General features: G+C 37.6%; 18 protein-coding genes across 33 annotated transcripts; 13 read left to right on the top strand and 5 right to left on the bottom strand.

Annotated features, from left to right (window-relative positions):
* The first annotated feature begins 7,712 nt into the window (after positions 1-7,712).
* LOC119084398 (arrestin domain-containing protein 2-like) lies at positions 7,713-13,585 on the top strand. 3 transcript variants are annotated; one of them, XM_037194364.1, is made up of 8 exons: positions 7,713-7,991; positions 10,763-10,882; positions 11,519-11,736; positions 11,802-11,996; positions 12,639-12,824; positions 12,879-13,101; positions 13,156-13,271; positions 13,319-13,585. In XM_037194364.1, exons 1-7 carry the CDS (start codon positions 7,874-7,876, stop codon positions 13,266-13,268), a joined length of 1,173 nt encoding a protein of 390 aa, XP_037050259.1. In that variant the 5' UTR covers positions 7,713-7,873; the 3' UTR covers positions 13,269-13,271; positions 13,319-13,585. The 3 variants fall into 3 exon arrangements, with proteins under 3 accessions (XP_037050259.1, XP_037050258.1, XP_037050260.1); XM_037194363.1 differs by having other exon boundaries at positions 13,156-13,585; XM_037194365.1 differs by lacking the exon at positions 10,763-10,882 and having other exon boundaries at positions 13,156-13,585.
* A 389-nt stretch (positions 13,586-13,974) lies between these two features.
* On the bottom strand, positions 13,975-14,785 carry LOC119084397. Its single transcript, XM_037194362.1, has 3 exons — positions 14,559-14,785; positions 14,264-14,491; positions 13,975-14,203 (listed from the first exon to the last, which is right to left on the bottom strand). Exons 1-3 carry the CDS (start codon positions 14,779-14,781, stop codon positions 13,998-14,000), a joined length of 657 nt encoding a protein of 218 aa, XP_037050257.1. The 5' UTR covers positions 14,782-14,785; the 3' UTR covers positions 13,975-13,997.
* A 6,463-nt stretch (positions 14,786-21,248) lies between these two features.
* On the bottom strand, positions 21,249-22,142 carry LOC119084396. Its single transcript, XM_037194361.1, has 3 exons — positions 22,004-22,142; positions 21,483-21,940; positions 21,249-21,415 (listed from the first exon to the last, which is right to left on the bottom strand). Exons 1-3 carry the CDS (start codon positions 22,087-22,089, stop codon positions 21,321-21,323), a joined length of 639 nt encoding a protein of 212 aa, XP_037050256.1. The 5' UTR covers positions 22,090-22,142; the 3' UTR covers positions 21,249-21,320.
* A 4,967-nt stretch (positions 22,143-27,109) lies between these two features.
* Positions 27,110-30,114, top strand: LOC119084395 (spermine oxidase). The gene is made up of 6 exons (XM_037194360.1): positions 27,110-27,297; positions 27,362-27,474; positions 28,283-28,330; positions 28,393-28,516; positions 28,589-29,519; positions 29,588-30,114. The coding sequence occupies exons 1-6, from the start codon at positions 27,228-27,230 to the stop codon at positions 29,889-29,891; spliced, it is 1,590 nt and encodes a 529-aa protein (XP_037050255.1). The 5' UTR covers positions 27,110-27,227; the 3' UTR covers positions 29,892-30,114.
* A 3,089-nt stretch (positions 30,115-33,203) lies between these two features.
* On the top strand, positions 33,204-42,678 carry LOC119084370 (prolyl endopeptidase-like). 2 transcript variants are annotated; one of them, XM_037194319.1, is made up of 11 exons: positions 33,204-33,373; positions 33,449-33,672; positions 33,732-34,002; positions 40,241-40,392; positions 40,450-40,618; positions 40,811-40,974; positions 41,037-41,522; positions 41,579-41,791; positions 41,856-42,123; positions 42,212-42,265; positions 42,330-42,678. In XM_037194319.1, exons 1-11 carry the CDS (start codon positions 33,221-33,223, stop codon positions 42,393-42,395), a joined length of 2,220 nt encoding a protein of 739 aa, XP_037050214.1. In that variant the 5' UTR covers positions 33,204-33,220; the 3' UTR covers positions 42,396-42,678. The 2 variants fall into 2 exon arrangements, with proteins under 2 accessions (XP_037050214.1, XP_037050213.1); XM_037194318.1 differs by lacking the exons at positions 33,204-33,373; positions 33,449-33,672; positions 33,732-34,002 and adding exons at positions 38,721-38,955; positions 39,629-39,852; positions 39,912-40,182.
* On the top strand, positions 34,941-36,609 carry LOC119084393 (prolyl endopeptidase-like). Its single transcript, XM_037194358.1, has 6 exons — positions 34,941-35,081; positions 35,144-35,630; positions 35,687-35,882; positions 35,947-36,214; positions 36,300-36,353; positions 36,422-36,609. Exons 3-6 carry the CDS (start codon positions 35,827-35,829, stop codon positions 36,485-36,487), a joined length of 444 nt encoding a protein of 147 aa, XP_037050253.1. The 5' UTR covers positions 34,941-35,081; positions 35,144-35,630; positions 35,687-35,826; the 3' UTR covers positions 36,488-36,609.
* Positions 42,679-49,405: 6,727 nt separating the features above from the next.
* On the top strand, positions 49,406-50,827 carry LOC119084385 (borealin-like). Of its 2 annotated transcripts, none has more exons than XM_037194348.1 (3): positions 49,406-49,932; positions 50,206-50,527; positions 50,604-50,827. In XM_037194348.1, the coding sequence occupies exons 1-3, from the start codon at positions 49,638-49,640 to the stop codon at positions 50,800-50,802; spliced, it is 816 nt and encodes a 271-aa protein (XP_037050243.1). In that variant the 5' UTR covers positions 49,406-49,637; the 3' UTR covers positions 50,803-50,827. The 2 variants fall into 2 exon arrangements, with proteins under 2 accessions (XP_037050243.1, XP_037050242.1); XM_037194347.1 differs by having other exon boundaries at positions 49,414-49,932; positions 50,194-50,527.
* Positions 50,828-53,746: 2,919 nt separating this feature from the next.
* LOC119084383 lies at positions 53,747-55,513 on the bottom strand. Its single transcript, XM_037194345.1, has 6 exons — positions 55,162-55,513; positions 54,734-54,923; positions 54,516-54,640; positions 54,225-54,444; positions 53,930-54,167; positions 53,747-53,865 (listed from the first exon to the last, which is right to left on the bottom strand). The coding sequence occupies exons 1-6, from the start codon at positions 55,408-55,410 to the stop codon at positions 53,832-53,834; spliced, it is 1,056 nt and encodes a 351-aa protein (XP_037050240.1). The 5' UTR covers positions 55,411-55,513; the 3' UTR covers positions 53,747-53,831.
* Positions 55,514-57,724: 2,211 nt separating this feature from the next.
* On the bottom strand, positions 57,725-91,586 carry LOC119084372. 2 transcript variants are annotated; one of them, XM_037194323.1, is made up of 7 exons: positions 91,004-91,586; positions 60,339-60,695; positions 60,070-60,264; positions 59,898-60,004; positions 59,464-59,786; positions 58,887-59,398; positions 57,725-58,821 (listed from the first exon to the last, which is right to left on the bottom strand). In XM_037194323.1, exons 1-7 carry the CDS (start codon positions 91,047-91,049, stop codon positions 58,559-58,561), a joined length of 1,803 nt encoding a protein of 600 aa, XP_037050218.1. In that variant the 5' UTR covers positions 91,050-91,586; the 3' UTR covers positions 57,725-58,558. The 2 variants fall into 2 exon arrangements, with proteins under 2 accessions (XP_037050218.1, XP_037050219.1); XM_037194324.1 differs by lacking the exon at positions 91,004-91,586 and adding an exon at positions 62,141-62,318 and having other exon boundaries at positions 57,730-58,821.
* On the top strand, positions 75,960-79,540 carry LOC119084375 (kinesin heavy chain-like). The gene is made up of 9 exons (XM_037194327.1): positions 75,960-76,107; positions 77,401-77,577; positions 77,649-77,982; positions 78,055-78,122; positions 78,185-78,692; positions 78,768-78,914; positions 78,979-79,023; positions 79,079-79,150; positions 79,315-79,540. The coding sequence occupies exons 2-9, from the start codon at positions 77,441-77,443 to the stop codon at positions 79,387-79,389; spliced, it is 1,386 nt and encodes a 461-aa protein (XP_037050222.1). The 5' UTR covers positions 75,960-76,107; positions 77,401-77,440; the 3' UTR covers positions 79,390-79,540.
* Positions 91,587-93,618: 2,032 nt separating the features above from the next.
* On the top strand, positions 93,619-94,672 carry LOC119084389 (dnaJ homolog subfamily C member 30, mitochondrial). 2 transcript variants are annotated; one of them, XM_037194352.1, is made up of 3 exons: positions 93,619-93,737; positions 93,795-94,124; positions 94,185-94,583. In XM_037194352.1, coding segments are annotated over exons 1-3 (699 nt in total). In that variant the 5' UTR covers positions 93,619-93,736; the 3' UTR covers positions 94,553-94,583. The 2 variants fall into 2 exon arrangements, with proteins under 2 accessions (XP_037050247.1, XP_037050248.1); XM_037194353.1 differs by having other exon boundaries at positions 93,643-94,124; positions 94,185-94,672.
* Positions 94,495-95,730, bottom strand: LOC119084394 (probable 18S rRNA (guanine-N(7))-methyltransferase). The gene is made up of 3 exons (XM_037194359.1): positions 95,610-95,730; positions 95,515-95,552; positions 94,495-95,445 (listed from the first exon to the last, which is right to left on the bottom strand). Exons 1-3 carry the CDS (start codon positions 95,643-95,645, stop codon positions 94,692-94,694), a joined length of 828 nt encoding a protein of 275 aa, XP_037050254.1. The 5' UTR covers positions 95,646-95,730; the 3' UTR covers positions 94,495-94,691.
* A 1,259-nt stretch (positions 95,731-96,989) lies between these two features.
* Positions 96,990-99,756, top strand: LOC119084373 (M-phase phosphoprotein 8-like). Its single transcript, XM_037194325.1, has 4 exons — positions 96,990-97,232; positions 97,300-97,959; positions 98,027-98,444; positions 99,066-99,756. The coding sequence occupies exons 1-4, from the start codon at positions 97,113-97,115 to the stop codon at positions 99,542-99,544; spliced, it is 1,677 nt and encodes a 558-aa protein (XP_037050220.1). The 5' UTR covers positions 96,990-97,112; the 3' UTR covers positions 99,545-99,756.
* A 2,579-nt stretch (positions 99,757-102,335) lies between these two features.
* Positions 102,336-117,919, top strand: LOC119084377 (facilitated trehalose transporter Tret1-like). 10 transcript variants are annotated; one of them, XR_005089056.1, is made up of 9 exons: positions 102,336-102,424; positions 102,493-102,725; positions 102,836-102,966; positions 103,335-103,527; positions 103,588-103,732; positions 103,786-104,201; positions 109,746-109,938; positions 109,994-110,138; positions 117,178-117,310. XR_005089056.1 is itself a non-coding variant. In XM_037194336.1 (8 exons), the coding sequence occupies exons 1-7, from the start codon at positions 102,361-102,363 to the stop codon at positions 110,877-110,879; spliced, it is 1,386 nt and encodes a 461-aa protein (XP_037050231.1). In that variant the 5' UTR covers positions 102,336-102,360; the 3' UTR covers positions 110,880-110,907; positions 117,888-117,916. The 10 variants fall into 10 exon arrangements, 9 of the variants coding, with proteins under 9 accessions (XP_037050231.1, XP_037050232.1, XP_037050233.1 ...); XM_037194336.1 differs by lacking the exons at positions 103,335-103,527; positions 103,588-103,732; positions 103,786-104,201; positions 117,178-117,310 and adding exons at positions 110,192-110,607; positions 110,676-110,907; positions 117,888-117,916; XM_037194337.1 differs by lacking the exons at positions 109,746-109,938; positions 109,994-110,138; positions 117,178-117,310 and adding exons at positions 116,727-116,919; positions 116,980-117,120.
* On the top strand, positions 114,725-115,804 carry LOC119084392. Its single transcript, XM_037194357.1, has 4 exons — positions 114,725-114,824; positions 114,878-115,110; positions 115,189-115,319; positions 115,389-115,804. The coding sequence occupies exons 1-4, from the start codon at positions 114,770-114,772 to the stop codon at positions 115,444-115,446; spliced, it is 477 nt and encodes a 158-aa protein (XP_037050252.1). The 5' UTR covers positions 114,725-114,769; the 3' UTR covers positions 115,447-115,804.
* A 734-nt stretch (positions 117,920-118,653) lies between the features above and the next one.
* Positions 118,654-120,814, top strand: LOC119084376 (facilitated trehalose transporter Tret1-like). Its single transcript, XM_037194328.1, has 7 exons — positions 118,654-118,839; positions 118,905-119,137; positions 119,283-119,413; positions 119,613-119,805; positions 119,868-120,012; positions 120,076-120,491; positions 120,547-120,814. Exons 1-7 carry the CDS (start codon positions 118,776-118,778, stop codon positions 120,748-120,750), a joined length of 1,386 nt encoding a protein of 461 aa, XP_037050223.1. The 5' UTR covers positions 118,654-118,775; the 3' UTR covers positions 120,751-120,814.
* A 6,684-nt stretch (positions 120,815-127,498) lies between these two features.
* Positions 127,499-129,729, top strand: LOC119084381 (facilitated trehalose transporter Tret1-like). Its single transcript, XM_037194342.1, has 7 exons — positions 127,499-127,570; positions 127,630-127,862; positions 128,205-128,335; positions 128,548-128,740; positions 128,806-128,950; positions 129,014-129,423; positions 129,481-129,729. The coding sequence occupies exons 1-7, from the start codon at positions 127,507-127,509 to the stop codon at positions 129,682-129,684; spliced, it is 1,380 nt and encodes a 459-aa protein (XP_037050237.1). The 5' UTR covers positions 127,499-127,506; the 3' UTR covers positions 129,685-129,729.
* Positions 129,730-130,348: 619 nt separating this feature from the next.
* On the top strand, positions 130,349-132,827 carry LOC119084380 (facilitated trehalose transporter Tret1-like). Its single transcript, XM_037194341.1, has 7 exons — positions 130,349-130,844; positions 130,901-131,133; positions 131,206-131,336; positions 131,608-131,800; positions 131,861-132,005; positions 132,076-132,491; positions 132,551-132,827. The coding sequence occupies exons 1-7, from the start codon at positions 130,781-130,783 to the stop codon at positions 132,752-132,754; spliced, it is 1,386 nt and encodes a 461-aa protein (XP_037050236.1). The 5' UTR covers positions 130,349-130,780; the 3' UTR covers positions 132,755-132,827.
* Positions 132,828-138,806: the final 5,979 nt, after the last annotated feature.

The following is a 138,806-nucleotide window of genomic DNA, read 5'->3' as shown; positions in this document are numbered from 1 at the left end:
GATGACCCTCTCCAGGAAAAATTTTTTTTTTGAAAAAGACTCATTCCTTCAGGAGATATTTGACTTTAAATTTTTTCATATAAATGGGTTTTCCGACCGGAAAATCGATTTTCCATTTTCCGGAAAAAAATTTAGCTCTATACTTTTTCACCACAAACAACATGCTATATCAAAACGAGCCGTCAGAACAGTCGGAGCGTTTGTTGCGACTGAGCCCCGTACAAACCCGTACATCTATTGCGTACGTGACCCTAGTTCGTCCGTCGCCCTACTCTTACCGTAAGCCTACTGCGCCCGTGAACGTCGGTAAAGTAAAATTCTTATGAAATGTGTACGTCTTAAAAATTGAGCATAGCGCAATTACGAAGCCCCGTACGACGTTCCTTTCAAATGTAACACAAATTTCGAATTGACCTAAAATTAAGTAAGTATCATTTTCACCGATTTATATTGATTTTACAAAAATCCAAAATGGCGGCCGACGGCCATTTTGTTAGGAGGTGGAAAGTAGTACGGCTGCTTTACATTCGTTAGTACCTTTCAAACAAAAAAAAATTTGAAATTCGGTCAAAGTTTACTCGAGATATTAACAAAAAACACCACCTTCACTGTACGGCCGAGTAGCCACATATAAGCTCACTCCAAGAGATTCGGTGAATCGAATTTCATAAACTTTTTTTTCCCTGATTGGTACGGTCAATACCTATCTAATAAAGCAAAATCCATCTAAATACGTTCAAATTTGGCCAACCTACAAGCAAAAACGGCTTGCCGCCCTGTACCTAGTTCACACCAAGGGGTCTAACTCACGAGTCGGTCATCCGATTTCCATAAACTTTTTTTTTGTCGATCGGTATTGTAAATACCTTTCATTTGACGTATCACTTACAAGTGTAGTGCTTAAATGTCTGGAGATATCGTCGAAAAACAGTTAGGCACTTATGGGGCCCCAGCTCCGGAAGGGTCGACCCAAAATCGCCCATCTTCGAACTTAGCCTCACTATTTTGACTATCTTTCAGGGAAAAAAAAATTTGAAATCGGATTTGATTTACTCAAGATATCGACGTGACAGACGGACGGACGGACGGACAAAATTTTTATTGCGGATTCGTTATCTATGAACATAGGCAAACACTTTGCCCTTACCGTCTGCTTCGAATTCCATCAATTACACACGGCATCGTAATCCTATAAGCCCCTTCGTACTTCGTACGGGGCTAAAAATTCAAAAGTTGCAAGGCGAGCGGAATGACACATGTAACCGTACTATTATTAAGTCCGCATTTATGTTTGCATATGCTGTAACAATGAAATTGTTTTTCGACACTAGTTGAAACCTGCTCACCTTGGAGAGGCAACCACATCGACCCGCGGTTGAACTCCATCAAGTAACTTTGTAGTTATTAAAGTATTCAAGTGAAGAACTTGCGTCACACTTATTTTTGAAGTTTTGCTTTGTTTTAATTTTGTATTCGACCGCTTCGACTATTGTTGGCTAACGTCTGATGATCCAAATGACTCTGTACAGCACCACCAAGGCAATAAATCATTGAATTGAATATCTTACCAGAATGAAAATTTTAGCTCGTGGCGTGTCATTAATATTACTCTTTGCATTGACTTTCTCGTATTTTGGGCCAACAACTGAAAGGACAGCGTTCCGGGAAGGTGTAAATGAATCAAGAGACCGCCTAAAACTTCTCCTTCGCTTTAATGATCTTTTTTTTTAATTAGAAAAATTTTGGTTTTTTCGAACGGCTCAGTTGTCGAACATATTCGCCCAGTGTTTCCAATGTCACTTGCCGAGTCAAGTATATCGATCGAAATAATTTGCGATTACATTTAGCGATTGATTTCCGCAAACCAATCAGTGCAGCTTGGATCCATGGAGTCATTTACTACAAATACACCACCTACCAAAAAATCGCAACGGAATATTGGGATGATTTGTGTGAATGGGTAGCTGGAAAAAGAAAATCATTTTTTCTGGGTTATCTAAAACCTATAATTGATAATTATTCCAATTTTAACCATTCGTGTCCGTACACGGGCTTTGTATTAGAAGCGAATAACATTTCTGCGCAACAGTTCACAATTCCTCAAATCATACCAGCTGGACGATATAGGGTAGACCTAAATGTAACCTATGGTGATCGTAAAACTCCTTTGGTCGGTTTTATATTGTATGGAAGTATTTCTGATCATCGAATCGAGGTGGTTTAAAAATATGTATAGTGTGGAGTGGATTGGGTCATTTCAATATATATAAGATGATAGTGTAATTATAAAAAGATGATATTGTTGGTCACAAATAAAAATATTTGCATTATGGGTACATTTGCAGCGTGAATCAAACTCGGAATCAATTGTGTCTTTTAAATTTTTTTTACTAACTACACCCTGGGAAGACTTCCTATTACTCATCGAACGTTAGCGTTTTTTTAACGAATGCTACCCATAGAGTTGGAGTCAATGACATAAAATTGCTTCACCGCTTGGACAACATATTTACATAGAAGGCCTATCCCAATAGACAAGGCCAGAAGTTATTTTCTAACGATGATGGCATATGAAAGTACATACAAAAATAAAATTATTACATCATTTTGTTTGACTGGAAACGCAAACAAATTTTAATAATTACACTTCCGCCAAAAACGATATTTTCGACATTTCATTCGTTCTATAGAGATGGTTCAGATGTTACCTCTATCTGTCGAAGCGACGATAATTAAGCCTTATTTCTCCAAATAAAATGAAAGGATCATCTTATTTTCTCATATTTAAGAGAATAATACAAAAAACAGGAAAAAATTGAAATCGGCTTTCCTTAATAAGGAAAATAAGGGAAATTCAATGAAAAATCACTTCATTCTCGAATTACCTTTTATTAGTTGCGTACCGTCGCCTTTGCCACATCCGAAAAGTGTATGGTTTTATAAAGAGTACATACAGTAATAGTCGTTTATGTTACAAGGACTGAAGTCCGAAATTACTTTTCCGTGTGACGTTACGTCACTGACGTATCGAGTTTTATCGGCCTGCTAAGAGAACCGAAATTAAGTCACACAAAAAAGTACTTTCAGACTTCAGTCTTTGTGATGCAAATGACTCTTACATGCTTTTGTTTTCCCTAGAGTCGAAAGTGGCTTATTTTACACCTAGGGAAAACAATAGAATTGGTTTAGGCTTCAAAAGCATTTAAAATTCATTACAAAATTCGGGATAAAAAATGAAAATTCTCGTTTTCGTGTGGTTGTTGAACTCGGCTTCGCCCCGAAACTTCACGCAAAAACTCCACTTTTCAACTTTTTATCCCTCTTCATGTAATTAACTATTTTCTTCGCTTTTCTTGTATAAACTGGTTAATAACTCAAAATAAAGAGGCTGCTATTACTTGATTTTTCGAAAAAGGTAAAAATTGAAAAGATTTTGCATTTTATAAATTCCCGAGAAATGTCATTTGCACTCTATTTAAAGATAATTCCATATGGTGTATGAAGTTAGCAAAGAGATGAGACATTATCGCAAAAATTTGCAATTTAATCACAAATTTTCTGATAAATCTCTCAAGTTTAATACTTTCCACTTACCAAAAGAAGTACTCCGTGTTAGAGACAAAATTGATTTTTTTTTCAATTTTTTTTTCAATTTTTTTTGTTTACTTCGCTCTCTCACGGCTCTCACGGAGTACTTTTTGTTTCTTGATTATTATTATTACTATTAATGCTTGATTTCCACTCACTCCCGTTTACGCTCCGCGTTTGCTCTCCGTTTACTTTTTTAACAATTAAAAATAGGTGTGGCTAGACAGAGGTAAAACGGTGAAGTGAAAATCAAGCATAAGCCTCAATTTCAACTTACTCCGTTTACATTCCGTTTGCTCTTCGTTTATGCTTGATTTTCTCTTACACCGTTTACGCTCCGTTTAGCTTCATTCCGCCTCTTTCTTATTGTTTCAAGAGTAAACGCAGTGTAAACGGAACGTAAACGGCTTAAGAGAAAATCAACCATTACTCTTCAAACAATTAAAAATAGGATAAGCTTAGCTAAACGGAGGCAAAACGACCTAAGTGGAAATAAGTCTGAATTCACAATCATCCGTTTTCATTCCATTTACATTCCGTTTTGCCTCCGTGTACATGACAGTTGGCATTTCATTCAAATGATCATATTACAACTGTCACGTCGGCGGAGACAAAATGGAATGAAAACGGAACGGATGAGGTCACCTTAAAGCTACGGGTCGAAGCATTGGATTCAAGGCCAGGTAAAAAAGACCAGCTGCATAATTTATCATAATCACGATCCACGATCCAATATAAAAATGGTAATTCGCTCAAAATTACTGGAATAATAATTATATTTTAATCAGTATCAGTGGCATCTTGTGGTAATTGTAGTTATGCGAAAATGATTATTTTTAATCGAAATAACAGAAATCAAATGATAAAATCTCGATTGAGTCATTTTTTCATTATTATCTAGAGGTTTTGTGTCGCCAGTCCGATGCGTAAAAAGAATTGTTAGATTCACGTTTTTTGACCATAATCCACCGAACCATTTTCTTTTCTCCACTGTAGAAGATATTTGGCCGTAGATTAGTATGAATTTAAATTTCAATGAATCCTCAGGTTGGATCAACTTTAATAGACACTAGAGTTGGATTTACGACTACTCAAGAGCTTCCATTTATTAAACCCGAATTTATAACTGTAAATGGTGCTGCATTGAATAATGTAGTGGCTAACACCCTCGGATACTTTTACTCATCTGGATACGAGATATCAAATTCATTCACGTGTACAGTATGGCGTTTTACTTTACGAGCGAGGGAAAGACTTTTCACTAGTGACGGAAAAGCATGCTTTTGTTTTCGAAAGTGGCCTATTACACACCTAGGTAAAACAAGAAATTTGGTTTATGTTTCAAAAGCATGTAATAGTTATTTACATGCTACATGCGTCGAAAACCGTACTTTTCATGTTTCAAGCACTTCTTTCGACGCTCTCAGCATGTAAAATCCATTACTCGGCTTCGCCTCGGATCAACAAAAATCACACGAAAATTCTACTTTTCATCTTTTTATCCCTAGTCATGTAATATATATTACACACTTGTCATGAAGAAGTCGAGGCTTGGCGAGACTGATAGTGACAAGAGTGTACTCTATTTTATCACACAAGCGAAAATGAGACAACAACATAGAACTGAAGTGTAATTTTTGAATTAAACTTCTAATTAAGTAATTTTGACAGCCGAACACCGCGCGTATGTGATAAAATACTATTACATAACAATGGATAAAAAGATGAAAAGAGTTTACGTGTGAATTTTGTTGATCCGAGGCGAAGCCGAGTGCCGAGGTGAATAAACACACTAAAACGAGAATTTTCATTTTTATCCCGAAATACGTAATGATTTTACATGCTGAGAGCATCCAAAGAAGTGCTTTAAGCATGAAATGTACAGTTTTCGACGCATGTAGCATGTAAAATTCATTACATAGCTCGGGATAAAAGTTGAAAAGTCTCGTTTTCGTGTGTTTATTGACATCGGCTTCGCCTTCGATCAACTAAATTCACACGAAAACTCTACTTTTCAACTTTTTATCCCTTGTTATGTAAATTCGAAACTTCGAAACTTTTTTTTTCGAAACTAGTGTGTTTAAAGCTCGATCTCATTTCGAGTTCTGATCTTACATTTATTGAGAATCCAAGGCTGTTCATATTTTGGATAGATAATATTTTGAATCGTGGTTGATATTACATTTATGAAAGGCTACTCATCAGGTAAGCACTTGTACTTTGGTAGTAACTATTAAAGCATTCGAATGCAAGAACCTGCGTCACACTTCTTTTTCTAGATTCGTTCTTTTGTTGATTGTATATTCGACCCCTGAACCAAATGATTCTACTTGTAGCTCTGCATTTGGTGGAGGATCAAGACCACCATTGCAATAAATCAACGAATCTCTTACAAAAATGACAATTTTCGTTTGTCGCTCGTCATTGTTGTTACTGTTTGCGTTGATGTTTTCGTGGTTTGCACCTACAAGTGAAAGGACACCGTTCCAGGAAATGGTAAATACAACAAGAGGTCGTCTAAAATGTCTCATATGTTTCAATGTTCGAAATTTTAAATTATAGAAAAATTTTGGCCTATTCGAAAGGATGACTTGTCGAACATATTCACCTAATAAAGCTTCTAATGTCTCGTGCCGAGTCAATTATATCGATGGAAATAATTTGGGAGTTTATTTAGCGATTGATTTCCGCAAACCAGTTAATAGATTTTGGATGCATGGAGTCCTTTACTACAAATACCACACCTACCAAAAACTCGGAACCGAATATTGGGAAAATCTGTGTGTATGGTTGGCTAGAAGAAGAAAATCATTTTTTCTGGATTACGTGAAACCGATATTCCAAAAATATTTCAATTTTAACCATTCGTGTCCGTATATAGGGCTTGTATTTTTAGAAGCGAATAACATTTCTGCCCAAGAGTTTGCTCTTCCTCAAATCGTACCAGCTGGAAGATATAAGATAGACGTCAACATAACCGAAGGTGATCGCAAAACTCCTTTGGTCGGTTTTACATTGTATGGGAACATTTCGGAACACCCAATCGAGATGGGTTAAAAATATGTAGAGCGTGGAGCGGAAGGATCATTTCAACGCATCCGTGTGATGCCAGCGTAATTATAAAGAAAAATTTTTGTCATCCACACTTAAATAAAAGTAATTCCCGTTACTCGTTGTACACCTTCACTTATTACAGAGGATTGAGGTGGTGGAAAAGTACATGTAACTACGATTTTTCAGTTAAAGAGAAGAGTCTCGAGAAGATGCAATAAAGACCATTTTCTATATATTAGTTTTCCGTATTTGGAAAACAAAAATTTTGTTCCCAAGAGGTCAGCGCTCATGATATGTTAATGGGTTGTCTGCTAGAACAATAGTTATTTGTTCACCAAGGTCAAAAAAAAAGTTGAAAATTTAATTTCGAGTATGTTGAGGAGGTGAGGTCACAAGAAAGTATGACAACAGCAACATTGCAAAAATTAATTCACCTGAAAGTAGTGTTTACATTGGCTTCAGCTGCAATAGATCATTTTCATGACCTTGTAAACGTCAGCCACGATCACAGCTGTCAGACATGTCGAAAAATATCGAATGAATAGAACGAACGATTTTCATGTAAAAACTAGTAAATTGAACGCAGTCAACTTCAATTAATTGAGGTTAAGGGCTACTGGACGAAACATTTAGTGGGGTTACGTTGACAAGTACCGTATAATGAAAATGATCTATTGTGTGATCTCAAATCTAATTGACGCCACAAAGAAATTTTGATTCCATCGCCTTCGCAACCAACTCGAAAGTGTCTGAATCTGTTAATCTACTCTAAATGGAGCAAATACTGACATATAATAGCACTTTATATTTGACAGCTGTCACTGCGATCACTCATGCTTGCAGCGCGTTGGTTTTACAAATAAATTCTAAAAGTCCAACATTTTATTTTTTTATTATTATGTTGGAGTTTCATACAATCGTGCCTCTTTGAATTTTCAAGGCTGTAAACCCTGTAAACTTGCGTAAAAATGATCGTATACGTCCAATACTATTGCTGATTTGATTGTTTCTTAAGCACAGTGTCAGCTGTCAAATAAATTGTGATCTCTCCACTCTCTTTCTATGCTGTCATCATACAATGATATCTTTTCAATGTCACTTTGGAATAATGGGCGAGTCAACAAGTGTGTTGTGTTTGTAAACAAATGCATAAATACCGGCCACTCTGTCAAAAAAGCCACTTCATATGCGATTTTCGACAGTTTTTGGTTTTAAGACTCAATAAACAACCATGACAGAAATAGTTTGTGAAATTGAATTCGATGAAAACTCAACGAGAGTTTGTTACAGCGGTCAATTGTTAAAGGGACAAGCTACCATTTACTTCCCGGTTGACACCCATGTTAAAGGTATATTGTAACGTTGATATGTCTACAATTCATTTTGCATGCCAAGGTATGAAAGTAGTAACTTTCGCCCACGAAGTTGGGAAAATGAACGTGCGCATCTGTTACCATGCAATAATGTTATATAGTTAATATGTCATTCGGTTATAGTACATTGAATGACAAGGGGCGAAAGTCGTTCATACTATTTTTTTTGATACCAACATCGAAAGTTGATACGTATCGCAAACAGCAGAACAAAATGTTGAAATATGAAGTCATTTAGCCAGAAAATGCGGGGGTCTGGTATATCAAAAATTTAATTATTTAGCCATCAAAACAACAACACACACAAAAATTAACATATAACTAACAAATCATTCAGCAACACAAAGTATCAACTTCGTATGTTAATTTCAATAAGAGCACTGGCGCACGCTTTATTTCAATTTTGATCGCAGTACACTTATTGACAAGAGTCGACTATTACATTATGTAGTCGACTTTCGCATTATGTATATTGACTTTCGCTTTATGTATTCTTTTCATGCTTCGGGGCCGAAAATGAGGGCAATTTTTCGAATTTTCTCGGGTTTCCGGCCCTCTGCATGAAAACTCACATGTGCACCTGTTTGGGACGGTTGATTAAAGGCACTTTCGCTTGTAAGCCACGGCGGATCGGTTGGTGCAAAATGGCTTGTGGACTTCTAACTTCCGGGCAGGGCATGGGAAAATATGTGGCGTGGTAGAAAGCCCAGTTTTCGGTATGCCCAGAGACCGGATGACACCGGTGATTGACTTCACGAAGCGATTCGACGCTACCTTCTTAGGCAGAGCAGACTGGCTTAACGGCTGACCTACTGGCCTATCAAGGGGAAGTAAAGTCAGATTCACTGACGGTTCGAAAACTCCAAATGGAACAGGAGCTGGAGTGTATGCCCCCGAAACGGGGCTAGGCAATTCCTTCCACCTGGGAGAGATCGCCAGCGTACCTCAGGCGGAGCTTTATGCGGCACTCATGGGAGCACATGAAACTCTGCCTATAGGGACGCAAGGCGAAGAGGTCCTTATATGTCTTGACAATATAGGAATGATCAAGGCACTCGTATCGCCCGTAGTCACCTCCAAGCTGGTGAAGGAATGTAAGGAATACCTGAACCTTCTTGGTCTGAGCAATCGGATCAATTTGGTCTGGGTACCAGGACATTCCGGCGTGGAGGGAAATGAGGAAGCAGATAAGCTGGCCAAAGAAGGTTCGGCGACTCAGGCAAACGGGCCAGAACCGTACCTTCCGATTCCCCAGTCAGAGTGTAAAAGAGCACTGGAAGACTGTTTTAAGCGTAAACACGCAGAACGCTGGGAAGCGTATAACGGAGGCGTTCACACGAAATGCTTCTTCCCTAAGCCTAACAAAAAATGGGCCAAACATTTGCTCAAAATGGACCGAAATCGCATTAGAAGAGTAGTAGGAGCGATTACGGGACATTGCGGGCTGAATCGGCACATGAATAAGTTGAGGCTTTCGGACACTCCGAGATGTTCCTGCGACCTAGAAGAAGAAACGGGTGCACACTTGATATGTGACTGCCCCAAATTTCTTCAACTAAGACGCAGTATGCTCGGAGACTACGAGGTGGTTCCTTCGGAAATTGCTGCAATAGGACCTGACATCTTAGACAGGTTCCTATCGGCAACAGGAAGGCTACCATGATTTACATGATGACCGGGAATGGAAACAAAGGATCAACAGATCTGTGTTTCGAGATCTTAAATGATCGTCCCAAACTGATAAATCTAAAAAAAGCCTCACTTCGTTCGGCCTACAATCCGCGAAATTGCCTAAAATCAATCGTCCAAAACAGGTACACAATGGTTATTTGTGTACCTGTTTTGGACGATTGATTTTAGGCGATTTCGCGGATTGTAGGCCGAACGAAGTGAGGCTTACAAGCGAAAGTGCCTTAAATCAACCGTCCAAAACAGGTGCACATGTAAGTTTTCATGCAGAGGGCCGGAAACCCGAGAAAATTCGAAAAATTGCCCTCATTTTCGGCCACGAAGCATGAAAATGACTATTCTTTCTCCCCGCTCAAACACATAACTTGCATTTTTTTACTTTCGCCCCGGATTTCGAGGGCGAAAGTATCAACTTTCGATGTTGGTATCAAAAAAAAGTGTTTTGCATGCTTCGGGGCCGAAAATGAGGGCAATTTTTCGAATTTTCTCGGGTTTCCGGCCCTCTGCATGAAAACTCACATGTGCACCTGTTTTGGACGATTGATTTAAGGCACTTTCGCTAGTAGACCTCACTTCGTTCGGCCTACAATCCGCGAAATTGCCTAAAATCAATCGTCCAAAACAGGTACACAAATGACTAATGTCGACGTGTGTCATTGCAACCGTAACATCGCCTCGGGTAACAACAACATGAAATAGTCATTTGTGTACCTGTTTTGGACGATTGATTTTAGGCAATTTCGCGGATTGTAGGCCGAACGAAGTGAGGTCTACAAGCGAAAGTGCCTTAAATCAACCGTCCCAAACAGGTGCACATGTGAGTTTTCATGCAGAGGGCCGGAAACCCGAGAAAATTCGAAAAATTGCCCTCATTTTCGGCCCCGAAGCATGAAAATTGATATCTTCGGATGCTTCTGGGACGAAATTGAAGGAATTTTTCTCGCGATTTCGTTTGCATTTAACATTGTATCCAATTTGTGACGATTGATTTTAGGCACTTAAGGCCTAAAGTCGATCATCCACAAGAGATACGCAAATATTTATTACGTTTCCCGCAGCAATTTATGTGACATTTTCCGGTAGAGGGTTCTGCCAATGGGACGACGGAGAACCCATCAGTATCGGCTCGATAGTATATCTAGATGAGCGATTGGACTTTTTGCCGCAAAGACCAGACGGTTTGTAAAATTTGTATTGATTCAACGCACTTCAAGCAAAAGTGCTTTTAATGACAGCTGTCAAATATAGTACTATTTTGTATGACAAATGATTCCAGATTTTTTTACAGTGCAAAAATTTGGTCGATACACTGCCCAGTTTCAGTACAACTCATGCTTGAAGTGCGTTGAATGATTATAGCTAGATAATGCACTATAGGTGTTCTATGCTTTATGGCCAAAATACAGTTTTCGGTCATCCTTTCAGAGGACGTATACACCTTTGGTATCTGAAGCTTGTAGAATTGACATAGCCTCCTATGCTTTTTTCAGGCTGAATAACCTCTATCTCTACAGAAACAAAGGTACAATGTGTAGTGAAACGTTGTGGATGAGTGCGATGAGCCCATGTCTTTGTTCATGCCGATTGGATGGGATAGGTGGATCCCCTTGTATGTCTCTGCCATCGCTTCAGTGAGTGGAGGTTATTTCGTTTACTCATCAGAGTTGCTTATATATATTCTCATCGCAACGCTTCAGATTTAATGTCTTTCAACTTTCAACTATATCACTTCGGGGCAACGTTTGCCCGTTTCGTTATATTTAATCGTAAAGACCACACACAACGAGTTATTATTATTAACGACTCTTATACAGGTGACACTATCGTCCGTGCTGGTCACAACAAATATCCGTTCCAAATTCAATTGAGTCGAACACTACCGACATCGTACGAGGGAACGTACGGCTACATTCGATACATTACTTCATTACACATCGAGTGCTCGCGATCAGCCCAAACTTTACATCCGTTAGAGGAACTGTTCACCATCATAAAACCATTGAACTTAAACAGCAGTTCATCGTCGTATCAAGTGAAACATGCAGTAGATCGATGAGTAACAATTTGTGATGAGTTTTTTTTTTCAATTTTTTATAGACGCCAATGATGGTACGAAAGTATGTCAAATTCAGTCAGTTCTGGTTGGTATTTTGCTGCAAAACAGATGATATAAAAATGTCCGGGCGATTACCGGTTCGAGGTTATTGCCCTGGTCAGGCCATCAATTTGAAATTGACCGTCATCAACAGTAGTTTCCTGCCTATTTTACATTTTCAAGTTCTATTCATTCAAGTAAGCAATGAGGGATTCGGCTCTGTGAAAACGGACATCTCGAAGTAAAGTGTCTGATACGATGAAGTCCGATATCTATCCGAAAATTTACTGATTTTATGTCAAGTCCCCCATTTTCATAAAACAATCATAGCACTGCTGCTAGCATAGACACGCCTTTTTTCAATCAAACAGATTTTATTAGATACGCCACCCCATAGAGTTACACTCGAGAGTGTAACTATATGCGCCACCCACCACTTCTGATGATTTCACAAATACATAAATTCACTACGCCATCACGGCGCGGCGTATCGAGAAGCATCAAGCCATATTATCATCAGCTGTGGTATGGTGTGTCAACCACGTTTTTGTATCTGCGTGAAGACTGCAAATATTTTTTATGCGAACGCTATGTGTGGTTCCCATATGCGAAGCCATTGCCTTTTCCTTGCCAAAATCCAAAGCGAGGATTGTGAAACCACTATTTTTCGACGGTCATAAGCTTCAAACATCGAGGAAGGCACTGTCTTCAGGTGAAGTGTGCGCAAAATTCCCCGGTCTTTTTTTACAATTCAGTGCCACCTGCAACTAATTCAGCAACAACTAACTTTTCATTTCGGCCGGTTCAAATGACCTGGGTAATAAGATCTTTTTAAACAGGAAGTCACATACACGGCAAATAATGGTCGGCAAAAAGTTGAGCGTATAGTATTAAGCGACAGGAAAACTGCAGGTTGTAGAGCAGATCACCCTGGTCGGCAAATAATCAACGTGAGTACGCTCGTTCCGTCCTTGCCTCCGACTAATTTTTCCGCAAACGTATGCGGAAGTCGCTACAAAATTGAGGTAAGAAAAGGAGGCAATGATGGTGAAAACGTTCAAAACTACGATTTAATCAAGGTCACAGCACAAACACCTATGTTTCACGAGAATCCTAAGTTCGAGATACCGGTCGTTATCGGAACTTATCCCATTTCCAACGAACTGTATTCATCATCAAACGCTGCTGAAAATCAGGCCAGCCTGAACTCTACCCTATCATCGGCCCCACCACCAGACAATTTGTTGAGTGCATCGAGCGAAAGCATTAACACGTCCGATGTTCCGCCTTATCCAGACGAAGGTATTGAGCATATGAGATGAAAAGATTGCAGAAATTGAAATGAATTGCTCGTAGATCCCCCAACATACGAAGAGGCATCACGAAATGGTTTGACCGGTAATAGTTTCGTTCCGAAATATCCAACCTATCGGATGCAGACATCCTACGCCAACGAGCAGGAACCATGAAAAATTCGTCAATCTCAATGCTGATCGAGAATTTAAGTTCTAGTTTACACATCTCTAGCACTGGTATCTCTTAGCACTAAAAGTGTTTCACTAATCCGTCCATACTAAATAGAACCACATCCCATTTTTTATCTCTGAAGAACAGAAAATACTTATGCGACGAGCGAGCAGTGCATTCCCTTGTTTATAAAGCTTGATTTGAAGGCGATTGATAGGGAGATGCGGGAAAACAGGAAAAGTACGAAAATATGTCAAATGAAAGGTATTGACGAGACGAATCTGAATATCTAATTTTCCCTGTTTTCCCGCATCTCCTAGCAAAGTCATTACTTTTGAAATTGTAAAATCTCTTGAAAAATATTAAAAATTTTACTTCTTTGTATCAATTAATATCAATATTTTTTGGAATGTTTCAAAGCACTGCTCCTAGCATGAAGACTGAATAAACAAGCGTCAAATTTGGAGACTCCAGTGATAAGAGCTACCGCTCAAGATTGAACGAGCGTATGAGTGGAGGAACAGATATAATTGGACTGAAGTGAATAATGATTCGCATTCAAATGATTTCAAGGTCTGCATTGTTCATGTACTGATTCACCCAAAATTCAATTTCTGAAGCACATTTGAGGCGTGAATTTGTAGATTCTGGGTCTACAAAATTGGCCATGACATCAGTACATTAAAACTAAATCGCTTTTATGTTCAAATTATCTTTTAATTGCAAAATTACTAATCAGGTGGATTGAGATAAATATCGCATTCCTCAACCGAAACGCAAGGCGACTCATTGTTGAAGATTCTGACCTTGTTACCGGAACAATAACAATCGGACACAGACTGCTGTGAATTACACGTCAATGGTTGAGCATGATTTGCACAAGTTGGTTGACAAGTTAAGCCCCAGCGAAAGTTTTCACCGCGTAGCAAACATTGGCCTTTAATATTGAAAAACTGAATCAAACAAATTGAGAAAAGAAATTAATTTTTGCTCCTACCATACGACGGTTTCCACAACCTATAGCATTCTGGATCGTCAATAGCAACGCATACTCCATTGGGTAGTCGTTTGTATCCACTTTTGCATTCACAATGCGGAGCCCAAAAATTTCCGCCTGGAGCTTCTCCCTGAAAGACGACCTTATGATTTTTACAAGTCTTGTCCATCTGATGAGGCCATGGCTCGTTAATCACTAATTCCTCATTTAGTAGTAGTGCACAGTCAGCTGAAAAATTATATCCGTAAATGAATATTTTTGCGTGTTCGGTAAATTGCTGACCAAGAATGGTAACCTTCATTTACTGGAAACTGTGATTGACATTCGATACTCGAAATCGGTATACATTCACCATACTCCCGATCCGTTCTTCTAGCAAAACCAGGTTTACAGTAGCAATCTGGCTCGTTCGTATATGACATGCATGGATCTGTACTTAGGTAATCAGCACAAGTTCTTTGGCATCGGCTTAAATTGATGTCGTTCCATTGGTCTCTGTACTCTTCGTTTGGGAACATTGAACAAAACGCTACCAAATTGAATGTGATTAGGTTCGTTGCGTTTTATTAAATTTTTATAGCCAGGGGTCGCCCATAAATGATTTTTAGATCTAAACCTAGTCCACGATTTTCCTATACCTTTAAGTGAACGTCATTTATGGACGAGCCCACAAATATTGTACCTGGCACCAACTGTATGCTGGGAAAAGGCCATCTCACCATTAATATTATTTGTATTAGGTTGAAAATAACGACAACTTGCAGTAAGCACTTCATCTCTGATTGACGGAAACCGTGAAACAATATTGAATCTATATTTTGCAGCGAAGTTTTATAGGAAGAAGTAGAAACATATTTTGTATCTCTGACGACAAGTTCAAATTTAGATAAAAATATTCAAATTTATTTGAACAAAAGTCTATGCAAATAATTTGTCGTTGCTTGATGGTGGATTGTTGAATAAAAATTACAAAAAGTGACAAAATTTATTGTTCAAGTTAAGTACAACACGGCACACATGTGTTTTACAATTGAAGCTTTTTTCTTGGCGTAACAGCAATGACGTCAAAGTTCCACAATTAGCTTTTTTTTGTTTAAAATGTACAGGGTGTACGAGCGCGTCCAATTGCGTTCGTGACCCCAGCGTCCGTAGTTCAAGTGCGAAACTTTGCAGAAAGTATGCATTTCAAAAATTGTTCATAGTGCGGGTGCTAACGTCCACAAAATGTATGGGAAAAGTATCCTAAAAAGTAAATTTGTGACCAAAAATTCGAGCTGAAAATAGTTCAAGTGGAAGTTATTCAAGAAAAATCGAATAAAGAAAGTTGCACTTGACGACTGGTCGAATGGCATTTCTCATGTTGGTGAACTTCTTCTCCCATATATCATCTTGAAAGCCGTTTGAAATGCCACGTTAAAAAAACTCATATAAAAAATGAATGAACGAAACATTTAACGAAACTTAAGTGAGGTTACGTCTGAAAGTACAGTTTCTTGAAGAGTATCTATGGGGAGAAAACACAATTTTTCTCATTCAAAATGTCACTTTGTTTATGTTTTCGATAATGGTAATGCGGCAAAACACAACATGCACGCATGAAAAGCGTTCTGCTCTGAGAGAATTATGGTATTTCAACTCGAGCGAAATTACGGCCCTCGCTTCGCTCTGGCCGCAAACATCGTTCTTGTTGGAATTTCATATTTTCTCCCGGTGAACAAATAATTATTCTTGATACTTCAAAGTATCCAAAACAAGTTAAAAACAGAAACTTTCTTTACCCGCGAGAAAGTCATAAAAAATTGGACCCTCGAAAAAATAAATTTTGACTTTATATCAAGTAAACATGAATTTTGACTAGCCGAACGAACACGATTTCATCCAAAGAGATCGGTTTTCATGCAAATTCATAAATAGGTTTGTTCCAAATAACTGTAAACCCGAACTTTAACAACACGAACGACGAAGATTTCATCCACAGGGATGAACATAACCTAAACGTCAAAAAATTTCTTTGTAAATTTTTCGTTAAAATTTTCGTCAACCTAAAAGTTGAGGTTAAGTTGCCTTCTGTGGATGAAATTTGACGTTATGAAATGACCTTGGAACAAACCTATGGTTATGGATGAAATTTGACAGTAATTTGACAATTCGTATAGCCTTGGAACAGACCTATACCGTAGGTGCGTTATTGCCGAGGTTAAGCAAACTTTATTGGAAACTGGCTCAAAAACATCTGTGGACTGTCCTGAGAAACATGCCATCAGTCAAAAAACCCTAAAGGTGAACGTGACGCTACTTTGCGACTCAATTTTTTTTCGTATTTTTCTTTCTAAAATTTTTTGTTGATAAGACTTTTGCGTGTGGGCGCCGAATGCGTTACCCTCAGCGATATCAGTTATTTTGTAAGTAGAAATAAGGACTTACGTCCCTTTAACCCTTTTGGACTCTAACACACTTACTCCACTGGAAAATGGGTCCGATTTCGGTAGGCTCTTTTACACTCTAATTTATTCCTCTAGAAAAACGTTGGTGGCACATGATTTTGTTCCAAATAAGTTCGCAAAGGAAAACAATTCCACTCACAATCCAACCACACCAAACAACAGTCGGTACAGAAAATTCTTCCACGCCCAATGAAGCTTCAATGACTCGCACTTGATGATCGACATTCAATTTAAATATTCTTTGTATCGCCACTTCATTTTGTTCTTTAGACCACATACCGATTAATCCGGCACTATTCAATCGGTGAATTATGGTGTTTACAGATTCAATGTATGGAAAATCAGGCCTGACTCGATGTGATAACAAATATCTGCTCAAAAATGTTCCGCCCAATATATGGTACGCTTTCAAGGACAACCGCTTTTGTACTTCTAAAAGTGTTTGTCCCTGTTCGCCGTTCGTGAAAAACGCTATCGATTTGTTAAATGTCTCGCCTTCGTTGGCTAGGTGCTCAAAGCTTGCCCCATAGATCTTGTCAATCCATCTGCCAAACGGCGACATATCTTCCAACAATCTGACAAACGCATCTTTCCATTCAATTTCATTAGCCATGATCGGCACGGATGAGTTGTATAGACCTTCAATAGAATTGATTTGCGGTTGGAAAATTGGTGAAGTGAGGTAACTTTGGAAGACGGACAGAATGCCGTTCACGACAATTAGACCTGTGAAGGTTAAAGGTACAATGACGAAGACCTCGGCGAGATGAAGATTTCGGTATCTGATGGTTACATTATCGTTCATTAAGAGATTGAAGACGTCGGCAACGGACTGAAAAAGGAAAATTTTCTTTTTATGCAAATAGCCGGAAACTATAAGTAGAAGTGATGACGCCGCAACCACAATGAATGCATACACGAAGAGAAGCGTCCACGTTCCAGTTCCGTTTTGCAAATATGCGATGAAGTAGGAATAAGGCTGACTATGAGGAACAATCAATAATAAACTCGACTGCCGATACGGATACAAAGAGCCTTGTACATGGGAGGTAGATTCATGATATATTATATCCCCATTGAATAATAGTCCTTCTGTAAGATATTCTGCGAAGCTTGTTGATACCTCCGTCATTGAGGCATTAAAGCAATTCCGAACAGTGGCAATGAACTGGTTTTCCATGTAAGTCTTGTCGATCTCATGAATTTTTATTGATTTAAGTGGCCGTTGGCGGTAGTTGGGTATTTTGTCGGGAAAGTAGTCACGAACAGATTTGCTTCCTGTTACATTGGTCAAGTGAAATGTTCCGAAAGGATCGTACATGAACACGTTGAATGAACGTTCATCATTCTCACCAATGAAGTGGAATGCGCCAAAAATATTCATAATACGAGCAGTCCAACTCAAATCAAGTAATCTCTCTACCATCTCTAACGAGGTGACGCTACGAGTGAAAAAGACTCCAATTTTCACGTAATAATCAAGCTTTCGGATGGATGTAAGTTGAGCTACCAAAGTCGATTTATTTCGAGCGGTCAAGCTGTCGACAACGACAACTAGAAATGAATTCTTGCTGCTTATCGCCTTCAGCGTTTCTGTGGTAACATCACTCTTGGATAGATCGTCAAAAGTGAGAACAGTTTGAGGTGTAATGTTGTCCAGCTTAGCACCATGAGAACTTGATGACGACTGTAGAAAACAACGGTCGAGATCGCATGATGATTGTATAAGAAATATGTGATGATCGAAACGGTAGAAGTCATTCAGGCGATTGATTAGATGTAGTGCATCATGATGATACTGTTGGCACCAGACCATTGCCGACAGATAGTTTAGTAAGATTATTGGTATGATGTGGGTGTCCATGATACTGTCTAGCAGAAATAACTCTGTTGATGGGTATAACATTTCAAACTGCAACGCAATTGGTAGATTTTTTTCATTAATAAATTAAATAACGAACAACCACTGAACAAACATTAAATTGTGGTGATGGTGTTTAAATACCTTCAGATATAGTTCTAATGACAGAGAGATTATCTCATAATTGGTTATTTCAGAACATTATCCATTGCTTGTGGGTGTAATTATTACTTGGCAATCCTGCCTGATGTGTGCGCAGTGTACACTGACTTGTATTTTTGCCGTTTAATGGATCACACAAAACACCGTCAAAAGAGGTGTTAGATTCAGTGGTATTCGAGTGAATACTAATCTAGTTCACGGGTTATAATTTGATGTATTTAATTGGAGTGTACAAATCTTTCTAAGTCTCGTACAATAATAGGTATTTTCAATAATTAGAATTCCTTCAATTTTGCGACCTTAGAATTTGGAAAACCAGAAGATTATGGAACCGGGACATGTACATGAAGGATATGATGAAACTCAATGAACTACAATCTCGCTGAGGTGGACAAACTTAAATTTCGGAATTACTTATGAGTGTCATGACAAATTTGGTTACAAGGGGGTGTGTTGGATTTAGTAGTTTCGATATTTGTCATATTTTTTGTCATAACTCCAGTGGGTGTACTTGCTCCATCAGACATCTATACTCCACCTGTAGGTCTTTCCGACGACATTAGTACCAAATTCCAATGTTTAAAATAGCTGTTTTGCTAACTAGTGCGAAAATGGGAAGTTTTGCGCAAGAGATGCGAAAATTGTCAATCAGAGCTGCAGGCGACAAGATTTTATCCAAGGCTGTAAACTTTGTATGTAATTGGCTTTCCAATAAATTCAAGAAAGGAGTTATCCTAATACCCTTGTGCTGTGGATGAGCTCTAGTGTTGCATTTGGTCCGTTGCCAAATCGCAACGTATAATAAACTAGGCACGGCCTTCTATCTAATTACCCCAAAGTTTAAAGCCTTGATTTTATCTAAAAATCAGGAAGTCAAAGTTTATTTCGCGAATGAGAAGTTTCCAGCTCAACTTTTACTCACTGCAGTAGATAAATACTCATTTCTTGAGCAGTTGCCAAAAAAACTGTTTGAACCCTCTGTTGACCCTCTGAAAATTTACGACGAATATCTCGTATAATGACATTCGGTTGCAGGGAAGCATCTCTGTTTGACTCTTAAATCGATTTAAAATGTCGAAATGTTCATTGTAATGAAGCTTTTATCTGAAAATTTAACGTGGCTTGTTTGTAAATTATTGTTTCGAATTGAAATTGTAAGTCATCGTTGTTGGTTGTTGGCCGGAGAATTTGTTTTGTTTGAATAACGTTATCATAATTTTGGTTAATTCCTTAAGTACGTCCATTTTACTTATCTTCTGTTAGATATAAAATTCATCTTCTGACGAGGTACTCAGTGATCTTACTGCTGATTTCTGGAACTGTCCTCCAATCTTCAAACAACACACTGTTGGATTCAAGAAATTATCAATCAATCGCCTTTAGATAAGTATACAAACAAAGCACTGTCTCAGCTTCGGTGCTAGACAGTGCGTTGATACAAACGAATATGTCGTCTGTGTTGGTAGACACTCCTCTAAATATTACCAATCTAAAGTTTTGATTTGTAATGATCTGAGATTAGGTGGAAAATTACCAATCTTGTAAGTGGCATGGGTCTTATAGTTAAAATTTAATTCTGCACCGCAGAGAATAGGTTTGTTCCAAGGTCATTTCGAAATGTCAAATGTCATCCACAGAAGGCAACTTAACCTCAACTTTCAGGTTGACTAAAATTTTACCGAAAAAATTTCAAAGAAATTGGTTGACGTTTAGGTTATGTTCATCTCTGTGGATGAGATCGTCGGCGTTCGTATTGTCAAAGTTCGGGTTTACAGTTATTGGGAACAAACCAAAACCATTCAAATTTATAGTACACATAACGAGCGAACGAAGTGAGCTCTGATGTGTAATATCGAAGCACTGCTTCTAGCATTTAAATACAAAATGTGTGTAGGGTAGGCTGATTCTATCAGAATAGGCTTTGCATTTATACATGTATCAGAATTTTGGGCCCTTAACGCTAGGAGCAGTTCTATATCGAATGCTAGTGGTGATATGTCGAACCAACGCACTCATCCATTAACAGCATTAACAGGAACAAGAACAAATTTTTTTGACGGTCATTTGGCCTCTTATTTTGTATGGGACGGATGAAACGTCTGTAACGCAGTGGCTTATACCAACATAAAAAAACTGAATTATAGAGTGTTATGATGAAAGAGAAGAAGATATTTTGACAAGGACCCCAAGGCAAATTAAAATAAAATGGTCTTCTGTCCTCTTGCTCTGATCATAATAGTTTCTGTGTTTTTCTAAAGTTTTTGATTTCTCCATATAAAAGTGTATGCAAAATTCAGAAAAAGTCAGTAAGGCCCAAATCAGAAAATGTGTCGGTTTTCAAAATTCCGTTCGTGTATTGGTACAAATTCTGGCTATTCATCCAACTAAGTCACAGTCTCCCCGAACATTACACCTAACCTTATAATGTCTAAATCAGCTTTTTGCGGACACGATACTGCGAATAACAGTGTAATTCAGGCCTCGTTAGAGATATCGATGTACAGAAAAAATTTCAAAATTTTAGTTTTGCTTTTCCGTTAAATTTATTATGCGAATTCACAGCACAGAAGATATTATTGCTTGTTACTATTTAATTGATTGTAACATCAGCACAGCCTCTGAAAGTTTCTTGTGGTCCGCATCCAAGAGCTCCACTGCCATCGGGACACTGACCCCAGTTGTTACCTAAGATTACACATAAAACCGATTAGTTGGCACAGTTGAATTTTGTACAGAAACATTTAGCTCCTACCTGCTCGGTAATTCCATTGAATGACGCAGCGGGCACATCGTACATTAGCTGGTAAACGGTATCGCATGGCATACCATCCAGTGCGGGTAACTTCAGTTCTGCTGCCGCCACCGTCAGCTCTTTGCAAAAGATGTTGGTTGAAGCAAGCTTGAGTTTCACCGGCTCCATTTCCAGGTGCCGTACACAATCGGAATTCCATGAAACCTCTGTGATATTGGGTCATATCGACATCGATGTCAATGATTTGTCCGGCAGTATAGCGTCCAGTAATGATGCCTCTGTACCATTGTCCACGCATTTCGTTTGCTCTTGGCGAGGCATTATTTATTGAATCACCACAGACTCCGCAATCAGTGCCGGGATTATTGGCTTGATGTCTGCCACCACAAAATAGTTCATTGTCATTCCAGTTGGTGGGTGGATTTAAGGATTGGAATTCGGGCACTCTCCATACCGACCTAAGTGGCATTTTTAGTCAATTAATTTTATTGGGAAAAGAGGAAGAAAAATATTAAAATTACGATCGGCTCGTCGGCCTCATTAAACGTCCATGGGAATGAACGCCAGCAACCAATGCTACCAAGCAAAGCAAAGTAATTTTCAACATTTTTTGAGCTTCAACCAAGTACAACTACTGAAATGAACCCAATATCTAAGCATTTTTATACGTTTTCATTTTGCTGATTATTTTATTATCTCGCCATTTCGACAAGGATTAGTTTATTACCAGTAAACAAAGATTGGAACAATCAGGTGCAATGCATGATTGTCAGAATTTCCATCATTGCATCTACACTATAAAGAAAAGATAATCATTTCGAGGAGAACTGTGGCACTGATTTGCTGTGAATTACGATGTCTCATGAATCTAGAATACAAAATGTTAAAGCGAAATACTGGCAATATAGGGAAGATCAACGCACTTCAAGCATGAGTGGTACTAGGTAATAGGGAAACCTGACAGTGTGTCACACTGTAAAAAATCATTTCACACAAAATAGTACTCTATTTGGCAGCTGTCACTATGGTACCTTTTGCTTGTAGTGCGTTGGGAAGATGCAAGGACACGTTATGCGTTTTTATTAAGCGTAGTTGCGTAGTCCTTCTTCTTCGATTTATAACAATTTTTTTAAACAGACCCCTTCATTCAAGCCAATCAGATTCCGGTCAATCTGATTTGACCAAAATTACCCATTGATCACCACTTCACTGTTATTCAGATTTCAAAACGGTTCAGATCTTCAGAAACTCCTACCCTACATCATCCAGTGGTCTGAATTTGTTTATGCAGAGTACATCGATTCTGTAATCCAATTGTTAATAATTTGTATCCTTTGGGTAAAATAGGATAATCTGAGCGGGACGCAACCTGCACATTTGCCTTAAGTACCTATTTTGTGTGAGTACCCGTTAATAATTCTAATGAGATATGAAGCATGCACAATAGATGCCGTTGCTTGTCATGATGACGTAATGCTTTATGTCAGCTAGTGAAAGCAACTGGTAATCAAACACCGGTAAAAAACCGGTAATGCCTATTACCGTTTACCGGTAAATAATATTTTGATAACCGGTTTCACCGAGGGAGGCGAAGCCGAGTAGGACAAGCTTACGACGTGTACCGAAAAATTCCACTTTCATCACGAGTCACAAACGATGATTTTTGCGCTTGTAAACTGAAATGAGACGAAACCAAAACAATATTAACAAAGAAATCACTCTACGGAGCCGTTTCAACAACAAACCATGCACACTTAAGAGGCACCAGTACTTAGCTAAAATTGTAGCCTACATTTGTGTGCCTCACATTTCATTTTTGATGATATCTTTTCATCAGAATCCTGTTTTAAAATTGTACGACCGCAATTCCGACCACGAATGTGGTAGCTTTCAACAGAAAATACATTTGGTTGTATTCGTTTGACCAGCTGTGAGAAAAGTGAGCAGTTTAGTGAAATTTTCATAAACTGCTCATTGTTCTCAGAGCTGGTCAAATTGCTACACCCAAAACTATTTTCTGTTGAAAGCTAACATATTCGTGGTCGGAATTGCGGTCGTACATTTTTGAAAAAGGATTCTGGTGGAAAGATATCATCAAAAGTAAACTAAAATCCAGTATTTAAAAATCGCCCTAATGTATGCTTTTCGTCAAAGTACCAGTGCCTCTTAATCGCGTCCAATAAAATATATATGAAAATCCATTTTCGGCCGGAGAGAGCGGCCGATAAAGTACTTTACTCGCCACATCCCCCGAAAACTCGTTTTACTTCACGGGCGCTAGCGTTAAGACCCATTTCCGGGGGTCTTCGCTAGTAAAACAAACTACGTGATGGTTTGGAGATTGTTATTTTGACTAGTGTGGTTGCATCCGCCACACTCGTCAAAATAAAAATCTCCAAACCAGCACGTAATCTACTATTCTTGGCCGCAAATATCTTTCTTTGAGAAGTACAGAAAAATTCGATTGTGAAACTCGCATTGCTATGTGTATCTACAGCAGGGCCTATTTTCGATAATTTAAATTCTCGAAATTATCGAAAAATTCTCTAAATTCTACAAAAATTATCGAAATTCTTAAATTTATTTTTGGAGAATTTTGATAATTTTTCGATAATTTCAAGAATTTTTTGATAATTTGGAGAATTTAAATTATCGAAAATAGGCCCTGATCTACAGTAAGAAATGAGTATCAAGCCCGTCCAAGTTCCCCGATGAAATGCAGCTCGAGCTAATTTTTTGGGTTTTTCATTATAAAATTGAACTTAATTGACCGATTTGTATGCAATGTAGATTACCGGTACCTTACCGGTAAATTTTCTCAAAAACTTCGGTAATACCGTTTAACGGTTTTAAAAAAAGAGACGGTAATTGGATTCACTAATATCAGCGTCTTATAGGTCGCGACTAAAACGAAGCAGTGATTAGAAAAAGCCAAGGTAAATGTATGGGTGTATGTAATGTCATCCACACTATATCTACCTTGGAAAATGTCAGGTAGAATTGCTCAGAGACCAACGTTCCATTGATTAAGCTACCTGACTCTATTTTCGTAAACATCCATACCCTATACGACCGACACTAACAGCGGACACATTAATGACTTTTTCAAGCCTCAACATGAGACTTGTAATTTGTCGTTAGGTTTTCCACAATCTAAGAGGTATGTAGAAGGTCGCAAAAACTCGTTTCTTTTTTATCAGTGTAAAAATCATGGTTGGTACATTGGTGCTGGAAGTGATGAAAAATAGAATTTGGCCTGATTGAATTTGTAAAGTAAGCCAACATCAGATAACACAATTCGCGAATTTCTGCTCAGAATTACAGCTTTTAAGTGGCACAATTTTATGCTACTTCACAACAAAGATCACTTAACAACGTAAAATTTCGACCAATCAAGTAATGAGTGTTATCATCCTCTAGGTATTGTGTGCGGACCGTTTATCACCTTATCATGTTATTAAGATTCACACAGAAGCTCGGATTCCCGTCATAAACTTGCTCCCGTCATCAAATCAGATAAATAATAAATAACTGGCCGATGAACAGATATGTATCGCACCAAATACACTCAAAGTTGGATTCCCGTCACAAGCTCATTTTCCGTATCATCGAAGCTGATGAATTGAATAAAATTTTGTTTGATAAAGCGATACATATCGGCTACACTCATTGTTAGAGCGATTGAGTCAACAGATTTTCAATCGATTTTTCTGTGTTTTTTGAAATCATTTTCTGAATCAACGCACTTTAAGCAAAGGTGATTTTAATGGCAGCTGCCAAATTGAGTACGACTTTGTATGAAAAAACTGTCTAAATTTTTTGCAGTGACAAAGTTTGTTCGATACACAGTTTCAGTACTCTATGTAGAGTACCACTCATCCTTGAAGTGCGTTGTCTGAACGCTTTCTAAATTTTCAAGAAATTAAATTTGAATTGGCTCTCTTTTCAGAGGGCTCAGATTACAACTGATTTTTCCGATTTTTCTTCAGAATTTCAATTATCTTTCCGATCTACTACAATTTCCACACCTTACTTAATCATGGCATAGCATATGTACTTCTCACACCATATGAGTCAAATATTAAGTCAAATGATTCGGCGCACTAAACACACAAAGCGCATAATGTACACAAAACACACCCAACTTTCAACCAGTGCAGTTTGATTATTCATTTGTCTACAGTGAAATATTTCACAATTGGCGAAATTTAGGTAAGAAAAAAAATCTTAGCTAAAAGCATAGCACTAGCTCCTAGCATTAACACTGAATCAACGAGCTTCAAATTTAGTCTCTAGTGATAGGAGCTACCGCTTCAAAACAAGTTATCTATCTTTACAAAACGATACGTAAAGGCTGCTGTGATCTCATCAGCCTCCAAATATTTTCTATGTCAATGCTAGGAGCAGTTCTATGTTCAATGTACTTTCAATTCGCTGTTTAGCTTTCAACTTCAATCAATCGTATAATTTCAGAAATTTCATTTTCACTCATTGTAACTCTGGGAAAAATGAACTTCGGCCAAGTTTCTCGCCTCGATGGGCCGACTGTTTTCGCGTTAACGCTTTACTTGGAATGTCGAGGTGAACCAACTGAGGGTCAGCAGTGGGTTGGTTGGGTGATTAAGAATCGGGCGGCCCAAGGCTACGCTGATGGCACCATTAAAGGAGTGTGTTTGCAACCCTGGCAATTCGAGTGCTGGAATGGACGAGACACTATTGAAATCAAGGACGTTTCCGTTTATCAGGGCATTCGTAATTGGTCGGACCAACTATACAACGAGAGTATTCGGAATGATCCGACTGGAGGCTGCGACCACTATAACAATCCGAAGAAAGAGACTGCAAGTTGGGTTAGAAATGTAAGGCTAGTGAGAGTTATTGGTGATCATCATTTCTACAAAGCATAGGAACGTTTCTTATGCAACTTTAATTGAGAAATCATTTAGTCAACTGAAAATAAAAGTCTAGGTGCCAGCCAAAGCTTGAGTTTTCATTCCAACGTTCCGTATTGGTATTGGCGCCCAATACGAAACTATGAGTCATCTACATTCATTGTATGTCTGCACTTTTGTCAAAAATATTTCTCGACGTTACAATATATGCATACATGTACGTGACACATTGAACACATTAGCTTATCGACGAGTTGAATTTATCAGCGCTGATTAACGCTGACGTGAATACAGCTAATACAGGGATTAGCTGTTTCACCGAAAAACATTTGAATTCTGACTGAGAATTTCTGAGTTAATTATTGCCTGACAGAACTTGTCATTAAATTGGTCCGAATTATATTGCCTTCTCTCTCATTATATAAGTCTGAATTCACAGTCATCCGTGTTCATGACAGTTGGCATTTCATACAATAGAGCATATTGTTTGGAATGCCAACTGTCACGTACACGGAGGAAAGACGGAATGAAAACACATGACACCATAATGCTTGATTTCCCCTTACCAAAAAAATGAGTAACAAAATTGTTTTTATTTTCAATTTTTGCTCTATTTTTACTTGACGGAGTACTTTTTGTTAAGTGGAAACTGTACTTAACAGTATTTTCGAATTATCTCCGATCTGCTACAATTTCAAACACACAAACACACTGCGCACACATATGACTGTCAAAAATGACAGTTCTGACAGATGGCATTTTGTGTGGTGTTTATTTTTGTGTAATATTTTCCAAAGGAAAAGATTGAAAAATTCAATTTTCAATCAAAATTGTGATTTTTCGTGATAGTGAAATGAGCGAAACGGCAACAAAAACGAAAACAGAAAAATGTAAGGTGCTCATTATTGGTGCCGGAATGGCAGGTACATTTTTTGTTTCCATTTCTTTATTACTCGTTTTATGCGAATGCCATTCGTTTCCAACAAGGACTATCTGCTGCCTCACATCTGGCTAAAAATGGTTTGACTGACTTTAAAATCCTTGAAGCCAGAAATCGAATAGGAGGACGAATAATATCAATAGAAATGGGACAGCAGAGGGTGAGTTTGGTTGTTTGTTTTTTTGTGTTAAAATATTGTCGTCGGTTTGTTTTGTATGGTTGTGTGGTTGTTAATTATGTAAGTGACGGCTGGATTTGTTGTGAAACAATATTCATGGTTCACGACGTTCAAGTATACTGTATATAGATTGGGCAACCCGCAATCCGACCCATCAGGTTTTGGCCGTGCGGATTGTGAGTCATTTGAGTTGACTCTCGGTCGGTTTTCAAAAAACAATTTTCTGGGTGGACCGGTTTTGGACTGGTTTCGAATGTCGGGCTTCAGATAGTTGGGTTTCAGAAAAACCTAACAAGTCAGGTCGGGTTCGCACGGGTTTTCAAAAAACCTCAACTTGCTCATCAATACTGTAGCAGAAACTCACAGTGGCTTGTAGCTGTGACAGAGCTTCGAAAACGTTTGCTCGCACTAACCTACACTAACAACTCAATAGCGCAGTGTGTAAGCGAGACTTCACATTGAATTATTGAATTACCAGTTGTGGGTTCGAAACTCAACCGCAACGCAAATAATTCGTTTCATCAGGTTGTTGTCCACAATAATGACATCTGATTGAACCGTTTATTTGGTTACGGCCTTCGATTTAGTACCGATAACGTCTCTTTGTGTTTCATGTAATTGGTAATTGGTTCGTTGGTAATGTCTTTCAGTCAGTTAGGCGAAAAGTCCGTTGACGGTGTGAAATGCATTTGAAACAAAACGACTATAATGACCGTCGTCCTCGTCGTTTATTATTTTAGTTACTAACTGATGGTAGCTTGTAACCACTGAACTGAAATTATTGTTGCAGGTGGAACTGGGTGCTAATTGGATACATGGAGTTCTAGGAAATCCAATGGTAAGTGATTGTTTAAACATCGACACATGCAGAGCGTTACATGAAAACTCATTTGTCGACAGTTTGAGATAGCAACAGCACATGGACTGATCAACATCATAAATATACCAAAGCCGCATAAGATCTGTTGCTTAACAGAAGAAGGCAAACAAATTCCCTTTCCCATACTACAAGACATTTACGAAGGTTTGTCGGTCGTTCTGTTGTTCCACTTCAACATTTTTCGTTTTTCTAACACCAAACTGTTGCTCCCAACAGCCTACGTTTGTTTCCTGCGACGATGCGAAGAATATTTCCTCTGTCAGTTCATTCCGCCGCCCGGAATCGACAGTGTGGGCGAACACATAAACCTGGAATCGGAAATGTATTTGGATAACGAGACCGATCCCAAGGAGAAACACATCAAAAAATTGATATTCAACTGTCTGTTGAAGCGTGAGACTTGCATTTCGGGATGCCATAATATGAACGAAATCGATCTACTGGAATTGGGTAGTTACACAGAGCTGCAAGGCGGAAATATCGTTCTGCCGAGCGGTTACAGTTCGATATTAGGTCCGATATGTCAACAAATACCGAAGGAATCGATTATAAAAGCGCAGCCAGTCAAAACGATACATTGGAAGCGGAAAAAGACATGCAGTGGACTGGAAACGGTTGACGAAGACAACGAAGGTGATTCGGATGATTCCGATAAAACGGTTACCGAAGTACCGGTAGGCGGTCAGGATGCAATGGTGAAAGTGGTCACAACCGATGGTAACGTTTATCATGCGGATCATGTCATTTGTTCGATACCGCTGGGTGTGTTGAAGGAGAATGGAAAATTGTTGTTCGATCCCGAATTGCCACAATACAAACTGGAGTCAATCGATCGGTTGCTGTTCGGAACGGTTGACAAGATATTTCTCGAATATGACCGACCGTTTCTGAATGCTGACATTAGCGAAGTGATGCTGCTGTGGGACCAAGAATCTGACGACAAGGTGGAGAACATCGAGAAAAATTGGTTCAAGAAAATCTATTCGTTTTCAAAGTTGAGCGAAACGTTGCTGTTGGCTTGGGTATCGGGACTGGAGGCTGAATACATGGAAACGCTATCTCATGAGGCTGTTGCCGATGTGTGCACTGGGATACTGAGGAAATTCCTCAAAGACCCATACGTACCTAAACCGAAGCGGTGCGTTTGGTAAGTTTGAAAGATTGTCACAGCTGCAGAAGCATTTCCTTTCACTCCATTAATTTCTACCAATTCAGTACAAGTTGGCACAAACAGCAATACTGCCGCGGATCGTACACAGCTATGGCGGTTGGTGCGAGTCAAGAAGACATCGAAAACATTGCCCAGCCTCTGTACTCATCACCATTGCAATCGAAACCGTCAGTGCTCTTTGCCGGTGAACATACGCACACCAATTTCTATTCGACCGTTCATGGGGCCTATCTGAGTGGTCGTGCTGCTGCACAAATTCTACTAACGCCTGATTCGCCACAGGAAATTGTAATGGAATCGGACGAAAGTGATTTGAGTTCTTGGATTCAAGGGATATCGTTGGACTAGAAGTTTTTAGTTTTTTTCGGTTTTTTTTAGAAATCTTTTTGCCTTTTGCTTACAAGATTTTGTGATTTATTTAGGAAAGCGCCACAACAATTGTGACATAGTCGTTCTGGGTGGTGTGGTAGCGTGTCTTTGTATGTCTGTAACTGAGTGCGTGTGTGTGAATGAACAAGCAGAAAAGTTGTACGAGAGCTCGGATTAATTTATTAAAGTAACGACCGGAGAATCGATTGTGTGATTTGGCTGATTCACTATGCAAGCGGTCAGGTATGGCATTTTTCATCATCATTCTTGAAACTCACGCCTTTGATTTGATTCAACTTCCTTATCCGTTTCACCGATAAGCTAACTCAAAACTATTTGCTTAACTGGACCACATTGAACTGAAATCAAATTCTGGGTCTCATTTTTCTCGTTGATCTTATGTATCCAATGTCGTTACATCGCCTCAGTAGAAAAACGTTTGTTCTAACACCTTTAGGTTTCGATTGCGGTCTCAACTTGACATGATCAAATCTGAAAATTTCAGGTTCGGGACAAACCTGAAACCTGCGGTTCGGGCTGAAAGCGAAATGGACCAGTTCAACTTCGTGTTGAAACTAAAATGTTAGTTCAGGCTCTGGCTGAAATGCGGTTCGGATAAACCTGAAATAGAAACAGGTCAATCCGATCCGAGCCGTAAGTGATGGCATTTGTTTCGAACCAAAGCCTTATGCGAAACTGTTATACACACGGTCGAATCAATTTATTCAATTTGTTAAGGGCGGCCTTGCGTTGCTCTTTTTTCAAAATCTAACGGAAAATATCAAATTCGAGGCCTTGTCGCGTTTTTCATTTTAGATTTTACATAAGTCCACCAACACCCATTGGTAAATCAACGAAGTTTTTTCTAGCACAATAGGACTCGTTCAAATATTGATTGCATTTAGAAAATTCATTCCGAGGGAAAAGGTCACTCTTGTGAAGTGTTGGCGAAGTGACTACGCTCTCGAGCTATTTCTGGTATAGTCATGCCAGTTTTGAAATGTTTTTGTTCAATGCGTTTGCACGATTTCAAAAATGGTTTGTTTCGAAACAACCAACATCCAACAACAAAGATAGATTGGAAACCATTCCATGAACTGCATCAGTTTTTGCATTTTCTGATGACGTTGACTGAGACTAATAATTCAAAAATGAAAAACGTGTACAGAGTTTCGAACTACTAAAGTTGCTGACTTACATTTAAAACAAAATGAGAGTCAGGAGTCCAGCTAGTGAATCGAAAACGATCACAAACTCTACTTTTACATTCAAATCCTACTTACCACGAACATGTACAGGTAGTCGGACAGTAGCCGCAGTGAAAAGTTTTGTCACTTGTCCTAAAAAGACTGTCTGGGAGAGCTTTTGCATGAAAAAAAAAAGCTCAGTCAGAGTTCTTCTTTCGGACTATACTATCGGTCAGTGTCAGCACCACTAGGAACACTGTTTGCTTAAAGAAAATAAAATTGCAAACATTCGCATCAGCATGCATTCTATACACCTACATGCTTATGGAGTAGCTGTTAATGCCACCGAGTGATAAGTGTTTTTTGGACTAAATGTTCAAATTGTCATTCAAAGCTGCAGTGCAAGTGTGACAGTACACATTATGTGTCAGTGCCTATATTCGCGAAAATATTTTCACGAATTTTCTCAAATTTTCGCGATTTTCTAAAATTTTTACAAAAAACTTTTTGCGAAAATTCACGAAAATTTGAGAAAATCGTGAAAATTTGAGAAAATTCGTGAAAATATTTTCGCGAATATAGGCACTGTTATGTGTCGAAAGCACTGAGTTGTATACAACGTTTTTCTTGATTAAGTCATCGAATGTTTCATTTTTCGCCACTGAGTTAACACACCTGTCCTCAACAAAGAAAATGTACCCCAAAACTGAGCATGGGGTGGGTTATGGGGATCTATTGGGAGTTCAAGACTCCCTGAAATCAAGTAAGATGCTTCCTCACACAAAATTTGTTTTTTTTTTTAAATAAATTTTCATTCAACAAAAATGTTCGTTTTTCGAAAGAAATGTATTGCGTGTGGTGCCATTTGAAAGCTGTGATATGTCAGACTTTACCATGCAGTTCAATTTCGAGCTTAACATTACAGTGTGTGTTGAACATTTTTGACAAACATCCGATTGAGGTGAAAATTCATAAAAAACACATTTTGCATCTTATTTGTTGTCTACGATACTTGTTTTCAGCTCCCAATCGATCCCCATAACACAGTCATTTTGTGTTTTTTAAACATTTTGTTTATCGTTTCAACTGTCCCCATCCTGTATCCCAATTTTATTTTATTTTAAACACAAAATGATGCGTTTATGACAATATTTAAATTTGAAGTTTTATTTTTTCTATTTTTTTTATATTTTAATTTAGTCACCAAACATTGAATTGTATTTGTAACATAAGATGCAACCACCATTAATACCACTTCTCTAGTCTACTTTTAGCATTTAAATTTTATAATTTTTTCTGTGTATTATAGTTCCAAGAACAGCCGTCAATGGATTTCTTTTGTTTTGTTTTTAGTTTTAATAAATTCTGCTATTAAAGTTTAATGCTCTTTATAATTAAAAAATTGAAATTGAAAAGTATTAAAGATGATCAATTCAGTCAAAAAATTAATTCCAAGCATTATTTGTGTTACTGCTCCTAGACTAGACTACCAGTAGTACATACTTGGTCAATTAAGTGAGTCATAATTGCGCGAGTTTCAATGTGAGTGTTTAAGTTTGTGAAGCGAGTGGAGGCGAAGTTAACGAGTGAAATAACTTCGCCAATAGGATATATGCACATATTCAAGTATTTAAGTATTTGCAATCACAGTAAGAACGGTGACTGTATGCGTTTGCTACTGAAGTAGTATTATACACGGCAAACACAACTTACCGGACGCTGATGTGATAAATCATAATATAAATCACTGAAAGTAATGCAAATTCGCAATAACACTCGGATCCCAAATTTCGAATGAATTCGAGTGCAGCGCAAGCGTAACTCATTGTAGGACTTACGATTTCAAAAGAGTTTTCGCAGTAATGAAATAGATGTGGAAATTGTTACCCCTTATCCACGGCCGAGCAGAGAGAGATAGAGAGATGTTGTGCGTGTATTTATAATCGTAAACACTTCTTTCGACTACATTAGAATCCTTCGCATGGGACCAATAAAATTCACCTGAAGACAGGACTTTCCAACTTTTTGTCCTTACTAATCTTGTAATAGAACAAAACCTTTGAAGACAAACGAACTTCCAAAATGTATGAGGTGCAGCATTCATTTGGCTCATTCCTTGCGATGGCATACGTTTGTAAAGTTTTTCCGATTTTTGTCTTAATAGCGAATATTGTTGGAGCTGATTTGGAAACTAAATCGGTTAGCAATCATAGGTTTGAATATCCACAACTAAAAAGGGATGAGTCCATTGTGGACGACTATTATGGAATAAAGGTGTGGCTGACTTCGAAGTCTATCTCTGACATTTCGTTTCTCATTCATTCAAATCGACAAAAAATTTCTGTTTAGGTGGCTGATCCGTACAGATATCTGGAGGATCCCACATCTGAAGAAGTAAAAAATCTGATCAAAGACCAAAACAATTTGACCGACGGATACCTGAATCGAAATTCGATTAAAGAGCAAATCGAAAAGAAACTGACCGAAGTCTTCAACTATCCCAGATACGGTGTCCCCAAGCGATATGGACACCGATATTATTTCACGATGAATAATGGTCTGCAGAACCAAGAGTAAAATTGTTTTCGATTATTGTTGCTTCTTCCATGTGCTAATTTCTCTCTATGAATAGCGTCTTCTACGTGCAAAATTCGCTGAACGATGAACCACGCGTCTTTTTCGATCCCAACACTTTGTCGACAGACGGGACTTTGCATTTGAGCGACATAACGTTTTCCGAATATGGACAACTGGTTGCATTGGGACTTAGTAGCAACGGTTCCGATTGGATGTCAGTTCGCTTTCGTAATACATCCAGCGGAATGGAGTATCCCGATGTCCTTCACGACATAAAGTTTTCAGTAATTGTTTGGAGCAAAGACGGACTGGGCATCTTTTACGCGGTAAGCACCGAATGATACGATGTCTCTTTGGACTCTACAGTGATTGTTACTTTCAGTGTTATCCGAAATGGGAGACTAATTCTACGAGATCATCACTGGCACAGAAACGTACCAGTACGGAAACCAAAAACTTTATTATCATCGTGTAGGTACGCGTCAAGAGGAGGATGTGCATCTGCTGGAATTGGATGATGCCGAGCTGCTGCTGTAATTTAAAAAACAAATTTCTGCGACCTGACTATTTCTCATTGCAAATTCCCATAGTAGCACTTTCTACGTTACGGATGATGGCAAACATCTCATAATATTCCCTGGAAAGGATGATAACTCTATGGTCTATTTCGCTTCATTGGATGAACTGCAACGCACTGGCAGACTAACGACAAAACTTAATTTTACTGCAATAGTCGATCGTTTCGATTACGAATACTCAGTAAGTTTGGTCCTTTCCCGACAATTTGTGACTGATCTCATTGTATGTACCTATTGGAAAATGGTCACTACAAATGTAGAATCAGGTTACGCCGTAGCTAAATGAAACATCCGACTTTTCAACGCAAATGAACTCAATTTACTTAAATCTTTCTTCAGCTACGGCTCGTCTGAAACTAATTAACAATTCTCGTCTCTCTATGCAACTGTTCATCATGAAAAAAGGATATCCCTATCCCTTACACTATCTTCTCAAAAATTGCTCGGACCTTGCTCGGTATCCTTAAAACATAAAATTTCAAAGGAAAAGTTCTTCTTCAAAATGATCAGGGGGCTCTAACGGTAAACACTAAGTGATTTTTGAATCAAAATCAAAATATTTAAATCGATCCATCCCTACTTCATATCGCCTACCATTCCCATTACATCTACTTGTCTGATTGCTTAACTATTTCTTCCACTTTCACGCTTTCAAAATTTTAGTTCATTGACTCCAAGGGTAGTACGATCTATCTAAAAACGAACAATGGGGCTCCGAATTATCGAATCATAGCCGTTGATCTAAACAATCCAGATCCCACAAATTGGACCACATTAGTACCTGAACATGAAAATAAATCCCTGAAATTTGCAATCATCATTGACAAGTAACTTGAACGACTGAAACCCGATTTACGATTCCACAAACTAAAGTAATTTACTTGGGCAGCGACAAGATTGTCCTGGAACATCTGGTGAATGTCTGTAGCAGACTGGAAGTACGTTCATTGATCGATGGTAGTCTTATTCAATAAATCGACATACCGTGCGGTTACGTGGATTCGATGTGGGGAACGAAATCGCACAACGAACTGTTCTATCGAGTTGTCTCGTTCCTCATTCCAGGAATAATCTATCGCATAGATCTGAAGCACACACTGTACAAACCGGAAGTGTTTAGGGAAACCAAAATTGCCGGCTTCGATGCCTTCTAAGTTCGTCGCGAAGCAAGTCTTCTATCCGAGCTACGATGGAACCCTCATTTCGATGTTTATGATTCACAAACAAAATCTCGTACGTAATGGCAGTGCCAGCACTCTTTTGTATGGCTATGGAGGATTCAACATCGATATTGTTCCCGAATTCAGTCCAAGCCGAATAGTTTTTCTGCAAAATTTTAATGGAGTGTATGCTGTTCCCAATATTAGGGGAGGAGGGTGAGGAAAGGAATTATTTCTCCATTGACGGCTGATGAATTTTTTACATTCCGTAGGGAGTACGGTACCCAATGGCACAAAGCTGGGCAATTACTCAACAAACAAACGGTTTTCAATGATTTCCATGCAGCAGCCGAGTATCTCATAGCCGAAAATTACACGATCGCATCGAAAATTGCAATTATTGGTTCATCAAATGGCTTGTATTAATCAACGCCCCGAATTATATGGTGCTGCTGTGGCGCAGTTCGGGTATGATTTATCGCAAAACTCCATATCAAAATTGAGTGAAAAATTCCAAAAATTTCATCATCAGAGTTCATGATTTGCTGCGCTACCAGAAATTCACCATAGGATACGCTTGGTGTCAAGAATACGGTTGTTCTCGTGATGGAAACAAAACCGTTTTCGAGAATTTGTATCGCCTTTCTCCGTTACACAATGTACGCATGCCGATCGACAAGAATGTACAATATCCATCGGTGCTTCTTACTACCGGCGATCATGACGACCGTGTCGTCCCACTCCATTCATACAAATTAATTGCCGAACTGCAATACAAAATCGGTAGAGAGGAGCGACAAGTAGGTTGATTTGTGCACAATCGACGGTTTTAGGGCCTGCTTTGTCCTGAGATGGATTGACTGTGACGTTTCCTTAATTTTACAGACGAATCCGTTGATGATAAAAATTCAAATCAGTGCTGGGCATGGAAGTGGCACGGTAACTTTATTAACTGAACGATCCAATTTTGTTTATCTTCCTCACGTCGATTCTCTATATATATTTAGACCGATGAGGAGGCTGAAATTTACACCTTCTTGGTTGAATCTGCTGGGTTCACGTTTAATCCATAACATTCACATCAAGGGACTCTCAAAGTAACATCAATATGGAGGATGATGGACTTACTACTATAGGTCATGTGTAGCTTTCGTGAATTTCAAAATTCAATAGATTGGAAAATAAAACTTCGTGTGAGTTTGAACGCTCAACAAAAGAATTGTCTTTTCGAACGTTGCCCTCAAGGAGATTTGTGAGGGAGCAAACTATGTCACTATGTTGTGACAATGGCTTAAAGTCGAAAAAAGACTCTAATCACAGAAAACAGTTACGACAACACTATGTTTAGTTTTAAAAAAAATGCATGGAGGTATGGAGGTACCCACTGGGCAAGTTAAACTATTTTGAATTGGGCCAGGCGAAATATTTTAAATTTGTGATGTGAATACTCATAGTGGCTTAATCTATCGCATAGATCCGACCCACACACCGTACAAACCCGGAAGTGATTAGGAAAATTACAATTGCAGGCTTCGATGCCTCTAATTTCGTCGCGAAGCTAGTCTTCTATCCGAGCTACTATGGAACTCTCATTCCTATGTTTATCATTCACAAACAAAATCTCATACGTAATCGCAGTGCCAGCACACTTGTGTACGGCTATGGAGGATTCAATGTTGCAATTGTTCCCGAATTCGGAAACATCATGGAAGTAGGTTGGTTGTGTCAAAAATAAGCCAAATTCATAGAAAAACCTGATGGAAGTTGTGAAATGGTAGAATTATCACCTCGAATCCCAAAACATAGGAACCATCATGGGATAGAGTTGGTTATGTCGAAAATAACCCAAATTCTTCGAGAAACATGATAGAAGTTTAGAAATGTCGGATAAATCCCCTTCCCAATTCTATGGACCACCGTTGTTGATACACCCACCTCATATTAGAAACACTGATGAAACTCTAAAAATCCAACACCTCAATGAGGTGACCTCATACCTCACTATAATTTTCATTATTTTCATCAAGAGAAGATGCATTCACATTATAAGCGTTTTATGGGGATTTTATGGATTGGTGATTACCCATATATAGATCCGAAACAACGAGATGACGTCGTTGACCTTATTCCTAATTTCGAAAATCTCTATAGAAATGCTTAGGAGTTGGTGGGATCCGGGAACAACTGACTAACAGAGTGAAATAAATTAGTGCTACACTTTTGAGGAGCTTTACGACAACCCCTTTAGTTAGAGGGGTGTCACATCCCTTATTAAACATGAACGTAGAATATAGGAGTTAACAAAAAAAAAATTTTTGGGTCAAATCTTAACCGATTTCGACGTGCGAATCAAGGCTCTAATCTAAAAAAGCTTTTACTTTTTGATGGAATTTCTTTGTTCCATCCGGCCTATTCCTTCTACATACTCCTTTTACATGTCTCCCATTTCACACGAGAGAGTGATTGAGATGACTGACCATAGAAAACGATCTGGAACAAATAAAACTGCTTGAGAACAACCTTTTAAAAGGTCGGGTTGGTAATGTGGAACACACATCTCGGAAATTAAAGGGTGTAACTAAATTTGAATTAGGCGAAGATTTTCGGCGTAGCTCTTCATTAATAATGACACTAACACAGACAGGAATCACTGATACCGCAAAACCAAAAAAATAGGCATATTTTGATTACTCTCGTTTTACGAAAAATGTCGAAATTGTGGATTTATGTATTTCCTGCCACTTGTTGCCGATTTTAGATCTACTAAACTTCAATTCAATTGTTGCTTTTTACAGACGTTAATAACGCAGAACGGGATGTTCGGGCATTTATCGTAAATTGTACTAAAACTAGGAGTGAAATCAATTAATTCTTCTGAAAAATTCGTCAGTCAAGTGACCTGATCCACCTGCAAGGTGCCCAGTTTAAATATTAGTCCTAAATAGTTTTCGCCTTTTAGTTGATTTTAAACATTTTTCTTATTTCCAAGACTGTAAATATTTAAAAGTTTATTTGAGTTGTCATTTATCTACTGCAAGATACGATTATCGAAGTGAACATTGGCCGAAACATACGAGCAGGTTCGCGTTAACAGGTTCTGAAAAAATGTGTAAAAATTCAAGAAAATATGAGATAATGTTTCCCCAAAAATAGACCCTGCACTGATAACTTCTTTGACTAAAAAGTACGTACTAATTCATACAAATATAGAAACGGCGCATCTCGTTTAAAAAAATATAACAATCACTTACGGCACATGACATGACCTTATTAAAGGCGAATAAATTATTATCGAACATTCGGTCTGTGTCATTTATCGTATTAGAATAAAATTGTAGCAGAGAACAATTCGCTCGATGATCACACAGAAAAATAAATCTTCGCTATGATAGCATACGTTTATCAAGTTTTTACGATTTTTTTCTCAATTTCGCTGGTTTTTGCAGCTGATTTAAAAACTAAATCGATTAACAATCAACGATTTGACTATCCATCAGTAAGAAGGGATCAGTCCGTGGTGGACGACTACTATGGAATAAAGGTAAGTAAGTCTACAATAAATGTAGGAAACTGTGAGTCTCCAAGGCATATTTTCCATAATTACAAAATTACGATATTCTCAGTTAATGATGTGCTACAGCCGGAGGCAGTGAAATTTCAGCATGAATTTGCTTCAGCTGTTTTTTAGCACATACAATAAAAACAGTTGATACTTGTTTATTCGGTTGAAGCTGCTATACGCACGCGCGTTGTTGTACAAAAAAAAAACAGATAAAGACGTACAAACGTTGTGATTGTTTGTGTGAGTCAGCTGAAAAACAGCTGAAGTAAATTTATGCTCAAATTTCACTGTCTCTAACTGTAAATCGATTTTTTTTTAAAGAAAGTACTTCAGAATCGATATGTTATGGACTAGAAATGTCCTACACACACTTTACGGTGACATAATTTAAAAAAGAATTATTTTGAAATAGGATTCCTTGCACATTTACCTCGACATTTACACTCATAATTCCAGTGGCAAAATTCAATATTTTGTTGCAATTAATCCCCAAATCTATAAACATAAAAGTTCTAAGGAAATATATTTGCGCGTGATGGTGACTAAGGTCAGCTCAAACCAAAGTAAATCGATTATATAAAAAAAAAAATTGTGAAATGTTTGAATTAACCAAGGCGTGGCTCCCTAACACGCCTAAAAACAAAATTTTTAGGTAGCTGACCCGTACAGATATCTGGAGGATCCTACATCTGAAGAAGTAAAAACGTTCATCGAAGACCAAAACGAACTGACCGTGGACTACCTTGATGGAATTTCCATTTGGACTCAAATCGAAGAGAAAATTACCGAAACCTACAATTACACCAGATATGACGTCCCCGTACGATACGGAGACCGATATTATTTCACAATGAATAATGGTCTGCAGAACCAAGAGTAAAATTGTGTTCGCCTTTTGTTGCTTCTTCCATTGACTGGTTTCTGTCTATGAATAGCGTCTACTACGTACAAGATTCGCTGAACGACGAGCCACGCATCTTTTTCGATCCCAATACTTTGTCTTATGATGGAACTATACAGCTGAGCGACACAACCTTTTCCGAAGATGGTGAATTGGTAGCACTAGGTGTAAGTAGCAACGGTTCTGATTGGATAACGGTTCGCTTTCGTAATACATCCAGCGGAATGGAGTATCCCGATGTCCTTCATGACATCAAGTTTTCAGCAATTGTTTGGAGCAAAGACGGACTGGGCATCTTTTACGCGGTAAGCACGGAAGGATACGACGACCTCTTGTGCACTATATAATGAATGATACTTTCAGTGTTATCCGAAATGGGAGACTAACTCCACGAGATCATCACTTGGCACAGAAACGTACCAGTACGGAAACCAAAAACTTTATTATCATCGCGTAGGTACGCGTCAAGAGGAGGATGTGCTTCTGTTCGAGCTTGATGATGCTGAGCTGCTGATGTAATTCAAAAAACAGATTTCTGCGACCTGACTATTTCTCATTGCAAATTCCCATAGTGGCGCTCTCTACATTACGGAAGATGGCAAACATATCGCAATATTCCCCAAAAAGATTGACAATTCTATGGTCTATTTCGCTTCATTAGATGAACTGCAACGCACTGGTAGGCTAACGACAAAACTTAAATTTACCCCAATTGTCGATCGTTTGGATAACGAATATTCAGTAAGTCCTTGCCTTGCTAATGGAATGTAAAAAAGAAAATGTGGACTAGCGGTTGTGTATCAAGCGAGATCCACTAAGGTGATCCATTGACCAACACATTATTCATCTTGCCAACACTCTTGAAATCGCCTCGTTTTATTCATTACTTTTACTTGCCCTATTCCTTCGACTTTTACAGTTTCAAATTTTTAGCTCATTACCTCCGAGGGTAGTACGATCTATCTAAAAACGAACAATGGGGCTCCGAATTATCGAATCATAGCCGTTGATCTAAACAATCCAGATCCCACAAATTGGACCACATTAGTACCCGAACATGAAAGTAATTCCTTGATATTTGCGATCAACATTGACAAGTAATTCCAACGAGTGAAACCCGATTTACGATTACAAAAATTAAAGAAATTTACTTGAGCAGCGACAAGATTGTGCTGGAATATCTGGTGAATGTCAATAGCCGACTGGAAGTACGTTCATTGATCGATGGTAGTCTTATTCAAGAAATCGGCATACCATCTGGTTACGTAGATTCGATGTGGGGAACGAAATCGCACAACGAATTGTTCTATCGAGTTGTGTCGTTCCTCATTCCGGGAATAATCTTTCGCATAGATCTGACGCACACACCGTACAAACCGGAAGTGTTTAGGGAAATCAAAATTGCAGGCTTCGATGCCTCTAAATTTGTCATGGAGCAAGTCTTCTATCCGAGCTACGATGGAACTCTCATTCCGATGTTTATCATGCACAAACAAAATCTCGAACGTAATGGCAGTGCCAGCACTCTTTTGTATGGCTATGGAGGATTCAACATCGATATTGTTCCCGAATTCAGTCCAAGCCGAATAGTTTTTTTGCAAAATTTTAATGGAGTGTATGCTGTTCCCAATATTAGGGGAGGAGGGTGAGGAAAGGAATTATTTCTCCATTGACGGCTGATGAATTTTCTACATTCCGTAGGGAGTACGGTACCCAATGGCACAAAGCTGGACAATTACTCAACAAACAAACGGTTTTCAATGATTTCCATGCAGCAGCCGAGTTTCTCATAGCCGAAAACTACACGATCGCATCGAAAATTGCAATTATTGGTTCATCAAATGGAGGACTACTCGTAACAGCTTGTATAAATCAACGCCCCGAATTATATGGTGCTGCTGTGGCGCAGTTCGGGTATGATTAATCGCAGAGCTACACATCAAAATTGAGTGCAAAATTCCAAAATTTTCATCATCAGAGTTCATGATTTGCTGCGCTTCCAAAAATTCACAATCGGATACTCTTGGTGTGAGGAATACGGTTGTTCTGATGATGGAAACCAAACCATTTTCGAGAATCTGCACCGCCTTTCTCCGTTACACAATGTACGCATGCCGACCGACAAGAATGTGCAATATCCGTCGGTGCTTCTCACTACTGGCGATCATGATGACCGTGTTGTTCCACTCCATTCATACAAATTAATTGCCGAACTGCAATATAAAATCGGTAGAGAAGAGCGACAAGTGAGTTGATTTGTGCGCGATCATCGGTTTAAAGGCTTAGTGATCCTAATCCCTAGTGATCTCTTTAACGTTGACCCTAATTTTGCAGACGAATCCGTTGATGATAAAAATTCAAATCAGTGCTGGGCATGGAAGTGGCACGGTAACACATTGACAAAAAGAACAATTTATGTTGATCTTCCTCACTCGAATTTCTATAATTTTAGACCGACGACGAGGCTGACATTTACGCCTTCTTGGTTGAATCTACCGGATTCACCTTTCGCCCATAGCGTTCACCCTAACGGACTTTGAGTTTTTATGTTACTGATTTGACTTGCCTAAATAACCTCCATACAAACAACACACACTCTACGGGGTTATTACAACCTAAGTGGTCCTGCGTGAAATAACGCTGACGCACATCTCGATCATTATTCCCCGTAGAGTGTGTGTTGTTTGTATGGAGGTTATTTAGACTTGCCTTGTCTGCATAATTTTCTCACATCAATATGAAGAATGAGGACTCACTATAGTCATGTTTTGACCTGTTGGAAAATTCAATAAATTTGTCAAGAAACACTGCGTGTGAGTGTGAGTCTACAGTAATTACATAGTAATGTAACGTGGTGAACCGTTAGTTATCTGGGATGTGCAGAAGCTACAAAAATTGGGAATCCTTGTTTATGAGTTGAGGTTGCCCGACAACATTTTAGAAGAAGAAAAAGTCGTAGGACGTCTGGAAAGACCTTAAAATCACGGTTCCCACGTTACATATTCAAAAAGTACATGGATTCAGTACATGGAAGAGGTTCTTCGATCGTTGTCTTTTAAGAGATTTGTGAAACTGAAATCGGGCTGCACATAGACGTTGACCTCAGAAAACAGTTGCGACTATACTTAGTGTTCCCATACCCTCCAATGACAAATTTATTCTTAAAGTAAAAACGAGGAACGAATAGATTTTTCGTTAGCTAGGGAGATGATTATATGGCGACGCCATATTATCTTCTTTTTGTCGAAGCAACGTCCCAGCTATCAACTTAAAGCCAGGCGTCCCACTTGTCCGAAATGTCCGAAATTTTACACATTTGTCCGAAATTGTCCGAAATGTCCGAAATTTTCTTCAAGATTTAAATATTGAAACTTATAAAAAACTCTAAAAAAAATCGCGCTTCATACATTTTTCAATTATAATTTCCGTGTACCAATTCTTTGTCTTAAAATTTATATCAACATAGATGAGGGAGTAAATTAATTTTACGTACATATGTATACATATGTACAACCCTTTGAATTATTTGAATTAAGATTCGTCCATCAGTCAACAACAGTCATTCGCTAATTAAATAAGTGTTTTACTAAAAACGATTTTAATTAGATTAAATCGTTACTGAATTTGGGGCAGATTTTGCCAATAACGGTCTGTTGCGTTACAATTTTTAAGACTGAAAACTCTAGTTTCAAGAAAAAATCGTAGTTTCAGTCATTAGACTGATCCTTCCTCTATTGCCTCAAAGTGTTAAAAATTTGATCTGAGGTAACTGGTCATACAAAACTATTGCAATTGGCGGAGGTCTGCATTTTCAAACCCATATTCTACGGCGATCTCCGCTATCAAAATTTTTTTTCCGCCAACAACGGATTTGTTCCATAGTTTTTCACGCTCTATCGTCTCCAGCAAGTTTTTTTTCGTTCACCATAGAAACTCAGGCGTCCGCTGATAGACGATTTTACAGATTTTAAAATTTACCATCAGCGAACCGGCGAGCCTCCCTTAACTTAAACTACTTTCATTTCACTCGTCATAATCCGAGCCTTCACATAGATATTTTAATAATCGATGAGATAGACACGCTCTCCTGGTTTCTTCAGGATAACTTTAACTTCTGAAGGCAGTCAAATTCAAAAAACTCTGCATCCCATATTGACAAATTTTTAAAGATTTTTTATTCAGTAAGGGAACTATCGATATTGTCGAATTTTTTAAGTTACTTGGAACTAAATAGAAAATTTGCCTGCCAGTGGCGTATCGAGCTTCGAAAAGTAAAAATACGACTGATGTTTTGAAGGTCGACGTATTAGGCATCTAGCATAAATTTGAAGTGCGAACAATAGTACATTACTAAACCAGTGTATAGTATGGCGTTTTACTTTACGAGCGAGGGAAAGGGTTTTCACTAGTGAGAGAAAGGCTACATTCCCTCACTAGTAAAGTAAAATACATTTCTAAGCATTAGTACAAAATTTTTGGAATTGAAGTCGTCTGCGGTAAAAAAGTATGTTGCCTGGATGTTCAACTAGTTTTATTTGAAGAAAGCCGTTCTAAAACTTTTTCTTTCTTTTTTAAATATTTTCAGACAGGTTTCAGTTAACCCTCAAATTTAACAATACTTTTAGTAAAACATTTTTCAAGTCCTATATACCAGTTAATGATCAATTCATGTCACGTCAAAATATAGTCCAAACAAATTTTTGAGCTTAGAATTTGTCACCAAATTCTGCTGATAACGTTGAAATTTGGTGAGGGAATGATTTTAAATGTCTCAAAGACTATTCCTATTGCGGTTCTTTAGTGAAAACTGGAAAACATTTGTCCGAAATTTTTTCTGGAAATGTCCGAAATTTTATACAAATTGTCCGAAATGTCCGAATTTCGGACAGGGCAAAATTTAGTGGGAGGCCTGGTCGAAACTGTGTAAGTTCGAAGTAATAAATGTTTCAGTTCTGATGTTAAGTAGTTCCTACTAGCTATTCACAACGTAACATCAAGATTTAGACTCAAGATGTTAATATCAGCGGAACGAAAAGCGGGGAGCGTTGTTCACACTAACTTCGAAGTAATAAATGTTTCAAATCTGATGTTCAGTAGTTCCTACTAGTTATTCACAACGTAAAATCAAGATTTAGACTCGAAATGTTAATATCAGCTGAATCCCGCTTTTCACGACGAAAAGCGGGAAACGTTTTCACACTAAGTTCGAAGTTATTATTATGTGGAAATGTTCAGAGTAACAAGGACTTGAAGATAATGCAAAAAAATGTTTCATTATTTCAGATTTGTTTTACTTTTCAGATAAAACTTATTACTCGGTGTCCCCGACGAACTTTGGTGAGTTGCACTGGACGTCCACGCAAATGTTCCGATCTCTTTTTGTCATTTCTTGATAGCAAACGCTCCGACTGTTCTGATGGCTCGTTTCATATTGAAATTTTAGAGAAATGCGATATGGGCACACATTAGGTCTCATTGAAGTCGACTTAGTGTGTACATTATAACAAATTTGGTTTATTTCGAATGGCCACATAGTAAGCTATCAAGAAATGACAAAAAGAGATCGGAACATTTGCGTGGACGTCCAGTGCAACTCACCAAAGTTCGTCGGGGACACCGAGTAATAAGTTTTATCTGAAAAGTAAAACAAATCTGAAATAATGAAACATTTTTTTGCATTATCTTGAAGCCCTCGTTACTCTGAACATTTCCACATAATAATAACTTCGAACTTAGTGTGAAAACGTTTCCCGCGTTTCGTCGTGAAAAGCGGGATTCAGCTGATATTAACATTTCGAGTCTAAATCTTGATTTTACGTTGTGAATAACTAGTAGGAACTACTGAACATCAGATTTGAAACATTTATTACTTCGAAGTTAGTGTGAACGACGTTCCCCGCTTTTCGTCGTGAAAAGCGGGATTCAGCTGATATTAACATCTCGAGTCTAAATCTTGATTTTACGTTGTGAATAACTAGTAGGAACTACTGAACATCAGATTTGAAACATTTATTACTTCGAAGTTAGTGTGAACGACGTTCCCCGCTTTTCGTCGTGAAAAGCGGGATTCAGCTGATATTAACATCTCGAGTCTAAATCTTGATTTTACGTTGTGAATAACTAGTAGGAACTACTGAACATCAGATTTGAAACATTTATTACTTCGAAGTTAGTGTGAACAACGTTCCCCGCTTTTCGTCGTGAAAAGCGGGATTCAGCTGATATTAACATCTCGAGTCTAAATCTTGATTTTACGTTGTGGATAGCTAGTAGGAACTACTTAACATCAGAACTGAAACAGTTATTAATTCGAACTTACACAGTTTCGACGTTCCAAGCTTTTCTCAATTAACAGATGTATTTATATCTTAAAGACAGTTATCACTAAAAAAGTGGAGCAAAATTTTGTATCTTTATTTGCTTTCTTATTTTCTCTTGAAAATCATAGCAGAAATTCAATGAACTCATTTTCAACTATTTCCAAATCTTACATGCTGGTTTGTAAAAACTCCACACAAATAATATTTCTACACAAAAAATTTACAAATTTCGAGACACAAATAATTTTTGTGTTGACACAAATTCATGCATTAGTGGTAGTGAAAGTTTTGCTAAAACTTTTGCCAACAAAAACGCCGTGGTGGGCATTGCCCTGGGATTTTCTGTACCTGCGCTGAATTTAGTTCATAAATCCAGATGTATTGAAGAGTAGTTGAAATATTCAATATACTTTTCAAGTTTTATAGTTGAAAAAATTGACTGCTGCGCTCATAATTCTCAATGAATGTACATTGTACAAACCATGTATGGTCTGACCATACAAGCCGGAGGAAATAGCGATTTCATATAAAAAAACTCACCTTTCAATGAAAATCTTGAGAGGTGAGTTTCTTTATATGAAATCCCTCCGCTCCATACAAATTTTGACAATAGACCATACCTATAGAGTATACTTTCATTGATAATTCTGTCATAGAATATATATCGAACATTTAGAATTGTTTTGAATGTTATCTCAGTGTGAATGAATTTTAAACCCAAACAGACACTATTTGCCCCGGAAGTACATGCAATTACCTTTCTAAGGACATCCCACATTGTACGGCTTGTGTAACTGGAGAAATTTTTATAAGAAAAGTGCAAGTTTTCGGTTTTTGATGACCTCTTACCAGCCATACAAGCTTCGAAGAATTTTTTTGAAAGTGGTTCTGGCTTCTGGGATCGAATCCTTACTGGGCACATATAAAAAATTCCAATAGAAAATGCGTCCGATTTCGATCTTCTGTTTTTCAGAAGGCAAGAAGGTGTTAAGGCAACAAGACAAGCTATTTTTGAATAATAAAAAACATTGTTCTAAAGAAGAAATTGTTCTACAGGGATTGCCCAAAAAATGCACCGATTTTTTTACAAGTTTGCTTAAACATCAATACGGACAGCCGCTCATTAAAAATTACGAAATAGCGGAACCATACTTTTGGTTATTACACTTTTGATTGTAGCTTCTCGCACCTAAGAATTTTTTTCATCGCGACTACAATCAACTATTGAGCGGATGACAAAATGGGGTGTTATGACAAAATGAATTTTATTTTAAAAAAATCTACACATTTTTGAGGCATCGCCTGTCGTATGTTCAACGCCGTTTCGAACATTATCGATCCCACATTGCCACACAACCTCTTCCGCAATGCCTTGTATCGACTACCAGACTCCAACCTGACTAATTTCTTACGAATGTGATATGCTGACTGACACTTGTAATTACTTTTATGTGACGATCTGTAATATTCGACTCTATTCTGCTCTATTCTATTAATTTAATTAATTTATTTGTTAACTAAACGTGCTCTATCGACGAATTTATGATTCCTTAAACTTAACCCTGACTCTAAACGCTCTAAACTATGTTTGATACGTTACACTTCTTACAATTTTATATTTTACACTCTAATAGTCCGCTTGTATTAAGACGACTGAAAATGAATAATAAATGAATGAATGAATGAAAGGTCAAAATGCTCATGTCTAATTGCCTCCGTGAATTGTGTAGAACCAATTAAGTCTACGTTCTACAGTTATTTGTGTACTTGGTTTGGACGATGCATTTTCGCGAGTTGTAGCCCGAACGAAGTGAGCTTAAAAACATCGTCCAAACCAAGTACTCAAAAAAAATTTCAGGGAAAAAATGGAGAGAAAATTTCCAAAATTGACCTCGATTTTGGCCGCAAGGCATGAAAAAAAAAATTAGCTCGCTTCGCTCGCAATTTTTTTCTTTTCTAAAAGTAACTACTCGAAATCATTAGACTTTTCAATCTTCTCAGCATCTTGCATTCTCCATGCTCCATAAATTTTGCTCTTGGAATACATGAAACAAATCCCATGAACTTATTCAAATAATTTAAAAAAGTGATTCGCCCTTCTTCAATTCTTGTATGTCATAAAGGAAACGTTTACAGATGTTCACAAACTACATGCAAACAACGGAACTTTCGGTTATATGAGAGAAAGACGGTAATATTGTTTTCAGCACAATTTGTGTTTACATAGCTAGTGTTGTCGAGGAATAAAACACTAATTTACTATCTGCACTAATATTTTGAAAAGACTGTGTGGGCAGTGCCCACCCTAGAATTTGCCTCTAGCTACGGGCCTGATACTGAAGGTGTAGGAAAATTGATCGTTTCTGTACTTTCGATCTTAAATGCAAAACAGACTGCAGCTAGTAGTAACTGGATGGTGTCCTATAATATAGGAAGTTCGTGACAAAATAATTGCGATCTTCTGGGTGAAGTTATATTTCACGTAAAACTTGTCTAGTGATTTATGACGCTTTTTAGAAATCTTTTTACCTTCTGCTTACAAGATTTTATGATTTATTTAGGAAAGCGCCACAACAATTGTGACAAAGTTGTTCTGGTTGGTGTAGGTGTGGCAGCGTTTCTTTATCTGGTAACTGAGTGTGTGTTTGTGAATGAACAAGCAGAAAAGTTGTTCGAGAACTCGGATTAATTTATTGAAGTAACGACCGGAGAATCGATGTTATTTGGCTGATTCACTACGCAAGCGGTATTTGATAATTTTCAAGATTTTCTTCTTACAAATTCTTCTACATTGCCACTAGGTGCTCAGCCACAAATAATCTTCCATCTCGTCCAGCAATACTAAAACCGTAAATTCGTACTCCGAATTTTCGATCAAGGAACTCGCCAAGATTCTTGAAATTTCTTAAAATTCATTGAAACTCTAAACTCAAGAAAATTTTTCAAAATTCCCAAGAAATCTTGTTCAAAGTATTTTCAAATCTATTACTTCCGTGGGTTTTTGCTAAATAAAAAGAACCGTAATTGCTCATCGCTACCCGTCTGTAGAAGGCTACATTTCTAAGCTGAGATCAAATATCCCGCCTTAATTCAAACTCATTCTACTACAATGCAGATTTTCGATTTTTCGACATTTAAGAATTGTAAATTGACATCCAGCCAATCCAGCGCCCCTGTGATCAAAGATGCGAATGAATAAATTCAATTGATTCAATTCGAAGATTCAGTTGAACAACAGCCAGTACAAGGTCTTTCCTCGAAAAAGAATTTATTTTATTTTTACTTATCGTTTGAGCGGGTATCCGTTTGTCTAGTCTTTAGTCAATACGGTCCCATTGCTGTTCGTTTACTCGTTCGTTGGATTATTTTTATAATTTTGATTAAGAAATCGTAAGCTTCGTCATTTTACCGTACATATTTCGGGGATCAAATTTACCGTAATGCCGCGCACTAAAACCCAAAAACCGGCCACCAAGAGGAACCGTAATAGTGACGAAGACGGTCTCAAAATGCAACTGAAAGAAATGAAGCGTATTCATGACGATTTTGAAAGCGAACGGATAATTGTCTGGCAGCGTCGGAAGGAGTTGATTACCGATATAACGCAAAAATTTCGCTTCAGTCTCAGTGCCGCCGAATTGGAAATGACGGTCGGTGAATTTGTAAGCTGTAAATCAAGTCAAAATGGATCGCTATTAACTGAAGCCAGTCAGGCCAGCAGAGCTGATGATGATGGTACGTACAGTAAATTAGTAAATTAGATTTGTCACTAACGGTAAATGCTTCAATGACCCTTTGTCGCTCACTCTAACATAACATGTTGCTTGCACTTAATTTTATTGTTGCTTTTGGTTCTGGTGTGCACATTCTAACCCTAGCATTTTCCATTTCTTCTGCTTTACACTTCATGTCACATTCGGGCTACCCATGGTGATGTTCATCGTTATTCGCGTTAAATGTTTCGTGTATCTTGTGCGTACCCATTCCAAATAAAAGGCTACGTTACAGAGTCAAGTCGTCGTTCGTCGAAACCGAAAAAGACCATTGGTACCGAACAGAAGAAAAAGCATCGTCGCAGTCGATCAGCTGCTGCCAATGTGTCCACAATGTCTGCACGACCATTGAGTCGCGTCAATTCGGTCAATGAGCGTTTGTCCAGATCCAAATACCGTACGCCGGTCAGTCGTTTGCAAACAATGAGTGCCGATCGATCGGTCATGGCACCGGTCACGCCGAAAATCCAAATGAATACACCGATGTCGTTGCTACGCTATCCGAAAGTTGGCGAAACCATCATTTCCATGTCGGGCAGTCCGGTTATCGTGAACGGGTAAGAATTTTTTTGTTTGTGCATCAATCGAGTGACGAGAATCACCTAACCAACCTTTCGGTTATCCTTGTTTCAGTGGTACCATGCAAGGAATCGCCAACATTAACATACCGATCAAGGATGGAATGTTCTCGATGCAACCGAATGCTATTACGGACGTCGACTCGGATCTCGTTTCACGCATCGATAACACTACAATGAACCAGCTGAGGCAACTGCAGGCGAATTTGAATTTTGTCATGAGTACATTCAGCGGCATCAAAAAGAAGAAGTGAGACGGTGTTGATTGGATTGTCGAAGTGCTAAGAAGTTGTCGGATTAGTTGGGGGGGTCATCGGCATTGTAGGTGTGCTGGATGGCACAGTTTTTTTTTTACTTTAATTTTTCTGTTTATAATGGCGTCGCTAAGTTGTCGTTCCGAAAATATTTATTTTAAGAATTTTTGTTGTGACTCATCGCTCTGTACATTCAATAAAACGAAATGATAGCACAACTACTGAGTCAATTTCGGGGCTCATTCATTCCGTTGAGTCGGCAGCAATACCTTTTTCTTGGCCGATTTTCTCCGATTTACCATACAAAGGGTTACAATCTGCAAAGAGCATCGTTGATGGTTGAACTGGGGAAGGACAAGATTGAGATTAATTGGAACTAGAATATTCGAAACATCAATGCCGTACACACAGGAGGTAAGTTCAGAGCGAAACGCATATCAACTGCCGTAAAATAGGACTCGAATCGGGTTGACCTTTTTCAATTCAGCTTGACCCTAACTGGCTTTCAACCTAAACCTGATCTTAAATTTCGACCCGAACTTCACCTGAACCTGAAATTTTCGATTTCAGGTTTTCAATCCGAACCGGAGTCGAACCTGAACGTTTTAAGTTAGTGTCAGTTTCGGATCAGATTCGACTGGAACCAAATCAGGTTCGGATCCGGGTTGAACTCGAAATTGAAAATCGAAGTAGACAAATTAAATTTTGTGAGCAAAAGTGCAGGTCACTCACTCTTTGTCACATCAAACCATCACCATATCACATCGGAGTTTTTTTTTTTTTTTCAAATTACCGCACACCTTACGAGGGTAAAACAAAAATTGAAACTGAATTTTAAGTGGCATTTTGACAATTTTTGGTCAGATCGTTCTAAATTAATATTTTTGAAAATCAGTGGAAGGGAAGATTGACTTGAGGTTGTAACTGCAGAAAATTACACACACTCCAATGACACAAGCACACAAACCGATCTTCATAAACTCAGTTTTCATGATTGGTATCGCCAAGAACTTTTATTTTCCGAGTTAATTACTGCCGTTGAGTTTATACTTTCGTAGTACATCCGACCACATCTCCTCCGACTCTACCAACTCACCCGACCGATTTTAATCGAACGAACAACATTTTCTCAGTGGATCTGGTATCATTCTTGGCGTAGGTACACGGGATTTGACCTTACTCTTTCAAGTGTGCCTCTGACCCATTTTCCAAGCGCCAAAACTTAAATATTTGCCATTAGAAAATCTGAGTCGACGTCCATCTAAATGGCACTACGTCTTGTGTATTCCTGCGTAGCATAGCCTATTTTAGGAATTAAATTCCCGAAAATTCTTGAAATTCTCGAAAATTCCCGAAAATTCTAGAAATTCCCGAAAATTCTAGAAATTGTCGAAAATTCTCGAAATTCCCGAAAATTATCTAAAATTCTCGAAAATTCTTGAAAATTCCCGAAATTCTTAAAAATTGTTAAAACACTAGAAACTCGCTCCGTTTCGATTTTATTGTTCTTCAAAGTGTGGTAGTCTACCTCTATGGTGTGGCTTTACATATTTCAAGGGACAAAGAGCTATTTTTAAGATTTTTCGATTTTCCGATATTGGTGTCACCGCCTTCGTGATCAACTCAGAGGTGTCTTAACCTGTTATTTCAGAACCTTAATAGAACTGACGTGTATGAGGTAAAAGTAAAAATTTTAGTTCACAGTTCGTAGTTTTTACCAATGAATGTACATACTAGTTATGGCAGATTCTTCAAAATCTGTCGATTTATACTGAACGCACTCATTATTTTTGTCAAGATAAAAATAAGCGTTAAAATCCGTTTTGAAAATCGTTATTTCCTCCGACGTGACATTAGACCGTACCTGGGTGATTTATCCTGCATTGGTTTTTACGCTAAGAGGGATTCTTTTGAAAAACAGCCTACCGAAATCGGACGCATTTTCCAGTCGACTTTTTTATATGTGCCTAGAAAGGTATTCGACCCTAGAAGCCAAAACCGTTTTCAAAAAAATTCTTCGAAGTTTGTCTGGCTGGTGAAAGGTGATCAAAAACCGAAAACTTGCACTTTTCTTACAAAAATTTCTCCAGTTACACGATTCGTACAGGGTCGTGTGGGGTGTCATTAGAAAGGTAATCATGTACTATTGAGCCGAATAGGGACTTATTGTGTTTAAAATTCATCGACACTGAAATATGCGCAGTTGAAGTTTTCAACCGAAGACTTACACTGTTCTTACTGAAATTTCTCGAAAAACGTACATGGTCGCTTAGGGTGTCATTTGACAGGTAATTTAATGTGATTTTGGGCCAAATAGGGTCTTATGTGGTTTGGATGCATCTACGATGAAATAGAAGTTGAAATGTTTAGGTGTACATATTTCATCATAGATGCATCCCAACGTCATAAGACCCTATTTGGCCGAAAAGCACATTAAATTACCTGTCAAATGACACCCTAAGCGACCATGTACGTTTTGTGTACCTCGAGAAGAAAACTGTGGAACAAAGTCCGAAAATCAACTTTAATTTTTTTCACTTCCTAATGTCGATATCTTTTTTAGTTGCTTATTCTAGAATTGTTATCAGTTTTCTTAAATCGGAAATTAAAGCGAAGGTATATTTTACTTGCAACGAAATTCTCGAATTTCCTGAAAATTCTCTAAAATTCCCGAAAATTCTCGAAATTCCCGAAAATTCTCGAAATTCTCTAAAATTCCCGAAAATTCTTTAAGAAATTACCTAAAATAGGCTATGCTGCGTAGTATGAAATCGACCCTTAAACTCCGTCAAGTTTCATCTTGACGCTAGTACTCAATCTTTGCATAGTTTCGTCGATTGTAGTGCACTGAAATACTTTACCAGTAGAAAGGTACCGTTGGATACTGTCATGGGTATCCCAAGATTACTAACAATTGTCCAACGATTTGCAATAGATTTAAATTAAATCATTTAATTTATTTCAAAAAGATAATTCTGTACATTCGACGAAAATTCGATTCAAAGCCAGATCGTTTGTCCTGGTGCGCATCATGGGTATCGTTCATATCGTTCGTATCGTTCTCTGAAAACAATCAATTACACACTTCAACCAACGACACTTTAACGGCTAAGAAAACAGAGCGTACCTCGATATGTTCAAACATTCCTTGGTCGCATCACCGACAAAACCAGATGGACAATAGCATTTCGGCCGATTTTCGACAATGCGGCACATGGCTGCAGTTCCACATCGAATTGAGTACTCGCATGGATCGCGACACTTAAAGTCCGTGTAACAGTTCATATTCGGTGGACAGTCAGTGTGGGTTTGGCACTGTTTACATTCATCTCCGGTACAAGTCTCTTCCTTTGGTTTTTTAAATTCTGAATTTGAAAGAAAAATTGGAATTTTTTGCTCGTCAGACTTCATGCGCGTCAGACCTTCATAATTTCCTGGTGCCGGTGCATCTGATTGGATATCATCCGTTCGGACACTGGATGCAATTGTGTACTCCACATCTCTTACGTCATTGTTGTAATAAGCTGTACAAAGGTATCTGCCTTCTGGGTCTTCAATTTTCCTCAGATTGATGCGGAATCCCTTCCGCGGATCGTAGATAATCGCATCGTCTGCTTTAGTTACCGGCCTCTTCAACACATTCTGAACGCGTACAACAAATAGGAAACTTGTTACAAATGAAAACATTGTGATCGACATAACAGTCAACGTACCCCGTCCAATTTGAATAGCGAAACTTTGATGCGTGGATCAGAAACTGTGCAAGGTACCGTAGTGGACGTTACATTCGGATTTATTTGAATGGTTTTGCCTTGTGTTGATGTAAACAAATCTTGACCTGGAAAGATTTGCATAAATTTCCATTAAAAATCTAAGCAAAACACGTCGTTCAACAGTAAAAAAAAAGTGGTCGTGTCTCGATGTTACTTACCAGGCACGTACACATACAAATTCGGTACAACTGTGACATAATCGGTGCGACTGCATTGGTACTTTCCAGTATGCTGTTCTTTAAGTGATCCCAGAAATATTGATGCTATGAACCCGTTGCGACCGTTATTTCGCCTATCGGTTGTCGATAGTGTGCTTTCACGTGAGATATCCGTGTTGACGATGGGGATCTGGGGAAAGAATTATGTTTTTCTTTACTAGGGAGGGGAAATGGACTTTCCGTCGCTAGGGAAAAGTCTTTCCCTCCTTCGTAAAGAAAAACGTTATACTACACTCGGGAAATAATTTGATATTTCGTATCCAGATGAGTAAAGTATCTGGATACGAAATATCAAATTCCTTCCCTTGTATAGTAATATACTATTCCCAATCGAAACAAATATTGATCCCGATCCCAATTCTACATACCCCATTTCCTAAGTAAATCCACTGCACCGGATAGTCGGAATGGCATTCCAATCGAAGATTTTTCACTTTTTCAACAACAATTTCCGACCGCTTCCCGTCGACCTGCTCGTATGGCCTGATCACATTGTTGAATTCGTCCACTTCGAACTGCTTTATGACCGGAGCCCGTGCGGATAGCACATCTCCGGAGAGTAGTGAAATCGCAACCACTGTTCCGATCACATTGATAATGTTGTACGGACTCTTCATTGTATGGTCCACCGATAAAAATTGGCTGACCTTGTCCGACGATAAAAATTAACTTTAATGTTTGCACGAAAGCGTCTTCTCAGTCACTAATTAAATTTTCTAGACAAACTCGCCTTATATGAGCGTATTCTTAATCGGCGTATCATGTCTGGTTGGTGTAGCCATTAGTCAGTTGTTTGTTCATTATGAGTATTAGAACTAGTTTTGGCGAATTAAATATTGTTTGTTGTGTTGTGTTGTCACCTCGACTGTTAAATGATGCGGAGACATGAAATGCTAATTTGCATTAAAAAATATTAAAATTTCGAATTTGAATATCAATGCGCTGCATCAGAAATAGATTTTTTATTGCCTGCACACGAAATACATTACATCTCTTGCCGATCAAATGATTCTCAGTTCAATTCAGCTAGAGCGGCTAGAGCTTGAACTTCATTTATTTTCATGAACAGACACACTGTCTGTAAACATTCGTCATTCGCCAAAGACAAGTACGATCGCGATTTATTGATTCAGATAATTTTGTTGTTGTTTGGAACAAATATTACTCACTCGATTCGTTATTGATTTCTAGGAAACATGTTTAACTCTCATCATTTTTCTTGGTCTTTATGTTGAGACATCAGTATAGAGGGTCAACAAAATAGTATTGTCGATAATATCGACTCGATGTAAATACCTACAGGTCCAGTTCACTGGGACCTAGTAGCAGATATTAGTAGATTATTCACTTCTGTCCACATGTTTATTTAGACACTTGGGGAGTTATTGCATGAGCCAAAGGCGAATGTTATAACCCCAAGTGTCTAATTAAACATTTGGACAGAGGTGAATACGCTATTTTATCTACCGACGGCGAAATAATTGCACTTTTTCACTGCTATTATTTCACCTAGGTAGATAAAAAGTTTTATAGTGACAGAGTAAAGTAAACCGAGCAGTGACATTATTACATTGAAAGGAGTGACCTAAGTCCCATTAATAGCATAATAGCATATTAATTAAGTCATAAGGGCCAAAATGGGTCTATTTTAGACACGAGGATGGATCTGAGGAAAGCGCAGCAGAGTGTGAGTAAAATATGCTATATAACTGCCCTGAAAAGTCACATTGGCACAAATGGGACGAAAAAGTGGGAAAAATGGTTTTCGTTTTTGCTATCTATCTGGTGAGAGAATATGACGTTTTTGGTCCGTCTGAATATAAAATCGTTTACGTATTTGTATTTGTAGTCGTTTCGTACAAAGATGTGAAATGATCTACTTTTCTCCGGTTTTTCGCCTATTGAAGTTTACTCAGAATTCGTCTACTGCGGTACGACTCGCTTCGCTCGCGTGATCTGTACATAACAACAATATAGAAACAATTCTTCATTGTAAACTGCAACATATCTCGAAGCCCGCGTATTTCTGCAACTAAATTGAAAAGCTCTCTTTCGTTTCGTATGAACTCCGGGAATTTTTTTGATCATTTCCGTTCTTCTTTCTCGGGAAAAAATCGTAATTCCATTGGAACTTAATATCTTAATACACTCGGTAACTGCGAATAGTCTTAAATAGTGAATAATAGTAGCAGTTTAAAAGTCTGCCAGTCTGCCATCGATGGCACTCTCTAGCCAAGGAAATTCCTGTGGGAGAAGAACATAAAATCACGTCAGCTCGTTACAAAATCGTAGAAAACTGTCATCCGTTTCGGATGTCGTTTTTCCTCTTCCTCTTCAGGGACGCTTCCATGTACAATCATTTCATATATTCTAACTCTTTATTTTCAAATGGAAAAATTGGGCGAGATATGACTATAACAACAGTCGAAAGTTTTGCATCTCATTTGCACTCAACAGTCTAACTGAGGAAAAACGTACTTTCGTATCACTTGAGTTGCCAAGGATAACACAATTGCAGTTCTTGCCCACGGTTCGGGCTTGATGCTCGTTAAAAATTACTGTTTATCAGTATAATTCATCTTTGTTTGGGTAGCGCGTTTTGTTAAAAAAAAGTTCTCATCTGGGATTGTAAGATCATGAGAATGTCGCGCTTTAAAAATTAAATTCGGGTTGGGATCGGGTGTGGTTGTTTTCAGTTTCCTCGCTCTAGTCTGGACATTTTTATTTTGAGGAGCGGTAAACTAAGTGTTGAAGGCAAAGGTTAAAATTCAAATCAAGACAGCAAGGAAACGTAAATTGCTACAAGTATTCTCAGGTACTTGGTCATACCGCACTATTGTGTTCGTGGGGTAATGACTGCAAGTTCTCACCATTTAGAGTCAAATTGCGCATTATGAGTTAAATATAATGATGACGAAAACTCCATTTCTCTCGTAATAATTCATTTATTTACATAAAATACTTTCAGCCTTACTCGTAACACTGTAGGTCTAGGGTATCATAAGAAGTTCAATAATTTACACTTAAATCGAAATAAAAATAAAATTTTACTTTTACACTACTCGTACAAAACATTAAGTACGTCGTCACACCATCATCATCACTCATAACACAATCAATTTTACGTCTACAATCAATCCATAAAAATATAGTTCTCTAGTCTAACGATATAAATAAGCAGCCTCCAAACTCAGGCAGTTATGTCTTCTCTTACCGAAACCACGAAACAAAGCGACTGTCGCTATTGCAATCTATGTAGCAAAATGTTAAAAAGAAATGAGGTAAAAGATTCTGTATCAATCTATTGAGCCATCAAGGGAAGTAGTAGATTCGAAAATCACACCTCATAAGATATGCTTGCTGCTGCTGAACAGAAAACTGGAAAATTCTTTGTCAGATTTAAGTGCTATTTAATTGCGGTGTGGCCGAGCGATTGAGACTCGAGAATTACAATTTTGAGGAGTTAGGACAACTGAAAAAGAATAAAAATTCTTCGGTAGTAACCATTTCCGGGTAGGTGGTAACCATCGACAAATCCTTACAACCGCCGCTTTACAAACAAGGGGTTAGCTGCTTACGAGTGTGTTTGTCTTCCATCTTGCCTTTTAATATAATTTTACTTACCACAACACACATTAGACCTCTCTTAAAAATATTATAAAGACGCACATCATCCACACCATTCAATCGATAAAGTTTATAGTTTCCACTCTTTAGGAAGACGTTGCACATTTTTAGTGAGCCCACATCAACGCGATTCTTTTCTTAAGCAATCAACTTATTTACTAGCGCCACCAACGCACACAGACCGATAATTGTGACCGTCGAACGGTTCAATGCATTGCCCGCATTTATTGTCTTACTGACTGGACTCAAAGTGGGAATTCCCTTTGTCGTTGATGTTACCGCTTCAACTCGAACCGTACTCGACTCGTCACTAATATTCACCGGATTGATTGTCGAATACGACAACGGTGTTTCTGTCGTTGTCGATCGTGCGTTCGGTGTCGTTGTGTTCTTACACGAAGCTGAAAAATTGAAAAATTGTTAGTCAACCCCGAAGAGAAAGCCACTAGCCGCTCGATCAACTCACCAACTTTATTCAGCTCCATTCCGTATCTGTACGGATTCACATGCCTCTGACAATGTTCGCCCGCTTCTTTGATGTAGATTTTCTGGTCGGACATCATACCACCGACAAAGCATTCGTACGTACCAACATCTCGTCGTTGCGTGTACGTGTAAACCAAACCCTTCTCTTCCCACTGGCCCAAGCACCGATATTCACGCTCTTCATAAACTTCGTCATAATTGCATGCCGACACCTCGTAGTGCATGTTATCGGGCGAATGGCATTCCGACGATAGTTTAGCGCACAGTCCAAGTGCGTCAGGGATCAATCCGGTGAATTCGCCATTTACTGGGCAGGGTGACATGACTTGGTTGTGATCTAAACGGGCTTGAGTCAACCATCGAGAATCGTCAAAGTACATATCGTCGCAGATAATCGATGACGCATTCGAACCGGTACGGATACCGATTTGGAATTCGAGAATGTTTGCGCTACGCTTTTTCACCCACACACAGTGATACGACTCTTCGCCACTGGAAAGAGAAAATTTTATAGAAAATCGTCTGATGGTTTTAGGGAGTTCCACATCACCACTTACCACTGTGTCCGACTGAAGACGATATACTTTTCGGAATTGATTTCGTTCTCAATGCATTTCATTGTGTACGTTTTGAACGACTGGTGGTCTTTGTACACAACGGTCGACTGATCGATAAACAGATGCTCCCAATGGCCATACATCCAATCCGGATAACTGCAAAATATCGATTGTGGCCAATTGGCCTGCTCGACGGGATACAGAACCAGCGATTCACTGTGCATGACACCGGCATTGTTATCGCTGCTGAAGGCGTTTATTGATGCACACGTGGAATCGTTGCTGAACGAAATTGTTATGGTGTCGTCGTCGTCTTTGTAGGTCTAAAATGAAGTTAAATCAGCGGGTCAGTGGAGTCTTAATTTGGGTTTACAGTAGAGGGGGAATTGGTTCTGGAGTTTCTAGTGAGGTGCGATTAATTCTAGAATCCTCACCGCGCAACGATATTGTGGTCCTAGTCTCTCGCCATTCCTTGAATTCATCAATGCCAAGTATTTTCGATTGCCCACTTGCCAGTGTCCTAGACACTCGAATGTGATTTCTGTTCGAAATAGAAAAGTGAGTTAACTCCCTTGCAATAGCTCGTAACTCGTCTCGTCAATTTACCATGATTTTCGAATGAACATTTACGGAACCGTAAGTTCATTGCCGAACCAGATGGACAGTTGTCTAGAACGGAATCGGGTTGCGGACATTCGATTTTGTCTTCCAATCCATCGTCAACATTGTAGGTCAGCTTATACCGTCCGTTGATGGGGCAATATTCACGTCGAATATCTTGTCCATCGAATTCACGGGTTTCTGAAACATTTGACGAAAAAATTGTTAAAAATATTTTTGGTTCAACGAATCATGAAACTCGTGGCTGTACTCACTGTATAAAATGATTTCGGTATGCTTAGACGCATCGTTCAGCATGTCTAAGGATGGACACGATGCTATCGCCTTATTTTCATTGGTGTAGCACTTTGAAATGTAATCCTTATCGGCCGTGTGCACTTTCAGCACGTTCCTTGCGACCAATTTCAAATGGAAGCAACGGAAACATGCCGTCTCATCGGAGCCAATCATCAGGATTACATTGTTTTCGATGCGTTTGTGACATTGACCCCAAATAGCTATCGCATCTTCCGTAATGTTAACGTCACTGTAATGTACTTCATTGTCGGTGACTGTACTTTGGGTGACGAAGGAGCCTTGTAGCTCGGATGAAAAATAGCAGGCAGCGTGACCTGTAAGAAAAGTTGTGTTTAGAGTTGTGATTTTGAGGCTTGAATCTATGTATATGTCCACCAATGGACCTGAGAAAAAAAGTTTTAAATTTCTGCAGGTTAAAGCAATTTTTGTTATAAAGACACTTAACCAATCACTTAACAGACGGCAAGCATATGACCAGTATTATTATCGGGTCTATTACTTCCATTGATGAAAGTATTTTTAATCGGTTGATTTTAAATCTTGTACTTCAATTTTTTTAACATGTATTTTACTGTATAAAGGACCATATTACCCAGAGCTCGTCATTATTTTTGTCGTCGTTATCGATAACAGATGAATAGCCGTAAGTAACAGGTTAAGAAAGTTCAGTAGGAAGAAAAAAACTTTGTTCTTGCAGATTTCGAACGAATAGAAAAGGCCTATTTTTACGAACTCAAAGTATTTAAAATGAAGCTCTCATCGCTACTCTGCTACTCAGCCCTTGAAGTTCCACCATTATTGAGTTTATAATGACAAATCTGTAAATTTTTCAGAAACATTCCTAATCCGATTAGATTAAAATTAATTTTGTCTAGATAACCGTGAAGATCTGCCGGGTATGTATAATTCATGAATATTATGGTTCCGCATTTAAGAACCGATACACAAACGTAATTACCATTCATACGGTAGGCAAAGTATGTGGTAAAGATAGCTTATAATTTCGAATAAAAAATAAATAATTAACACGGAATCGAGGTATTTTTACAATTATTATCAGGTGTATCCACTCAGGTGCAGTAATGCACAACGGTTGTTCCACCATTTGCATGTCTTGGAATTTATTAGACCATCTGCAACAGCTTAGAGCTGCATTTAAGTGTAATGTCTAGTAGAGTGGTAAGTATTTACTCAGTTGTTTCAAGGTAGATATAAATAGTGGGCAGGTAATGTCATAACCGAATCAGATGTGCGACGGCACAAAAGTTCGCCACAAACGCTACCTCTCCCTTTCACTAAACACAAAACATGCAAATTACGGCAGTTATGTGCTAGGCGTCGCGACTGAATGTCATTACCTATCCAACTATATCTACCTTGATATGGTCAACTGTGATTGATAATCACTCTTACGAATGGACACTTTCTCTCCTGTCCCAGGCATGCAAGGTATTGTCTCGACTTGTTGTTGGGTATTTACTTTCCTTGGCTACAAAATTTCTCGTCCAAATTTGATTCAATACCTCGAGATTATGAGGCTATCTAAAATACGTCGCTGGATTCTCTTCTTAGAATTCAAATGTAATGTGGAACGTATGCACACCTTTCACTATCACTCAACCAGACTGGTTAGTTAAATTGTATAGGATTGAAATGATAGACTAGACGGAACGCATATTTATTTGATGAATCGTACAAGTTTCAATGTTATGTAACAGCGAACATGGATGGATAACGGATAATTAAATGATGTAAAAACCTTGACGATTGAATCGTACACACATAAACTCTTCGTTAGTCGGAATAAATTAGTGCGCGCGGCATTTGATAACAATTTTAAATTCTTTCTTTATTCATGTTTTTAATAAATTGGTTTAATTTAATTTAATTGAGTTATAATGTTGGCTTATTATACACCTTGTACATATATGGGGTTCTGGTTTTTTTTGTGGACACGAAAGAGTCTTGGTATTCGTTTGTCTTTAGGAAAAAAATTTATCACAAAATTACTTTGTGGACAAAGTGATGTCTTTCGGTGCTCTAGCAAAAAAAAATTGAGTTGTTTAACGAGTTCTGGTAAAAAAAGTGAAAAACAAGAAATATTCGTGATACTGGAATAGCGTTGCTATATTTAAAGTAAATAGTGTAAACATGTCAGCTACGAACCACCTGTCAGTTATAAAGTCACACAAATGATATAACCAATTATCTATTAGAATGTGTAACTGAAGTAGTTCTTCCTTGGCACCCAAACCACCAATGGGTCTGATGTGCATGTTCAGGTTTTATTAGATTTTCTGATTTATTTTGGCTATTTGAATGTAGATGTCACACTTGTGTTTGCGAGATAACTAGATGTTAGGAGCATAGACTCATCATCAATTATTAGAACAAACCCTAGTTTTTAATGAGGAGGTTATACCGATCGCCAATATTTTGTGTAAATATGACAGCAAAGTTCAGTGGATTCTTGCGATGAGTGATTATTGTCCCTGTGATCGGCGTAAAATCCTCATATACAACCTTGGGAAAAGCCATCTAAGCTCGATAACTCCGAGAATCTAGCCCTATATGGATCATATAGGCAGTTAAATCCCATTGAGCTACCCAGACTGTAATCCAAAAATGGGTGGATACGATTATATCGCAGATCTAATGACAGAATATACCCATTGTTGAACTGTGTCTGACTAATATTACAAATTCCAAACTAATAGAAGTTCAGAAGTTCTAATACCATCGTCAAATTGTTCCTACTGACTTTGTTGGTTAAATTACGGTCTGTTGAACTTGGTTTGTGTCAATCAGTCAATCATGCTTAATTTTCAAAAAAGAAGAAGAATAACTCGATTTTTCCCGAAAATACGAAAAATACGAGAATTTGCATTGTCTTCAGTGGTTAATATACATTGGAATAGCGACTCGATGACTATAAATTAACTTAAACCAACCAATTCATTTTACTTGACGGACTGTCAATGACAGTCTCTAGCGTTCGTCCTTCGGATCGTCTGAAACTATTTAACTGAATTGATGGAAATAACGAGTGAATCAAGTGAATACCAATACCCAACCGAATGACGTGATTTAATGGTTCAGTGAAGCGATTTTGTTTACTTGCAGAACGGATATTCGACAAAAGTCCCTCGCTATTGTAACTTAAGCCAAAATGATGATCGAATTTCATGAATGAATTTAAATTTGTAAAAAAAAAGTTCTTTGAACGTTACATATATGTGTGTATTCGAGCTTAGGTTACGTTTTTGCGTTATATTTAAGCCGGAAGGATTTAGTTTTACCTCGTAAAGGATATAAACAGTAAATGTGATGTGTGGTAAGTAAAAACGAGAAAATGTTGTACAGTCTGATTAGCACAAAACGCAGAATATTATTAATACTTGACTGCAACTCCTCTTATCAGAGACTTTTAACTCTTATTTAAGTAAATTTTGTTCGTATCGAGCAAAGAATTTTGTTTATCTTGAGAAGACATTATAGGTTCATGATGAAGAAAATATTTCTGTTACTGAAAATAAATTCTTTTTTTTTTCAACTCAGTGACGAAAAGCGAAACTTTTGCTGTTTTTTTTTTTTTTTGAGAAAACGTTGTGTGATCAACGCTTTTTAGACACACGATGCGATATTTCTCAATGTTTTTCGAATTTTCAAGAAATTGCAGCCGGTCTCTTGGGAAAATCACCTATTTTTTCACCTAAAATGATCGATATCACCCACCAACAGGTCAACATGGACCTGGTGGTATGTTTACTCAAAGTGTGCGTCTCTTCAAGGTCTACAAGCCTAGCTAAAAAAGTTTTTTTTCCAAAAATGTTTTACTCGACTAATCGCGAGAAAACGAATTTGGATCCCTCAGACCCTAACTTCATGTCCTCGAGCGTCGACAACAAAATATATGACACCAAACGTAATACCACGTTTAACTCGCAACAGTTCAACGAATCGAATGAGCTGTAAGTCAATAATATCCGTGCTCCCTTGTCCCAAAGTTGTTCGAAGATTTCGCGATATCACTCTTATGTGAAAATCTATGAGAAATCAGTGCAAGGTGCAATAAACCTAATGATTTTCAAATATATACGCTACTCTGTCTGTGGCAAGAACAAAGAGGGACTAGCTCAATCTGTTAAGTTTTTAAATTTCATATCTGCAACAGGAATACTTAAATCCCTGGAACAGTATGCGCCTCACTTGGACAATCTTTTCATAGAGCAGCTGTGAATTTTCTGATTGGAATGCAGCACAAGGGAAATGACTTCTGATCTAATTTGCCTCCGTAAAATGTCGGTGGCTTTAATTTAAAATTGACCTTGATATAACTCAAGTCAAATTTATTACCAAAAAGAAGAGGCAATAATTTCAGTGTGAACGTTTGAAGTAGCGAGAACAACAAAAAAACGTTCATCTCTGGACATGACGATTTTAATGGCAACATCAAATTAAAATAAAATCTTTGAGAGGAGTTTTTGTTTTGTGGTTTCGGGTTTTTTTTTAAGTTATTCTCATCTGTCAAAACTAAACCAACAATTTAATATTTTCAACATTAAAATTATTTATAAGTTTTTATGCCGAGACGTTTTTGCTGTAATTCTCTTGCAGTTGATTGCATTTTTTTGCTCGTCCAATATTTTTGTTAAAATTTCATGATTAAAAACAACAACAACCGCACACCACACTTATATTCATATCTGGACGTTATTATACTTATCGACATAGTTGGTAATTGTATACGCTTAAGGGCTTCTTCTCTTTTCGCCAAAAACCTGTTTGGTTTGTAACAGAAAAACACAACAGAAAATTCTCATTTTTACACACGCAAGTGGAAAAGGAAGAAAAAACTGAAACTCAAACGAGTTTTTATCCTTTTTGAATTGTTGATTGTTGTTTATACATTAAGACGTTTTTTTCCCTTGTTGATTGTATAGTATATGCCTTTAAGATGTATACCACACCACATATACGTGTAAAAACACACCTATGCTGCAGAAAATCGTATAATGCAATCTGGAGGAACAACAACGAAAAACTCCACTTGAAAATAAATTGATTTTGTCGGCAGCATTCTACGTATAGTCTATAGTATATGTTCATATATACAAGGTCCTACGGTTTCATTCATGTTTTTTTTTCTTTTTCTTTGGTTCATTCAACAAAAACTTTTTAAAAGGTAATTTTCGAGAGTTTATGCATTCCGAGATTGTCGATGGACGCATTTTATTTCTCATGAAATTGGTAGTTTTGTGTATGTATTAAATGTGAATCGTAGTCGTTGAAAATGCATGTTGCTATTATGTAAGACAATTTTACCTGAAGATTGATGTGTCTATTTAACATAAACATTTATTCTGGGCGTTCAGTCCGCCAGGTTTTTTTTTCCTGAGCAATTTCTGGTTTTGGCCAGATGATGGATTCGCAGACAGGCTTTACATTTGCACGCAATTCTTCTTTTTGTAAAAATCGATGTCTATGTTAGAACGTCGCACGTACTTACTCTTGCAATAACACCAAACATTTTATTGGTTTTCATCAGCTTCGTAATAACTTCAAACATTCGCATGTATTAGCATGATTGGCGATGAGACGATAAGGAAATTTACTTTCAATTCGCTTATCATTCGCCAGAGGTGTACATGCACAAATGTATGACTCACTTCTTAAAGGATAGTTACTTAGTTTTGCCACCAGGTTCAGACTCGACATACAGTTATAATATGGCTGTTTCACGAAGGGTCTTTTGATTTTTTTCGCTTTTTACGAATTAATTGTATGTAGCCTTCTAATGGGTGTTTCGAGCCAGTCCGACCCTGATTGCCAGGGCACCGATGAGATTTTGTATTTTTGCATCTAGCATCTAATCATCTCACCGGCCAAAACGTTGTCTGAAGCCGTTCGCTATAAAAATAGTATCGATAATGAGTAATAGAGAGTAGGCAACCGAAATTAACAGACTGCTAAAATTAAGAGTTAAGATTCGCCCATTTCACAATGTTCAACAGACGCGTGAGATATCACCAGCCGCTTAGGGTAATCAGCTGATTCATTGTAATAGTAACAGTAAGTCTAGGGATAGTTTAAATAGAAAATTTCCGATCAATGAATTAGACAGCCCACTACACTACTGTTGAATCTGTTACTTCTTTTGTTTAGTATTTTATGAAAAGTTTTTTTTCTCTTTGCTGTTACTATACTTTTCGATATATAAGAGAACAGTAGCCAGAGCTGCCGAGCCTCTACACATATATGTGTCGTCGTTGCTGATATACCCACAGTGACCATATCAAAGGTGTTTAATCTCACAGTTTAACTTAGTGTTTACGGATTACCCATATATCTCATCAATAAAATGAGCAAACTATAAATAGCAATAAACACAAAAACATACTGTTTATAATCAAGCAGCGATATAAACATAGAGAGACTGTACAGGTGCTTGACGCAATAGTTTTTAAATTAGTTTCGTACGCAATCAAAGAAAGGAGAATCATTTTTTTTCAAATATAATTTCATGAATTCATTCCACACACAATCGATAGAAAATCATTTTAAATAGCCAGATCATAAAAACAATTCTGTGTAATGCTTGAGAAATTCCGAACATTTTAAAATAAATTATTCGTTCCCAGGTGAATGAGCAAGCCATTTATTGTTGAAGATATATTATGGTTCGATTTGGATAAGATGCACATGGTATTATAATCGAGCTTCTTCGTCTTTTTTTGTTTTTGTTATTAGAGAAGCTCGGTTGTAAAGAACAAAAATATTTTTTTTTAATTCTCATTCACCGTGGAATTAATCATTTTTAAGCGAATAGCTTCGCACACAACATAAAACAAGAATGTTGAACGAAACGAAATTGCTTCGATGAATTTTAGGGCAATTAAATTCGGACCGCGCATACACTCAGTTTAAAAGTTTTTCTCAATTTTTATAATTTATTTCTTCTTTTCGTCAATGAAGAGAAGCCAAAAATAAATGCAAGCTTTTCGACCAGAACACGGATGGTAAACGCCTGAGGATCTTTGAAATTTTGCATAAATTGTGGTTGATCTAGATTATGTAGTCTGTAGTCGGTGTTTTTTGTGTGTGTTTGAATTTCAATTAATCTTTGATGTAAAAAAAAGTTGCCACCTTTAGTTTAAACACGCCAGTGTAAAGTGAACCATGCAGGCCAGTCCTTTGTTTGTAACCGTGGATTTACATAGCAACGTAAAAGTGACAGATGCAATGTTTTTTAAATACTGCAACCCGAAATTTCATTCATAAAATTAAAATTATGAATGAAATTTCGAGTTGCCGTATGAGAAAATTTTTGCATCTGTCACTTTTACGTTGCTATGTAAATCCACAGTAAGGGATCTATAATTTATTGCTTTCATTTAAGTACGATGAAAAATTCAAAATGGAATAGATGGCGTTATATCGGCCTCAAGGTAGCGCTGTTGAAATTTGGCACTGTGCGTCATTGTTTGTGACAGTCAAAATGCACTTGCGTAAAATAACGTACGAAACTCGCCATCGGCTTGTTTCGAAACCCTGACGCTCGAAAACGACAAATTTACAAATAATTTCCTCTTGTACTAAAATTTAGTGAGACTAAAAATCGTCTTTTTTTGGTGTGTACTATGTGAATGCTCCCTTACCTCTTCGCTCCCTTATACTAAAAGCATGAGAGAAAGAAGAGTAGGAAGCGATAAAAGCATTAGACCGTAGATACTGTCGTCTGTTATCGACCAACGACGACAAAACGTAATAGTTATGCAGTTATCGTCCCTAGATGTCAAAAATCGATTTAAAAATTTTGAAAAATTCATTTACAACTTGCGTCAAATCATAGAAGCTAAATTTTCGAGTTTTCTGCCTCCCACCTATTTCGACCTCTACCAAAAAAACTTCTTTGAGATTTTTGCTAGCTGCATCAGTCCTATTGTACTAATTAGAGCAAATTGCAACAATTTTTGTGGACTATGTTAGTCTCGATCCTTTATCCATCGCACACCAATATTATATAGCAAAATGTTTCATAAAACGAATGAAGTAATAGATTTTGTACAAGTGTCTCTGATCAAGTCGAATTTTTCGTAGTATAATCGGTCGTCCCAAATAACGCAAAGGCAGGCACACAGTAATCGTTCTCAAAAGGGTCTCATTTCTAAACGGAAACAAGGATGTGAATTTCTCTGAATAACTTGGTTCCACTTAAAACTGTTTGAAATGCCATCGACTATCAACAATCATCTACCATAACATATTTCAAGGAACTGACTAATTAGTGTAATAACTAGCAGACCACATAGCATTTCTTATCTCTGAACATGCACACAATAAATGTGTGTGCACAATAAACAAACGAGCAAACGAAAACATTCCAAAACAATAAACCGAAAAGAAAATACAAAAGTTCTTATGTAACGTTTCGGCACATATTTCGATACAATTTGTATATAATGTTACTGTTTTTGTGTGTACATCGTCGTTGGATCGTCTTACAAAACACAAATCATCATTCAAATATAACTTCGAATGTACACAGTGATATGGTCGACATACCTCTCAGCCGTAAAGGAATTTCAGTCGAACGAAATGTAAAATGTTAATTCGAAAATGCATTTCACGTCGTTCATGTTACGTTCACATAATATAATGCACAACATGTGACTCTACCATATTATGGCTTCTTCATTCATAAAAATGAAGTTTTTGATCGTCTTGGCTTTAAACCCAAAAGATATGTGCCTAAAACATAAAAACGGCAATAAACAAAAGAAAAAGGCAAAAGCGGAGGGCAAAAGCCATTTTCTAGATTGGATTATGTTGATAAACAGAACAAAGGACTAAATTAAAAGACATTTTTATTGCCGTAACGGTATGTTAGAAACGTAGCAACGAAACAGACCTCTTAAAATCTACCCTTACAGAAACTAGTGCTGTGAACGTTAACACACACGAAATAGTCGTGTCTCTGTTCCAGCCATCATAATTATTTATGGGACAGAGAAACGGTGTGTTATACAACATGTATTTAGAATTTCGATTTAAAATATTTTCAAAATATTCTGCAATGCGCAGACAATAGGAATTAAGAAAAGCCAAAGAAGAAGAAGTGAAAAAAATCAACGGAAGAAAAACACAAATTACGTGATTGGAAAGCAAATTGGTAGATGATGTTTATCAATGATCTTGTTGTTACATACGGCAAACTATGGCTATTGTTGTTATGATTTCGAAATTAAAGTGAACCTAAAGAATAAACAGCCCAAAAGATTCTCTTCTTTTTCATTTATATTCATCGTTCGTCATTATGCATGAATTTGTTTTATGTTAATATTTACGATCTAATGGCTTATTGTTGTGTACATATACGCATTACAAGTTGTTCGTAAAAAAAGATTTAGACAGTTTTGCCTTTACCTATTACGAACAGGTCATGCAGTGATTTTTGTTTGGTAGGTCTTTCTATCTCATGATTTCGCATCAAACACTAGACACTTCTGTTTTGGGTTACTGAATTGTCGTAGTTGGGACCTAGGTAAACGAAATGATCCGATACGAAGTCGGGCGGCAGCTAATTTAGGCCGAAAACACACGAGTAATTTTGAGTTTATGGGATTGACAATTATGTCGTTTTCCATCTTATGGTAAATAACTGGTTACAATAGAAAACGCACCTTGAATTCAATTCTACCTACTGTATACTGAGCACCTTAACTCGAGGATCTGTAGCTTAGAATTAATTATTATGATTTAATCACCATCACAAGGCCTCTCTTGTGTTTTCACCTGTACTTTATCATTTACCACATCGATGGCCGAAGCACCACTTTACAAGTCATATAGCTTGATGCAGCGTTTGCATGCTACCAAAGCACGAATCGAGCTAGCGGTTTGGAGTTCTAGGGATACCTAAATAAAGCCAAGGTCTAGATCTGGAACACTTTTTCCAGACTGGAATTTTTAGCTTGACATAGCTTGACTTATCATAGATAGCTTTGTGATGGACAATTTCCGTCAAATATTGCCAGACCCAGAACAGTTACGGCTACTAAGTGGCGTAGCTTAGTATACGATATTTATTGCTGAGAACAGACGAACGAAACATTGAGAATCGGTTTCGATCAAAGTTTTCGTTGTTTTAGTTTCGTTAAGCGTCAAAAGTGACATTGGAACAATGAAAAATTTGATCGAAACAGATTCTCAATACTTCGTCTGTTTTTCGAACGGTTCATTTGAAAGACGAAGCGAGGTTGGCCCAAATAGCCAGTCCGGGCCAGATTAATGGCGAGTCTAGCATTAGAAAGTTAGATGAATCTTGAAGAATAGCAAAATCGATCTGTTTTTCAAACGATAAAGTCGAAGCAGGATTATTGAAACGTAATGAAGCGCTGTAGAAATTGGATTCATCGGGAGAATTAATAATCAATTGAGGTTCGCCTCTCACAGTCGTGGCTCTACTTATTCTGTATAGTCTATGTTTATCATCCGTATCGATACATCAACACAACATACAAAATTGACGTTCAACTAAACGTTGCCATGCGACTGATAACTGGTTCACTTAGCTCCACACCTGTCCCGTGGCTCCATGTGCTGTCAAACATACAGCCACCACACATCAGGCGAAATATGGCTGCACATAAGTTATGGAAGAAATGCATGGACGAATCCAGACCATATAAGCTTCCAATTAAATCTGACCTGAACAACCCTCCTCGGATGCGCCTTATATCACGATCACCCTTTTGGAGCGACACCGAATTACAAGTTTCAGATTTCGATGAAAATGACCAGTGGCAGAAGTACTGGAACGACAGCCCTACTTTCACGAATAAGTTTCTCATCCAGAGCCCACATCAAAAAGTAGAAGGCTTTAATCTGCAGCGAAAGGAGTGGAAAATGTTAAATCGGTTCCGTTCGGGCCACGGCTGCTCGGCTGATCAAATGTATAAGAGGAATTGCCCGTACTGCGACTGCGGTCATGACATGGATCGTATTCTAAACGAATGCCCTATTCGCCGATTCAGAGGCGGACTCCAAAGTCTTAATGACGCAACGAGTGAAGCAATAAATTGATTAAGTGAATTAGACATTGACGTTTGAAAACAGTGTTTTTAGAGTAGTGATTGCAGCTATCAGCTGATTGATTGAAACTAAAAGTTTCAAAAAAACTTGTTAAAGAAATTAATGTGAACCATACGATCAATATATATAACACAACATACGACACAATCTCCTAATGGTATGGATTTGGGCAAGCATATTCTAAGGAATTACTCGTAATTTACAATTTTGCCAATATATATACGACATGTCGAGGAACCCCTTGTTGTTTTTCTAATAGTAGCGCTATATAAGTACTATGTTGATCATTATGTGTGAAAACACTCATATCATGAATAATGCATAACTCAAACAACAACAACAACAACAAGACCAAAAGTTATTGTTAAAGGTTTCTAGCTTTGTGGATGTCTTTCGATTTGTTTGGTGTGTTATTTCTCTCTAAATATGTACATTCACGCAGACGAATTAGCCGCGGCGTGTTTTCTTTTTTTCGGCTTGTTCGCCAAAGAAAAGAATGTTTAAAATTAAATTAAATTGTTTAGATTTCTATCGAAAGAGATTTCAATTTATTCGTTTCCTTAACATGACTTTTAAGATTCTTCCATTTTTCATTTTTCGACCAAACAAATGAGTGCAAGAATGTTACCGCTGGTATACGTTTGTGGGCCGAAGAATTTTGTTTATTGAATTCAACACAAACATTTCGAATTAATTTCGGTGATGGGTTTGTTGGTGTGTGGGGATATTTTATGTTCGCACTGTCGAGGGATAAGAATTGAGTTTCTGTTCGTTCGAAACACATAATTTTCAAATTCATTGATTTAAACACTGACGGTGATGAAAACCTTCAAATCACACGCCTTTACTACTGTTCTATATTGTGCTGTTCGAACACTCGTATCGCAACCCTCTCTACCGAACTTATTGTAAATATTTTAATTGTCTGAGTCCGAACTACTGCTCTACAATGTTTGAAAATACTTTTCGTAAAGGTTTTAAAGTACAATTATTAAACGTAAAGCTTGTGCAGTATCAGCAACAGCTGAACTTCACCAGCTGATCAACAAACATACTCTACTTGTATAATATACAATCAAGATAACGTATATGTATGCATTGTATGTAGCTTGGCTTTGAATTGTTTTCGATTATTGTCTTTGTCGACCAGCTGAAGATGTTCAGCTGTTGCTGATTCTGCACAAGCTTTACGTTTAATAATTGTATAGTCCTGCTAAGTACGACCTGCAGTCCAGATGAAAACGCAAGTTACAAAACATTGATGACAAACTGGTGCAGCAGAAAGGAAGTATTTGTGAATATCCAACCATTCCTTACATGTAGATCTGTAGAACCATTAAGCAAAGAATATTACTTGAACATCAGAAAAAGAAAAAAATGTTTTCAAAATTACACGTTCTGCTCTGTTTGAATGGCATTCACAAAAAAATGTATGAAGACAAAGTATAACTCTGTCTACAGATATACATACAATGCCTGTATACGACTGTACGACAAGACAAATGAGAGCGGCTAGAGATTCCATGAAATTCTACCGGCAAAATCAAGTTTTCTTTTAGCATTTTATTACATTAAGCAGCCAAGAAAGCAGCATATGTGAAACAATTCCATTACAATTGCCGGTAATTGAGTAAGAGTATGGATGTGTGGTGTGTAAAAAAACAAGAGATCTTTTCATATTTTTGAATGATATGTTTTAACGAGAGTCGAACAATTTTTAGGTAATGCGTAACGGATTTTTGATTTGATTACTCTAACTGTACGAAAATGTGAAGAAGAACGAAATTATTGTGTGCTTTCACTGCATCTTACAGTTTTTTGGCATAATTTTATGCAATTTATTACGTACAGAATTTTAGATTCAATCGCAGCATGTTGAGAGCTGTATCAACCAACTTATCAACTAATTCTATTGTATGAAGAAAAAATTACAAAAATGTCCCCAATCAGTTAGATGAAGAAAGAAATGCTGCTTTGTAAGAAAACATACAGTTCTTACGAGGTGTTAAAAATCCGAGTCAGAGTCTTATCAATTAACAACTCTCTTTGGTCTGAATGAACAGGTAAATCGTTTTGAAAGTAAAATTTTATCGATTCGAATCAATAAAAAAACAAATTCATCCATTTTCGTATAATTAATATCCAAGAAAAGACAAAGAATCCACTGCCCTAATGCTCTCTCGATAGCATTGACAACCTTCGAATATCTGATGCGAATAACGTATTCCAATCCTGACTTCGTTAAAATCGAAGATTAGGAAATTCTAGTCTGTGGATGGCTGCAATAAAAACAAACTTCTCAATCAAGCTTAGGAGATTTTCGATGTTCCTCTTGATCATTTTATTCCATTATCATTTCAATCTAGTACTTTACGATTGAACAAAAACGATCGCTGTTATAATCAAGGTAAATATAGAGTAAATGTAATGCCATCGATACAATCGCCATCTTCTTCCTTTGTTAAAAACAAAAAATTGAATAGAAACTCTGCTGCCATCTGTTGTGAGATAGCGAAAATATATTATGAAACAATAGTTTGTAAGTCATAGCCAACAATTTAAAAAAAAAATATGTTATTGGCATCGAGCTTATGTGTTAGGCCGCGCGTCTGTATGGCATTACCTCCACACTATATCTACCTCATCATCTCAGTACTAATTGGAGATTTTCACGATCAACAGATTGAAATGCCGAATTTGTACCTTTCGGTGACGATATTTACACGCTACGCGTTGCACCTTTTGTTGACCAAGGTTCTGAAAGAGCAGGTTAAGACACTTCTGAGTTGATTACGCTGTGCGGAAAGAGAAAACCAAAGACAGAGTCTATGAGTGGACTCCTCACTGGTCTTTGTTATACTACTAATCAGACATCGCAAGTCTGTATAATTGCCGATCAAGTTACAATACAAAATCAATTTGATTTTTAATAATTTCATTCGAAACACATGTGCAGAGTAAAAGCTATACTGTAGATGTACATTGTACAGTTTTTGCAATTATGAATCCACACATTTGAATGGTCTGTAGGGAAATGAACAATTCGAAATCAATTTGCTTTCGAACTTATGGATCTTGACCCTGAAACTAAATTTCTAATTTCAGATTTTTATTAGTTCCAAAAGAAACATCTGCACATACTTATACATACCGTTCATCGACTTGTCTTGTTTTTTTCTTTCTTGTACTTTTCTACTCTCGCGCTTTATTGTGCAGAAATGAAGCTCATTAAGTTTTGTAATTTAGCGTGTTAAATTTCATTATTGGGTCAAAATTCTAAATTAAAATCAAAAGCCGTTAAATGTGTAGCATTTTCACATTTGTTCATCGTGAAAGAGCATGCAAACAACTGACGGGAACCAACCGATTGATGATGTAAAAACTGAATCGTATGTGTGACTGGAATTTGTATTTTTCTTTCGCTGCTGCGATGGAAAAATTTAACTGCTTGGCCAAATATGTTTGTTTGCAGACATCAGCCATGAACGTTACAGAAATTCTTAACGTTTTTTTGTGTTGTATTTACTGGTGCGGGCCAAAATCAACAAAATTGTGACGAATGTCACTGACGCCATAAGCCCGCTGAAAATTCAAAATTAAAAGCGTCAAACCCATAGAGTGTAACTCTATGGTCAAACCCAAATCAAAGGTAGAGTCGTATATAAAGATGGACTTTAACGATATTCTCATATCAAGTGCGTTGAGTGAGACCTGGCTGGCAGTACTGAGAAAAATTTACAACCATATACCTGTTGGGTAGATAGCGTCAATGCAGAGCGCAATGAGGTTTCCACGTTTAAGTGTTATGTTCATACTCAAAAAAAGTTTTCGATCTTGCCTCCAACAATCTTTCAAAACAGAATTAGTGTTAGGCGAACTCGTATGTGTCGCCCTCTGTGTTACTTCTTCCATTGACAGTAACCTAGGTTTGGTTCAAATCTTTTACTTCATCGTGACGTGACGTGACTTCTTGGATAAAATAGACTAGAACCCGTGCATAATCTACGTAACTCTCACTGACTAGCACAATGTATGAGACTTTCCAAAATAAAAAATGAACTGTCACGCAAGCCTTAGATGACGCACTGTCTCTTCTACCGTTATGTATGGAAGTAAATTGAAAAGTGTGCGAGGCACGATGGGGTTGAACAAAGCTTAAATAGAGTCGCGATTCCACCTCTGATTTCTCTTCATGTTCTTATTGAGGAACTCGAGTACTATAAGAAACCACATTCAGTTCGTGGATCCATACAGCCGTTTCGAAGAACCGGCACTCATGGCCGTGCCGACGAGTCAATTTGAATACAAATTGTTATCGCAACGGGTAGATGGACTAATTCTAAGCTAATTCGTTTTAAAATAGCTTCCCTCGACAACCTAACCTAACCTAACAGATACAGGTTATAAATAACTCCTTGAACATACCCTACCTATGTACATTTGGTGATAATGTATTCTAGTACAATTTGCTCGTTTCGAATGATGACGTAACAACATTCGGACGCTAAACAAACACTAATTTGTAACACATCTCCACCGCAACAGCCATCAATTTACCACATTTTAGTGATCTGTTCCTACCGCCCGAGTTTCTTTTTTTTTCCCGTTTGCATTAAACTGACATAGAATAAAGTAAGTAGGTACTATACGATCCCCACGGGTCAAAGTTAGAGGTGTGCACCGCCGATTTTACGCCGGCGCGCCGCCGATTTTTAACTTATTTTTTGGCGCGCCGCCGTCGAAAAAAATTGACCGACACCGCCGCCGCCGCCGAATCGTTTTTGGTCGCGCCGAAATTTTTTTAATAATAGATAAAAAATCTAATAGAATCAATCATAGGTCCGAAAAAAGGGGTGACCATTCGCAAACACGAATTTGTATAAGAATGAATTCAGTAGGATCGAACTCAACACTTCTTTATACAATTCTTAAAAGCTTGAATTTAGTAGGATGGTTTTTTTAGACGAGAAATATTACAAGATAAGATGGATTTCAACAAATTTTTCTTTAATTTTACTTCCGAAATAGGTTGTCGTTGAAAGTTTGACGAAGAAGTTTTGGGAATCTCGTTCTAAGTGATGAAACTTGATGCTCGGATTTAATCCAAATTATAGAATGATTTATTGACTCAAATGTTCTTAGCTATTAAACCCAAAATAGTGTATAAATATCTAAGAACATTTCGGAGTTGAAATCACAGGGTGCCCACAGGGTGCCCACATACAAAAATATATGAACGGAGGTAGTTTTTAGTCAGAATTCTTTAGACACATTTTAAAAGACTTCAAATACATAAGAAATGAGCCAGCAACCGATGAGTTAAATCACGTCTTGATTGAGATATGAGCCTAAAAGGCCTTCAATCTAGTCCGCCCACAAGACATTTTTTATATAGAATTGCTATCCGTTTTCCGTTCGGTCCGACCTACCCTGTGCATAACAATTACGATCACCTGAAATAATATATTTCGAAAATATTTACAATTGAAAGAATGATTATCATTCAAAAATTCTTCAGGGCGAGAACAGACGAAAGTTGAGTTGGTGGGGACTTCAACAACTGAAAATCTCTCGTCTATTTTCGGCTTTATCAACTCGTTTTGTTAGCTTTCATTTGTGAGTCTGAATTTCGATTGACATTTTTTGAATTCTTACTTTTTTAGCTTTTTTTCATTGATCTGAGGTTTTACAATGAACCTGGCTGTATTTTCTAAAAGGTAAATGCAAAATTTTAGAATTTATATTTTTTTGGGAAAATTTTTCGGCGCGCCGCAAAGTTCGCCGCCGCCGACCCTAAATTTCTCTCGGCGCGCCGCCGCCGATCTTCGAACACTCGGCGCGCCGCCGCCGATCTTTTTCAAATCGGTGCACACCTCTAGTCAAAGTTAATCCCAATTCGATTGAAACAATGTTTTGTTCGGCTAGCTTGTCTGTGGGTGCTGTGAATTTTACAAACCAGATCAAAATGGCGGACAAAGGACACAATTTTGCTGATGGTTTGACCGCAGCGAATGCAGAACTGACTGACATAACCGAAGTGCAACACGAGAAAATACGTTTGGAAGAGTTTCTGCTGCATTCAGTGAATGAACTGAACAAGATGTGAGTGTTGCAAATGAAGCGAATCGATGTTCATAAGTGACCTTGAGCAAAAAAATTCATTTCATCATCAGCTCCCAGCGTATCAGCGCTATCCCGATTGAAATCGATGCCGATAAGGCATCGATGATGGAGGGTATAGAGATGATGGAATACTTAAAAAAGAAGAATGCAGAGGAACTCGAGCACCTTACGAAAAGAAATGAAGAAGCTGCCCGGAAGGAAGCATCGGTTCTCAATGCACAACAATCGGAATACAAACGAAAGGTCAACGAGCTGGACGGGATTCACAAGGAATGTGAATATTTGCAAAATGTTTTGAAGCAGAAAAAGGCAAAGGTTGATGATTTGCAGGACCAGATGGACGGTGAAACCAGTCTGTTTGTGAAGCAGACAGTAGCTTTGAGCGTAAGTTTTCCACTTTTCGTGCGCAACACGTTAGGCATTCCACAAATTTTTTGAAATTTTCAATTTTAACAGAACTTGCGATCTAAACCGAAGTTTGACAGTGCAAAATTTGCGGACCAACAAAAGGTCCTTCAGTCTGCGTAAGATTTTCGGATTGCCGGATACTCTCTAAACCAAAAAATAAATTAATTGTTCCAAACAGGTCCACTCAGCTAAATGAAGGATTCAGAACAGCAGAAACACAAATCGAAAAGCTTCGCAAGGGTAATGTCGCAATGGGCGAAGCATTGGGAACTGTACAAGCCGACAACAAGTTGAAAACGGCTGAATTGGCTGCACTGCGATACAGAGCCGCTGTCATTAAAGAGCAATACGAACGCGAACAAGAGAAGCAGAACCAAATTTTGAGCGACTTTCGAACCGTTGAGGAGCAGCGAAATGTCGAAATCTCCCGAATGGAACGAGAACTTACTGAACAACGAACCGCATATGCCAATTTGAAACAGTTCGATGCAGATCTGACCGATCGAATTGCGTCCGAATTCGGAAATGACAAATCACTGGAAGAGATGAAGAAGGACGCAAAAGCAGAATTGAATGGATTGCAAGATGACTGGTCACGGTTGACCGAGTCGGTTGATGTCATTGCCGAATTGATGAATTCGAACGAGATCAAGTTACAGCTATTGCGGGAAGCGAGGCATGAACAGGTGCAGTGGAATACATCGTTTAGACTCGCCAGCTTACAGATCAATTGCCTTCGTTCTCTCTCCCTGTATTTTCAGTTGCGTTTTGAATCGTCGACACAGCAACAAGATGTTCAAGTAGCGGAAGAAGAACAAATGGATGATTCCGATGATTCGGAAGAAGAAGAAAAAGAATTGCTCCAACCAATGGATGAATCGGATGAAGACGATCAGGCCTTTTTAGTTGTAAGGCCGTACTGGCGAGGGAGACGTTTTCATTTAAGTTACATTCACCTTTCATTTTCAATAGGAAAGCCCGCCCAGAAGTCCCCAGCGTGAGGTCGAAAAGAATCTGGTACGTTAACGTTTCAATTGTACGGTCAAAATTTGATCTAATACTGATTCCTTAGGATCAGCCCATTGTTCGCAGCCCTGATTCATCGATATCGGATTGGATGGAAAGTAGCGAAGAACCAGAAGAGGTAAGGGATTGCAGTGGCGCAAATTAGATAGACAAAGTTCGATATTGCGTTGAGTATTATCTGCATTCGGATGTCGAATTATACTGAACCTTAGCAAACTCTGAAACGTGGACAGAGTGGCATCTTCCATTTCCATTGTAACTTACAGAAATTTGTGTTCACAGGGTGCAAATAACAGCACAGACGACTATCACCGCAGATTGAGATTGTTTGCCGACAAAATTTTCTTTGGAAAATAACCGGTCGATGAGGCGGACAAGCAAACCTTTGATTTTTTTTGTTTTTATTTTTTGTTGAAATTTGAAGATTATAAGACGTTGAATCGTCTGAGTGTTCCACGAACGATGCAAAATAAAAGTTTTTCGCTTTTGTTGTAGTGATAAGTCGAAATCGGATTTTTTTTAGCTGGAAATGTTTTCTGTATTTGGCTTTGGAAGGGTCGACGGCTACCACTGATATAAGAGCGCAATTTTAGAGAGGTAATCTACTAGTTAACCCGTCATGATTGTACTGCATAACGCATATAACAGAATGCCCAAGACACGAGAAGATCTTTTACCACTTCTCGACTAATAACAACCTTTTCACTGTAGATAGACTCAAACACCTCGGAAGAGATTTGCCGATGAACTGTAGGTAATTTTCTATGGCTCCGTATGCAACTTTTCTATCTCTCATTGCAAGAATAAATTGACCACAACTTGTACAAATTAGGCTTGAAAACTGCACTCGTTGCGAGTGAGAATCAGATCAGGTTGTTCTCAATCTCAAGTCAGGTTACCTGAACCTGACTGGACCTGAACCAGATTGATTAAATGTTCCTGAATCAACCTGAAATCTGATTTGGCCTCAAAAACAATAACCTAATTCGACCTGACCTGGTAATTTCTCAGGCTACCTGATATTTCAGGTCAGGTAAAGTCAGATCAACTGTAAATCAGGTCAGGCCAGGCATAGGTAATTTTAATGAGGGACCTGAAACTGAAACTTTTCAGGTCGACGGTTTCAGGTTCCGGTCAAAATCGAACTGTTCCGAGTCGAAAAGCCGAAGTAGTTATTTTGAATTTAACCGGTGGCATATTATAATAAGCACATGACTGACTGGGAACCACATAGTGAATCCGTGATGTTCACATGAAAATTTACTTGATTAGTAGCTATTTCGCACGATGTACTGCTCTGCTAATCTACTCCAAACTCTAGACAGTTTATTGTTACGAAGCTTTAAGCTGACCCAAACCCGCACGTGACCTGAACCTGAAATTTTCGATTGCGAGTTGAACCTGAACCAGTTTTTTTTAAGCTGCTTTATGTGTTTAAAAGAACAAATACAGTAAAATCTTAAAACTATGATAACGGACTGCTTTATGTTGAACCACTTCATTCTAAAGCATAGCAAATGATCGTTAGTAAAAGAATGACTTCGACGGCAAAAAACTTCGAAAATTAAAAAAAACGGTGAAAAAGAAAACTGTTAGCGACGATCAAGTAAATTTAAAGACGAGTAAGCTAACAACTCTCGAGCGCAGTCCGGGAAACACAGAATCCAAAACTGGCGCGAAGTCGAACATAATCACTGGTTTAGACTGTAGACAGTTCCAGGCGCACCACGTTGACCTTTATTGAAAATAGCAATCGGATGGTTACGGTCTGCGATATTGTTTTCGGCCTGCCATTTCGACCAGAAGGCCACTGGTAAGTATTTCGGATCGACACCACCATGGAAGTTGACAATATTTTTGATTAACGGGTCATCGCTATCGGCACAGCGTTTGATGAAATCTAACGCTTTGTTGTAAGTCGACTCAATGCGTTACTTAGGACTGTGGTTCATGAAAAATGCTTCGGCAAAGTGCCACATAGACAAGGCTATCAGTAAGTCGAACATCGTAACCAGTAAATTACGGCATCTTTTACGAACTTCAAAGATATCTTGCGGCATAAAAACCATGTTCTACAAGTCGATCATCAGACCAATTTTATGCTATGCAGCACAAATCTGGGCCAACCCGTCTATTACATCATCTGCTCAAATGGAAAGAATTCGACTCGTCGAACGGAAAATTCTACGATCAACAACAAACACTAAGCGTGAACGTGGAAGCTACTTGTTTGAACCTGAACCAGTTCGACACGAAACTGACCTGAATCTATACTTTTTCGAGTACGACCCGAACCTGACCTAAACCTAAAATTTTCAGGTTCGGTCGGGTTCAAATTTTCAGGAAAAGTTGCGTGTTACCCGAATTCGACCTGATCTATACTGTAAATTTCAAACCCAAAACTAAAAGTCGAATCAATTCAAGGGTCGGTTCAAGTTAAATCCGAAATCGAAAATTTCAGGCTCCGGTGAAGTTCGGGTCGAACCTGAAATATTAGTTCAGGTTCGGGTCCTGGTCAGACTGGTGAACGATAAGCTTTGCACTTACACTTTGCTTCGAACTTCATCAGATACAAACGACATATATTTAAAGTTGATGGTGCTCTTAAACACCAAGATTCGACCAAGATATTCTCAATGAAGTGAAAGATTAACGGACGATATACTTGGCCGTCTGATGTGAAACGTAAATTAATTCCATTCCGCCATCAAGCATATGTGTGACGATATGTTATGTACGTACGTAACAGTTAAACATTTGTACAATCCACAACATAAAATGCAAAATGTTTGAAAAGCGTGAGATTTTCTTGCCATTGATTTTGTCAAAAACGTGTACACTGAAATTCCAAAGAAAATATTTTTTTTTTGTTTTTGTTCCTTTTTCTTTTACAATGCCAAACAAATAGAAAAAAAAATTGTTTGAATGAAAAGCAAACTCTTTACGTTGCGTTAAGAGATCACACATTTTACAATCATATGTGGGGAGAGAGAAAGAGCACAGAGAGGTGTGTACATTGTGTTGTTTGATTGTATGCGAGATTATAATCAAGACTTTTAAGAAAAAATTGTGATAAAATTTTGATGGAAAAATATTTGAATTTTTTCCGAATGTACATTGAACATAATATACACATACCATACATGGTATACTCTACATACTATATAATGTAAGGCGAACATACTTAATGAACCGGAAATATCTTAGCATGAATTCGAGTTTTATTTTCAGAGGAATCTATTTCGTATCGCAAGGGGGTATGTCGACGTACATAATGTATAATATGGTACACACAATAGGTGGATAATTGGTTTATTAAATTTAAAAAGACACACAGAAAACCCATGCTCAATGTGTTGATGTTAAACAACGCGAGAATTATTATTACGTTTTTTTTTTTGGTCTGTTTCGATATTACATTTCGACAGACTGTGAAATGAGTGAGTAATTGTTAGGAATTATTTTTTGATTTGCTCCAATGCACTCATCACACCAAACATTAGCTTTTCTATTATTCTCATGAATTGTATAAAGTATTACTCCGTAGTCTTCTGCTTCGGGTTTTTTCTTTAACTTATTCTCTTGCTGTTAAATTATTATTTAATTATGATTAGTGTACATATCAAACAAGTCAAATATTTAAAAAATTACATGAAATTATCTTGATCACCCGAACGTGTACGGGTTAATATAATTTCAAAAGGAATGACCACGGAATTTCTATGGCAAACGATTCAGCGGTACAAAGAGTCAACAAAGATGGGATCGAACGAATTGTAATCAAATAACAGAACTGGTCAGGCACAAGCAAATAAATCTTTTTCGCGATATTTGCTGACACTTTGGTAATACCCAGGTTAAAAATGGAATAGTCTCATTGGGTATAGTGAGGAAATCCGTTGTTGGCATAACAGAGTGTTTCGGTAACGGACAAACTCACTAAAACCACATTAGCAGCAAAAAAACAACGAAAACATCTCGTTCGTCAAAATGTTCAAACAAATTTTTATCTCCTGCAAGCTGATATTTCATACATTACGCGTTTCTGCATATAAACACAAACACATACATAACCACAGCCTATACGATTGGATAATTCACACATAACCCACCTAGGGTAAATTTACTTTCCATCTACATATTTGAAAAAAAAAAAAAAAAACGCCGAACAGCGGAAGCGAACACGGGACCAGCAGCATATCAACCAAACATGCTGACCACTACGCCAACAAATCACATAACGAGATGCAATTGGTGTCGGTAGTGGTTCGTTAGTCACTTCTATATCGATCAAATAATCAGAGTAGTCGGAATGATGTGATTTGAACGAAATGTTGAGGTGGATAGTATATGTGTGTGAGTAAGTAAATAAAGGATTCTCTGAATGATGTTTTTTTTTGTTGTGAATGCGTTTTAAAACAACATGCTTAATTAATTAATTTTAAATCCAAATTTTTGTGGTTATTTCGCTAATGTATGAAATATCAGCTTGCAGGAGATAAAACATTGTTCTACCTTGGTGTATATTTCTCGAATCACTTCTTATGTACAATTGTATATACACTCGCTGGCGCTCGTTATATACAATTGTACATACGAAGTTATTCTCGAAATATACACCAAGGTAGAAAATGTACTATTTTTTTACGTTTATTCAGCGGAACAGTCGGTCAATATTGATTTCAACTTTCAACATTCTGTCATTTGAAATAGATGTGAGCGTTGAGTCAAGCCTGACCCGACCATATTACATCAGTATGAGAAAGTTGAGAAATGGGCGAAAACAAGTCATTAACAAGTCTTCATCCTGACTGACTGTTTCTGCTACAAATTGTTCCGACCTACAACATTTTCGGGTGTCTTTCAGTTTCACGACGTTGCGAGTTTCAGTTTCGTTTCTCAAAAGCAGGGCTGCCACTCCTTAAAAACCTAAAATTCTAAACTTCTCCTAAATCCTCCTAAAATCTCCTAAAACCCTAAAATCGAGCCAGAGAACTAAAAAAAAATATTTGCTATTCATGCAACGCATAAAATTTTGCCTGTGGCGCAGAGGTTTTCCCGGTTTTCTTTTATTTTCGTTCGTTTTTTGAAACGTTACATACAATATAGTTCTTGAACCAACCAAAAGACTCCTAAAATTCTCCTCAAATCGGGCCTCAGCTCCTAAAATACTCCTTAAATCAGGCCTCCTAAATTACTAAAATAGGAGGCATTTTAAACCGTGGCAGCCCTGCAAAAGAAATCTCGCACCGTTTTAACACTCGCAAAAAATGCGACAACTCAATTTGTCGGCTCAGTTGTGTATCTTAGATTCCCGAATATTAACAGAGCATCTAATACTGAAAATGTTTTCACAAACTTTCACGAATTTTCCTAAATCACGAATTTTCAAATTTCCAAATTTTTACTTCACTTTCAATGATCTTTAGTAGCAAAGCTACAGTACAGTAGCTACGATGTTCAATATAAAATCAGTTTCAATCATCGGTGTCAAAATGCGCTGAAATAATGTAAAATAACCTGACCTGAGTTGGTCAAGTGATAATACCAGTTTTGATTGTATGTGTGCATCAGCTGAAAAACAGCTGAAACAAACTCATGCTGAAATTTCACTGCCTCTGACTGTAGCACTTATAAACCGACATTATTTGAAATTGACAGATAATTTATCGGTTTCCTTTGTATGTTTCCTCTTTTTCATTACGTACTCGATGGTTCACCTCATATGTCAAATATGTAATGGAATAACAGAGCCTGTTTCAATCCAACTTTATAGCCTGTCGTAGACATGTTTGTACTCGGGTCCAGTGGTTCGAGACAGTTTAAACATCCAACATTTGCTAGTTGTGAGTTTGCTCTTCATTTGAAGCTAAATCAGCTGACACGGAAGGCTAAACATATGAATCAATAAAATCAAATCCGATCCCCAAATCAATCGATTCAATTAAATTAAAATCCTCAAATATCGTCTACATTCTTTCCCAATGATACACATTCCCAGCCGTTCCTTTTTTTGTAAATTAAATATTTAAAAAGAAAAAATAATCTCAAAGGTGGGCTCACAAACATGGAAAATGATTTTTTTTTTCTTTCTTTATTTACTTATAAACGGAGCGTATAGTTCATACACGTACATTACAATAACACAGACCAGTTATATTGTTATTTCGAAATGCGATTGAACCGATGAAATACCAGCAACTAAACAACGACGAACAGGATTTTTATTCAAAACAAACAAGAGCCCCAAAACCCACGCAAATTGAAATTCTTTAACTTGTTAATGCCAGTGACTTTAGTAATAAAACTTTCTGTGTTCAGAACTCCAGAAGAGATTCTGTTTCGTTCGGAATAGCTATCCGCGTGTAATATGAACGAGCACTGAATATATAAGGAAGCAGCAATTAAACATTGAATTGAACACAAAAATGTATAAAATGCGATAAATATCACTTGACTCATCTTTATCCTATGTTATGTTCACTAATTTTTCGTTGTGGACTGAGTGGGTCTAAATAATATACCTAAACTATGAATCCAATCAACGAGATAAGAAATCTACAAAAAGAAGAATTAAAAATGAAAGAAAAACGAAAAAGAAACTCCTCTGTTATTGCACATGCTAGAACCATACAATTTGGTTAAATTAGACGAGCATAGAAGTTGATATAAATCTAAAAACCTCACACGAAAAAAAAAGTGAAATGAAATTACCACCATTAAGTGTACATGAGTGGTAGACGATGCTATTTATTCGTGTGAAAAATAATATTTAAATATAGACACACAACAACGACAAACGAGCAAACCCAAATTTCTTTTTACTATTCAATAAATAAATAAAAATTCCATTCAAGTCAAAAAAACAAAAACAAATTCTTTGTCGGAGGGAACGTACCATACAAAAATTTGCATATAATGTGAACGTATGCTACAAGATAAAAGTATAAATTTGACGGACGATTAAATGCTAAATTATGCTCATTTTCAGCTAATGGCTTTTCGGTAGAAGGAAGATTGAATTTAGATCTTGTTATGGGTCTACATAATCTTTTCCGTAGGCAAGACGATAGAATAATGAATTCATGCATGATTTCATTGCGGGATTCACGAGTGGAAATCTAATTGAAAGTGTCTTCTTACTTATTTTGTAAAAAATTTGTACGTCAGGCTCCTGCCTCGTTTATTTTACTCTGCCGTGCTACGACGTATTAAAAACTTAGTGCAAAAGAGATGGAAAATTTTGAAGGATTAATCGAATAAAACCCGCAACAAACGGGATGTTTCAGTGGTAACTGGTTAGGTATTAACCTTCTACCAAAATAATCTGGGTTGGATTCCCTTCTCGAAAAATTTCACATTGGTAACGTTCTGAACTTCACTCAAGCTTCAAAATTTGGGTAGTGTGTTTGGTGGCTGCAACGATGTATACACTTTGGTCTGAAGAATGCATGGAATTTTCATCGGTGTTGTATTGCTGGTCGGATGGTTAGAATTGGACACTTGAGACAGATGTTGTGGTCTCAACAAGTCCTTGTATTGCTCACTGTCCTGATGTATACACACTGAATGACTCGAATGACGTAACCCAAATACGATTAATTTGTGTGTATATGTCTAGCATACATTTAGGCTAGATATCTAGCTTCTAACTTTCCTCATTTGCATAATTTGAGGCGTGGTTCGGAAGTCCAGACTGCAACTGTTATTGGCCATAAAGGACTGTTAGTGAAGTAAATAAACGAACAAATCAAATCGAAATTCGTTCACAAAATCGTACATCTCTTTTTCACTAAGTTTTTTAAGATATGTCTACGTAACAACTTAATTTATTCATTTCTTCATAGCCCGGAAGGGTGTTGAAGAGAATTACCTTTACGAAACTTCAATTACCGATGAGAATATTGCACACACCCAAGTCACTTTTCAGCTTCGTACGAAGTATTCGAATATTCGAAGCAGAGAGTAAGTGCAGAGAGTTTGCCCATGACTACAGGATGCGAATCCACAAAAAACCTCAGTAAATCGAATCGAATCAGAAATAATAATTAGTAGAATCAGAGATCGAAACTTGAAACAAATCTGGAGCGTTCGCCCTGTACATCTTTCAGTTTTTTTTTCGAACATTGTTCTGCTATCTAAGAATAGTCATTTTTTGAGTACGCTATATCGACACGAAAAGAGCTCGGATTGGCTATTTACTGCCATTCGGTAAAAGAAGCAAGTCGTTTTGATCAAGGTTCAATACAATATCCAAGGAATATAAACAGTTGAGAGGTAGTGCCATATATTAGGAACGGGACCAAGATAACGATACATTCAGAAAATTGTATTCCTCTTCCCTCGGTTCGAGATACAAGATTGCCTCTTGTAGATACCCAAAATTTCCCACAGATGTGCTGTTTGCTGTTATTGTAAGTTTCCAATAATAATTAACCTTCCATCCATATCCACATGGATAAGAATCACCTGTATTTTTTTGTGTTAAAAAATCACTCATTTAGTAAGAAGAATTTCAGATGAATAAATGCGTCATTGTTTATCATAAAATGTTAATGTAAATTGAGTCATTATAAGCCATCGTGAAACATATTTAAACTGAAAATACCCATAACGATTTCGAATAAGTATATTTTTATACATCAATAAACATGAGCATTTCAGTGGCAATTAGGCAATAATTTCCCACAAAAAAATGATTTTATTCGATTAGTTCAGTTGAAATGTTTGTGTATACAATTCAGAAAGAGATTTGTGGAATGGAAGTCCCATGAATTCTCAACCAAATACAAAAAAAAAATGGTTTTGCTGCGAACCATTCTTATTAATACGCAAGAATTATAATGATGCTTTTCATGGGGCGTGTGTGTTGCTATAATTTGAGTAAAGAGCCAAAAAATATGCAAAAATTTTAATTAATTTCGCAGGTCATTGTAACCAAATTATGGCATTTGGGCCGAAAAATGTTGAGGAACACCACAGATCACAAGGATCAGAATGACTTTTTGAATTCTAAATTGTGTTGAGCGTTGGAACTGCCGGTGAAATTCCTAAGATCTGAGAATTAAATGTGATCACAGTTTTGTATAAACAACTTGGTTTTGTTCTGATTCTGACAAATATATGTGCAAGGATAGCTCAATAGCTTAAATCGAGATAAAAATGAAAAGTCAGGTCTTTTCACCTTGCCCTCACCTCAGATCCATAAAGATTACACGAAAAGGGAACTGTACTACCTTTTATCAACAATTAACTAAATGAGGTAAATGAGGAAGAAAATCTCGTGAATCATGAAATTGTAAGGGCGCGTACAAGAATTCTATTTCATTCACTGGCGTTAACTTTTGTCGCTCAGTTAAACCTGTCAAAATTAACAGTGAGGTTAGATTCTTCACGGCCGATTTTGTTCGTGAAGAATTTACTTGTCAGTGAAACTTGACATTTTTGATGTAAAAAGGTGTTCGGTTTTCGTATTGATGCAAAATTAATTAAAATTAATGAAATAATTTGTGTTTATGTTACCAGTGTACTTGTCAAAATTTTACTTCTTTAAGAACGCTCACCATTTGACAATTTTGTAGCCTACATTTGTGCGCAAAAATATTGGTTTTTTGATGATTTCTCTGAACCAAACTCTTTTTTTGAAAAAGTAAAACCATTAAAGTATGCAAAAATGTGTTACTTTTAAAGGAAAAATTGGTTTGTGGATGATAACTTATCCCACTTGGAGAATCCTTTGCAAATGTGTAAATTTATGTGTTTTGCAAAGGTTTCTCCAAGTGGGATCTCTGATGACAGTTCAGGTGGAAAATATGTTGTTTTCTCAACTCTTGTTTTCCATGGGAGTGTCACTTTGTTTTGATTTTGAAAAATGATAAAATAAATTGATGTTGTTTCATGGATAAACGGTTATTCCCGCTAAGCAGGGATGGCAATTTTTGTGTTTACCTCGGTGAGAAATTAGGATTTTGCAAGTCGAACAAATTGCGACCCTCGTCTCGCTCTATCCTAAAACTTTCGCTCTTGTTGGAATTTCCTATTTTCTCCCCTTGGTAAACAAATAACCATTTCTTATTTGTTACAATCAAGTGAGAAACGAACTTTCCGAAATTCCATTTACTTATAATGTTCGACTTCACTCGGGTGCTGTGAAACAAAACAAAAAGAAAATGCCAAAAAATTTCGAATTCTTTACCGGATCGAAACATTTTTGTTTTATTTTGTCAATTGGCTAAATTAATATAATCTTCAAAGAGCCATTGCCCTCTAGATTTTTGCAAATCATTCAATCGCAAATTGCACAGAAAATATTTAGAACTGGCAGAATGGAAGATAAAGTAACATTCCATTAGGACATCTTCGGTAGCTTATTTTGTGTGGTATTAAGTAGAAAATTTTCAAAATATGAACAATGCTCCCAGCTATAATCTCTATGATCTGCAGCCTAATGTTTCAATTTGTTAGAAATATTCTTTTTTTGTGATTTCTTTGTTGTATCATTTTTTGTAATTTTGTAACGACAAAATCTAAGGACATCAGGTATGATATGAAAAGAGAACAAATGGGAAACGAATAAGACGATTAAATAGAATTAAATATGAATGTATGGCAAGACAAGTAACCGGCTGCGTGTCGGCATTCGATTACTGGGTGTGTAGATAATTCGTTTCCGAATATTAAAAAACCTTTACAATTTTTGTGCGATCCCTTAAGAATTGGATTTTTTTCTCTCTCGTTTATTCTTGAAAACTCAAACCAATTTTTTGTTATGTTTGGCAATTTAATCGACTATAGCAATAATTTATAATTCGAAAATAATTATTTTTCTTTACCGATTTTAAAATTGGTCAATTTGTTACGTTTACAGAGGGCATGTTACAGTATTATGCTTAAGACCACCATTTGACTCTACTCTACGTTGATAAAAATTGTAATTGGCCAACCGGAAAACAGAGAGAAGAGCCACGACCAATTTTTAATGGATCGATGAATTACGTAAAAAAAATCTGTAAAATTTTGTCTATTACTGTGGTATACCAACCTATGAGAGCTTTTTCTACATAGTCTTTTAGATAGGAATTTCGAAGAGACACAGTTCAATGAAACATGAAACAATTCACCGGTCAGCTTGAAAAACGCCAAGGACACTATGACGTCCGCAATTCAGTGTTGACGGACACAGTTATAACTCAAAAGAATGCATTTTGACAAATCAAAAATTCATATTTGGGAAATTTCACGTAATTTACGCCGTAAGTACGCCGTTCATTTCAAAACATAACGCATATCGGGACATTTTAACGCACAGTTTTTGACATTTGTTACATGAAGTTAGTGGTATTTTGTCAACCTGCCAGTTGAAAATATTTAAATATTTGGCGGACTTATGGTGTAACACGTAACGTATAGCTTAAGGGTGAGCTACGTTAAAAATTGTGTGGAATTTCCAATTGATGGAGCTGTCAATGATTTAAAACCTTTATGGCAACAATGAAATATGGACGTCAGTATGTGCTCTAGGCTAAACCTTCCTCTCTCTCTCTCTCTCTCTAATAACATTCCCAATGTCTCCACTTGCAGGCGGGTCGCACTTTGTGTAATATTACGTAATTTATGGACAGTCCCTATTGAAACTCATGTGACTTATGCGAATCACTTTTCGCAATGAAACTGTAATCATTATACTTTCATTGACTTTTCGTCCCTAAGATCCTTTTTTGAGTAAAAATGGCTTGTACATTTTGCTTGACTTGCTAGCTTCGCTCGTATCGGCAAATTAACATCTAGTGCGCAAAATAACCCAATTTACTAACTAGTTAGCAGAATAGCTATTTGTGTGACAGACAGCCTGCTGAATCATATGGTTCAGAACAACAAACAAAAATCTGTTCATAGCCTCACCTCTATCAAAAAACAGAACACCTACGATCTATAATCAATAAATAGAAAAAATTAAAAATACGAAACTCACTTCTTCCTACAACTGCTGCAGCCATACACACAATTAACCACATCATAATTGTCTTTAATCGAAAACTTTTTCAAATATTTTTATTTATTCTAATTATGATAAATGCCGGGGTCCGACAACGTTAAAAAGACAAATGACACTTCAACCGATCGTTATGAGAATTTTATGCAAATTAAGCTGAACCGATACGAATTCTCTGCGTTATGGTTTTATTTCTTTATTAAACGATCTCACTGTGTCTCCTCTTATCGACCACACATTTACGAACGAATTTCTGTCCAATTTTCTTCAATACAATGTTTCATTCAATTAATTGAATTTGTTTTATTGAATATACCGGTGTGTTGCCATTCGGTGCGTGTAGCAATAAAACAACCGACAATGATTTGTTCAAATCTTTACGATATTGTAAATTACGCTCAAATTACACTGGGTTTGGTTCTGTTCTTTATATTACGAATAAACGAAAGCAACAAAAGCATAAATTACGAAAACTTAGAAAAATAATATCGCAAAGAAGACGAGAAAATTGTAAGCTATGCACACACGCAAGTCAACGTCAGTCGAAGACGGAATGCAGACTGAATCAAAATTTTATGAATAAGAAAAATGTTGAGACATTCTGTGAAGCAAGTGGCTATAGTAGCCTTAGCATGTGTAAGTAAACTATACATAGTTGTTGCGCCACATAAGTGTGTGCGAGAATCTCTGCTTATTTCATTCATAAATTTCTGTAAATCTGAATTTGCGATGTGAGCGACATTATATTGTTTGAGAGTGTGAAATGGTGTGTATGCGTGTTTGTTTTGGCATTGTGTGAGGTCGAAATTTTTCTTTATTTGGTAAATAAATAACTACATATTGCATTGATGGATAACTCGATCGGTCAGTGCAAATTCACTTGACTAAATGGACTACACGGTCTATGCCCACAATATATTGCACGCAAGTGGCTATTTCGGCGGATTGCTATTACAAGGAATTAGTAGCATTTCTGGTGATCTACCACTTTTAAATACAATCAAAGGAAGTAAAAGATTTGATAAACGCCGTGGGTGGTGAAAGATTAAGAATCATAACAAACTTGGAATCTATGCGCTCATTAAGAAGGTGTGCCACAAATGCAGTTGGTTCTCTTACCATCGTTAGTTCCTTCGGATATATCCAACAACACACTTTCGCTATTCTCTAGGGAGGTATGGCCGATTCTTCAAAATATGTCGATTTATATTTATTGTGTATAAAGGCAGCATATGCTTGCTTGGCAGTATATGCTTATTTGTCAAAATTTGTGTGTCACCGCCTTCGTGCAAGGTTCTGAAAGAACAGGTTAGGACACCTAAAGTTCTGAAAGAACAGGTTAAGACAACCACGAAGGCGGTTGACACCAAATTTTATAAACAGATAGTGTGAGAAATCAACTTGAAGAAAATATTTTTCTCGAAAATTCAGAATTTTGTTTTTGGTAAGTTCCATTTTACATATAAACTTCGCAGCCGTTGACGCAATTGTATGTCACCGCCTTCGAGATCAACTCAGAGTTGTCTTCACCTGGTTCTTTCAGAACCTTGCCTTCGTGAGAGTCTTAAACTGTTCTGTCTGAACTTTTACATAAGTAAGCTAAAATTCACCTGAAAGTAGAGAGCCTTGCATTATCTGGGTGTTTACATTACCTTCAGTGTTTATGTACCTACTATAAGTAGATTGAATGTGTGTGGTAGTACTGATACATAGGTTTCTTCCAAGGTCGTTCAAAATGTCAATCTTCATCCACAGAGAAGCCAACACAACCTCCCTTTGAAGTTTTAACGAACAAATTTGTTTATGTTGCGGTTATGTTTGCTTCTGTGGATGACGGTCGGTTGTTTTCAGCCTGTCAAAATTCGTTTTTACCGCACGATGAAAGAAACCTATACAAGGTTCTGAAAGAACCAGGTTAAGACACCCACGAAGGCGGGTGACACCGAAATCGATAAACGCACTCAGTACAGATTGTGTGTGAAACCAACTTGAAGAAAATGTTTTTTAGGAAAATTCGGAATTTTGTTTTTGTTACGTTCCCTTTTTCATATAAACTTCGTAGCCGCTGAACTCAATTTGTGTTTCCAAAAATACATGCTTCAAATACTGTATTAACAGGTTCATAGGACAAGGCAAAATCAGTATTGACACAGATTTCTACGACGAACACAATTAGCCGAAATTAAAATGCAAAATAAATAAAGTGATTCGAACTGAACCGATTATTTCATGTAACACATTTAAAGAAGTTGCTGAACGCAAAACGAGGTTTCTTCATTTCATGTAACAAAACAATACAATTTGCTGAACGCAAAACGAGGTTTCTCCATTTCATGTAACAAAACAATACAATTTGCTGAACGCAAAACGAGGTTTCTCCATTTCATGTAACAAAACAATACAATTTGTCAACGCCTTCGTGATCAACTCAGAGTTAACTTAACCTGGTTCTTTCACAACCTTCAGTACATACTCCAGTTGACCGTTAAAAAAATTCAATTGGCCAACTATGTGAACGCAACCATAAAATTTCAAACACACTCACTTTCACGGCGGTTGCGGTGTGTGGGGTGTGTGTGTGTGAGTGTGACGGGAAAGATTTCTGAGATGTCAAAATAAGATTTGACACACGACCGACAGATTCGTTTGTGTTTTGGTTGTATAACAAGCAATAACCTTCTGATAGAAACATGACAAGTATCGCGTAAATTGAGTTAGTTCCTTCAGTTCCTTTCCTCTAAAACAAACCCATTTTTTTCGTACTCCGCCGTGATGACTCCAATCGTGTGCCCCCGAATCTTAACAAAATGCGGAAGAACTTACCACAACTACTGTGGTTCGCTGTTTGCATTCGACAACACCAACCGAAAATGTAACTTTTCCACGGGGAACATTCTACGTAAAAAGAGTCACTATGATGTCCTTGGTTTGACGCCCAAGGCCACGCAGGTGGACGTGAAGGCAGCATACTACAATTTATCGAAAGTGTATCATCCGGATAGAAATGAAGGTTCCGCAGACGCAGCAGAGAAATTTCGCGATATAAGTGACGCATATGAGATACTGGGAAATTATAAGCTCAGACGATTGTACGACAAAGGTTTGTTGTGATGAGTTTTTCCCTTGTCAGAATACGAATGATTTTCTACTATTCCAATAGGAATCATTCATACTGCTGGGGCGCAGTATAAAGATGTGGAAGAAACGGTTGAGGAAGTGAAAGACGATGCACAGACCCGGTTCTATAAACGGCATATGAAACGTACCGAAGCGCCGACAGCGACGGGCCGAACACCGATCTTCAATTTTGATGAATGGAACAATGAACATTACGGGAAGGCATTTGAACGCAGTCAGGCGGCTAGGAAGAAATTTTATGGTAAACCAGCTGAAAATTTGCGTCAAGAGAACAGCGGAAAGTACGAGATCACGATATTTGGTGGCATGGTCTTAATGATTTTAGTTCTCTACGGAAGCACGCTATTCGAAAAAAAACCGGATGAAGTCAGTGAATCGACGAAGAGGTAATTCATATGTGAAGTGAAACTGTCGTTGGCCAAACTGGTCGTTGTTAATTGATTAGTCTATCCGCCTTGTAAATATTTTTCTCTTTTTTGTTTTCGATTTTCATTAAATTTATTTTCAATAACAAAATGTGAATTTCCAATCAAAACTTACACGGACGCCGTCTGCCAGTGTATTTCGTATCTTCTCTGGTCTCTTTGCCTTGTCGTCGTCTTCGTTCCTTCTTCGCCAGAATCCAGTCTCTCGATTTCTTCAGCGGTTTTCCACGCGCTTGCCTCGCCATTTCACGCTTCTTCGTGTACGCAATGCGATTGTTTTCCGCTACATCTGTACCCAATGCTGCCGGCAATTCGGCACTGCCACCGGTCATCAGTACAAGGAAATATTTTTTTGCCTTTGCCGAATTCGGATAATCAACGACCAAACCGCCAAAGAAGCCCGCCTTCATCGCCTGCGATGTGATCAGCTCGATTTGATCGGAATTCTCCGGATAAAATTGGAACACAACCCGAGCGGAACGGGTGAGCGACGAAAATAAGCTGCTGAAAAATGTGTACAACCGTTTCTGCGGATGATGGCTCGTTTTGTCGGCATTGCACAGCCATTGCAGTGCTGATATGGAAACAGCCCCATCGAATGTGCCCGATTTGAATGGCATACCGTGACCCATGTCGCCCAACACCAAATCTCCGTCACATTCACGTTCGACAGCTACGTCCAGCATGGCTTTGGCTATATCGATGCCGATCCACACATGACCCTGTTCAGTCAACACTTCACCAGACAAACCGGATCCGCAGCCAATGTCAAGTATCATACAATTTTGGTCGTCGGGAAGGGCCAACAGTTCGATGGCTCGTTCGCACATTGAAACTTGAATCTCGATAATACGGGAGCTGCAAAATTAATTAATTTTCAGTTAGACAATCGTTCCAGCCATGTTTAAGCGTAACATTGTAACGTACTTGCTGGTGTATTTGCGTGCCTCATCCTCATTGTAAAACTGAAATTAGAAATTCGCTTGAAAAGTGATCGTTTCGTCGTAGTTTAACAAAATTACGATTTCTGGTGGTGCTTTATGCTCCGGTCGAGACATCCTTCCGCTGTGATCGAATAAAACTTTTGTGTCAAGCAACAATTCAAATTCAAGAGTTTCTTTTCGTGCACACGCTTTTTGTTTATATTTTTATATCCACTGACAAAAGTGAGGTTATGTGAAATCTTGGTTGACATTTCACAAATGCATGCGCTGATGTTATAAACAGGACTGGGAGAAATTACAACAGGTGGCGATAATCGGGTGATAGAATGATTCGCGCAAGCCACAAATATCGACAGGTTTTGAACTTTTTGAAAGCTGTTCTAAGTCAATGGAATATAGCTTGAAAATTTTGCTGCCAGCGCCCTCGTGATCAACTCAAAGGTGTTAAAAAATATTGGGACAATATAGTGTTATAATGAAAGAGAAGATGATATTTTGACAAGTACCCCAAGGCAAGTTAAAATAAACTGGTCTCCTGTCCTCTCGCTCTCAATGTACCACGTTGAAAGAGAAGCAAATACTTTGACAAGTACCCCAGGCAAGTTATAATAATTAGTCTTCGGTTTTCTCGCTCTGATCATAACAGTCTATAGAACTATAAACACCGAAACTTATGCATTGAAAGAAACTCTAATTCACGCGGTAAGTGCGGTCGAAATTCAAAATGGAAAGTGCGGAGGTCTTTCTATCGTAGCGTCTTTTTCATACAAGGAAGCGTTGAAATGTATTTTTCGGTTCACTTTTTCATCGAATCGTTGACTTAAAATTCAAATTTTAGTGGTGTTTGCTGCACTTTCTCCATTTGATGCAGGCACAGATGCAGTAGTCTGTTCCTCTGGACTGATCACAGATGCAGTAGTCTAGACTGCTGTTCCTCTAGACTACTCACAGATGCAAATGAACATGCACATTTCATCAATATTTTCACGTTTGTACCTTTTAGGCAGCTCACTAATTAATTAAAATTCAATAACAACGAACAAAACAGCAAAAAAAAGCAATTTCAAAATTACACGATTTTTGTTTATAAAAATTTGACATATCATCGAGACCAGTTAAATAATTGGTCTGTCTCTCTTTTAACGCGAGAAGGAATTTGATATTTCGTATCCAGGCGAGTAAAAATGTCCGAGGGCTTTAGCCCATTTTCCTTCCCTAGTAAAGGAAATTATTAAATTAAATCGCGGAGCCAAAATTTGTACATCCATAGACTGTTCTGAGAACGTAACTTTTTTTCTCTCTAGGGCTTTTTCTCGACGTTTATGTTGGTACCAGTAAACCATAAAACAGAAAATGTGTCGGTTCAATCAATGGATGGTTTTAAAACTCGTGCCGTTTTCAAGCTGCCATCTGTGTCAATATGACGAAAGTTCTGCTTTAGATTTTTGCCGACAGAGACCTGCATTTCAAACTTCAACGTAGCCATTTTTCATAAAGCGCCATTTTTATAGACGCTGCGTTGAGACTTCTGATATTTCTGGTTAAATATTTCCAATAAATAATCGAAAAATCGCAGTAACAATGCGAAAAGAAAGTTTGAAGAAGAACAGCTCGAATGGAGTGACTGAGGACACACATATTGATAACGATGCTGACATAAATGGAGGAGCGGTAAACGATGCCGACGATGCCGATCCACTGGTAAGCTTTGTGTGAATTGAATGCGCCTAAAATGTTTTCGTCGTTGACAAAAAACAAAAATTTGTAGCAAGGCGCTGATCAACCAGCTTTAGAAATCCCAAAGAAAAAGGGTCGCAAGAAGAATGATACGGTGACAGAAGTACCCGTACCCGTTGCTAGCAATGACGATGATGGTAATTACGAGGTCGAAGACATTATCGACCACAAATTTGAAAAGAAAGTTCGTCACTTTTTGGTGCGATGGAAGAATTGTCCACCATCCGACGACACCTGGGAACCGGAAAGCAGTCTTGATTGTCCCGATATTGTTCAGAAATATTTGGAAAGTAATCCTGATGCCGAACAAGCGGCTGGAACAAGTCGAAAGAGATCGGCCGCAAAGGAGAAATCGTCTGCGTCTGATGTACCGGCAAAGCGGTCAAGAGCGAAAAATGCAACGTCGACTGCAAACGATGACAATGATGACGATGCAGCCAATGGCGATGAAGAGTATGAGGTGGAAGACATCGTCAATCACAAAATTGTACGTGGGAAAACTTCCTTTTTGATTCGTTGGAAGAATTATGATGCCAGTGGTGACACATGGGAACCCGAGAGTTCTCTGTCTTGCCCGGAAATTATTGCCCGATATAGAGAAGAACACATGAAGGATGTCGTAGTTAAACCGAAACGGGAAAAAAGCACAAAGCCGAAAAAGGACAAAAGCGAAAAAGAGTACGAAGTACAGGTAAGTGCAGCTGATGGACGCCATATTGTAGAGGAAATATCTTACAATTTTCTTCAATTTTCTGTAGTTGATCTACGACGAAAAAATTGAGGACGGTGTCAAACACTACCTGGTTCGCTGGAAAGGCTACAAAATGGACGACGATACTTGGGAGCCCGAGAATTCGTTGAACTGTCCCGATTTGATCAGCAAATACCAGGAATCGAAAAAGAACAAACGCACCAGCGGCGTACGCGGTACACCGAAAAAACTCACATACGCTGAAGTCGAAGAAACGGAGGGCGAAGATGACAAAATATTCGTGAATGGTTCCAAATCGAAGTCCAAATCCAAAGGAAATTCGAAAGCAGCGAAAGGGAAGAAGGGAGCAGCAGGAAAAGCAAAATCGACCAAATCGGCGAAGAAGGACGATGACTATGAGGTCGAGGACATTGTCGGGGAGAAAATTGAGAAGGGAAAGAAATATTATTTCTTAAAGTGGAAAGGTAAGAGTCGAACCCGTTGTGGTATACAAATCGGTATAGGTTTCTTCCAAGGTGAAATTAAAGGTCAGACCGTCATCCATAGAGCCATAACCTCAACACTATTAACAATGCAAATTGTCAAAATAACAAAGAAAAATAAGTTGTGGTTATGGTTCTATGGATGACATCGTTTCGTGTTCGGTTCATTTTGTGCGGGTTAGCCATGGAGGAAACCCATTCTACCATTTTGTACAAATTAATAATTTCAACGACTTGTAGACCAATTGCTCAATTTTCCAATTCAGTAATCAGTGCCATTCGTAAGTGTGTCATGCGTGCGAAAGGCATGCAAGATATGGTTAAGAATGTGTTAGAAAAACACGCGTGACATACGAACGATCCCTAAGGTCACGGTTTGAATAAAGTTCATTGTTCGCACCAATGGAAACCATGTAATCTCACCAAGAGATACTGTGTCTAGTCGCTAGTGTCCTAAGATTTCCTGGTGAACGAACTCCGAGTATTTGAAATTGTGATCTCAAGTCGTGTTGGTTTTTCGTAAAAATCACCATCCCGCTCATTTCTACTGATAATGCATCTCGCGAAATGATTTCTTATCTCAAAAAATTCGTTTCCAAAAAGGTTGGCCATCATCGAGCAACACGTGGGAGCTGGCCACGTCACTAAATTGTCCGGAGGTTCTGAAGAAATATCAATCCAAACAGAAAAACGCTCTGGATTCCCCCGCAAAGTCCCCATCGAAAGCAGCCAAATCCAAATCGGTCAAAAAATCGTCGAAATCCACTGCCACCAAGACAAAATCGCCAGCAAAAAAAGCAAAGACCTCGTCCAAACCAGCCAAGGCGAAACCAGCAACGAAAGCGGCCAAGAAACAGGTGATTGACGATGCTGAACAGGACTGGGAAGTGGAGAAAATCGTTGACGTTCAGTACAATGATGACGGGACGAAGAATTTCCTTATCCGCTGGAAGGGATGCGATCCGAGTCAAGACACCTGGGAGCCGGAAGATAATGTCGATTCGCCAGATTTGATCGAAGCATTTATGAGCAAGACGGATCCTTCAGACGAGGTACCGAAAAAGAAGAGCCGAAAGGCTTAAGCATGTTTTATTAATGTCAGATTTCAATTTTTTGTTTAAATCAAGGAATAATTTCTTGAGTAAGGAGAACATCGAATTTGGTGTTTGATTTATTTTTCCGATTAGTTTCGAGCATTTGAATCCGTTGACTTTAAGCTACTACTTATTTAGTATATGAATAAGGTATGAATGTGAACAAAAAAAAGTCTTTCAAATAAAGAGATGAAATGAAATTTGCGAGGCAATTTTATTGATCAAACTGCGTCTATCTGCTTCTTCTGCGACCGACCATGCATTTTTTAACGAATTATGCAAGTATGACGAAGCAAGATTGTTTTTTATAGTTGAATCCCAAATTATTACTTTTCCTCTACTCCACGGAATCAGTCCATCCGGCGTTTTACCATCGTCTAGCGATAGACCAGGTGGTTTCAGAATGTTAAAGGTATTCATTGTCGGCCGCAGTGTTATTCTGAGAATCATGGTCGCCCAAGAATCCAAGAACGATTAAATCGATATAATACCACCGTAGTCGGTAGTCCGGGCAAGTTGTATCAATTAGTTCGCTTCATGTTTTTCCAATTTTTTCTTTATGTCATGTGATTGAGCATGAAAAACTGCAGAACCATTTTTTTCTGGAAAATCGTTTTTCCGGCCGGAAAAGCGATTTGTATGGGAAAATTGAAATCAAACATTTCTTGAAAATTCTTTTTTTTAAACCTTATCAAGTAACATTTTGCGAAAAAAAACATTTTTCTTATTAATCAATATGGCATCGACAGATGGGTTTTCCCAAAAATTGACCCGGAAAATTCCTAAACTTTAAACTTACCTCACACTGACAAATCTAAACAAATTTCATTAAATGAGGTGTTTTCGGTCAGTACCTCTCGATTACTGCGTGGCTGGCTGGTTTTGAGCTGTCGCTTGGATGTTGATATCAGAATTTCCACGGTTACTAGAACGGAAATTTCCCAACACTATTCAGCGCTTTACTTCGTCCTAGTGACGGGAAAATAGATTTTTTAATAAAATTAAATCCTGGTCGCAAAAATAGCTTGGCATGCTGTGGATCACAGACAACAATAAAATTCTTATGACACATCACTATGATCGCAATTATTGCACCAAAATTCGTTTAATTCGATCTTTCAATACCAATTTTTTTTTTCTATAAATCATCTTGAAGGCCGTTTGAAATGCCATCCACGTTAAAAAAATCTCATACAAATGAATGAATGAAATGAACGAAACATTTAACGAAACTGAAGCAAGGTTACGCCTGAAAGTACTGTATCTTAAAGATGATCTATGATGATACCTAACAGCAACGCACTGCAAGCAAAAGTGCTTCGTGTTACAGCTGCCAAATAGATTACTACTTTGTTTAAAAAAAAAAATCCAATTTTTTTTTACAGTGTCTGTTCGATACACCGTTCCATTTCAGTATTCTATTTAGAGTACCACTCATGTTGGAAGTGCGTTGCTAACAGCATATATTACAATCCATTAGTATTACAGTATCAGTATGACACCTCTTCTAAAAGTCTAGAGCGAGTCTAATGATAACAACAACTTTTGCATCGATCAATGAAAATAGCACTTGACGAAAGAAAGGTTTTAATCTTAGCACTGAACCAAGCATTAGAACAGATTTTTTTCAGGTTGTTAAGATTGCTTGCAAAAGCATTAAATCTCTTTCAACGCACCAAAAACTCGGATATATCGTCTTACTGTCTATGGGATCGAACGAAACGCATCTGAAATACATTTCGTAAAAGGATAAATTCCATAGGATCGAACAAGGCGCCTTTATGTTACCTTTCGTAAAAGGATAGCTTTCGAACAAAACGCCTTTCGTCACCTTTTGTAAAAGGATAGATTTACTAGGATCGAACATAACGCCTTGCGTTACCTTTTGTAAAAGGTAAAATTTTCTAAGTTCGGACAAACAAAATCATTTTTGGTAGATGAAAATTCGCCAGAGTGTAAAGAATAAATTCGACGGATTTCGACACGCAAACAAAGATCGAAAAATCGAATCGCTGAAGAATGCTTGTTATTGCTGAATTATTGGTAGAATCAACGCACTTCAAGCAAAAGTGCTGTTAATGACAGCTGTCAAATAGAGTACTATTATGTATGAAATTTTATCCCCACTCTTTTTACAGTGTAAAATTTTGTATAGAGCACTGTCAAGTTTCAGTACCCTATTTAGAGTGCCACTTTTGCTTGAAGTGCGTTGGTAGAATATACATTCTTTGTTTATGTTGTTGCGGTTTCGTCTCATTTCAGTTTTCAAGCGCAAAAAAATGTATCTTGCAACTCGTGATGAAAGTGGAATTTCACGGCTTCGCCACGTTAGGCAGGCTTACGACTAGTACCGAAAATTCAACTTTTCATCAGTCGTGACAAAATATATTATTTTATCCTTGTTACTTGCATACTGACTAAACAAACCTGTTTGGATTCGCATGATGCGTAATCATCGTTAGAGTCTACTAGGTAATGCGCTGAATGAAATATGAGAATGACTGCGATCAGGATCAGGAGCATGAGCAATGTGAAAATAATGTTTGTTGTCTGTCAGAGTGAGCACAAGCCTCAGAATATTTTCTATGCTGATGCTACCAGCAGCGCTATGGCGTAAATTAATTAATGTAAATTTGTATTTAAATTTAGTGCGAGTCACAGTAAAAAACACCGAACTGGTTTCCATCTGTAGTCTCATCAGTTTCTCAACCGGAATTTAAATTGAATTTTTGAATAGATGCAAAGTAGCTTTGCTCGAAGATTTTAGTTACATTTTTGTGGTCGATTGAAATACATATACAAATATGGAAAAATCTGAAAAATTGAATTTTAGTCAACTAAGATATCAATATATTGCGGTCATTTGCGGTAAAATCGATTACTTTTTGAATTAATTGAAATGCTGAATGTGCCCAAATTCGCAAATTTGTTTCTAGTAAACATGCTGGGAGTTTCACAAGGATACAGTATTGGATGGGTGACACCGTCACTGCAAATTTTACGATCGGAAAATAGTCCACTAGAAAGTGGGCCAATCACATTGCTCGAAACGACCTTACTTGGTTTCTTACCATGCGTGGGCTCATTTTTCGGGACAATTTTATTTTCCATTATATCGAAACATTTGGGAATCATCGCTTCAATCACTTTACTTTCGATTCCAAATATGGTACGGCGGAACAGAGTTGAGCTGCTCTAATCTGTGTGCTAGTCTTTGTTCCGCTTTCTTACAGTGTCGAACAACATTTTTTGCGAGTTTGATGTAATTTTCAATTTCAGGCGTTTTGGACAATTTTGATTCAATCGAATTCGATAAACATGATTTTATTGGGTCAATTGATCACTGGTATGACATACGGTGGAATGCACTTGTGCGTTCCATTATTTGTTGCAGAGATGGCAGATCCAAGGTATAAACAATAAATAAAAAAAAGGTATGGGATGACCCAAGTGGACAATTACGAACACATTCTCACTTTTCCAATATTCTCTCTCACTCTTTCATCCATTAAAACACATCAAGGATTACAGTTCGGATGCCACGGATTTCATAGTGCTTGTGACATCCTTGTCCTGTATATGAATTTGAGATGAATGGATGAAAGCGATAGAGAGAAAATACTAGACAAGTGAACCTACTCCAATGGTATCTCAAAATCAAAGGAATACAAAAATGACTCTGGAAAAAACGTGTGTCATCCTTCGATCCTCACGATCCTATTTCATACATTGATCCATGTATAGCATTCTCTGCTTTAATTAAAATGATTTTTTTTAGAATTCGAGGATTCCTCGGTTCCATATTAAACTTATGCACAACCTCCGGAATGTTGGGTGCTTATATTTCCGGAGCGTTTCTGGACTATGCCCACGTTCCTTTGGTTATACTTCCCTTTCCTGTAATATTTTTGCTTTCAATGATAATTTTACCAGAAACCCCGAGCAGTCTGCTGCGACGGAATAAAATTGAGGTGGGTTACGGGCTACACCTACACTGTTGACGCGGTTAACAATGTCGACAATAATTTCAGGCTGCCAAAAAGTCGATACAATTTTACAATAATGGGAACGATAGCAGTAAGAATGGATTTGATGCGGATGCTGCAATACAAAAGCTGCAAATTGTCGTAGCTCAACGAGAGCTGGAAACACAAGAAGGAAGTTGGAAGTTCATTTGTAAGTAGGGATAATGAAGGCCCCAATATTTCTCAACCAAATTTGTTTTTCAGTGAGAAAAGAATCTCTGAAGGGACTAGCTACCGGACTATCTTTAACAGCAATCGTGACCTTAAGTGCAGTGCACGCTTTTACAACATTCGCGTCAGATTTGTTTACTCAATCGAAAGCCAACTTTGACGCCAATTTGTCTGTGATCATCGTAGGGGTACTGAATTTACTCGGAACAGCCGCTTCTGTGGTGTTAATCGATTCATGGGGTCGGAGGAAACTTTTCGGACTTTGTTGTACCCTTTCTAGTGTCGCTTTAATCGCGTTCGGTATATTTTCTTACATCAGCAATCGAGGCTTTGACATGGCTTTGTTTTACTGGGTACCCGTAACTTGTGTCTCGTTATTCATTTTCGCAAGCGCAGCTGGATTGAGACCGCTTCCGTTCATATATACAGCCGAAATACTGCCGAGCAATGTAAGTTCCGTTCTGTTATGTCATTTATCGTACTTCGAGTGACCTCAGCAACTAAAATTTAGATTCGCCACATTGGCACCACTATAATCATGCTTGCCTTCAATGTATTTGCTGTAGTTTCTTACGGAACGATGCCCTACTTTTTGAGTGTTTGCCCACTGCAGACAGTCATGTGGACATATGGTGGAGTTTGTATATTTGGCATAGTTTTCAGCATATTTTTGATGGATGAAACGAAGGGAAAAAATTTGAATCGCGGAAGTTAGCTTTATGGGCTTTACGTTGCATCTAGTTTCATTTTGTGATACTTTCGTATTTTAGTTTCGAAATGTGCAATAGATGTGAAAATGGTAAGTCCTCGGCGAGGCCGAGAGTGACAACACACCGTTTCCGTAGAATTCACAAATTAGGAGCAAGATTGTATGTACAGTTGTGGAATCTTCATTTTTATACTCACTACTACTCATGAAATTATTTCATTTGCTCTGAGGAATATACCACATTTCGAAAATAAAGAACGATAGCACGACAGAGTAAAGTTTATTTTACTCTGCCGTGACGATAGCCTATTTTTGTATAATTTTTCTTTAGAAGCACAAATAAATGAGTTCAAATCAATATCTTCAACAACAGATTGCTACAAAGCATCTTTCTGGTCTTTTTAACGTTGCGATTTGGCAACGAACTATACAGACAACAATGAAGACCAACTAAAACGAGAAGCTAAATTACTTCGACTATAAAGCTGAAATGCCTACAAATTGAAGCAGCTTAAAGCTGAAAAGCCTGCAAATTCAAATAACTAAACGCTGAAATGCCTACGAATTTAGCTAAATAACTGAAATGCCTCATAAGTTTAACTAAACAACTGAAATTCGTACGGGATTTCAGCCAACGAATCGTCAAAGCTTGATTGCAAGAACGAACAGAGCTTTTACGCTCTTCCCTTACCCACGGTTCACGTTAAGTGATTGAATCAACGAAAGAGAAGCTGTTTCGACCTCCAAATACGATGGTGGTCACAGGACAGTATAGAACTGTCCATCATCAGTTGCTTCCATCGTATTCGTTCACAAGACAGCAGTAAACTTCTCTATTGAACGAGTGATGCGGTGTTTACGAAAATTTGCCATTTTTTAATGGAAAACACGGAAGTATTAGAAATGCTTTGAAATCCCAGAAGCGCAGCATTAACGCAACACAAGTTAGCAAACCCGTTCGCTCTAACCACCAAAACACAAAACTTCATACAGTGACATGGGTCTCGTTCCACACAGTTAAACGCTCATTCTGTAAACGAATGAACCCAACATTTTAATCGACACACAGTTCAGCTTACCTCCATTTTTCTCCGTTGGTAATTAACACTCAAGTCAGCCTCCGTTTTACGATTAAACAACACAAATTCAGTTCAATAAAAATGAAACACAATAAACCCTTTTTTCAAGTTCTGACAGAAAAGACTAAACCCGGCTCGTTTACTATGAAAATTAATTTTAGCACAGTTCACTCTAAAAGCTAAACGCACGAGAAGAAAATCGACATTCGTCACAAAATCGTTCCAGCGTCCAAATTTTAAGCTGCACCTTAAGACTCAAAAAACCTTTCCTTTTTAAACCAAGATAAATTAAGCAAAACGGAAATGTTTTCTAGCCAACAATGAAATCAGGAATAGCTAAAATAACTTCAATTCAAAGCTAAAATTCTTTTTTACCTGCAATTTCAAACTTAAAACCAAAGTCTTTAAAAAAATTTTACTCATCAGTTATCAAGCAATCGTCTGGAACGGCCAAGCACCTTAAAATTCTGAAATTAAAGTACTACACTCAGCAGAGCAATAGCTGGAAAATTTAAAATTCAAAGCTTAACACTCATAATAAACTAAAAATAAACCAAATTTCAGCACAGATACCAAAATCTTAGATTTTTCTATTAATCTACTACTGAAAGGTAAACTGAAACAAAACAATTTTTAGAAGCAGAGCAAATCTTAATCTAACTCGTTGGCTATCTGGAACATACAGTGAACGACATCTCAAATGCCTCACCGTCATTCCCCTCAGAGAATGTCATTGTGAATTTGCAATGACACAATAAAACTCTCAGAAAAATCTGACAGTGAGACATTTGAGATGTCGTTCACTGTAATAAAATAAAATAAATTTTAAAAAATTCATCAGGATTATACTGAAACCAAAGCGCTTTATTCTACACAGTAAACAAATCAAGAAATTTAAAGAAATCAAAAATCCAGAACTAAAACAATTCATCTTTAGAGCAAAGTAAACCCAATCATTCTTTCCGTGGTACTTTCATCAATGATTCATCTTCTCCGTCCTGTTTATTCCATCGAGTTCTTTTCGCTTCATTTTTTGTGTTTTTCTCTTTCTTCTTTTCAGTTTGATTTTCTTTTTCTTTTTCTTCTGCCGTTTTTATTCGGATTGCCTCAGTTATTAATCCTTCGAGAAATAATTCTTGATTAGAACCGGCTGGTAGAGTACCAAGTAACTGGTTCAAAAGTTGATTTTCTTTGCTTTTCCTTCAACCATCTTAACATCTTCCGCAATCTTCGACAATTCATCCGGTTTGAAATCATTCTTGAAAAGCTTTTCTTTTTCAATACTCCTGTTTTTATTCCAATCCATTATTAGTTTATCCGTATCTCGTTTCAACTTCTCTAGGACGAACATCATTTTGTTTTCTTCTTTCTTTGCAGCTTCATACAAATCTTCATTCATCGACGAATACAGTTTCATAAATTCCTTAGACATATCGTTCATCATATCTGTCCAATGTTTGTACGAGATGCTATCCATTTTTGACTTTGCTTCCAGTCTCAGATTACCGATCGTTATATCCAGGTTCTTCATACTCAATTTCAAATCCAGCGAAAACTATATAGTGTGTGTCGATGTCGATCGGTAAAGATTTCATTCCGTTATGACATGTCACAGTGCACAGTGTTCCAAAACGTTACTGCCACATTCATAAATCTATTTTTGACATCAGTACGTCACTTTGCGACCCCTTTATGTACCGAATTACCCTACAGTAACAGTAGACTTTCGAAAAACCAAGAAAAAAATTTCTTGGTTTTTTGGGTTTTGGAGCCCATTTTCCCCGTGAGGGGTTTGTAAATTTTCCTTGTTAAATATAAAAATCCTAAGGACGTTGCAACTTGCATTGAGACACCTCAAGCACACTTCTTATGGTAGTTATGGTAGGAATATGGTAGTTTGTAGAGAATTGACAGACGATTCTAATAAAAGTATCGTCGGGTCGAAAGGTTGTAGCTGTGAGTCAGGGTGAGGCATCAAAGTACAATTTTATGGTTTTGTCCCATACCCAACCGATTTTTCATTTTATTGGCTTAAAATAAAGGCTAGCACATTACATCCCATTTAACATATCAAGAAATTAAGAGAGGTTTTTCATTTTTTTTTTTCAAAAAATCTTAAAAAACTTTTTCAACTTCAATATTTTATGAGCTGAAAAAGTCATGATTTTGAAATATTCAAATTTTCTTAGAGTCGCCCCGAGCCGGAGAGGTCGTTTAAAAAAAAAACTTCTTCTATGAAATAATCACCTTGAAATTCCCTATTGATAGCACCATAAACGTCCGAAAACAAAAATGGTGTGTCCGATAAAAAAAAAAAATCACCAATTATGCGTGGAACAACTATGATAAAAGTAGTGAGTTGTGTATGGAATAGACTTACATAAGTACACAACAGACATGATGTTCTCCGTCCATGCTATTTCTAAGTTAGTTGTTGTTGTAAATAAAAGGTGTAGTGGTATACGAATTTTCACTTGACAGGAATTATTTGTTTTCATTTAACGAGTGTTGCATCCTGAAAGTCAGGATCTTACCAATCTCCGAGTCCGAGCTAACGTGTTAACTAGACATAGTTGACGATGAATTACTAAGCTGTTGACGATGAATGTTGTGTTGGGGAACGCGAGTGTCTATGCGTGCCAGTTGTGAACACTAAAACAAATGACGGAATCTGGTTAAAATTCGTAACTTTAGTTCTGAAATAGTTATTTATACAACCGAGTGGTAAATGCTTTTTTAGGCACTAGATGTGGAGACTGTGACAATACACATCGTGGGCCTAAAAAAGCATTTCAGCAGCATTTTGCAGTAACCATGTTTGAAGACATTTTAAGTGGTAGAAACTCGGTTATTACACTTGGTGTTCAATGCTATACATTACATGCATGTATTAGCCGTTTATTCACTCACACCTACACAATACGATTATTGCATAATGTACTACGTAGCGGCTGAGTAGATTTGTTTTCCAGGTGAGTATCATCTTATAGAGTGTTTAAGTGAGAGAGATGGCGAAATGACAACCTATTGTTCCATCTCGGGGTCTGCTGTCAGATTCTTTTGTATTATCGATGACAGCAGTTGATTTTCCATCTCGCTCTACAATAAACACCGTATCTGTTTCTGAACGGCGGCAGTATAAATTGTAGTCTAGTACACTTCATTTGTACAGATGCAAAATGGTTCTTATGCATAGCACCGAAATTTTAGTTTAATGTTTGTTATCGATTGAGACACATATTTCTTCAAGTTCAAACAGAATATGAAAAAATTGAATGTTATTTAACTAAAATACCAATACCTTACAGTCATTTGCGGTGAAAATGAAAATTTGTTTAATTGACGTACCATTCGGAAAATGTGTTCAAAATTATTTTTAGTGAACCTGTTGTCTCTTGCACAAGGATATTGTATTGGATGGTTGACACCTTCGCTACAACTTCTGAGATCGGAAAATAGTCCTCTGGTCAGTGGACCAATTACATTGCTCGAAACGACTCTGCTGCCATTTAGGGCGCATCACTACAATCAGTTTGCTTGTTATCCCAAACATGGTATGGTTTGCGCCTGGTTGATCATGGTTGTTTCGCATTCTTTCAACTTTACCTTTACTTTACTTGCAGGCTTTTTGGATCATTTTAATAGCATCGACTTCAATAAATATGATTTTAATCGGCCAATTGATTACTGGCATGGCATACGGCGGAATACATTTTTGTGTTCCGTTATTTGTTGCAGAGATGGCAGATCCCAGGTATAAAGAAAAATAATTTAAGGTTTTTCTCAACTCAGTGACGTTGGTTTTTTTTTTAGAAAAACGTTGGATCATAGCACTACTCCTAGCACGAACACTCATTTTTCCAACGTCAAAAATCTTCCAAATTTTCAAACATGTATGCGTGTGTACGATTACATGTCTTGTGTCTTCATGACTACTGTCTTTATGACGGAAATGTAAGGCCTACTTTGATTGCGTGAGCTTACGAATATTTCTTATGTTCATGCTACGAGCAGAGCTATGGTTCTACGGGAAAATCCCTGTGATCGATCCCAAGCTGCAAATAGCTGGAGGATAATTTCCGGGCGAGAATTCCAATCGACGAGATTGATAATTCTCATCTGTCCGGATACACTTCACGATCATATTCAATAGGTCGATACACATAAGATTCTCTCTTAATTGAAATGAATTTTTTATTCTTCAGAATTCGCGGATTTCTCGGCTCAATATTAAACCTAAGCATAACCTTTGGTATGTTGTGTGCATATATTACAGGAGCATTTTTGGACTACTCCAACGTTCCATTGATTATACTTCCCTTTCCCGTGATATTTTTGCTTTCCATGATAATTTTACCGGAAACTCCGAGCAGTCTATTGCGACAAAATAAAATTGAGGTGCGTTACGGGCTATACAGTGACACACTGTTAACAATATCGAGAATAATTTCAGGCTGCCAAGAAGTCGATTAAATTCTACAATAATGGAAACGACAGCAGTAAGAATGGATTCGATACGGTTGCTGAAATACAAAAGCTGAATAATGTCTTAACTCAACGAGAGCTGGAAAGACAAGAAGGCAGTTGGAAGCTCATTTGTAAGTGAGGATAGTAACGGCTCCAACATTTCAAAACGATTTTTTTTTCTCAGTAAACAGAGAATCTCTAAAGGGATTAGTAACCGGAATATGCTTAACAATAATCGTGACCTTAAGTTCAGTACATGCGTTTACAACATTCGCGTTGGACTTGTTCACTCAATCGAAAGCCAACTTTGACGCCAATTTGTCTGTGATCATCGTAGGTGTACTGAATTTTCTCGGAACGGCCGCATCTGCAGTGTTAATCGATCTGTGGGGTCGTAGAAAACTTTTCGGACTTGGTTGCACCGTGTCTAGTGCCGCTTTAATCGCGTTCGGTATATTTTCTTACATCAGCAATCGAGGCTTTGACATGGCTTTGTTTTACTGGGTACCCGTAACTTGTGTCTCGTTATTCATTTTCGCAAGCGCAGCTGGATTGAGACCGCTTCCGTTCATATATACAGCCGAAATACTGCCGAGCAACGTAAGTTTCTCTTGTTTTGTTAAATATTGTACTTGGGATGACCCTGGCACCTGGCAATTAAAATTTAGATTCGTCACATCGGCACCAATATAATCATGCTTTCCTTGAACGTATTTGTTGGAGTGTCTTACGCAACCATGCCCTACTTTTTGAGTGTTTGCCCACTGCATACAGTCATGTGGACATATGGTGGAGTTTGCATATTTGGCATAGTTTTCAGCATATTTTTGATGGATGAAACGAAGGGAAAAAATTTGAATCACGAAAGTTAGTTCTTTGTTGTAGTTTTATGTGACGATAGTTTCGAAATCTACAATTTTAATCAATAGCTTAAAACAATGCTGTTTGTTGGTCACGCGGACCGCCATTTTATTAGATACATGGGAGCACATCACTTCTCAGAAATTTTTTAGAAAGAAAATTATTACAAAAAAAATGTGTCACAAGTGGTAGATGTTGGAAACTAGCGGAAAACAGGGGAATACACAGAATAATCTTTTGGGTGTCTCCCTAACTTTCTACCGTAGAAAAGTTATCGAAACTTCACGGAAAGTACCCCGAAACAGTGACAGAAGTTTGGACTCAAGTTCCACGAACAGTGATTTTGTTTGGTTTTTCAATAGTTTATCAATCATATCTCTGGATGTTTTCTCTCAAAAATCGGAAAAATGAAAGGTATTGACGAGACGAAACCAAATACACTCACGGAATTTTGAAAACCGACACATTTTGTGTTTCGTGGTTTGCTGGTTTCTTGTGAATTTTGCATGTATTTTTATATGGAGAAATCAGAAACTCAAGTAAAACACAGAAACAGAAAATGTGTCGGTTTTCAAAATTCCGTGTGTGTAGTTATTCAAAAAAAACGGGTTTGTACATACAACCTCTTCGCTAGAAACATGCAAATTTTCTTACTTTTTCAGTTTTCCCGCACCTCCCCGTAAGAAAAATTGTGAAAAGTATGTCCTGAAAGAATGGAATTCAAACGGAAGATAGCCGAATAATCTGTCACTTTTTGACGCAATTTTTTTTGGTATAATTTTCTTTCTCCTTCGGGTAAATTTTTTGTTGATAAAACATTTGCATGCAGGCGCATAGCCGTCTTTTATTTTTTAGCAACCAATTTTTGAATCAGCTGTTTACTAGGGTGTAGCGGTTTTTACAAAATGTGTTAGTTCTTTTAAGGCTCAGCCGGAAATCCACTCAGCTGGTCCATCTGATCATTTTATAGAAGAAAAAAAATTTCAAACTTTGATTTTGTGCTGCCGCCAGATCGATTTTTGAAAATTTCGTCGTTTTCGGTCCACATCACATATATCGATTTTTTACGGTGGGCTCAGTGTACATAAAAAGTTGAGTCAACATAGTAATCTAATCTCCAGGCTTCACAGATTATTTTATAAAAAAGATCAAGTCTAAAAATTATTTTTTGAGTTCATGACTGATCGTCAAAGTTTCCCGATGGTGATTTTGAGACTTTAATCTCGCCACAAAATTTGATGAAAATGTGCAAAAATGTAAATTAAACTTTAAATATGCTAAATGGACCGCGGTGAGTCAAATACAACATCTGATTTGAATTGGGACACCTAAATTTGATATTTATCTGACAAAAAGTTGTGTTTTTGGTACATGGAATATCGGTGGCGAAAGTCGAATTACCTCAAATCAATAATTTTTTAGCTTATAATGTATTCCCAGGTTCTGACAATGCGAAACCTTCATTTTTAAGCGTTTTCTAAGCTAATTTACAACATTAAATACATCAAAATTTGAAAATGTAAAGAGACGTAGCCACTGGCTCTAGAACTTGTCAACAGTACGTAAATTAGCTTAGAAAACGCTTAAAATTGAAGGTTTCGCATTGTCAGAACCTGGGAATACATTATAAGCTAAAAAATTATTGATTTGAGGTAATTCGACTTTCGCCACCGATATTCCATGTACCAAAAACACAACTTTTTGTCAGATAAATATCAAATTTAGGTGTCCCAATTCAAATCAGATGTTGTATTTGACTCACCGCGGTCCATTTAGCATATTTAAAGTTTAATTTACATTTTTGCACATTTTCATCAAATTTTGTGGCGAGATTAAAGTCTCAAAATCACCATCGGGGAACTTTGACAATCACGCATGCACCCAAAAAATATTTTTTAGACTTGATATTTTTTATAAAATAATCTGTGAAGCCTGGAGATTAGATTACCATGTTGACTCAACTTTTTATGTACACCGAGCCCACCGTAAAAAATCGATATATGTGACGTGGACCGAAAACGACGAAATTTTCAAAAATCGATCTGGCGGCAGCACAAAATCAAAGTTTGAAAAAAAATATTCTTCCATAAAATGATCAGATGGACCAGCTGAGTGGATTTCCGGCTGAGCCTTAACAGAACTAACACATTTTGTAAAACCGCTACACCCTACTGTTTACACTTTCCCCATCATCTGCCATTTGTGACACAGTTCTTTTGTAAGTGGATAAAACGACTTGCGTCACACCTCCACTGTGATTGGCTCTTGGGCGATTTACATATACAAAAATTGCGACATCATCTTGGCGAGGATAATCGTCACGATGTGTGAATGAAAGTTCGCCATGTTAAATACCATCGAATTACTTGATTCGCGTGACCTCCCCAAGTGTACTAAACAGCCTCAATCAACTTTGAAATAGATTCTTTCTATGAATTTTTCATTCATTCTTTAATTCATTTTAAGTCAACTTAATACTTACAAGTGAACTATTCAAATGACCTATATGAAGACAACATGATAATTTCATGACACATACGGCGAAAGTTGGTATTATCAACCCGCATAGGAGTGTGGTGCGTGGAATAATTAGCACACAAGTACTGAGGGTACTGAGCTGTGCATATAATAGTCCTACGAGCACAATAGGCATGATGTCCCCGTACATGTTGTGTCCAAATATGCTGGGCTAGGAATAGATGTCAATCTTTGATTTATCAGCTGTGCATATGGATATTCAGCTATGATAGCTTGGATCATAGCTGAATATCGACAAATGAATTTTTTGTTGAGAAACGCGCATGTTTTTATGTGTGACAGCGTTGACAAAGAAACCTATTCACCTCTCTACTCCTGTAAATCTACCGCTTGCCTCTTGCGAAAATCTGTATTTCTACCCATTGATACTGGCGAAAAGAGGAGTGGCGGTTTTCACGATCCACAGATGTCAGTGCTTTCTATGTTTGACTTGTACCTTTTTGTAATGATATTGTTTCCGCTACACATGGTTTTGTCACCACTTTCTATGTGCAATTTGTACATTGTATTGACGATATTACTTTTCGGGCCAGTCAATCCTTTGGGTGGTAGATAGTTATTTGTTCAACGAGGGAAAAAAAAGTTTTTAATTACATTTCGAGGGTATTGGTTGCGTAGCAATTTCCAACTTTTTCCCGATGTAAACACAACGTTTTTTCTGCAACAAAGGCATCCGAAGTTTCAGCAGAGAGAAGAATAGTATATTTCTGTATACGTGAGAGTGTATTGGTGAGCTATGATATGAATCGGTCGGTAGGGAAAGTAAACGGTCGAGAAGGAAAGTAACGGTTGGGAAGGAAAGCACCAACACACTCTCACTATTACAGAAAAATATCTTTCAAAATACCCCAATACACACTCGATGTGTGTTTTCGCTTGGGCTTCGCCCGCGCGTGCACACACATCTTGTGTGTATTGGGGTATGTTGAAATATACTATTACCATACAAGGGAAGGAATTTGATATTTCATATCTAGATGAGTAAAAGTGTCCGCGGGCTTAAGCCAGAGGTACTTTTACTCATCGTGATACGAAATATCAAATTATTTCTCGATTATAGTATGACTTTTTCCTTCACGAAGGTGGGAAAGACTTTTCACTAGGGACGGAAAGTCCATTTTCCCTACCTAGTAAAGGAAAATCACTATTTTCTCGCCTGCGCGCAGCTGCGAAAATGATATGTTTCTATCATTGTTGCATAATCTACCTAGCAGTTTGCAGATCTGTTTTCCAGGTGAGTCTCATCTTATTCTTGTACACTTCATTTGTACAGATGTAAAATCGTTCTTATGCATAGCACCGACATTTTAGTCTAATGTTTGTTGTCGATTGAGACACGTATTTATTCAAGTTCGAACAGAATATGGAAAAATTGAATATTAGTCAACTAAAATATCAATATATTGCAGTCATTTGCGGTAAAATGAAAATTGAAGTGACTTTTGGAAACATTTGTAAAAATTATTTTTAGTGAACCTGTTGTCTCTTGCACAAGGATACTGTGTTGCATGGGTGACACCGTTATTCCAGCTTCTACGATCGGATAATAGTCCCCTGGACAGTGGACCAATTACATTGCTCGAAACGACTCTACTGGGTCTTTTACCATGTGTTGGCTCATTTCTCGGAACAATTTTATTTTCCATAATATCCAGCCATTTAGGACGCATCACTTCAATTACTTTACTTGTTATCCCAAACATGGTACGGCTTATGGTTGATCAGGGTTGTTTCGCATTCAAATAATGCACTGCGAATATGAAGAAATTTTTACATTTACAGGCCTTTTGCATCATTTTAATGGCATCGACTTCAATTAATGTGATTTTAATAGGTCAAGTGATTACTGGTATGGCATACGGCGGAATACATTTTTGTGTTCCGCTATTTGTTGCGGAGATGGCAGATCCAAGGTAAAGTGGCATAATTTCGCTTAGCGCAAAGCATGATGTGTTACACGTATTATAATGAGATTTTTTCAGAACTAGACCCAAGTTTTCCATACGAGTGGAGCGAGTGATGTTAGCTGTAATTAGTTAGCACACAAAATTACTTAAAGTGAACTGGGTCATTAGCTTCGCCAACTGAAGAGATCAATAAAGTAAAGTACTTTTCATCGAGTTTCATAAAACGTTTTATGCCACAGAGGCATCTAAAGTTTGCGTTTTGCATATTATGATACTGAGTGGCATTATAGTCATTTTTGCGCCTTGAAGTGTACTTTTGCATGCTTTGTTGTTGAAATGGTTGTGGAATGATTTTTACTTTCTACATGCGTCGAAAACCTTACTTTTCATGTTTCGAGCACTTCTTTCGAAGCCCTCAGCATGCAAAATCCATTCCATAACTCGGGATAAAAAATGAAAAGTCTCGTTCTAGTGTGTTTATTGACCTCGGCTTCGCCTCGGATCAACAAAATTCACACGAAAACTCTACTTTTCATCTTTTTATCCCTAGTCATGAAAAGAAGAGTTTTTGAAAGTAGTGCTTCGAACATGAAAAGTACGGTTTTCGACGCATGTAGCATGTAAAATACTATTACATGCTCTTGTTTTCACTAGGGTCGAAAGTGGATTATTACACACCTAGGGAAAACAAGAAATTTGGTTTAGGTTTCAAAAGCATCGGCTCTGATCAACAAAATTCACACGAAAACTCTACTTTTCAACTTTTTATCCTTTGCTATTAAAGGTTAAAGGTTCGTCTCGCCGTAAACTTGTCCTAAAAATGCAACTTTTCATCTCTCGTAACAAAACATATTTCCAAAACGACGTTGAAAATATGGGACAAAGTCGAGATATTTCGAAACAAGTTAGGAAAAGCTAAAGTTGAGAAGTGATGCGGTTTTTGACGCCAGATGCGATATTCTTAAACGAGCGAAACGAGTCTCTTGTGTCTGTGTCGCCTTATGTATGACTTTCAATTGATGTAAGAGTGAGAGTGAATATTGGAATACAAAAGTGAGACTGTGGTTCGAAATTGTCTGCTGAGGATACCGTAGTATAATTTTTTGCTCCTTCTCAGTTGAATATGTAAGAGCGACAAGGAGAGAAATAGTGTTCAAAGTTTTCATGCTGTTTAAAGTTACTGGTTTGGTTTACGTCTAAAAAACCCTTGTTGAAGTGTCCTGGTTACTCTTTTTTCAATTATGGAATTCTTGGAGCAATCGAATTCTTAATATTGAAGGAATACAAAAATGACTTAAAAAATGAGTCTTCCGTCGGTACTTCGAATTTGGATACTTCAAGCCATTATCACGATCATATTCAATATGTCGATACATAGAATTATCTATTTATTGAAATGAATATTTTTTTCAGAATTCGGGGATTCCTCGCCTCAATACTAAACTTAAGCATAACCTCTGGCATGTTGGGCGCATATATTTCCGGAGCGTTTCTGGACTATGCCCACGTTCCTTTGGTTATACTTCCCTTTCCTGCAATATTTTTGCTTTCCATGATAATTTTACCAGAAACTCCGAGCAGTCTGCTGCGACAGAATAAAATTGAGGTGCGTTACTGGCTACACCGACACTGTTGACACGGTTAACAATGTCGACAATAATTTCAGGCTGCCAAAAAGTCGATACAATTCTACAATAATGGGAACGACAGTAGTGAGAATGGGTTCGATGTGGATGCTGAAATACAGAAGCTGCAAATTGTCGTAGCTCAGCGAGAGCTGGAAAGACAAGAAGGAAGTTGGAAGCTCATTTGTAAGTAGTGATAATAAATGCTCCAATATTTCTCAACCAAATTTGTTTTTCAGTGAACAAAGAATCACTAAAGGGACTAGGTACCGGACTATCGTTAACAGCAATCGTGACCTTAAGTGCAGTGCACGCTTTTGCAACATTCGCGTCGGATTTGTTCACTCAATCGAAAGCCAACTTTGACGTCAATTTGTCTGTGATCATCGTAGGGGTACTGAATTTACTCGGAACGGCCGCATCTGCAGTGTTAATCGATTCGTGGGGTCGTAGAAAACTTTTTGGACTGTGTTGCACCTTGTCTAGTTTCGCTTTAATCGCGTTTGGTATATTTTCTTACATCAGCAATCGAGGCTTTAATATGGCTTCGTTTTACTGGGTACCCGTAACTTGTGTCTCGTTATTCATTTTCGCAAGTGCCGTTGGAATGAGGCCACTTCCATTTATATATACAGCCGAAATACTGCCGAGCAACGTAAGTTTCTCTTGTTTTGTTATTTTTTGTACTTCGAGTGACCCTACCAATAAATGTTTAGATTCGTCACATCGGCACCACCATTATCATGGTTGCCTTTACTTTATTTGTTTCGATTTCATTCGGAACAATGCCCTACTTTTTGAGTGTGTGCCCGCTGCAGACAGTCATGTGGACATATGGTGGAGTTTGCTCATTTGGCCTAGTTTTCAGCATATTTTTGATGGATGAAACGAAGGGAAAAAACTTGAATCATGAAAGTTAGCTTTAGCTTGTAGTTTTCTGTGACGATAGTTTCGTATTTTAGTTTCGAAATGTGCAATCTAAGCCGCTTGGCAACATTCATTTAGGATATTTTCGTATGTTTTACTAAGAAATACAAATCATCCATCAAATCAAAGTCTTCAAAACCATTTCAAAAAGCCAAAGTTTTGGAATGACCTCCACCTTCACATGAATCGGGACTGAGTCGTCAACGGCAAATGAATAACGATCAGTTTCATAAAATGATAATGGGTAACGACTTGTATTTTTTAGAACGCGAAATGCGAAAGTTAATACTTTCAACCAACGTCCGAACAGGCTGCAAACTTTGCGCACGATTGATTTTCTTTACATTCGTCGCATGTGATCCAAATTGGGAATTATTCATAAATTAGTTGACACTTGTTCAGTGTTTCCATGAAAATTTAATCTTAAATAACTTGTAAAGTTAAAACTACGCTCCATATGGGGATTATATTGAGGGTAAAATATAGTCTTAATGTTTTTCTCGAGTTATTTGAGAGTTAATGATGAAAGTTGATGGCAGCACTGAGGAAGCGTTACGTGATTTATGAATGATGCCTTGCTATTTATTTCGATTTACTAATGGAATTGAGTTGTGATCGACATGTTTGAGGACATTAGAGGTATTCCTTGATTTTAAGAAGATTTTCGATTATTTTTCACATTTCTTCACGTAGGCTTCAAAATAAGCGATTTCGTGTGAATCATTTATTTAGCAAACACCATATGTTTGCCACTCATAGCTTGTTATCTGTTTCGAGTAAGTTTATTTATTTCGTCTGTTTCCGAATCGTAATTTCAATTTTCTTCGTGAAGAAGTCTTTTGCTCAGATGAGAAGTAGTGTCATTGAAGTGAGTCTGTATTTATAGTCAATAGAAACAAGTAAATAAATTATGGAAAATTCTGAAAAATTTAATTTTGGTCAAGTAAAATACCAATACCTTGCAGTTGTTTGCGGTAAACTAAAAAATATTTCTGATTTAAGTGATAATCACTGACCCACGTGCTTTACACATTCACAGTGAACTTGGTATCATTTTGCCAAGGATTCAGTAACGGATGGGTGTCACCATCGCTGCAGGTCTTACGATCAGAAAACAGTCCCCTGGACAGTGGACCAATTACACTGCTGGAAACGACGTTGCTGGGTGCTGTACCTTTGCTCGGCGGATTCATCGGAATAGTCTTATTTTCAATTCTAACGAACCATTTCGGACGCATCACTACAATCACATTACTTGCTTTCCCAAATATGGTTCGTTGAATGTCAGAGAAACTATAACTGATGGCGTTGCTGCCTCCTCATCGCGCAGAGCCATCTGTTATCATTTCTCTGTTGAATAATTTTCGTTTCAATTTTTTTCCAATCTGTCTCGATGTGATGAAATTTCTATTTCCAGGCTTTTTGGATCATTTTGATTGCATCGAATTCGATAAACTTGATTTTATTCGGTCGAATAATTATCGGTGTGTCATGGGGTGGAATGTATCTTTGTATTCCGTTGTTTGTTGCAGAAATAGCAGATAGAAGGTAAGATTGGCTTAAACTTTCGAATTCTGTAATTGAGACATGAAGCACATTTTTTTAATGGCGGAGCCGTCTTAGGCTAGACTAATTTAGTCTTACAGAACAAATCTAAATGTAACGCAAGTCGCGCAAGAGAGGAGGGAGGAGGTTGTCTGACGGTGGGGTTGAGAGTCCACAGAACTACAATATTACTTTCTTTCAGAATTCGAGGATTCCTTGGATTAATTTTCAGTTTAAGTTTAGCTTTTGGTATATTGGGTGCATATATTTCCGGAGCGTTTTTGGACTATGCCCACGTTCCCTTTGTTATACTCCCTTTTCCTGTAATATTTTTGGTTTCCATGATAATCTTACCAGAAACTCCGAGCAGTCTGTTACGACAGAACAAAATTGAGGTGTGTTATAGGATACATCATTCTCGGTCGAAATGGCATTCCATTGCTAACAATAATTTCAGGCTGCCAAAAAGTCGATTCAATTCTACAATAATGGGAACGACAGTAGAAAGAATGGATTTGATGCGGATGCTGAAATACAAAAGCTGCAAAATGTCTTAGCTCAACGAGAGCTGGAAAGACAAGAAGGCAGTTGGAAGCACATTTGTAAGTAAAAGAAACTTTTTGGTATGGCATCACTTCAACGATTCTCAACTGTTTTCTTTTCAGTGAACACTAAATCTCTGAAGGGATTAGGAACCAGTCTATGTTTATCAGCAATTGTGGTGCTTAGTGCAGTGTACGCGTTTACAACATTCGCGTCAGATTTGTTCACTCAATCGAGAGCTAACTTTGACGCCAATTTGTCTGCAATCATCGTAGGGGTTCTGAATTTACTCGGAATAGCCGTTTCCGCAGTGTTAATCGATTCGTGGGGTCGCAGGAAGCTTTTCGGTCTTAGTTGCACATTATCTGGTGCTGCTTTAATTGCATTCGGTATATTTTCGTATATCGACAATCAAGGCTTCAATTTGGCTTCGTATTACTGGGTACCTGTCACTTGTGTCTCATTTTTCATTTTCGTAAGTGCTGCTGGAATGAGACCCTTACCCTGCGTATATACAGCTGAAATACTGCCGAGCAACGTAAGTTCTTCTGAGGAAACCAATTTTTTTTGTGTTTTAGCAAATTAAATTTTAGATTCGACACATCGGCTCCACTATAAGCATGTTAGTCTTTACTCTACTCGTCTTAGTGTCTAGTGCAACTATGCCAATTTTTATGAAACTGTGTCCGTTGCAGACGGTTATGTGGACGTATGGTGGCGTCTGCTTGTTTGGCCTAATTTTCACCGTACTGTTTATGGAGGAAACGAAAGGAAAGAATTTGAATGATGGACGTTGAATGCATTAAGTTTAGCTTTCTAATAAAGTAGCAGCAGCAATATTACTTGCAGTCCATAAAGGAATTTAGAAATTTTGATGCAAATGTTTGACTCTGCCACGCTGGCTCTCGCTCCTCGTATCGACGTTGCTTTTATTTGGTTACTGTTTTGAACATCAAAATCAATGCCACAGTGTGGTCAAAAATTAGACGTTTTTGTATGGAAAAACGCATGCGAAAAGGAGGAGTCAAAAACGTCCGTACACAAACGTAATTTATGAATCACTCAGAGAAATGTTAAGTGGGTACGCATGTGGCGAGATAGAAGGAATATGTGAATCACAGGTGGCACCTATGAGAGAGAATTTAACCAATTTTGTATTAAATTCTCTCGCATGCTTCTCGCATTCTCTCCGATAGAGGCCAGCTGTCATTCACGTGTTCCTTATATCTCACCACATTCGTACCAACTGAACATTTCTCCGGAATCACCACTAAGATTTTCGACAGACTTTGTGACATCTGTGGTGCACTGGAAGCGAAATTAGTAGAAGTTTCCGAGCAATGCTATTGTCGGGAGGCCATGATAGGCTACACTCAACTTCCTAGACTTAAAGTCAGCTCTGTTGTTTGTTCGGGCTTGGCAACAAACAGTTTTTTATCGATTCTCAATCGAGTGGTCGTAGTGGAAATAAGAAATTGAATTTTCGGCGACCAGCTATGCGAGAAATTAAACATTCAATAGCAACGCAACCGTCGTCACATCACCGTTAAGTTAACATGGAAAAAGATTTTTTGCGTAGATTTTTACGACTTTCAATGTATTTTTATGGCACATAAGGCGAAAGTTAGCATTATCAATCCGTACAGGACTACGGAAAGTAAACGATTGTAATGCGTCATGAACATGTCATAAAAGCGTTAGTTTCTACAGTCAGTGCAGAGAGATGCTAATATGACGGCTGGGACGCCGTTTCGACGGATAGAGGGAATTTGTCCATTACTTCAGAAAAAAATTGAACCGTATGCGACCAGCTGTCAAATTGAAAAAGACATAACCACAGATTTTTTTTAATACTTCCACCATCACCAATTTTAATGAAATAAATTGCTAACATGATCCTTGTGGGATCAGAATGAACGTAAGTCCATTTATTTATAAATCAGATTCAGTATTCGTACACTATTTCCGAATTGAAAAAAGCAATTTTGGAGACCAATTTTTGAACGAGTATATCTCAGATAATACGAAAGTACCTTGCAAATAAAACCCTTTACGTTAATTTTGACACCGATGCAAACGTATTTCCATATTCTGCTTCTCGAATCATTGTAGTCAAAAATTAATTATTTTGTAAACAACCGACCAATTTTGGAAAAAGTCAGCCATTTTTGACATTTCATTCGTTATATGAAAAAGACTGACAAATTCCCTCTATCCGTCGAAACGGCGTCCCAGCCGTTATCTGTGACTGTGGTTAAAGAGAAACAAATGACACAAAAAATGGACATATTATTCTTTAGTCACGGAGCTGCCATTTGAGTAATAAATTTAAAATCCTGTGTAAAAAAGAGAACGAACAATAGGCGGCGGTTCAAAATCTTTCGTTCAAATGACATTTTTAACGTGAACGTCAGTTCTTAACGTGGATGGCATTTCAAACGGCCTTGAAGATGATCTATTTCTTCTACTACTGGGACAACAAGCCTCTCAGAATCCGTTGATGATAACTTACTTATAAATACAGTTACCCAATTATATTATGACTACGGTTGTGGGATTCATTACTTTTACATCCTACACACTTCCCACATTCAATTGAACCAACGAATTCAATTTTGATTTTGTCGATTGGCACCATTGACATACAAGTGGTTAGTTCTCATTATCTGCTTGTGGTGGCACCATATACTTTGCGTGTTCAAGCAGTTAAAGTAGTGCCAGGTAGCGTCAATCAAAATTCTGAGGCAGTAAGCAATTTAGAAGGTTTTTTTGTGTACTATATGCATTTTACATGCTACATGCGTCGAAAACGGTACTTTTTATGTTTCACGCACTACTTTCGACTCCCATAGCATGTAAAATCCGCTCGGAAGATGAAATGTCTCGTTTTCGCGTGTTTATTGACCTCGGCTACGCCTCGGATCAACAAAATTCACACGAAAACCACACTTTTCATCTTTTTATCCCAAGTCATGTAAAATACTAATGCTTTTCTGATCTTTCAAACATGAGAAGGAAATTCGTGTGAAATGGGAGAAATGTAAAACCCTAATGAAATACATGTAGAATGAATGGAACGAATTACATGAAGAAAACCAACAAAACCGTTAAAAACGTGTGTTGATTGTTGAGTTTAAATTGGACAAAAGAGCAAAATTCTAATCATAAGATGTTGTGCAACAAAATGACGATCGGCTGTACCTCCACCGTTTTTGATATCCGCTTTCTTGGTACATGACATATGCAAGATTCTTTTTATAACATTTTCATTGTTCATTTGTCAACAGATTGCGAAGTGACATTTCAGTGTATTTTTAAGCTTTTCGTGATATCGCAAAAACTGCAGGTTATTTCATTAACTTTGGGAACACGGGTTCTCCAATTCAAATGAGTGATAGATCGTTGGATTCGTCTTTCAATTCTAGAGAAGTCGCATCTTTAATTTTTTCGATTAATTTTGTTTGTTTTCGGTGCAAAGTGTTTTTATTGACAAGCGAAAAAAAAGACTGCTCACCAATATATAGTGTTCAGAGAGTCCACCTTCTCTGCAAAATTGATGTTCCAGGGGACTGACTGTGTAGTGTAGTGTAGCTTGCCTCACCCACTATCAGAGTTGGATCGGTTATCCGAAAAACCGAAAATTTCGGTTCGGATAGAACCAATTTAAACTCAACTCAACAATCAACACACGTTTTTAACGGTTTTATTGGTTTTCTTCATGTAATTCGTTCCATTGATTCTACATGTATTTCATTAGGGTTTTACACTTCTCCCATTTCACACGAATTTCCTTCTGATGTTTGAAAGATCAGAAAAGCATTAGTATTTTACATGACTTGGGATAAAAAGATGAAAAGTATGGTTTTAGTGTGAATTTTGTTGATCCGAGGCGTAGCCGAGGTCAATAAACACGCGAAAACGAGACATTTCATCTTTTTGTCCCGAGTGGATTTTGCATGCTTTGGAAGTCGAAATTAGTGCATGAAACATGAAAAGTACCGTTTTCGACGCATGTAGCATGTAAAATACATATAGTGCACAAAAAAAAACCTTCTAAATTGCTTACTGCCTTTGCGATCAAGTCAGATGTGATCTAAACTGTTCTTTCAGAATTTTGATTGACGCTACCTAGTACTTCTTTAATTGCTTGGACACGCAAAGTATATGGTGCCACCACAAGCAGATAATGAGAACTAACTACCTGTATGTCAATGGTGCCAATCGACAAAATCAAAAATGAAATTGAATTCGTTGGTTCAATTGAATGTGGGAAGTGTGTAGGATGTAAAAGTAATGCATCCTACAATCCCATAGTCATAATATAATTGAGTACCTGTACGTAATACATAATTGTTTGGAGCTTCGATTCTCACACTTAGGGATGTAACGTAACCATCCTATGTTAGTGAAGTATTTCTTTCGGTACCTTTTGAGTGTAGGCCCGCTGTAGACAGTCATGTGGACATATGGTGGAGTTTGCTTATTTGGCCTAGTTTTCAGCTTATTTTTGATGGATAAAACGAAGGAAAAAAAATTTGAATCACGAAAGTTAGCTTTAGGTTGTAGTTTTATAATTTTTGTAGTTTTATATTTTAGCAACATTCATTTAGGATATTTTCGTATGTTTTTCTAAGAAATACAAATCATCTATCAAATCAAAGTCTTCAAAACCATTTCAAAAAGTCGGAAGAATGCTGACTCTAGACACAACTATTGTTAAGAGGGTCACAATGAACGTGAACTTGCACCAAGAAATTCAAACTAGTATGTAAGCTGCACGTTAAACTTACAATGTAAGTCTTACATGTTGACTGAACAGCATCAAAAGAATAAGTCACACGTATGACACGTAGACTCTCTAAACCCTTGTGTGTCTTTCTTAAGACGACTGGCAAAAATTCCAGTGCAAAAGTTTTGGGCCGCTCTCACACTAAAACTTGAATCAGGACTGAGTCATCAACGGCAAGTGAATGACGAGATCAGTCAAATATTCACGAAATAGGGGATGGAATTTGTTTATGTATTGTCCGTTGACAAGTGGATCGCCACCGGTTTTCGGGTGGTTTTGATTTTTGTTTTTTACATGTTGCCACACATTGTTGACAAATTCAAGATTTTTTATTTACGAAGGTTACGCTGATTGCTTAGTGAAAAAGGACTTCACCTTAAACGACCTTAGACATATTTGACATTGCAATGTGAGCAACATAGCGAAAATTAATTAAAAAAAACCCCGAAACCCCGTGCTTCCACGTACATAATAAACACGAACCGAACGAGCCAATCTCAATTTATGACAATTGGGATCGGCTTTTCAACTTTATAGGTTTGTTCCAAGGCCATATGAATTGTCAAATTTCATCCATATAACCATAACCTAAATAATATCTCTGTGTAAATCGCGTAGACGACGTTGCTCGATTTGTATGAAATATCACGTAAGCGACGTTGCTGTGGATGAAATTGTCGTTGTTCGGGTTGTCAAAGTTCGTGTTTACAGTTACTTGGAACAAACCTATTATTGGTGTTTTTCATAACGCGTAATGCGAAACTTAATACTTTCAACGTCCGAACAGGCTGCAAACTTCGCACACGACTGATTTTCTTTACATTCGTCGCATGTGCTCTAAATTAGGGATTATTCCCAAATTACGTAACGCTTTTTCAGTGTTGCCATAAAAATGTAATCTTATTTAATATGCTTTTAATGATTATATCGGAGGGTAGAATATAGTCAACTTAACATGTCGCGTTTTTCTCCAGTCATTTAAGATTTAATTTTCATGACAGCACTGCACAAGCGTTACGTGATTTATGAATGATCCTTTTACTATTTATTTCGATTTGTTAGTCGAATTGAGTTGGGTTCAACATGTTTGAGGGCATCATCAGGGGTATTCCTTAATTTTAAGAAGATTTTCGATTATTTTTTACATTTCTTCACACAAGCTTCAAAATAAGCGATTTTGTGCGAGTCTTTTTTAGCAAACACCATATGTTTGCCACTCATAGCTTGTTATCTGTTTAGAGTAAACAGATTTCTTAAGTTTATTTATTTCGTCTGTTTTTGAATCGTAATTTAAATTTTCTTTGTGAACAGGGGCGCCGACTTGTGTTTTGATTGTTGGGTGCGAGATCTCTGTACAGTGATTTTCACGATAGCGAATCTAGCAACTTAATTTAATATCAAGAGAAAGTGCAAGACCTGGTTCTCAGTGATTTGTAAATCTAACAGAGAAATATGTATTCTCCCATCGTAGTAATAATATAGTCGAGAAATGTAAAGCTAAGAACAAACTATAACAAAAGGGCGCATGAGTACGTACAGAGGTTTTCCTTTAAGAAATTTAAGAAAAATAGATAGGGTTCGTCAAAAAACTAAAATGAAGTGATCGTATTGCAATCCAGATTGAGTCAATAATGTCTAAGTCGTACTTGTAGAACATACTTCTTCATGAAAATATTACGGAATAACTACATTCACTTACTTTTGTTCAAGCCTTCTTTTGACAATCTAGCTTCATTTTATATAATATTTTGGTGGAAAATTTGAGTTGAAATTTCCGGTTTTTCATCTCTATTCTGGATATGTATATCGACATTAGAGAAAAATTGCTCGTATGCATGTTTTCCATTTTTTATGCAACTGTCGTCTAATGGTCGGAGTGGTTCAGGTAAAGTAAAACTTGAATCGGAATCTCATTTACCTGATCTTAACAGGGTGGCTTCCGGTTAAAGAAAATGAAACTGGCCTGAAAAAATCAGGTTGGCTCGAAAGTAGTTTCAGGTTGACTTCCATTTTGACAACAAGTCAAAAAGTTAACATTTCAGGTTTCAGCTTATACTTACAAGTCGTACTCGTACCCAATCCAGGTCGGCCTCGCCCTGACCAAAAGTCCTGACATACTATTTCTTTTTCATGCTTGCTATGGGAACCGAAAGTAAAAATGTCAATTTTGAGGGGCGAAAGTAAACATTTTTCTACTTTCGGTTCCCATAGCAAGCATGAAAAACTCAATACGTCACATGGAAAAGTACTTTCGGACCTTTGTCCTTGTGACGTAAATGACTATTTCTACAAAAGTATTCTTCATAGCCTTTGTCATATTCCTCGTATGATTTTATTTTTAAACATATCGTCTGTAATTTAGATGACTATTTCTGCACGTTTCTTCTCGGTTCTACATTAGGAAAGTGCTGAAGTGGAACACCAAGCTAAGACAAAACTAATACAAAAACTACAATTCCAGACGAAACACACAGAAACACACACACAGAGACACACAGAAACGTTATTATTATTGCTTGTGAAGGTTCGAAAAATGTCTGAAGGCTTTTTTTGTTTCAATTCAGAAACAGTGGCAATAATGTTAGTTTATTTAATTAAGAAAAATATCAAATATCTGTTGGGTGCTACGCACCCAACGAATCTTGGTGTCGGGTGCTTGAGCACCCAACGCCACCTAGAAGTCGGCGCCCCTGTTTGTGAAGAAGTCATTTGCTCAGATGAGAAGTAGTGTCATTGAAGTAAGTCTGTATTTATAGAAACAAATATGGAAAATTCTGAAAAATTGAATTTTGGTCAAGTAAAATACCAATACCTTGCAGTTGTTTGCGGTAAAAAATATTTCTGATAAAAGTGTTAACACTGACCCACGTGCTTTACACATTCACAGTGAACTTGGTATCATTTTGCCAAGGCTTCAGTATCGGATGGGTGTCACCGTCGCTGCAGGTTTTACGATCAGAAAACAGTCCCCTGGACAGTGGACCAATTACATTGCTGGAAACGATCTTGCTGGGTGCTATACCTTTGCTCGGCGGATTCATTGGAATAGTCTTATTTTCGATACTGACGAACCATTTCGGACGCATCACCACAATCACATTACTTGCTTTCCCAAATATGGTTCGTTGAATGTCAGAGAAACGTGAAACGATAACCGATGGCGTTGCTGCCTCATCACCGCGCAGCGCCAGCTGTTATCATTTCTCTGTTGAATGTAGGTAATATGAAGTGGAAACGCACTTCGGGAATAATTTTCGTCTCAAAATTCGGTATTCAAAATTTAAAAACTCGCCATTCCTCGCTATGGATGTGACCTGCGCAACGTTGGTGGCCTTTTTCCCAATTTGTCTCGTACTTCCCTATCTCCCCCGTTTACAGGAAAGGGCATATATTATGGATGATCTCTTCGTTCCATGTTTGCATTCAATATTGAACAGGAAGTGATGAAATTTCTATTTCCAGGCTTTTTGGATCATTTTGATTGCATCGAATTCGATAAACTTGATTTTATTCGGTCGAATAATTACGGGTGTGTCATGGGGTGGAATGTATCTTTGTATTCCGTTATTTGTTGCAGAAATAGCAGACAGAAGGTAAGATTGGCTTAAACTTTCGAATTTCGTAATTGAGAGATGGAACAACTTTCGTTTACTGGCGGAGCCGTCTTAGGCTTGAGATAAAGCTAAACCAATTTAGTCTTCCAGAACAAACCTAAATGTAACGCAAGTCGCGCAAGAGAGGAGGGAGGAGGTTGTCTGACAGTGGGGTTGAGAGTCCACAGAACTACAATATTACTTTCTTTCAGAATTCGAGGATTCCTTGGATTAATTTTCAGTCTAAGTTTAGCATTTGGTATATTGGTTGCATATATTTCCGGAGCGTTTTTGGACTATGCCCACGTTCCCTTTGTTATACTCCCGTTTCCTGTAATATTTTTGGTTTCCATGATAATCTTACCAGAAACTCCGAGCAGTCTGTTGCGACAGAATAAAATTGAGGTGCGTTATAGGTTACATCATTCTCGGCCGAAATGGCATTGTCCCATTGCTAACAATAATTTCAGGCTGCCAAAAAGTCGATTCAATTCTACAATAACGGGAACGATAGCAGTAAGAATGGGTTTGATGCGGATGCTGAAATACTAAAGCTGCAAAATGTCTTAGCTCAACGAGAGCTGGACAGACAAAATGGAAGTTGGAAGCTCATTTGTAAGTAAAAGAAACTTTTTGGTATGGCATCACTTCATCGATTCTCAACTGTTTTCTTTTCAGTGAACACTAAATCTCTGAAGGGATTAGGAACCGGTCTATGTTTATCAGCAATTGTTGTGTTTAGTGCAGTATACGCGTTTACATCATTTGCTTCCGATTTGTTCACTGAATCGAATGTCAATTTTGACGCCAATTTGTCTGTGATCATCGTAGGGGTTCTAAATTTACTCGGAACAGCCGTTTCCGCAGTCTTAATCGATTCGTGGGGTCGTAGAAAGCTTTTCGGTATTAGTTGTACATTATCTGGTGTCGCTTTAATCGCCTTCGGTTTATTTTCGTATATCGACAATCAAGGCTTCAATTTGGCTTCGTATTACTGGGTACCCGTTACTTGTGTCTCATTTTTCATAAGTGCTGCTGGAATGAGACCCTTACCCTACGTTTATACAGCTGAAATACTGCCGAGCAACGTAAGTTCTTTTGGTGTTAAACCAATTTTTTCTGTGTTTTAGCAAATTAAATTTTAGATTCGACACATCGGCTCCACTATAAGCATGTTAGTCTTTACTCTACTCGTCTTAGTGTCTAGTGCAACTATGCCAATTTTTATGAAATTGTGTCCGTTGCAGACGGTTATGTGGACATATGGTGGCATCTGCTTGTTTGGCCTAATTTTCACCGTACTGTTTATGGAGGAAACAAAAGGAAAGAATTTGAATGACGGAAGTTGAATTGCTTAAGTGTCGCTTTTCAATAAAGTAACAGCCGCAATATAACTTTTGCACTTTTGATACAAGTATTTGACCCTAGGTCTCACTCCTCACTCTGGGTCTCACTCCTCGTGTTGACGTTGTTTTCTTACTGTTTTAACGACAAAATCAATTCCGAAGTGTGGTAGAAAATAAGACGTTTTAATATGGAAAAACGCATGCGAATCGGAGGGGAAGTGTTCAAAACCGTCCATATACCGCTTGCGTGATTTATGAATCACCCAGACAGACCTTGTGATATCAGTGGTGGAAAGAAATTAGTAGAAGTCTCCCAACAATGCTTTTGTTAGTAAGCGCTACACTCAACGTCGCAGACTTGAGCTCTGTTGTTTGTTAACAAGCACGACAAACAGTTTTTATCGACTGCGATATTCTTAATCGAGTAGTGGAAAGAAGTAATTGAATTTTCGGCGTTCGTTATGAGCCTATATACCAACTATGCGAGAAATTAAACATTCAATAGCAACGCAACAGTCGACACTCCACCATTATGTTAACGTGGAAATAGGTTTTTTGCGAAGATTTTTACGACTTTCAATGTATTTTTATGGCACATGGGGCGAAAGTTGGCATTATCAATCCGTAAAGGAGTGCGGAAAGTAGAAGATTGAAACGCGTGGAACGTGTGATAAAAGCGTTATTTTCTGCAGTCAGTGTGACACTGGTGAAAGAGAAACAAATGTCACAATATGATGTAAAACGGACATACTATTCTTAACTCCATCTCTTCATATCTGTAAGCGTTGTATGTTAGTCCGTATTCAGCTGGGAAAAGCTAAGATGTCACCACTCGCGACAAATGGAGTATTGCCCGTTCAAAAAAAACGATCGACTTAAAAATGTCATGGCAATAAAACAACCACGAACTACATCCCGAACCGGTCAGACCACCTGGTTCAAAATCGTATGTTTTCATTCCTTGTTACATAATGTACCACCTTCCTCATCTGTTTCTGAAAGTTTCGATTTTTTTTAAATACAAACTGGTTCTTTGATACTGGCTTCAACATTTTAGTTTGTTGTTTGTTATCGATCGAAACACAAGTTCAAACAAAATATGGAAAAATCTGAAAAATTGAACTTTAGTCAACTAAGATACCAATGTCTTGCAGTCATTTGTGGTGAAACTGATTACTTTCTTTATTAATTGAAGTGTTCGCAAATCTAATCTTTTTAGTGAACATGCTGTCTCTTTCACAAGGATACAGTGGTGGATGGGTGACACCGTCATTGCAAATTCTACGATCGGAAAATAGTCCACTGGAAAGTGGGCCAATCACATTGCTCGAAACGACCCTACTGGGCGTTTTACCATGTATTGGCTCACTTTTCGGAACAATTTTATTTTCCATAATATCGAAACATTTGGGAACCATCGCCACAATGACTTTACTTGCTATACCAAATATGGTACGGTTTGATCGGGATGGGACTGATGCACAAATGCTCAGCGAATATAAACGATTTTTTTTACTTTTCCAGGCTTTTTGGATCATTTTGATTGTATCGACATCGATAAACGTAATTTTAATCGGTCAAGTTATGACTGGTATAGCGTACGGCGGAATATGTTTTTGTGTTCCGTTATTTGTTGCAGAGATTGCAGATCCAAGGTAAAATTTTCTAAATATCACGCAATGTTCAAGTGACGCGAGACAGCCAAGAGTTACAGGTTTGACAATAACGGAAATATAAGTCATTTAATAACGAAAAGATACACAGGTACAGGGTCACTTGTCAAATTTATACAAAAGGCACTCAAATGCTGACATTGATTTTTTTTTCTAAAATGCTGAAGCATCGATTGAAACACAATTAGTGCGTAATTCCAGAGAACCGCTGATTAAAGTCAACCTTAGTCGAAATGAATATTTTTTTTTTCAGAATTCGAGGATTCCTCGGCTCAATTTTAAACTTAAGCAACACCTCCGGTGTGTTAGGTGCATACATTTGCGGAGCTTTTCTGGACTATGCCCATGTTCCTTTGGTTATACTTCCCATTCCCGTAATATATTTGCTGTCCATGTTAATTTTACCGGAAACTCCGAGCAGTTTGTTGCGACAGAATAAAATTGAGGTATGGTATACCATCAGCACCCAACGGCTACATTGATAGCAATGCCAATAATAATTTCAGGCTGCCAAAACGTCGTTACAATTTTACAATAATGGGAACGACAGCAGTAAGAGTGGGTTCGATGCGGACGTTGAAATACAAAAGCTGCAAAGTGTTTTAACTGAAAGAGAGCTCACCAGACAAGAAGGCAGTTGGAAGCTTATTTGTAAGTGTAAGAAGTGTAAGAGCTTATTTGTAAGCTTCAACATTTCTAAACAATTTTTTTTCTTCTTCAGTACACAAAGAATCTCTGAAGGGATTGAGCACCGGACTAACTTTAACAGCAATCGTGACCTTCAGTGCAGTGCATGCTTTCACAACATACGCTTCCGATTTGTTCACTGAATCAAATGCCAACTTTGACGTAAATGTGTCTGTGATCATCGTAGGGGTACTGAACTTATTTGGAACGGCTGCATCTGCAGCGTTAATTGATTCGTTGGGCCGAAGAAAACTTTTCGGACTCTGTTGCTTCATGTGTAGCGCTGCTTTAGCCGCGCTCGGCACATTTTCTTATATCAACAATCAAGGCTTCGATGTGGCTTCGTTTTACTGGGTGCCCGTAACCTGTGTCTCATTTTTCATTTTTTCAAGCGCCGTTGGAATGAGGCCACTTCCATTCATATATACAGCCGAAATACTTCCGAGCAACGTAAGTTCTGTTGTTTTCTGTCATTGGTACCTCTAGTGACCCTGACGATTAAACTTTAGATTCGTCACATTGGTACCACTGTAATCATGCTTGCCTTCACCTTATTTGGTGTGATTTCATACGCAACCCTGCCCTACTTTTTGAGTGCATACCCACTACAGACAGTGATGTGGACGTATGGTGGAGTTTGCACATTTGGTTTAATTTTCAGCGTGCTCTTCATGGAGGAAACGAAAGGAAAAAATTTGAATGACGGAAGTTAACTTTAAGTTGTAGTTTTATGTGATGATTTCGTATTTTAGCCATTTTGACTGTTTTAATAAAGTATGTACGGTGGACGTTAGTGAAATTTAGGCATTGCGTTGCTGCAGTTGTTTTTCAGCTCCTAAATTTCATTCTAGTTTTGTAATTTGGGTAGTTGCAGTGTGTTTGGTGGCTGCAACGATGTACACACTGAAGGACTCGTATGACGTAACTCAAATGCGATTAATTTGTGTTTATATGTCTAACCAAAGCACTCTCAAGCACCGAAGCTGACTTTGACGTCACTCCATAGAGGTAGCCTACCTAGATGAATTATAACCTCAAATTCATTAAAAAATTATATCACACGAATTATATCATACTAACACGAAAACGTCAAATTTGCTTCTTTTGACGTTATGAGTCCCTTTACTTTTGACATTAAGAGTCCTTTTTACTGTCTGTACACGAAGCTGTCACACACACATTTAAATATATGATTTTTGATTTTAATTTGTCAGTTTGTTCTATTGAGAGGGCCCGTCACTCACTCAAAGAAAGTGGTGAAACAGTCAAAGCTGACTATTCTTTTTCATACAATGCTGGCCTCTCACTCTAAATTTGGACTCCTTATTAAAGAATTAAGGAGGTTTTAGCACAAAAATAAGGAAAAATAAGGAGAAATTTTTCTATAAAAATCGAAATTATTCTAAGATACAGCAATTAACATCGGAAGTCCGCCTCAACTTTAAAATAAAACTCATTATTGTTTATTTTGACGTATCGTTTTTGTACAGTTGTATCGTAAAATTCACTTTTATCACGATCAAGGCTTGTATTAAATTCTTAGCAAAGCTTATCCTTACCAATTATTACTGTACGTGCGCTTCAAAATTCAAAATGCAACGCTGCGTTACGCATCACTGTTCATTTTGACGTACCTATCGTTTTTGTAGGGTGGTAGTTTTCAATCAGTTTTCGATGCGACAAAATTTTTGAAATTTAAGACGCACTTACGGCGTGAATTCTTACGACCCCACCCTCAAGTTTAAAAACTTGCTGGATTAGATTTTGATCTCGTTAACTACAAAAGCTGGTGTTTGTCATCCCGTTCGAATTTTGGAAAAATAATAAATTGGTGAAAGTATAAAAGTATAAATTTTAAAGAAGTAAGTGTAAATAAGGCTAAAACCTTGAATTGTTTGTAATAAGGACGTATGTCTGAGACAATGTTAAGGGTGATTTACATGTTAAATAAAATAGTTCTACTCGAGACTCTCGAGCCGAGAGGCGGCGGCGTGGAACCACAAAAATATATGTAGCAGTAGCAGTCATGTTAGAACGATCATGAGCTACGACACCAACGTTTTATTAGTGATCTTTGTGTTAAGTCATAAAAATTGTTATTTTTGCCGCGCAGCGAATTTTTTTTTTCCTAATTTTGATTGCCGTCGATGAAATTTGCGAAAAATAAGGAAAATAAGGATTTTTTAATAAAATAAGGAGGAATAAGGAGGTTTTTTTGAAAATAAGGAAAAATAAGGAAATAAGGAGGTGTGAGAGGCCTGTACAATGGTTATCAAAAAAAAAAAAATTGGCAACAGGTGTGTTTTTGGCCTTCTGATTGAGCGATGTCAAAGTCAGCTTCGGTGCTTGACAGTGCAATGGTCTAACCTATACTGAGGCGAGATATCAATTAAGCACCTAACTTTCCTCAGATGGTATTTGCGTTCTTTGAGGCGTGGTACAGACTGCATTTGTTATTGATCGTAAAAGACTGTTAGTGAGGTATCTAAACAAACAAACAATAGTTATTTGCATCACAGGATTGAAACCACTCAATCACAGTATATGTGTGAATTCGTATACAGAGAGAATAATTTTTGCATGAGTATGTATGTTTAATCATACATACATATGCAAAAGTTATTCTCGTGGTATACGAATTCACACATATACTGTGATTGAGTGGTTTCAATCCTGTGATGCACAAAATTTTACCCGTGCCACATCATGAAATACACAAACAACAAAAACAAATACAAAGCATTTCTATCGCATTTGTACACATCGTTCAAGGTTAAACTTAAATGTATAGAATAAGAATAAAGCTGCGAGCGCACTTACACCGTTTAGCTCTCCGTTTACGTTTTAACAATGAAAAGTGGGAGGAGCTTCCATTGTTCACTCGTAAACGGAGTGCTAAACGGCGTAAGTGCGCTCGCAGCCTAAAAATAAAAACGAAACCGAAAATACGCGATACAAAGCCGAACGAGTCGATCGTTCGATGTTCATTATAATCAGACGTCCCACTAATTTTTGGGGTGTCCGACCTATAATAAATCGGACATTTTTCGCTAAAAAGTCGGACAAAATCGGACATTTTTTGCGAAAAAAAATCGGCGTGCCTCCGGGTAATGCCAGGATTAGTGAGACTTGGCATATAAAATATTAAACTAAATACATAATTATTACCATAGTCTTTTTGAGCGGACAATAATATTTAAATGTTACTAGCCAATGTCTGAATTTAAGATATCCATTTACCGAAGTAGGTGAAAGTTCGGTAATCATTAACTACAGACTTCGGGTCGAATTTTAGTGACTTAGTAATAATGTTGTCATTACCATACTATGTACAGTTTCTTCCTAACGGCTATTAGCTCGATCATATTCACTAGCTACAGGACAATTTTATGTATGAAATTACCGGACGGTAAATTACCATGAATTTTTAGCACAAAATATGCTCCTATAGCGAGTAGAAATACTGAAGCTAGTCTGTGCACTTTCAAATAAAGCTCTACCTGAGATAACGGTGATTACATCATTTTCAAGTCATTAAAATGCAAACCTAAGTTTGTTGATAATTCCCTTGACTGAAAGTCATGGGTCTTACGGATGATAAACACCCTAAAATGTTTGTCACACAATGATCACTACTATGATTGAAAATGCATGAATGTATGACCAAAAACCTTAAATACAGAAAATGTTTGTCACACTTTGATGATTCGTTGATAACACGATAACTTGAGTAATTTTCAACGGATTTTCAAAAACTTTTTTTTAATCGACGGGGAATTAAATTAATGAGGTTAAGTTCGAAGATGGGCTATTACGGTCGGGTGTTCTGAGAGATATTCCCAAAAGAATTTTTGTCTCGTCCCTTGATTCCACGATAACTCGAGTAGTTTTCGACGGATTTCCAAAAACTTTTTTTTATTTGACGGGGAATTAAATTCCTCAGGTTAAGTTCGAAGATGGGTTATAACGGACGGGTGATCTTAGAGATATTCTCAGGAGAATTTTTGTCTGGTCGCTTGATTCCACGATAACTCGAGTAGTTTTCGACGAATTTCCAAAAACTTTTTTTTAATCGACAGGGAATAAAATTACGAAGGCTACGTTCGAAGATGGGTCGTAACGGGCTGGTGATCTTAGAGATATTCCCAAAAGAATTTTTGTCTCGTTCCGAGATAACACGATAGCTTGACGTAATCCTCAACGGATTTCAAAAACTTTTTTTATTCGACGGGGAATTCCATTCCCGATGATAAGTTCAAAGTTGGGCTATGACGGTCGGGGGATCTCAGAGATATTCCTAAAAGAATTTTTGTATCGTCCCGTGATATTATCGTGTTATTAGTTGAGTAATTCTTAATGGTCCACAAAAGACAATTATCCCACTAAGAAAGACATTTTTGGGTTAAGCTCGTTAATGGAATATACTGGAAAAATATTCTAGGATTCATTCTAAAATTTTGTGTGTGTAATATCTTTATATCGATGATAAGAAAAAAATTAAAGTTTGGACGAGTGTGAACTTTGCGGCCAAAGCGAAGCGAGGGCCGTAATCACACGAGTTTCATTTTTATTCAATATGTAAGCAAGAAATTCGCCTCTTTCCAGGGTCTGTATCTCGTGCTGCCTTTTTGATGGTATCTTTTCATCAGAATCCTTTTTTCAAAACACACGACCACACGACCACGAATGTATTAGCTTTCAACAGAAAGTAGATTTGGCTGTAGTCACTTGACCAGTTCTGAAAAAAGTGACCAGTGTATCGAAATTTTCATAAACTGCTCAGTTTTCTCAGGGTTGGTCACACTGCTACAACCAAATCTATTTTATGTTGAAAGCTAACACATTCGTGGTCGTTATTGCGGTTGTACATACTTGAAAAATGATAATTTTGGTGGAAATATATCACCAAAAGACAGTATTTAAAAATCACCCAAATGTATACTTTTCAGCAAATCATCGATGCCTCTTAAGTACTGAAAATACGTATGAGCCAGTATATGATCAAGTGCTGGAATTTCTCATATACGTGTTTTGTATCGAAAGTAGGGTACGCATACCCTGGTATACTTTTATATACTTTTAGAGTGATTTTTTTTGCTCGGATTACAAAAATCTTCTTGAGAAAAGTAGTCAGTCAGTCAAGGGATCTGACCCATCCAAAAGATGGGGCCTAGTTATTACCGAACTTTTACCGACGTCGGTAAATGGATTCCGTAGTCTGAAACTTTTAACTTTCATCGAATTTTATGCTTTTCACAAGAAAAAACCAGTGTTAAAGAAATGGGAAATAATTAAAATTTACAAAATGTTGACTGATTTTCAGTAATATTACGTAAGTTACGTAATATTACCAAGGCTTTAAATTACCAATGTTACCGAGATTCAGGTAATATTACGTAATAACACTGGGTAATATTACGGGCCCATCTCTGATGTGTTATTACACATTGCTTTAGATTTCATGCAAATAAAATGAAATGAACGCGAGCGAAGCGAGCTAAATTTTTTCCTATTCATATTCCAAAGATTAAAAGTTTCATATCTGAAAGAGTTATAAAAGTGTTATATCTGAAGATAAGTTTTTTTTTTTTTATTAAAGTATTTATTTAATAGAATCAATTTTACAAGCAAATATCAATCACAGAAAAACATTACGGCTAGTATCATTAATATCACAGAATGTGTCTCGTACACTAATTGCATTACCTCTTTGAATTGCTATCGATATTCGCTGAAGTAAGAAATCACGCGATCTTGGCTCACCGGTCTTCATATGTTTGCCCAACTTCTTGATAAAAAGTTCGGTCTCCGGACCAATCGCACCGAAAGTTTCGAATGCGAGAGGCGTGAATACGTATTGTTGCTTTAAGTCGATATAATCATTGTGCTTTGCACGCTCGGCAAGATCAGCAGCCGAACCACAGGAGAACCACAGAGGAACAGTAATATAAATAATAATCTTTCACATTCACAATGTTACAAACGCAATAACAAAGCTAACAGACGTGTAACGCAAATTCTATCAATTCTTCGCTCTATCAATTACTACTTGAACAGCTATGAACATTGTTATTGATAGTCATAATATTCGAATATTTGAAAATGATAATTTGCATTTACATACATCGATAACAGTCTTTTTTTTTGTTCACCTCGAAATTATAATGCAAATTCAATTAGTGACAATTGAAAGTAAGAGGGAGCTTTACTGTTAATCTGACATCGTAATTATTAGACCCTCATAAAGTATAGGGGTCTTATACGTTTACGTTTCTTTCCCCGATTTTTTTTTGCAGAAATTTGGTAAAAATCGCAAAAGATACTTGTGTCTCGTCGTTTGTCGATAACACTTAAATCCGAAAATATTTTCAACTTTATAAATTCCTAAAATATGTGATTTGCCCCATTTTCCCCACAAATTCCAAGGTTGTATACTTTGTGGAGGTCACGCAGATGCAGATACGCGGGTTACACACCACGTTTCACACGAAAAGGTGTGTTCCCGCGTATCTAATAAAATGGCGATTTGCGTGACCTCCCCAAAGTATACAGCCTTGACAGATTCCACATAAGGTAGTTTCCTCGAACCGCGTATGTGATCAGAAAATTTAATTTTTTTCTCAATAATTTAATTTTTGTTGTACATTCCAATGTTCAATTTTCTAAATTTATGTGTGTAGCTGTAGCAGCTACATGAAATAATTTTATTTTCAAATTCAGAAGCGGAATTTTGAAGAAATCAAATAAAAAATATTTTGCCATTCA

This window comes from Bradysia coprophila, unplaced genomic scaffold (assembly GCF_014529535.1).
Source record: "Bradysia coprophila strain Holo2 unplaced genomic scaffold, BU_Bcop_v1 contig_732, whole genome shotgun sequence".
NCBI lineage: Eukaryota > Metazoa > Arthropoda > Insecta > Diptera > Sciaridae > Bradysia > Bradysia coprophila.
This window is presented reverse-complemented; position numbering and strand designations above follow the sequence as displayed.

Bases quoted from the DNA above. Each gene is read 5' to 3' on its own strand.
- LOC119084377 (XM_037194331.1), top strand. From the start codon at position 102,361: ATGGAAAAATCTGAAAAATTGAATTTTAGTCAACTAAGATATCAATAT. The intron at 102,425-102,492 runs GTAAAATCGATT...ATTTGTTTCTAG, and splicing joins ATATATTGCGGTCATTTGCG to TAAACATGCTGGGAGTTTCA. The intron at 117,125-117,177 runs GTAAGTAGTGAT...TTTGTTTTTCAG, and splicing joins AGGAAGTTGGAAGCTCATTT to TGAACAAAGAATCACTAAAG.
- LOC119084370 (XM_037194318.1), top strand. From the start codon at position 38,800: ATGATAGCATACGTTTATCAAGTTTTTACGATTTTTTTCTCAATTTCG. The intron at 39,853-39,911 runs GTAAAATTGTGT...GTCTATGAATAG, and splicing joins AATGGTCTGCAGAACCAAGA to CGTCTACTACGTACAAGATT. The intron at 41,523-41,578 runs GTGAGGAAAGGA...TACATTCCGTAG, and splicing joins CCCAATATTAGGGGAGGAGG to GGAGTACGGTACCCAATGGC.
- LOC119084392 (XM_037194357.1), top strand. From the start codon at position 114,770: ATGGAAAAATTGAATATTAGTCAACTAAAATATCAATATATTGCAGTC. The intron at 114,825-114,877 runs GTAAAATGAAAA...AATTATTTTTAG, and splicing joins ATATATTGCAGTCATTTGCG to TGAACCTGTTGTCTCTTGCA. The intron at 115,320-115,388 runs GTAAAGTGGCAT...AGATTTTTTCAG, and splicing joins GCGGAGATGGCAGATCCAAG to AACTAGACCCAAGTTTTCCA.
- LOC119084376 (XM_037194328.1), top strand. From the start codon at position 118,776: ATGGAAAATTCTGAAAAATTTAATTTTGGTCAAGTAAAATACCAATAC. The intron at 118,840-118,904 runs GTAAACTAAAAA...ACACATTCACAG, and splicing joins ATACCTTGCAGTTGTTTGCG to TGAACTTGGTATCATTTTGC. The intron at 119,806-119,867 runs GTGTGTTATAGG...CAATAATTTCAG, and splicing joins TACGACAGAACAAAATTGAG to GCTGCCAAAAAGTCGATTCA.
- LOC119084397 (XM_037194362.1), bottom strand. From the start codon at position 14,781: ATGTTCCCAAACGAAGAGTACAGAGACCAATGGAACGACATCAATTTA. The intron at 14,492-14,558 runs GTTACCATTCTT...ATAATTTTTCAG, and splicing joins ACAGTTTCCAGTAAATGAAG to CTGACTGTGCACTACTACTA. The intron at 14,204-14,263 runs GTAGGAGCAAAA...TCAATATTAAAG, and splicing joins GTTGTGGAAACCGTCGTATG to GCCAATGTTTGCTACGCGGT.
- LOC119084394 (XM_037194359.1), bottom strand. From the start codon at position 95,645: ATGTCTCGACCGGAGCATAAAGCACCACCAGAAATC. The intron at 95,553-95,609 runs GTAATTTTGTTA...TTCTAATTTCAG, and splicing joins ATAAAGCACCACCAGAAATC to TTTTACAATGAGGATGAGGC. The intron at 95,446-95,514 runs GTACGTTACAAT...TTAATTTTGCAG, and splicing joins GCACGCAAATACACCAGCAA to CTCCCGTATTATCGAGATTC.
- LOC119084398 (XM_037194364.1), top strand. From the start codon at position 7,874: ATGACAGAAATAGTTTGTGAAATTGAATTCGATGAAAACTCAACGAGA. The intron at 7,992-10,762 runs GTATATTGTAAC...CGTTTCCCGCAG, and splicing joins GGTTGACACCCATGTTAAAG to CAATTTATGTGACATTTTCC. The intron at 11,997-12,638 runs GTAAGCAATGAG...CTTTTTAAACAG, and splicing joins TTCAAGTTCTATTCATTCAA to GAAGTCACATACACGGCAAA.
- LOC119084380 (XM_037194341.1), top strand. From the start codon at position 130,781: ATGGAAAAATCTGAAAAATTGAACTTTAGTCAACTAAGATACCAATGT. The intron at 131,337-131,607 runs GTAAAATTTTCT...TTTTTTTTTCAG, and splicing joins GCAGAGATTGCAGATCCAAG to AATTCGAGGATTCCTCGGCT. The intron at 132,492-132,550 runs GTAAGTTCTGTT...ATTAAACTTTAG, and splicing joins CCGAAATACTTCCGAGCAAC to ATTCGTCACATTGGTACCAC.
- LOC119084389 (XM_037194352.1), top strand. The intron at 94,125-94,184 runs GTTTGTTGTGAT...CTATTCCAATAG, and splicing joins CAGACGATTGTACGACAAAG to GAATCATTCATACTGCTGGG.
- LOC119084383 (XM_037194345.1), bottom strand. From the start codon at position 55,410: ATGAAGAGTCCGTACAACATTATCAATGTGATCGGAACAGTGGTTGCG. The intron at 54,445-54,515 runs GTACGTTGACTG...GTACGCGTTCAG, and splicing joins CGCTATTCAAATTGGACGGG to AATGTGTTGAAGAGGCCGGT. The intron at 53,866-53,929 runs GTACGCTCTGTT...GATTGTTTTCAG, and splicing joins GAATGTTTGAACATATCGAG to AGAACGATACGAACGATATG.
- LOC119084372 (XM_037194323.1), bottom strand. From the start codon at position 91,049: ATGATGTGGTTAATTGTGTGTATGGCTGCAGCAGTTGTAGGAAGAA. The intron at 60,696-91,003 runs GTGAGTTTCGTA...CTTTTCTTACAG, and splicing joins TGCAGCAGTTGTAGGAAGAA to GTCACGCTGCCTGCTATTTT. The intron at 60,265-60,338 runs GTGAGTACAGCC...CAAATGTTTCAG, and splicing joins TACCGAAATCATTTTATACA to AAACCCGTGAATTCGATGGA.
- LOC119084375 (XM_037194327.1), top strand. From the start codon at position 77,441: ATGGCGGACAAAGGACACAATTTTGCTGATGGTTTGACCGCAGCGAAT. The intron at 77,983-78,054 runs GTAAGTTTTCCA...CAATTTTAACAG, and splicing joins AGCAGACAGTAGCTTTGAGC to AACTTGCGATCTAAACCGAA. The intron at 78,123-78,184 runs GTAAGATTTTCG...TGTTCCAAACAG, and splicing joins CAAAAGGTCCTTCAGTCTGC to GTCCACTCAGCTAAATGAAG.
- LOC119084381 (XM_037194342.1), top strand. From the start codon at position 127,507: ATGGAAAATTCTGAAAAATTGAATTTTGGTCAAGTAAAATACCAATAC. The intron at 128,336-128,547 runs GTAAGATTGGCT...ACTTTCTTTCAG, and splicing joins GCAGAAATAGCAGACAGAAG to AATTCGAGGATTCCTTGGAT. The intron at 129,424-129,480 runs GTAAGTTCTTTT...ATTAAATTTTAG, and splicing joins CTGAAATACTGCCGAGCAAC to ATTCGACACATCGGCTCCAC.
- LOC119084385 (XM_037194347.1), top strand. From the start codon at position 49,638: ATGCCGCGCACTAAAACCCAAAAACCGGCCACCAAGAGGAACCGTAAT. The intron at 49,933-50,193 runs GTACGTACAGTA...TCCAAATAAAAG, and splicing joins CAGCAGAGCTGATGATGATG to GCTACGTTACAGAGTCAAGT. The intron at 50,528-50,603 runs GTAAGAATTTTT...TCCTTGTTTCAG, and splicing joins AGTCCGGTTATCGTGAACGG to TGGTACCATGCAAGGAATCG.
- LOC119084373 (XM_037194325.1), top strand. From the start codon at position 97,113: ATGCGAAAAGAAAGTTTGAAGAAGAACAGCTCGAATGGAGTGACTGAG. The intron at 97,233-97,299 runs GTAAGCTTTGTG...AAAAATTTGTAG, and splicing joins CCGACGATGCCGATCCACTG to CAAGGCGCTGATCAACCAGC. The intron at 98,445-99,065 runs GTAAGAGTCGAA...GTTTCCAAAAAG, and splicing joins TTATTTCTTAAAGTGGAAAG to GTTGGCCATCATCGAGCAAC.
- LOC119084395 (XM_037194360.1), top strand. From the start codon at position 27,228: ATGAGCGAAACGGCAACAAAAACGAAAACAGAAAAATGTAAGGTGCTC. The intron at 28,331-28,392 runs GTAAGTGATTGT...ATTTGTCGACAG, and splicing joins GAGTTCTAGGAAATCCAATG to TTTGAGATAGCAACAGCACA. The intron at 28,517-28,588 runs GTTTGTCGGTCG...TGCTCCCAACAG, and splicing joins ACTACAAGACATTTACGAAG to CCTACGTTTGTTTCCTGCGA.
- LOC119084396 (XM_037194361.1), bottom strand. From the start codon at position 22,089: ATGTTGAAAATTACTTTGCTTTGCTTGGTAGCATTGGTTGCTGGCGTT. The intron at 21,941-22,003 runs GTAATTTTAATA...AATGCCACTTAG, and splicing joins ATGAGGCCGACGAGCCGATC to GTCGGTATGGAGAGTGCCCG. The intron at 21,416-21,482 runs GTAGGAGCTAAA...GTGTAATCTTAG, and splicing joins TCAATGGAATTACCGAGCAG to GTAACAACTGGGGTCAGTGT.
- LOC119084393 (XM_037194358.1), top strand. From the start codon at position 35,827: ATGGCTTGTATTAATCAACGCCCCGAATTATATGGTGCTGCTGTGGCG. The intron at 36,215-36,299 runs GTAGGTTGATTT...TTAATTTTACAG, and splicing joins TCGGTAGAGAGGAGCGACAA to ACGAATCCGTTGATGATAAA. The intron at 36,354-36,421 runs GTAACTTTATTA...ATATATATTTAG, and splicing joins CTGGGCATGGAAGTGGCACG to ACCGATGAGGAGGCTGAAAT.